Below are 101,899 nucleotides of genomic sequence, written 5' to 3'. Positions count from 1 at the left end.
AAAAAAAAAAAAAAAAAAAAAAATCGGTCCCTGGTGCCAAAAACGCTGGGGACTCTTGCTTTAAAAAATGCAGAGCGGCCGGGCGCGGTGGCTCAAGCCTGTAATCCTAGCACTTTGGGAGGCCGAGACGGGCGGATCACAAGGTCAGGAGATCGAGACCATCCTGGCTAACACGGTGAAACCCCGTCTCTACTAAAAAGTACAAAAAACTAGCCGGGCGAGGTGGCGAGCGCCTGTAGTCCCAGCTACTCGGGAGGCTGAGCCAGGAGAATGGCGTAAACCCGGGAGGCGGAGCTTGCAGTGAGCAGAGATCCGGCCACTGCACTCCAGCCTNACTGCATCAGATGGCAGCCATGCTCATTGCTGGGGCCTCCCAGACCTCAGAGACAGGGACCTGCCCTCCATTCATGCTATCCAATGCCATGGCCCTCGAGCCCACACACCCCACCCCAGAGGCCTTCGGCCAGCATCCGGAACACATGGAGCCAGTCCCCACTCAGGGCATAGCACGAGCTACTCTCTCCTCCCTGGCTCCTTCCCATCCTTCACGCCCAGCCTGAGATGCCACCTCCCTTGAAGGCCTTCCTGGCCACTTCTTTTTTTTCTTTTTCTTTTTCTTTTTTTTTTTGAGGCAGTTTCACTCTTGTCACCCAGGCTGGAGTGCAATGGCACAATCTCTGCTCACTGCAACCTCCGCCTCCTGGGTTCAAGTGATTCTCCTGCCTCAGCCTCCCGCATAGCTGGGACTACAGGCAATTTCCACCATGCGCGGCTCATTTTTGTATTTTTAGTAAAGACGGGGTTTTGGCATGTTGGCCAGGCTGGTCTCAAGCTCCTGACCTCTGGTGATCCGCCCGCCTGGCCTCCCAAAGTGTTGCCGTGTCCTGGCTACACACCTGAGTCACCGAGTTACTTTGTGTAACATCCCAATGTCCGGACAGAATTTCTGATGGTGGGGGCCCGGCCCTGCTAGGTTTTAATAGCCTTCCAAGTGATTCTAATGTGTAGATGGGTTGAGAACCACTGGTGTGACTGGTTAAGAACCCAGGGTACAGAGGTCACGTGTCTAGGCTCAAATTTGTCTCCCCCACTTAATAGCTCTGTGACCAGAGCAAGCTCTTTTATGTGGCTGAGCCTCAGTTTCCCTGTCTATAAAGTGAGAGCAATAATAATAGCTGCCTGCCGGCATGCTGTGAGGGGTATATCAGATGGTGCTCGGGGAGCATTCGGTACCTGCTGGCACAATGCTTGCATTCACCGTCATTATGCTGGAGGGGACTTGGGATGACAGAGACTTTGTAGGAAGTGACAGGTCCCACGGACTCTGTCCAGCCATCCAGAATTCCTGTCCAGCCATCCTCACCCAGGGCCCTCTTTCCTGGGCTGCTGGAAGCCGCAGGAGGCCACAGGTTGGGCAATGCCTGCCGAAGCCCTGCAGCTACTTATTCCAAATTTGAAGAAAGCATGAGTCAGGGCCGCCCAGAGCTGCAAATCTCCATAAGAAAGACGGGCTTGCTTGTCGGCTTCTTGTCTGGGCAGGAACCTCCACCTGGGCCATTCCCACACAGCTGAGACAAGCAGGGTATGATCTGAGAATAGCCAGGACGGCTGTCCCTTCCGTACCTCCCTCATCTCGCCTCTGGGTCTCAGAGGGTCTTTGTCATCTATTAAAGTGCGGGGATTAGGAGTGTTCTACACAGCAGATGCTTGAGGAAGGGCCAGGGGATGTTATGTAACAACAGTCATCATTTACTGAGCACTTACTATGCACCATGCACTGTGCTGTTAACACTAAGTGTGTCTTGTGAGTTACCCTACTTCATCCCCATGCAAGCTCTATGAGGCAGGCAGTTATTTTGCCCATTTTATGGAGGGGGAGACTGAGGCTCACACAGGTTAAGTGCTCAGCTACAGAGTACAAGTTCAGCAACTAATGGTCCAACTCCGAGGGGTTCCAGGCAGCCAGCTGGGAGTAGGTGAGCCAGCTGGATGTCTTCCCTTATCCTCAGGCCTGGTCAAGGTTGCCCACGGTGTTAGAGGAACCACAATAGGGTGAAGGGGAAGTTTCCCCACAAGAACCCCAGCCTCATCCCAGTCTCCCTGGGATTTCCAGGCCTGAGAACCAGGCCCCGGAAGGGACCAGGAAGTGTGGCATAGGCAACTATCTGGGAAGGCAGTGGCCAGTGGAGGTGACCCCTGACCCCAGGCCTGGTAGGGGCAGCTTCCAGTGCTTTTTGGAGCCACCCAGCCTGCATCTGTGGGATCCCAGATCTCAGCCCAGCTGAGGGTCCAGAACTGAACACCAGTCCCAGAGTGAGGGCTCATTGACTGCATCTTTCTGCTGCTGCCTCTGTGGATTTCAGAGGGGACCGGGTATGGTCTCACTCTTGGAGGCCAGAAAGGGCAGTTGGGGCCTGGTTGCCTGTAGTCAGCAGAAAAATTCCACTTTCCACTTTCGAATCAGCAGAAAAATTCCAAAGATTTCCACTTTTGAATCTGCAGAACTCGTGAGTATATGACCTTCTTAGTAAAAGGGAATGAAGGTTGCAGATGGAATGAAGTTCGCTCATCAGCTGACCTAGAGATGGTGGGTGAGCCTTGCTTATCCAGATGAGCCCAAGGGCATCGCAAGCGTCCTTACAAGTAGAAGAAAGAAGCAGAAGAATCCGTCAGAGGAAGATACAAAAATGTTACTACGCTGCTGGCTTTGAAGATGGAGGAAAAGCCCGGCAACTGAGGGGTGTAGGCAGCCTCTAGGAGCTGGAAAAGGCAAGAAAAAGGATTCTTCCCTAGAGCCCAGAAGGAACCAGCGCTTCCGAGATGCTGACTTTAGCTCAGTGAGAGCCATGTGTATGGCAGACGCACTGCCAGCAACAGCTTAACTGGAGCATACCCTGAGAATGACCTTACAGTCTATGACGAATGTGCATTTGGGATTCCCAGCTATGGAAAGTGCCCAACCCAGAGATTCATTTCTTTTCTATGAGGAACATTGGGACCCACCGCTTATCTCATAGAATGCAGGCTGTACGGGAATTGAGGCCCTTTGTTATGGGTGAAATGAAGATTGCCAGGAGGAGGTTGTTAGGGTGAGAGTGCTAAGTGAAAATGCTGTATAAACTGCATGCTTTCCTTTCCTTTCCTTTTTTTTTTTTTGAGATGGAGTCTTGCTCTGTCGCCCAGGCTAGAGTGCAGTGACACCATCTCAGCTCACTGCAACATCCACCTCCCGGGTTCAAGCAATTCTCCTGCCTCAGCCTCCTGGGTAGCTGGAATTACAGGTGCCCTCCACTGCACCTGGCTAATTTTTGTATTTTTAGTAGAGACGGGGTTTCACCATCTTGGCCAGGCTGGTCTTGAACTCCTGACCTCGTGATCCACCTGCCTTGGCCTCCCAAACTGCTGGGATTACAGGCATGAGTCACTGTGTCTGGCCAACTGCATGCTTTTTACAAGCAGAGGTGGTTCACCTGTCCAGCCCACCACCACCGGATTGCCCTGTATATGAGTCCCCTCAATAAACCTTGTCTCGGTCACGGCTCCAGGTCTCTTCTTTGGTCTCTCAAACATGGTGCCATCCTATCTTTTTTTTTTTTTTTTTTTTTGAGATAGAGTCTCACTCTGTCACTCAGGTTGGAGTGCAGTGGTGTGATTTTCGCTCACTGTAACCTCAAACTCCTAGTCTCAAGCAATTTTCCTTCCTCAACCTCCTGAATAGCTAGGACTACAGGCATGTACCACCATGCCCAGCTTCTACTGAAGTCAGTAGAGGTCCAGCATGACACCATGTCAGACTTCTGACCTCCAGAACCATAAGATAATACATTTGTGTTGTTTTAAGCCACTTCGTTTATGGTAATTTGTTATAGCAGCCTTCGAAAAGTAATGCACTGACCCTGTCCTTTGCTGTGTGGACAGGTGGATGCCGTGTTCAACTGTTTTGCTTCTCGTCCGCCTTTGGGTTAGGTTGCCCCACCCACACCAACCTAGAGCGCAGGAAGCAACTTTGAGAGGCAAGAAGTTTCCAGGGCTTTATGCTGGGTCCACCCAGAGTCTTGTGTTTAGTCTTGAGAGTGAGAAAAGCCTGTTGGAAACTCATCCCTCTTCTCCGAATTTTAGGCATTTGCCTTCTAGAGAGTCACATTTCCCTCCCCAAACCCTTTCAGAAAATAAGATGTTCTCAGCCTCTTCATCTGTCTCAGCTTCTCCTGCTGGGGGAAATGGGGGAGGGAGCTTATTTTGTCAAAATCTGGGCATGTGAGGGGACGCCGGGAATCTGTTCAGAGAACCTAAGTAATCTATGGCAAGGAGGCAGCACTGGAGAAACCTGCACAGCTCTAGCCACCCAGCCTGGGGTGAGCTTGAGTGTGTTTCTGTGTTTTGCACCTTGAGGGAGAATAAGGGGGTTGGGAGGGTGGAGGGCAGAGGGACAGTGCCCGAGTGCTCTGAAGTAAGGCTTCCTGCAGCCTCTTGCAGGCAGAAGGAGGATGCTGCTAAGGACATGCAAAAGGCCTCCACATGCTCCCCACTGCCCCTCCTTCCACAGTGCAACCTCCGGCCACAGCCCGGCCATGCTCACTTGTCCTGGTAGCCTAGCATTTTACCCCCAGGCTTGCTTTTATGTGTCCATATCATCACAACTGTCCATGGCAGCCCTAACCTATCTTCTGGCCAAGGCAAGGCAATCTCAGTCTTATCAAAATTTGGGTTGTCAGCCCCAAATTCTTGGGGGTCAAGAAAGCAAATGCTTCAGCTGCAAGAAAGTCCTCTTTCTTTGCTGTCTCATTCTAAGCTCAAAGAATGGTCAACATGAGAGCCAAGCCATTTGTGTTTCTGTTGATTTATTAGCGAGTGATGGAAACGCAGCTGGACCCATACAGAATACACGTGTAGCTGGCACACATCTCGAGAACCGCCCCCCCAACCGCCATCCCCTGAATTCAGTGGTTCATTCCCAGAGTTTTCCCGCTGTGAGCTGTCTTGGTGGATCCAGTCCCTTTAGCCCCCTCTTCTGCAGCTATGCGGAAACGCTGACCAAAGGCCAATAGAGAGCCTGGGACCAATCCAGAGGAGAGGCAGGGGTCTCTCCTCCTGCAGAGAGAGGTCCCAGGGCCAATGAAGCATCCTTCTCCAGACACCTAATATTAACCATCACAAGGTGGATCACCATAGTCCACCATGTGTATTATGGGAGATATTTTTCACCCTTGTACCCAGTCTTCCCAGTACCCAACAATCCCCCAGATAATTTCATCTCCAAGAAATTCCAGGAGGATTCTGGACAAAGCTGGATTTCTGCATGTCAGATGATGGGGAGTTTATAAGGCTAAGGGACAATTCTCATTGCTTCCACACGCATCTAGAAGCTCATACCATGTGACAGCTCATGCTGGGTGAGGGTCAACATCTGGGCAGGAACTTGGCAGGGTGAAAGATGGTCCCGCCCTGATCTCAGTGGATCCACAGCTCCCTTTTTATGGGGGAGGCTTTAGGAAGAATCTCTCCTGCCTGTCCTGTGCGGAGTGATCTGGTTTTAGGGTTGTTCCTCTGCAGAGAGGAAGCAATTGGACCAAAGCAGAATCATGGATCCTTCCTCTGTTAGGATAAACAGGACAAGATGGCTGATGAGATACATGGATGTTTCTAGACCCCAATGTGGATTTGTCCCCAAACGGATGATTTCAGAGTGAGGAGGGGACATCTCCATGGGTTGTGTTGAATCACAGGAGAGGCTGTAAGAAATGAGGTCCTTCTTTTTGTGGGGCCAAGAAGATTCAAGTCTGAGAACCACATGGGTTGTAGGTGAGGCATGGACACTTCCAGGGAAAAGGCTTCTGAGAGGGACAGTCACCCTCCATGTTCCATCTGGAGCCTTGGGGTCTCTTGGTGCTTATCGTTCAGGGGCCTGTCTCTGTCTCCACCACCTGGGCCAATGCCCACCCCAGGGGGACAGGATGGTGGGTGGGAGCTGTCTCAGGGCACCATGTTCCACCACTTGAAGGAGAAGGGCTTTCTGCGCACATTGGTGCCACAGTGCACCTCCCCATGCAGCATGTGGTATGGAGTGAAGTCATCAATGAAGGTGCAGTGGAGGCCTAGCGGCTCCAGCAGGGATCGCACCTTCTCCTCCAGGCAGCAGCGGCCGTCGATGATGGGCCCGAAGGGCTTGGGGATGCCCAGGTGCTTCCCCAGCACCAGCATATTCACCTGCAGTCCGAAGGGGAGGCAGAACTTCATCACTAGGCTCCCACCTCACACCTCTACTCTATCTGCAGGACCTAGGTTTGTGTTTTAGGCAGTCTTATCAATAGCTGCTCACCCTTTCCTGTGCAATGAGAGGGTAACTGGCTAAAGGGGCTGGGAAGAACACTTTAGCCAGGTACCTTTGGGAGCATCTACAGAGCTCACTCTGGCAACGTCCTCTGGAAACTGCCCTAATGTGAATTTGGAATTGTGGATTGTGGCAGCTGCCATGTTTGTGCTACAGAATCCCAACCTTCTAGGCCATAGCTGATTGGGCCAGGGAGGACAGCTGGTCCAAGATGGACCAATCAGAGTCCCTCTCCCAGGAATTTGAAACTGACAATGGGAGAGTTTAGTCGGTCTCTGCCCGTGTCAGTGTCTCTGTGCATGGCCATACTCATCTTTGTCCCCAGGAACAGAGAAGCAAAGGAAGCCAAGCTGGAAGAAGAGGGAGAGGAAGTAGGAGATGGAGAGGGTGAGAGAAAGAGAGAGAATGAATGATGTAGACACAGAAACAGAGAGGATTCCAGGCTCTGCTGCAGCTATCCTGCCCTCAGGTTTCTGGTGTCCTTATATTAAGACTCCCTCTGGCTGAAGCTGGCTTGAGTAGGACTCTCTCTCTTGTGAACACAAGAACCTGAATCATTGCACAAGCTTCTTGGGGCACATATATAATTACAAGATAGCCTCGAACAGGAAGGAAGGGGAGTGGCAAGAGGCTTTGCAAGTGGAGGGCAAAAAGTTGCCTGAAAAGAGGAAGGAAAAAGGGGGGCATGAAGCAACAGTGGTGTGGACAGGTTCCCCCTCAAGGCTCTGACAATGGCAAATTGAGTTCTTCTAGGGGATGGAGGTGGGGAGGCGTGGAGAGGGGAGCTGGGTGGCCTATAGCAGTGCTGCTCAAACTGTGTTCCTCTAAAACGCAGCATCAGCACCACCTGGGCGCTTGTTAGCGAGGCAGCAGTGCCTTGGGCCCTGCCTTAGACCTGCTGAATCAGGACCGCGGGGTGGGGCCCCACCTGTCCCGGTGTTTCAAATGCAAGCTCAAGATTCAGAAGCAGGCCAGGCACGGTGGCTCCCGCCTGTAATCCCAGCACTTTGGGAGGCTGAGGCGGGTGGGTCATTGGAGGTCAGGAGTTCAAGACCAGCCTGGCCAACATGGGGAAACCCCGTCTGTAATAAAAATACAGAAATTAGCCAGGTGTGGTGGTGCACGCCTGTAATCCCAGCTACTCAGGAGGCTGAGGTAGGAGAATTGCTTGAACCCTGGAGGCGGAGGTTGCAGTGAGCAAGATCACGCCATTGCACTCCAGCCTGGGCGACAGAGCGAGACTCCAGCTCAAAAAACAAAAACAAACAAACAAACAAAAAGATTTAGAAGCATTAGAGGCGAAGCATCAGAGGCAAAGCCCTCAAGGCTCAGTCAAAGGCCACTTCTTCCATGAAGACTCTTGGATCTCCAGTTCTACCTCTTAGGCTGGAAGTGCTTTGTTTCACCTCCAAACTGCCACGTCGCCTTATCCTACAAAATAGATCATTGGGACATGTCCTCAGAGAGGGGGAGAATTTCCCTCTCAACAGATTAGACTGAAAGTCCCTTGAGAGCAGCGGGCATTCTTAATCATCTCTGCATCTGCCACAGGAAACCCTAAATACATGTGGGATGGATGAAGAGTGGCAAGCTGGGACGAAGAAAGCAGAATGAGCATCTGGGTTCCCAGCTGATGCCATGTGCTTTGCACACGTGACCTCATGCAATCATTCATTCACTCCACAAATGTCAAGTGGTCCCCTTCCCTGACGCCCCTTGGGCCAGGGCTTGGCCAGCAAGCATTCCACAGGGACCATGGTGGTCAGCCAGCTAGAAGCCCTTCTGAGGAGCACCATAGGACCCCTGATTCTCCCTGCCACCCCCACTGGCCACCACAATCCTAAATACGACTGTGACCAAACATTTTTCCCCTCTAGGGCTTAGAGGCTTGCAGCCTGATTTGGCGTAGTCTGGAGTCATGGGTGGTGGCCTCACCAAGTCAGGGAAGAAGGCCATTGCTTTTTTCCTCTCGGTCTTGAAGAGCTGCGGGATGTCGATGATGTCACACTCGGCCAGGCCCAGCTCCCGCTTCAGCACCTCACGGTTCCAGTCGATGCAGCTCTGGGGGCAGGGGAGGGCTAGAGTTGGGGACACCCTGCCAGTGTGTTTTGGGGGCACTCAAGGCATCATGTCTAGTTGAGGAGAGGCAGGATACCCAAGTGCCCATAGGTCAATTGTCCACACAGACCTTATCTGCGTGCCCCTTTGTCAAAATATGCCTATCCCGTGTCCACCCCTCACAGTTCTACCCCATAAGGTTAAAAATGAGTGTTTCAGAGTGCTCCGTCCTTGACCCTCTTCTTCAAATCCCTCATGCCTTAGAGGATCTCACTCTGCCTCATGGTTTTTTTTTTGTTGTTGTTGTTGTTTGTTTGTTTTGAGATGGAGTCTTGCTCTGTCTCCCAGGCTGGAGTGCAGTGGTGTGATCTCGGCTCACTGCAACCTCCGCCTCTTGGGTTCAAGCGATTCTCCTGCCTCAGACTCCCAAGTAGCTGGGATTACAGGTGCCCACCATAACACACCCAGCTAATTTTTGTATTTTTAGTAGAGACAGGCTTTCACCACATTGGCCAGGTTGGTCTCAAACTCCTGGCCTCAGGTGATCTGCCCATCTCAGCCTCCTAAAGTGCTAGGATTAGAGGCATGTGCCACAGCCCCCGGCCTGTCTCATGGTTTAAAACACCTCTATACAGTGACAACTCTCAAATGTGCATCTCCCCACCTCTTTGTTTGTTTGTTTGTTTTTTGAGACAGGGTCTCCCTCTGTCACCCAGGCCGTAGTGCACTGGCACAATCTTGGCTCACTGCAACCTCTGCCTCCTGGGCTCAAGTGATTCTCCTGCCTCAGCCTCCTGAGTAGCTGGGATTACAGGCACCCAGCACCATGCCTGGCTAATCCCAACCTCTTTATAAAGCCCATCTCTTTCCTAAGCTCAGACATGTGAGTGTAGCTGCTTACTTAGCATCTTCACGTGGGTGTCTAACAGGCTCATCAAACATGATGCATCCAAAGAGAAACGCTTAATTTCTACCCCACTACCCCGCTTCTTCCCCCAGGGTTCTTCAGCTTAGTACATGTCACCGCTGTTCACCCAGCTGTTAGGGCCACAAGTCTTGCTGTTATTCTTGATGTCTCCTGTCCCCTCCTCCAAATCCAATTCATCAGCAAGTCCTGTGGATGCTACCTTTGCCATCTGTTCCCAATCTGCCTCCTTCCCACCTGGTCTGAAGGCCACCCACTCCAGCCTGGTGGACCGCGATGGCTTCCTATAGGGTCTCTGCCCTTGCCCCATGTGGCAGCCATGATAACTCCTCTTGCACACCTCCAACTTGGGAGTGTAACTGACCAAGGGTGCTTGCTGCCCAGCTCTGAAGCCCTTCCTGGGTTTAAGGTCACACCTCACTGACTGCTCCTAGCTAATGGCTGAGAGTGATAGTGCACTCAGGCGGACCCATTTCTGAGAGACGAGGGACTCCTCTAGTGGCCGACTGTGGCTGGTGGGATCCCCCATGGCTTTCCTGAAAGTTCCCCAGGCTGTATGCAGTACAGGGTGCGTGCACCCCACCTTCCTTCTCTCTTTCACTCGGGGTCTCCCAGTCTTCTCTGGCTCCCAGTCTATTTCCTCACACAGGCATTTTCACTAATAAAACCCTGACATGTTTAACCCCATCTTGACATTCTTGGAGGATTTCGACTCATGCAGTCCCTATGTGGGAAATTCTGTTTGCCCTTCAGGAACACTGTACACCCATCTCTGCCCTGTGCACGGGGAGGCTGATCCCTAGGAATCAAGGACTCCAGTGCCCTCTGGCTCCTGATTGGGCTGAGCCAACGGGAGCAAAGAAGGAGGAGAATACAGCTGAGGTATTTGTCCCTGCAGCTCCCTCCCTCCAGTTCACTGTGGGTTGGCTGTCACATCTCCTGTCTCGTAGCCTCTTATCCTGGTGGCCTCTCCAGGTTCCAGGAACAGTTCCCTTCCCTCATTCCTTCAGGTGTAGGGGTGGTAACACTTCCCGCTCATCCTAGCCTGGGATACTGAACAGTCCTTTGCTAGTTTCCTTGAGCCTGCCTGTACCTTTGTAAATATGTCCTTTATCAACCTCTTCGGCAGTTATACAGCTCCGGGTGCCATGTATTTCCCATTGGAATCTACTGTCACCTCTTACCTCCACAGAATATATGTTTTCAACACAGCAACAGAGAAATTTTTTTTTTCCGAGATAGAGTCTTGCTCTGTCGCCCAGGCTGGAGTGCAGTGGTGCAATCTTGGCTCACTGCAGCCTCTGCCTCCCAGGTTCAAGTAATTCTCCTGCCTTAACCTCCTGAGCAGCTAGGATTACAAGCACATGCCACCATACTCGGCTAATTTTTGTAGTTTTAGTAAAGAAGGGGTTTCGCCATGTTGGCCAGGCTGGTCTCAAACTGGCTGGTCTGAAACTCCTGACCTTGTGATCTGCCTGCCTCGGCCTCCCAAAGTGCTGAAATTACAGGCAAGAGCCACCGCGCCCAGCCGAGAGATCTTTTAAAGCATAAGTCAGACTGGTCTCTCTGCTCATATCCCCTGATGGCCTCAAATCTCACTCAGAGTCACAGCCAAAGTTCCAGCGATGCCTACGAGGCCTCACGTGATGTGACCTGGCCTCTTCTGGCTCCCCATCAGCCTCCTGGCTTGTCCTAAAATACTCCAGGCCTGTTCGTTCCACCTCAGGGCCATTGCCTGTGCTGTTCCCTCTGCCTGGAATGCCTGTCTTCTTCTCATACACATGCCTCGCTCCCCTCACTTCTCCTGGGTCAAAGGAGGGTGTGGGGGCCCCTTTGTCTGGGCCTGTTCTAACCTGAGCTTTCATGAACGGTGAGCCTTAGATGTCCGTATCCCATCCTTGCCTCCAGGCCCACCTGCTCCCAAATCACAGCCCACAGGTACACCACAGCCCTTGTACCTGAACAAACTTATTGTAGTTGATGAGGTCTTTATTGGAGAGCACCTGGTTGATGGAGATGGTCCTCACCCGCTCATCATCTGTGAAGGAGAGAGATGAAAGGAAAGGACAGGGACAGCACCAACATGAGGACCCCGTGTTTAGGGAAGCAGACAGGCAGGAGCCAAGTTCACAGCTACTGGTCTTGCCGAGTCAGCAGCGTCTGACTTTCCCGGGCCTTGGGTGGGCACCACCTATCTGAGCTTGTCTTGGCCATTGTGCACATCTGGGTGTGTAAGGAGTGGGAGGGTCTGGTTCCCATAGCGGGGTGAACTTTAGACCTTTATTTGAGTTCACCAGAAGTGGTAACGCCTTTCACTGGAAATTTACAACCGCCCGAGGGCACTGCATGAGGACTCCTCTTGCTTTGGCTGAGCCAGGAGCTGGGTCAGTTGCTGCCTACCCACCCACCATCAGAGTCAGGTTTTCTAGGTTCACTGAGCAGCGAACCAGCCAGTCCTGGGATTCAGACACCATCAGGCCCCAACCCTGCCCTCCAGGAGTGACTGCATGAAATGGGGACCTCCCAGGGGCCCAGATTTTCTCAGCCTGATGGGGTGCCCATGGAGATGAGACTGGACAGGGAAGGGGAGGCTAGAGTCAATGGCACACAATCCTATGGCTGCCACTCAGTAAGCGCTTACCATGAGCAGGCCCCGAGGGCAGTGCCCACGTTCAGCATCTCACTTAACCCTCATGGTGACCCCCACAAGGTATGCATTATGATCTCCACTTTACAGATGAGAAAACTGAGGCTCAGAGAGGTCAGAAGACTTGGCCAGGGTCACACAGGTAGGCTATGTAGGGGCTTGTGATTCAAACCCAAGCCCAGGGTTCGCACAGGGCCTCAAGCCTTGACCAAGGGAAAGGAGAGGGCTGCCCGGACCCATCTGCAGGCCCAACACCCGCTTCACCCCAGTTTAAGGCAGGCAGCTGGGGTCCAGTCCCAGCTCCACTGCAATCTTGCTGAGGCCTCTGGGCCAGTGACGTCCCCTCTCTGAGCCTCACATTCTTGGGTAGAAAGGTGGGTGATGGTCATCCCACAGGCTCTCGTGAGATCAAATGAGATAACACGTGTGATGCACACAGCGTGAGGCCTGGCACACTGAGGTGCCTAATAAGCGCTCTGGCCCCTGTGTCTGTATAGTTAATCGCCACAGTCACTGCCTGAGTGTCAGCCCTCGAGGGTGGGGTAGCTGCTTGTGGCCTGCCATCTGTGAATTCTCCCACGCTCCCTCCCAGCTGGGCAGGTTGGAGTAACTTTGCTCAACCCATTCCTGGGTCTTGCTCACCACGAACATGGTTCTCCCAGGAAAGATGAAGGTGGCATTTCTCCCTGCCTGGTACATCATTTGGATTTAAGGATTTCTAAGACTTACTCTAGGTTCACCAGAGTCTAGTCAGGGTCCCTTTGGGAGCAACAGGATCAAGAAAGACTATTTCTCTTCCATTTTATTGCTAGGTCTCCAGGGTTGTGTTGGAAGAAGTTAACGCTAGCAAACAGAGAGCAAGGGGACTTTGGAAGTTATTTATACCTGGGAGCATCTAAGTTCTAAAGGAGCTTTTTTTCTCTCTGAGCTGTGTTTGGTCTAGGATGCTATATGCCTCCCCTGAGGCCATGGGGCCAAGAAAACCTACGATCCTGCATGCCAAAGGGTCTTTGCCCTGTGGCCTCTGGGGTCACCGAGAAAGGGAGGATCCTCTGGGATTCATGCAGTCTCACTGGGGCTGGAAAGGGAGTGAATTTGAGAACCGTTCCAGCAAGTTTGCCAGATGATGACTCCAGTCCAGCCAGCTCTCTCTCAAAATTCCTCCAGTGCAAAGAAAAAAAAAAAAAAGTGGGCCCTCGCCAGACACAATGGTTCACACCTGTAATCCTGCACGTTGGGAGGCCAAGACAGACAGATCACTTGAGCTCAGGAGTTCAAGACCAGCCTGGGCAACATGGTGAGACTCCATCTCTACAAAAAATACAAAAAGCCAGGTGTGTTGGTGCATGCCTGTGGTCCCAGCTACTCGTGAGACTGCAGTGGGAGGATCGCTTAAGTCTGGGAGGTTGAGGCTGCAGTGAGCTGAGATCATGTCACTGCACTCCAGCCTGGCTGATAGACCTTGTCTCAAAAAAGAAAAAGAAAATGCCAGCTCCTTGCTTAAACAGCAGAGAAAAGAGTACCATTAAAGGTGCTATAGTATAAAGCTGTTTCTTTCTCCCCGAATCTCTCTCCTGACTTTTCAGGATGGTTTTTATTTGCTATTTCACATTGCACTTTGCTGGGGACACGCATGGGGCTGGGCAGACCCTTGCTGGTGTCAGGGCCTGGCCTGTGGGCCTCATAGTGGAGGCCTAGCTCCCTGTGGGCTGTGCCTGGGCATGCCTCTGCTGTGAGACCCACATGCTGTGCCCTGGAATGGGGCCAGCAGGTCCAGCCTGGCATCTCTCCTTCCCACAGGCCCGCCACCCCAAGCCAAGGCAAATGGGCGACCTCCAGAGTATTGTGGCCTCTGGGTATGTGCTGGGTACCTGAGCAAGGCTGGGTGAGACACTTACCCCTCCCAAGTTGCCCACCAAATGCCCTTGCAGGGCAGGGACGACTGATGCCATGAAGAGGCTGAATGGCACATGTGCCCATGCCCAGGCTCCTGCTGGGGGCACAGTGCTGCAGCATCTCAGGACAGTGACAGAGATGGGGAGGCCTGGCACTGGGGCTCCAGGGAGCACAGGAGTAGGCAGCACATAATCTGTGCCAGGGAGGCAGGGAGGCTGGGAGACAGGACTGTGCCTGAGCAGAGGCTCCAAGCCCCATAGACGCTCCATTGATCCATCAGACCTCACAAAACAGAATTAAGATTTCAGGACAGCCAGGTGCGGTGGCTCACACCTGTAATCCCAGCACTTTGGGAGGCTGACCGCGGGCCCATCACCTGAGGTCGGGAGTTCGAGACCAGCCTGACCAACATGAAGAAACCCCGTCTCTACTAAAAACACAAAATTAGCCGGGCGTGGTGGCGCATGCCTGTAATCCCAGCTACTCAGGAGGCTGAGGGAGGAGAATCACTTGAACTCGGGAGGCGGGGGTTGCGGTGAGTGGAGATCACACCATTGCATTCCAGCCTGGGCAACAAGAGTGAAAATCCGTCTCAAAAAGAAAAAAAGAAAAAAGAAAAAAAGAGGGATTTCAGGACAGTGACTGCAGAACATTAAAGCGCCACAGCGTGACTGCATTGGTCGCCTGCCTGGGAAGCCACTATGTCCCTGCTCAGTCCATGCCCACCTTCCATCACCCCGCTCCCCGCCTCAGCTTGGCCCCAGTCGTGGGCAGTGGTATCTGGTGAAGCAAAGGTGCGGGGGTAGGAGTGAGAAGCCCTGAATTTGGGGACACACCCCTGCTTTAAAACTTGCCCTCCCCCTCTCAAGCCATAATGTGTCTTAATTTGGGTGAGGGGCAGGCAAGCTGCAAGGAGGGACATGGCGCTGTTACCCACCAACAACCCCCTGGAACAGGAGGGCCCTCCCGTGGCCACACTTCCGCTTTTCCTGGAAGAGCTTGAAGCAGGCCCCGGGGCTGGCCAGGAGCATCCGGAAGCCCTGTGTGCAGAGAACAGATTCGGCTGAGCCTCCTGCCTTGGTGTGGCGCCCCGGAGCTCAGTTCTTGCCCCAGATGCCAGGGAAAGACATGTCATGCACCACGTTCTTACCTTCCCATCGGGGGCAGGGACGAAGCTCAGAAACTCATCCACGTGGCCCACGGCCAACCAGTCCACAAAGAGCTCCACGGGGGGCTGCACCTTCTGGGCATGGAGGAAGTCCCGCACCACCTGGGTGACCCTGCGGCCACTTGACCTGGGACCCACGAGGTTAAAAAAAAGTCGCTTAACTACAAAGACTCCATGCAAAAATAAAATGACAAGAATTTAGCATTCCTGCAATATCTGATTTTTTTAAAAAACAAAAAATATGCATTACTTTTATAAACAGGAAAGATAATAAATATGTATATTTTATTATATATATATTTATTTATTTATTTTTGAGATGGAAACTCACTCTGTCACCTAGGCTGGAGTGCAGTGGCACCATCTTGCCTCACTGCAACTTCCGCCTCCCAGGTTCAAGGGGTTCTCCTCCTCAGCCTCCCACGCAACTGGGATTACAGGAGTGCACCACCAGGCCAGGCTAATTTTTCTGTATTTTTACTAGAGATGGGGTTTTACCATGTTGGCCGGCTGGTCTTCAACTCCTGACCTCAAGTGATCTGCTCGCCTCGGCCTCCCAAAGTGCTGGGATTACAGGCATGAGCCACTGTGCCCAGTCAGATATGTATATTTTAAAATTCCACTCAGGGTGAGTTCTGCATAAGGCAGACTCAGGACAGGTCGGTCACACCAGGGCAATGACCCACCAGGTCCCACCATCCAGGAAAATCTTCAGAACCACCCTCATACCAAGTTCTCATTCTCCAAGAGACAGATTTCACCCCCATGTTCAATCTTTAGGAAAATGTATCTAAGGGCATGGTCCAGCTTTCTCTTTCAATGGGATTATGTATTTGAGGGCAGTGAGTCCCCTGCAAAGTTTGACTCTGGATTCATTCATTATTTGATCCCAAGTCTGTTCTAACAGCTTTGTTGCATTTGGTTAGCTCAATGTCTTGGTCTAGTCCACAGCAAGTAATCAATATGATAGGATTCCTTTTCCATCAGCACCCCTGTGTCACTACTGAACAACACATCATTTGTTTTGGTAAAAATGATATTTTTACCCAAATGTATCATTTGGTAAAAATGATATTTTTACCAATGGTAAAAAATGATATTACCATTTACATGGTAGTATGAACAAGCTTTGACCTGAAGGCATTTTCTCCCAGGACTGTTGGGAATGGAAACTTTTTCTTTTGTTACTTTTTTTCTTTTTGAGACAGAGTCTTGTTCTGTTACCGAGGCTGGAGTGCAGTGGTGTGATCTCGGCTTATTGCAAGCTCCACCTCCCAGGTTCACACCATTCTCCTGCCTCAGCCTCCCAAGTAGCTGGGACTACAGGTGCATGCCACCACGCTCAACTAATTTTTTTTTTTTTTTTTTGTATTTTTAGTAGAGACGGGGTTTCACTGTGTTAGCCAGGATGGTCTCGATCTCCTGACCTCATGATCCGCCCACCTCGGCCTCCCAAAGTGCTGGGATTACAGGCGTGAGCCACCATGCCCGGTCTTCTTCTGTTACTATTAATTGACTGTTACTAGTATCATCTATTTTCAGAATCAGAAAACCTGAGTCTAGTTATAACTTTGCTTTCTTTTTTTTTTTTTTTTTTTTTTTTTTTGAGACGGAGTCTCGCTCTGTCTCCCGGGCTGGAGTTACAGTGGCCGGATCTCAGCTCACTGCAAGCTCCGCCTCCCGGGTTCACGCCATTCTCCTGCCTCAGCCTCCCGAGTAGCTGGGACTACAGGCGCCGCCACCTCGCCCGGCTAGTTTTTTGTATTTTTTAGTAGAGACGGGGTTTCACCATGTTCACCAGGATGGTCTCGATCTCCTGACCTCGTGATCCACCCGTCTCGGCCTCCCAAAGTGCTGGGATTACAGGCTTGAGCCACCGCGCCCGGCCAATAACTTTGCTTTCTATGTGACTCACTTACCCTCTCTGGGCCCACATGTAAAATAAAAGAGTTGGACCGAATGATCTCTTAGGTCTTTGCTCTCTCTGGTTTCAAAGTCCCCGAGGTAAGTGTGTACCATGTCTGGTGAACACCCACCACGCCCACTACATCCGGGAGTATAATTTCATCACTCCTTGCTTCTGGTTCTCTTCAAGGAGTGGAATGGCCCCTGCTCCAACATCATTACCACCCGCAACCCTCAGCCTCCACCCCAGGAACTCCACTCCCTGTCACTCTCTCACCCAGGCAGGTTGCCCCCAATGAGGATCCTCCCCAGGGGGTACTCCTTCCCATTGGCCACCACTGGGGGGCTGACCTCCAGGTTCCCAAAGGAGTCCAGGCCACTCACAGACCTGTCGCGTGGTTCCCGAGTCACGTAACCAAAATCTGGACCCTGGAGAGGGAAACCAAGTTAGGCGGGGGTGGAGGGTACCAGGAAGAGCCTGAACCAACTTGCTGGGCTCTGAGCTCCTTCAAGACAGGGTGGGAAAGGCCATCCATTCTTCAGATGGAAATACAGAGTCATTGGCGGTGGGTGGGGGATCTGAGCCAGTCAAAATTTCATGCACGCATAGCAGGCCAAGTTGGGAAGTGCTCGGACTCTCTGGCCTTGCTGCCTTATCATGGCAAGACAGCAGGGGACGCTCTGGTCGCTCCACCACTCCGCATCGGACATACAGCCTGAGGCTATGGCCACTCCACCCCCTTACCTACACAGCCTTCCTGCCAAGTTCAGACCAAGGGCAAGTGGCAGCCCAAGTGGCCAGTTGTGGGAACCAAGAGGCTGCTGATGGCCCTCTGGGCCTCTGTCTTTGAACTCTACAGAAGGGGAGACCTCCCCAGGGTCATCTCTCAGAAGGAACTTCAACAACATCAAGGGTCAGGAGAGAGAGCTCCTAGCATCTGTGTAATCAGTGAGGGGGTTGGAGGGGCCTTCTGTTCTTTATGGCACCAAGCAAGTCACTCCTCTTTTCTCAGGAGGTCCCAGTTAGCAACCATCGCCTTCCCTCTTATCCTTTTTAATTACAATAATGATAGCAGCTAACGGTGGTGCGCACACACACACACTCCCTCCATGCAGGTACTGTGACGATGAGACGCTTCACAAACACCTGTGAGGCCAGGGCCAAAGTATCATTGTTACTGATGAGGAAAATAAGGCTCAGAGAGTGGTAGTAACTCACGCAACATCACACAGCATGTAAGTAATGGAGCAGGGTTGTTCTGACTCTAAAGTTTGTGTTCTGAACAGGTGCACCATCCTGCTTCCCCTATTTAGTGCTACAAGATTTAGTAAATAAAAATACAGGATGCCCAAGTAACTTTGAATTTTAGATAAACAACAACTTTTTTTAGTGTAAGTATATCCCATGCAGTATTTGGGACATACTTACACCAAAAAGTTAACCTGTTGCTTGTCTGAAATTCACATTTGACTGGGCATCTCCTGCATTTTATCTGGCAACCCTACCCTCATCCCCAAAGAGCACAGTTCCCACCGCTGCCCTCTGTACCCCACACCCCGTTGTGGCCCTTGGGGTAAGGCCTCTCAGCTCTCACAGGTGGGCTGCAGCCGGGGACCACTCACCAGGATTCTTTTGTAAGGGAAATCCTGCAGTTCCCCATTCCTTGGGGAGTCGAAGACCACTGGGAGGGTCTTGTGTGGCGCCTGAACGTAGCCCAGCTCCATCTCATCCTGCAAGTGAGGAGAGGCGAGAGACGCACAGCTGTCACAGTCAACAGCTGCCCCTGTTGGCTCGGCTCTGAGCCCTGTGTGCAGACTGCTCACCAAGACCCCTGTCCCAAGCATGTTTTGCGCTTGGATGTGGAGAGGACCGAGGTCAGGGTGCCTGCTGACTGGAGGAGGGGCTGGAGGCTCAAAGAGGGGGTGCACTTGTCTAAGGTCACACAGCAAGACAGAAGCCGGAGGTGAACGAGAGGGGGTGTCCCCATGAGTGCTGGGCCAGGGCAGGTGAACACAGAAACCTCCATGGTGGCCTGAGTTGGACAGGGCTGAGGGACCCTGTGGGGATACAAATATGCCTCCTTCTCAGACCCACAAATGTGCCCAGGTCAGTCCTGACCCCCCAGATTCTGGAGGAAAAGATGGTCCAGTGTGAATGAACTACACATCCAGGTCCTGCCCTAAACTCTTTATAAACATTAACTCCATTCATCCTCATGACACGCTTGACGTGGGTGCCATAATTACCCCATGTGACAGATGAGGAAAATGAGGAACTAAGAGGCCTAATTATTTGTCCAGTCCGGGTGTGGTGGCTCACACCTATAATCCCAGCACTTTGGGAGGATGAGGCGGAGGATTGCTTGAGGCCCGGAGTTTGAGACAACCCTGGGCAACATGGCAAGACCCCAACCCTACAAAACATTAGCTGAGCCTGATGGCTGCACCTGTAGTCTCAGCTACTCAGGAGACTGAGGCAGGAGGATCACTTGAACCCGGGACTTCGAGGCTGCCAGTGAGCTGTGATCACGCCATGGCACTCCAGCCAGGGTGACAGAGAGACACTGTCTCCAAAAAGAAAAATAAATTCAAAATATATTAATTAAAAAAATTAAAATTAAAAAATATTTGTCCCAAAGCTCACAGCAAGTCAGTGGGTGGCACAGCCAAGCTCTAAACCCAGCCCATCTTGCCCCAGAGTCCTGCCCCAAACCCTCTCACTGGACTGACCTCCAGCCAAGAGGAAAGCTCCTTAACTTGGCGTTCAAGGTCTCCCACCTCAACCCTTGCCTTTCTCAGAACCAGTGCCCCGACAGAGGAGAACACACAACGTTCTCTCTCCTGCCTCCCACCCTGGGCCTTTGCGCATGCTTGGTCTCTGCCAGGATCACCACCCTATACAGCCTGGTACTTGGCAGCCTGAGTCCCAGCACTGCCTGTACCAGCTCTGTGGCCCAGTCATGCTCCCCTAAAAGCTCCTGAATTATGGTGGACTTACAGGAGGTTATCGAGAAATGATGCTATGCCTGGCCTGCAGAAAATGCTGTGTAAATGGCAGAAGTCATGTGCACCCATCTGCCAAGTCTGCTCCAGCTCAGATGCTCTCCTTCCCGGAGGTCTTCACTGATTCCCTGGGCAGAGGTGATGCTGCATCCCCCAAACCCTGCTGGTGCCTTGCTGGTACAGCCTCTGCACCCTAGATCTTTTTTTTTTTTTCTTTCCTTCCTTCCTTCCTTCCTCCCTCCCTCCCTCCCTCCCTCCCTCCCTTTCCTTCCCTCTTCCTTTCTTTTCCGTTCCTTTCCATTCCGTTCCTTTCCTTTTCTTTTCTTTTCTTCTCTTTTTTGAGACAAGGTCTCATTCTATTGCCGAGGCTGGAGTGCAGTGGCACAACCACAGCTCACTGCAGCCTTGACCTTCCTAAACTCAGGTGATCCTCTGACCTCAGCCTCCAGAGTAGCTGGGACTACAGACACACGCCACCATGCCGTGCTAATTTTTTAACTTTTTTGTAGAGACGGTTTCACCATGTTGCCCGAGCTACACCCTAGATGGTAGGAGTAGGTATTTTTGTAGCCATCATTCTGCACACTAGGGTTTCTCAGCTTCGACACTACTGATGCGTGGGACTGGATTATGTTATTGTGGGGGCTTGTCCTGCGCGCTGTCTGCAGGTACTGCCAAACGTCTCCTGGGGACAAATCGCCTCTTGATGAGAACCACTGGCCTCAGCTGTTGAGGGCAGGGAGTGTGTGTCTCACACCTGTGCCACCCCTATGGGCCTAGCCCAGTGCCTAGCCCAGATCCGGTGGGTGAATGGGTGTTGAATCCAGCATCAGCGTGTGTCTGGGTCTCCAGAAAGTTCTGGAGAGAGGCCTCTAGGTCTCACATTAGAAAGGGCAGCAAGTTCCCTGGGGAGCACCCAGGTCCTCCTGGGCGTTTCTCGGTGGCCTCCAGATGAAGGCCTTTCACTCTAGGATGGTGTCCTGGCCGGGCCCTGCCCAGCGGGTGTGGTTACCTGGATCCAGCGGTCGTTGCGGTTCTCGGCCTGTGGGCAGATGGTCAGCTTGCAGCCGGCCTTCCTGGCCAGCTCTGCCACCGCATCCACAAAACACGTGTTGTTCCTCACACTATGGAGAAGCCCAGGGAGGAGGGGCTCAGGATGGAGCCAGGGCCTGGGGGCCAGAGGAGCCACCCACTGCCCCAAGACTCACCGGCACACGTACACCTCTAGGGGCGGCAGGGTGCTGGGTGTCATGATCCAGGGTGCCACTCGGAACACCACAGTGTCAGTGAAGATAGGGGATGCCGAGAAATCCTGCAGGGGCAGACCAGGGGAGAAAGAGCTGGACTTGGAGTCCAGAGGCCTGGGGGGACTCTGAGTCCACCACTGTGGTCTGTAAGAAAGCCCCTTGCTTCTCTGCAAGACGGAAATGAACCAGAGGGGGCGCTAAGAAGTCCAGGGTCTTTCACACCAGTGGTGCCTGGTAGACTTACTAGGAATGGAGCCCTCCCTACCGCCCTTTATTATTACTACTTTTTGGAGACAGGGTCTTACTTTGTTGCCCAGGCTGCAGAGTGCAGTGGGATGATCATGGCTCACTGCAACCTCAACCCCCCCTGGATTCAGGTGATCCTCCCACCTCGGCCTCCCAAGTAGCTGAGACTATAGGTGCACACCACTATGCCTCACTAATTTTTTTTTTTTTGTAGAGATGGGGTTTCACCATGTTGCCTACACTGGTCCTGAGTGGACCCCCTCTTGAACCGCCTCTGTCCCTACCTCGTTGGAGTCGTCCAGCAGAGTGACATGGAAGGAGATGAGTCCTGTGAAGCCGGCATCGGGGAAGGACAGACCTTCCACGAAGAAGCGCTCCTCATCCCCATGGAAGCGGGGTACCTCGTAGGACACCTTGTCTTGGCCCAGCACATGCCTATAGGCCTCACAGACATCCTCAGGACCTGGAAGGGGAGGGAAGGGGTGGCTGTGACTCCCTGTGGGCCCAGGGAGCCTGAGTATGAGGGACACGGGAAGAGGTCTGCAGCCTCACCAAAAATTCCAAGTCCTCCAACAACTCCATCCTTTCACCTCCACTGGCAAAGGAGAGGACAGGTAATACACAGTGGGGGCGCGGCTGAGGGAAAGGATCTTCCTTTCTAAGACTGGCGCTCGGCCGGGCGCGGTGGCTCAAGCCTGTAATCCCAGCACTTTGGGAGGCCGAGACGGGCGGATCACGAGGTCAGGAGATTGAGACCATCCTGGCTAACACGGTGAAACCCCGTCTCTACTAAAAAATACAAAAAACTAGCCGGGCGAGGTGGCGGGCGCCTGTAGTCCCAGCTACTTGGGAGGCTGAGGCAGGAGAATGGCGGGAACCCGGGAGGCGGAGCTTGCAGTGAGCTGAGATCCGGCCACTGCACTCCAGCCTGGGCGACAGAGCGAGACTCCGTCTCAAAAAAAAAAAAAAAAAAAAAGACTGGCGCTCATGTCTTTTTGGAGGGCAATTTGGCAGCATCCAACAAAGTAATGTTTACCCCTAGCCCAGCAATTCCACTACTAGGTATCTTTCCTACAAAAATACATCTCCAGGCTGGGCACGGTGGCTGATGCCTGTAATCACAGCACTTTGGGAGGCCGAGGGTGGTGGATCACCTGAAGTTAGGAGTTCAAGACCAGCCCGGCTAACATGGTGAAACCCTGTCTCTACTAAAAATACAAAAATTAGCCGGGCGGTGGTGGTGCACACCTATAATCCCAGCTACTCAGGAGGCTTAGGCAGGAGGACCGCTTGAACCTAGGAGGCGGAGGTTGCAGTGAGCCGAGATTACACCACTTTACTCCAGCCTGGGCACAGAGCGAGACTCCGTCTCAAAAAAAAACAAAAAACAAAACAACAAACAAACAATAAAAGATACAAATTCACATAATATTTCTGTACAAGAGTGCTCGATATTCATTAATTCATCAAATATTTACTGTGCAACTACAGTGCACCCATGGGGTATGGTTCTGGACTTGAACAAAGCCCCTGACCTCAAGCAACCTGCACTGTTATAAAATCAAAACACTGCAAACCACTATGATGTTCAGAGAACTGTGTAAGTCACAGCACCTCTACGCTTAGGAATATTATACAGCAGTGGAAAAGAATGAAGTGGAGCTCAATAAATACCAGGAAAGACGTGTGGGATTATTATTCGATGAAAGAAGCCGTTTGGAAAGCAGCATATGGACACATGCCGAAGAGCATGTATAATAAAGTTGGGAAGTGCATAACCCAATTCGTTAACAGTGAGAGTCAGATTTAGGCCAGGTGTGGCGTCTCACGCCTATAATCCTAGCACTTCGGGAGGCCAAAGTGGGTGGATTGCTTGAGCCCAGGAGTTCAGGACCAGTCTGGGCAGCATGGTGAAACCTTGTCTTTACAAAAAAAAAAAAAAAAAATACAAAAATACAAAAATTAGCAGGGTGTGGTGGTACATGCCTGCAGTCCCAGCTACTTGGGAGGCTAAGGTGCAAGGACTGCTTGAGCCTGAAAGGTGGAGGCTGCAGTGAGCTGAGATCACACCACTGCACTCCAGCCTGGGCAACAGAGGAAGACCTTGACTCAAATAAATAAATAAATAAATAAATAAATAAATAAATAAATAAAATAAAGGCAGATTTAGAGACGGGGTAGAGAACTCTCAGGTTTCATTTTCTATACTTCCATATTGTCTTTATTTTAAAAATTGTCATTATTTTTAAAATGTCATTGTCATTATTTAAAAAATAAGCGGCTGGGCGTTGGTCGCTCACGCCTGTAATCCCAGCACTTTAGGAGGCTGAGGCAGGTGGATCACGAGGTCAAGAGATCGAGACCATCCTGGCTAAGACAATGAAATCCCGTCTCTACTAAAAATACAAAAATTTAGCTGGGGGTGGTGGCACATGCCTGTAGTCACAGCTACTTTGGAGGCTGAGGCAGGAAAATCGCCGGAACCTGCGAGGTGGAGGTTGCAGTGAGCCAAGATTGCACCACTGCACTCCAGCCAGAGTGACAGAGCGAGACTCCATCAAAAAAAAAAAAAAAAAAAAAAAAAAGCATCTTATTACTTGTATACAGTTTTACTTTCTCAAAGGCATTTAGATTCTTACTTTATTTCTTTCTTGTGATTTGGGCACTGTGACTATGTAAAACAGCAGTCATCTATATCTGGGGGGGAATACAAACTGAATTAATTAGGGGTGAAATCTATGGTGTTTGGGGTTGGTTTTACAATACTTCAGCGAGACAGACAAAACAGTGATAATTGTTTAATCTGAGTGAGAGGCATGTGGGGATTCATCGGCCTGCTTTTTGTGTATGTTTGAAATTTTTGATAAGAATTTCTACATACGCTTAAAATGTATTTGAAAAGTTCATTCATCCAATAAAATGACATCAGGCCAGGTGTTGTGCTGGGGGCACCAGTTCGTCAGTTCCAAAGCCCCCACTTCTGACTGCTCTTACTGTGACCCGCCACCCACCAGGGCATCTCCCGGAGTGTGAGCAGGACCTGCCCATGGCCCAAGGCAGGAAGACGAGGTTCCCTGGCAGGCAACCTGGCAACAGGGCACAGACGGCAAGGGGGAGTGGCACAAACTCACCGCAGACATGGAAGACCTGTGCCCGTTCGGCATCATAGCTGGAGGTGTGGAGGACAAGTTTGTGGTCGTCAAAGAGGGCTGCAGGGCCCTGCGTCCGCAGGACCATGACAGACATATCTTCCAGGTCTGTGAAGCCAGACAGAGTGGTAGTGACTCAGGGGAGTCCTGGCCACTGGCCCCTTCCTCTGCTGCTTGGCTCCCTCCCCTGGTCAGTGGGTATCAAGACCTGGGTCTCCTAGCCCCAGCTTTGTGAAAACCCTGGAAGCCATCAAGAACAAACCACGAAGACATCTATGCTCTCCTGGACTCATGTTTCCTCAATTGCCCAGAGAAACATGAAGTGTGGCATAGCCAGCTGGTGTCTGACATGCAACAGGTGCTCCAGAGAAGCGAGGAGGGTAAGGCCATGGGGGCATTTCACAGGTGAGGGTTCTGGTGTCCGTCCCAGCATCCCTCCCTGTGACACAAGCCTCTCCCTTCCGGAGCCCGAGCATCCCCATCTCCAATGGTGCCCACTTCAGAAGGCAGCCATGGGCTTCTTCCGTGGACAGTACCTAGCACACCCTGGAATAGTGCAGCTCATTCTCCATGGGGCTGGAATTCAGGACAGATGGGCTTAGCAAGAGGTGGGGTGTCACAGAAATTCAGGCCAGAAGTGCAGAAGGAGGAGGCCCAGATTTGGGGTTGAGAGGGGAGGCCCTGGATCAGACACCGTCTTCAGGGAGTCTCCTGGCTTCTGAGTCTCAGCATCCTCATCTCTAAATTGGAGTGATGATACTGTCCCACTTGGATGATTCAACGAGAATTTGGGGAAAGGGCCTGGCACACAGTAGATGCTCAAACAATGCTAGCATCCTCTGCTCCCCTGGAGGAAGAGAATGGCTAAGTGGCTCATTTCCAGAGCTTCTCCCCTGGCATGTGAGTGCCTGCTGGCACTAGAGACACTAGGGAGGGGCAGCTGCCAGCCTGAGATGGGTTTTGAGGAGCATTGAGGAGTGTCTGGAGGCTGGCGCTCTCCCCTGGACTCTGGCCTCAGAGTCCCGCGGGTGGGTTGGAACTCCCAAGGGGTAACTGAGCAGTGACCCTGGACACCTGGGGACTCAGGCTGCCCTGGCCTCACCTTGCAGGCAGCGCACGTGCTCGTCACAGTTGTCCTGGACACCACAGCTTGGATCATCACGGTCACAGTTCACCAGCAAGATGCCACCATACCCACTGGGCCCCCAGACCCACTGCCGCTGCCAATGGCAAAACATAGCCAGTGATGAGGGCTCAGATGAGACCTGTGCCTCCCTGCCCAGGAACCCCAGCCTGGCCTGTAACCACCCCACCCTGTGAGGTTAGGTCCACGTTCTCGAAACACCTTCTCAAGACATGGCAATGGCAATGGCTCTCTATTGCCCACACCATCCAGTCCAAAGCGCAGAGCTGTCTTTCGTGGCTGTCTGTGATGGGCCTTCAGCCAACATCCTCTTTCTCAATAGGCAATCTCCTGATTATAGGACCACATGCCTTACTCTGTGCTCATTCCTCCATTAAACCCTCCTTAGTTTTGCTCCTGCCATTCCCTGCACCTGGAATGCCATCCCTCCTGCATCCCTTCAGAGCCCAGCTCAAGAGTATGTCCCTCCAGGAAGCCTTCCTCTCCTGCCCAGCCCACCTCGACCTTCTCCATTAATTCCCAGGGCACCAAGTTCCAACACAATTCAGTCCCAAGTTCTTCAACAGTTTCATATTTGGTTTCTCTTCTCGCCTAGGTCAGGATCAGCACATTATGAACTGTGAGCCAAATCAGGCCCACTGCCTGTTTGTATAAATAAAGTTTTATTGGCACACAGTCACATCCATCTGTTTGTGTATTAACTGTGGCTGCTTTCGCACTATCATGGCAGAATTGAGGCCATATGGCCCACAAAGACTAAAATACTTGCTATGTGACTTTTCATGGAAAGAGTTTGCCCACTCCTGACCTAGATTATGAGTCCAGAAGGTCTTGATCCCACAAACCAAGGCCTAGCTCAGGGCTGGGTACCTCCATGCCTGATAATTCCTGGTGATGATTTTTCTGCTGGTGAAAGAAGATCCCCAGCCAGCCATACCTGGTTTCTGTTTTTGGCTCCCTTGGCCTCAGCATCAGCTGGGAGGCAGGGAGATACCTGTAATGGCCTCGCCTTTCTTAACCCAACCTAGAGCAAGCTCCAACTGCACTCCCGCTTCCTGGGCCCAGGCAGAGATGCTTACCTTGTCTACAAAGGTCCTGTCCTGCTTTCCCTCACAGTTCAGGTCGCAGTCCAGAGAGATGTCTGTAAGAAGAGGTGGAGGGTAAGTCACTACAAGGTTCCCAGGAGCTCAGGGCAGGCCTTGATCTCAGGGCTTGTCTGGGGCTGGGCAAATGCAAGTCATTTCCAAGGAGACACCATCCAAGAGGTGAGGGCATCTGCACCCTCTGGGCTGGGGAAAGACGCCTGAGGCAAGAAGCAGGGTCACAGCAAAGGCCCAGGACAAATGCTGCCCCCTCTAGGAAGCCTTCCCTGACCACTTCCTATCTGCATTCTTGCAGCCCTTGCAGTCCCAGACACACCCTGAACTGAGCCCAGGTCTCCAGGAACATTCTTGTCTATATAAAGCTGCCTCATCTCCTTGGAATGGGGTAGCAAACCTGGACTTTGGTGTCAAACAGATGTGAACACGAACCCAGGTTCTGCCACCTACTGACTGTGTGTCCTCTCTGAGCCACTCACAGTCCCCAAATCCCACCCCCATCCCACCTTCTTAACATTTATCCCTAGACACTGGGGGAGATTTCACAATGCAAATGGAGCATTCAAGAGGTCAGATCAATCTTCCTGCTCTGAAAAAAAAAGTAGTCTTCTTAGTTCTTAAAGAAGAAGCAGTGAGGAGCACGGAGGGAGAGAAAAAAGAATAAATTGGATAGGATTTTTTTTTTTCCCCCGAGACAAGACAGGGTCTCTGTTGCCCAGGCTGGAGTGCAGTGGCATGATCATGGCTCACTGCAACCTCTGCCTCCTGGGCTCAAGTGATCCTCCCACTTCAGCCTCCTGAGTGCTGGGACTACTAGTGCATGCCACCATGCCCAACTAATTTTTGTATCTTTCATACAGACAGGATTTCACCATGTTGCATAGGCTGGTCTTGAACTCCTGGGCTCAAGTGATCCACCCACCCCAGCCTCCCAAAGTGCTGGGATTATAAGTACGAGCCACCACGTGTGGCCTGAAATGATTTTTAAACTTGTGAAAAGATACTCAACCACCATGCAACAAGTGGATAAATCTCACAAACACAACATGGGGCAAAAGATGCCCAACACAAAAGAATATACGTGATATGACTGCATCCATAGAAAATCAGATGGTAAAATGAGACCATGTTATTTGGGTATGCATATTCAGGAGATAAAACCATAAGGAAAAGCAAGAAAATACTTATCACAAGATAGTGGTTACCTGTAGGGGAAGAAGGGAGTTATGATCAGAGAGGGACATTGAGGGGGACTTTGGGGTGCTGGTAGTATTTTATTTCTTGGGCTACTCTTGGATTTATTTCCTGGGCTATTCTTCAGTTTGCTTTGCAATTATTTGTGTGTGTGTGTGTGTGTGTGTGTGTGTGTGTGTTGTTTTATACACATATATATGTAAAATAAAGCTTTATGTACTTTTCTGTCTATGTTGTTTTCCAATGATCATGTGTGTATGCATTTGGGCTGCAGATGGGAAATGCCCAACCTCACTCCTAACTAAAGAAAGGCAAAGTAAAACAACAGTGAGATGCCAACTGATTGGCAAAAAGGGAAAAAGTTGATAATGCAGTGTTGGCAAAGCATATATGCAGTTGGCAGACATGTATACTGATACAATGTTTTTGGAGAGCAATTTGGCAATATCTATCAAGTTAAAAAATATAGATTCTCTATAACCTAGAAGTTCTGCTTCTAAAAAATGCCTCCTACAGATAAAGCATTTTCAACTTCTTTGCTAATTGCTTCGCAAGTGTGTGAGCCAAAGCAAACTCCCACCCACTCCTTTGTAAGGAGTTTCCCAGCTTCACCACCTTGGCAATGCTCAGTTAGGCATCTTTTAATTTGGGTTTTGATCACTGGGGCTTTCTCTTCTGTGAATTGCTTATTCATGTTTTTGCCCATTTCTATTATTTTTGTCCTTTTCTTATTGATTGGAGTTCTTCATATTCTATATGCACCAAGTCAGCCATATGCATTGCAGATTTCTTCTCCTAGTTCATAGTTTGGCTTTTTACTTGTCTGTTGCACATAAATTTTTAATTTTAATACAGTCTAATTTAGCAATCTTTCCCCTTACGATCTTTGCACTTTCATTTTGCCTTGTTAAAGAAAATCTTTACTATCTTGAAGGTACAAATATATTCTTTTCTAAAAGCTTTACAATTTTGATTTTCACCTTAAGATTTTTAACTGACTTGAAATTTAGTTTTGAGTATGGTGTGAGGTAGGGCTCCAAGTTCATTTATTGCCACACAAACATGGGTCTGTCTCTGGTTCTCTTATTTGCTCCATTGCTCTATACCAATTTCACAATGCCTCAAGTACTATAGCTTGAAAAAAAAGTCTTGATATTTGGAATTGTGAATCCCTCCACCTTGTTCTTCATCAAAATCATCTTAGCTATTCTTGACCTTTGCTCTTCCATACAAGTTTTAGGATCAGCTCTGTAAAGTTATAGTAAAAAGCCATGTTGGGGCTGGGCACAGTAGCTCACACCTGTAATCCCGGCACTTTGGGAGGCCGAGGCAGGCAGATCACCTGAGGTCAGGAGTTCAAGACCAGCCTGGCCAACACAGCGAAACTCTGTCTCTACTAAAAATACAAAAGTAGCTGGGCGTGAAGGCATGAGCCTGTAATCGCAGCTACTCAGGAGGCTGAGGTAGGAGAATCATTTGAACCTGGGAGGCAGAGGTTGCAGTGAGCTGATATTGTGCCACTGCACTCCATCCTGGGCAACAAGAGCGAAACTCCATAAAAAAAGAAGCCATGTTGGAATTTCTATGGGAATTGCATTGAATTTAGACCGTCTGATACTGTCACAGAGCTCTTAGATTTCTTATGTTTTTTCATTTGTTTGTTTTATTCTTTTTTCTCTTTGGGTTTCAGTTTGGGTAACTTTTATTCACTTATCTTCAAGTTCACTGATTCTTTCCTAAGCCGTGTCAGGTCTACTGGGGAAACCTTCAAAAGCATTTTAAAAATCTCCATTATTATGGTTTTTATTTCTAGCATTTCCATTTGACTCTTTCTTAACAATTTTCTTCTCTGTTGAAATTCCCCATCTGTTCATGCATGTTGTCCACCTTTTCTACTAGAACTCTTAACATATTAATCACAATTACTTAGCTCCAACATCTGAGTCATCTTGCATGGAGTTTGTATATCCATTTGTGGAGGCTTAGCAGAAAAACTTTAAGCTGACAAAAGCAAGGTCCAGTTTCATGTCTATAGTATGCTTCAATTTGCTTACAAAATAGTAGGGATATACAAGTATGTATGTGCCTTCATATATAAGCACAGCATATCTCCAGGAAAATGCTGGGTTTGGGGAACTAGAAGTCTTGAGTTGGAGGGAAGGAGGTTTAATTTTCAATGTATACTCTTTTGTACTGTTTGAATTTTTAAAATGTGCCCTTGGCCACACCATCAACATGGCCCCCAACTTACCAACACAGGTGAGGTAGAGCACCGCGTAGGCCAGGGGCAGAGGCTTGTGGCTGGAGTGGTAGGAAATCTGAACCTGTGGAGAGTTGGGCATAGAGTGATACCAGCAGAAGCCAAGAGCTCCCACCCCAAAAGATAGTTCTCGGGGATCTGGTAAGGAGGGGAAGGGGCTCCAGGAACCTTGCTCTTTCTTTAACCTCCTCTGTGCCATTTATTTTTCTGTGTCTTGGTTGGCACATCTGTAAAACGGGAGCTATTTGTAAGAGCTTCTCTAGAGACTTGGGTCCCAGTCCCTCCAATAACCTACTCCATGATTTTTGACAAGCTCTTACTCCCCTTTGGGTCTCAGTTTTGCCATTTGTAAAATAAAGGGTTTGGACTAGGCAGGGTTTAGGGACACTCTCCAAGCCAACATTCTTGTCTGTGGGACTCAGGCCTGGGCTTGAGCCTGGAACCTCTGGGCACTCTATGACCTTGGCCAAGGCCTCTCACCTCTCTGAGCCACCTCAGTTTTCTCATCTGCAAAATGGGAAAAGGTCTCTACCTCTATAGGTCTCTACCTCAGAGGCTTGCAGTGCAGCTTGGAAATGATAAATGTAAAAGACTGAGTCCATAGGAAGTGCCCAAGAAATACCAGCTACTGTTATCAGTGGGCAGATGGCATCTGGTGGGGTGGGAGGTGGTTAAATGCAGGGCTCTGGGGTCAGGTGGCCTGAACTCAGATGCTGGATCCTCCACTTTTGAATATCCCAGGAAAAGTTACTGATCTTCTCTGGGCCTCAATTTCCTCAACTGTAAAGTGGGGATAATAATAGTTCCCACCCTTAGGACTAATTAGAGGCTATGAAGATGAAAGGAGTCATGCATGGGGCATGTGCAGCTTGGTGCCCGGCCCACAGTGAGCACCCAAGAACTGTTACAGGGTGAGGATGAAGATGGTGAGGATGATATTTGGTTGGAGGCAGACGAATCCAGGGCATCCAAGTTCCCTTTAAAGCAAGACCCTCCTGTTGGGGTGCTCCCTCCTGATGTGGGTCTCTCAACTCTCTGCTTCTGATGTTTGAATTTCAGCCAGAGAGGGAGGATCTTGCAGGGGCCACTCACCTCCTTAGTCCTGGGAGCCCCTAAATCCTGCAATTACTGACCCCCACGTGTCAATCACCAGCAGTGATGCTTGCCTCAAACATACAGTTACTGGGATCCTGGCCAAAGGCCGGATTGGGAGCAGGGGTATATGGCGGGCAGGGGGAAGAGTGGGAGAGACTCTGAACTTCCTCCATCCCACCAGCCATCATGGCCAAGGAATTCAAGGAGGGGGGTACCCACACCATCCCCAGTTCAACGGGCACCAAGGTGGGGCCCCTCACAGGCTGGCCGGTCCTCTTGCACTGCCCCTGGGACTCTGTCCTGACTCTCACCAACTCTGCCACTCACTAGATCATGTGACTTCAGGAAAGCCACGCCCCCTTCTCCATCTTAGTTTTCTTGCCTGTTAAATGGGTTCACTGGGTCCTGCACTATGTGCCTCACGGAGTTCAGTGGAGAGGCTCAATTCAGATGCATAGCTGGGAACAGAGGTGGGGGTGATGGAGGGAGGCTGCCCCCAGGGTTCAGGCAGGTCTGCACTGAATTCTAGCTCTCCTGACCATTAGTATGTGGTCCCGGGACAGTTACTCTGAACCTCAGTCATCCCATCTGTGAAATGGGCATCAGTCCCCTGCCTCTCTGGGCTGCTGTGAGGACCGGATAAGGTCATGGCTGCCCAGTGCCTGGCACGTGGTCAGTGCTTCTTAAAGGGCTAGTTTCTGAAACATCACTTCTGACATGGAGTGGATCCCACTCCTCCCACCCTCGAAGTCCTGGTCCCTATCAGCCCTTGAAGTGAACACCACCTGTGCGAAGCTTAAAGGCCACCCATTTCTCCCATGTGTTAAATGTCCCTACCCTGCAAAAAGGATCAGGAAGAGAGTGGCTTAAGGACAGCAAAGCACCTTGGGGAAATGTCACCTAGGAAGGGGGTCTCCCTAGGCACCGGTGTCCCTCCCCTGTCCCTGCTTTCTCTCTTTCATCCAAAGTAGCAGAGATCCCCTGATCAACCCTCAGCCTATATATGGGGAAACTGAGACCCAACTCAGCAGAACTGGGACAACTCCTTCTCCAGGGGGTCTTGGGAAGCAAGAGAAGGAGCAACACTGGCTCCTGTGGCACTCCGCAGCAATGATAGGACGCAGGGGTTCTGATTATTCCATTTTACAGATGGCAGACAGAGGCCCCGAGGGGTGATACGGCTTTCCAAGGACACAAGGTATGTGTCTGTAACTTGCAGAGCTGGGATTCAAAACCAGCAGCATGGCTCCAAGGCCAGGCACTTACCCACTGTGCTGCCCTGCACTCCAGAGAAAGAGAATGTTGGGCCCTCCTAGAGCTAGACAGCTGCCTCCCCCGCAACCTCTCCCCACTCCACCAGGGACCAGCTCACATGGCTGTCGTTGAGGTCATTGCTGGGGGAGTTCATGACCACGATGATCTCCAAAGTCGCGTCAAAGCGCCACCGTCTGGTGTCTGCGCGCTCCCGGCCCCTCTCCATGTTGGGAGAGATGTAGATGTCCACTCCAGGCGTCCCATAGACCTCGAACATCTCTGTGCCCTCAGGCACTGACCTGGGCAGGACAGACAGCCATGGGCGGTGCTGAAGGAGGTGTGTTTTGCTCAGATGTTTGAGCTTTGGCTCAAGCCCTGCTTCCTCTAGGAAGCCTTCCTTGGCCACCCAGGCCCCTCAGATCCTCACAGCAAGTTCCCAGGAGTCAAGCCTGGACCCCACACGAACATATACACAGTCAGCCAGGTGTGGTGACTCACTCCTTTAATCCTAGCACTTTGGGAAGCTGAGGCGGATAGATCACTTGAGGTCAGGCACTTTGGGAAGCCGAGGCGGGCGGATCACTTGAGGTCGAGACCAGCCTGGCCAACATGGTGAAACCCCGTCTCTACTAAAAGTACAAAAAATTATCCGGGCGCAGTGGCATGCGCCTGTAATCCCAGCTACTGGGGAGGCTGAGGTAGGAGAATCGCTTGAATCCAGGAAGCAGAGGTTGCAGTGAGCCAAGATTGCACCACTGCACTCCAGCCTGGGCAAGAGAGCAAGACCCGGTTTCAAAACAAAACATACACACAGTCTGACGTTCTAAGCCCCTGTGTTAATGTCATTAACATTTCCCTTGTGAGTTTCTTTACCATCCACCAGAATGGCGAGCTCCTCAGAAGTCAGAACCCAGCCGTGTGCTGGATAAATCCCCAGGGCAGGGCTGGGCACGAAGAGCTCAGTGAACACCAGCCAGTGGTGGGTGGAGCCCCTTACAGTTCTGAGAGCTTTAAAAAGAGCAATTCTCACCCCAGATCCCATCACATGTCTCCTTAGTGGGTGGGAAGATATCCTTGGATTCTTCCCTGGGAAGGGAATTCAATCTGGTTGAGTGCCCGCTGCATGGCAGGCACCTGGCACACACAGCTCCCTCCACTCTTACAAGCTGTAAGGTGAGCAACATCATCCCCATTTGACATATTAGCAACTGAGGCTCAAGAAGGCCTAGTGACAAGCCTGAGTTTGCATCAAATGGCAGAGCCAGGTGTGCACCAGGTCTGACTCCAAGCCCCTGCTGTTCCACGGCTCTGCAGTGTCACCCGGGAAACTTGGCCAGATTTGGTCAGACAACGAGGCACTAATTGCAGGTTTAAAATATCTGTGATGTTACCTGGCCCTGAAATTGCATTTGCCTCGTTCCTGCTAGTCTGGGGTTCCTCGTTGGAAACCAGCTTGTGCATCCTTTGACTATGGGGTGCCCACTGTGCACTCAGGTACTACCTGGCTGGGCCGATCCACCCACTGCTCTCCCCACTGCCCCAGAGCTGTTGATCCCGCTGGGGAGCTGAGGACCAACATTGTCCAGGGGAGCCAGATGGGGCTCGGGGCCACAGGATTACAGTGGGAACCCATGTAGGGAGAGGCCACTGTGAGTTGGAGGGCTTCCTGGAGGAAGCAGCATGCACCCCCCTGGGGGATAACAGTGACTGACACTTGTTGAGCTCATGCTCTGTGCCAGCCCATCATGCAATCCTCTCAATAACCCTAGAAGGGAGGCACCATCTATTACTGTCTCCCATTATACAGATGGGAAAGCCGAGGTTAAGTAACTTGCCCAAGGTCTGTGGTGGGGCTGGGATCCAAACCCAGCCATGTGGCTCCTCAGTCCACAGTCTTGCCCACCACCTCCCCAGGAGTAGTAATAACAACAATACCGTTAGACAAAAACCCCCCAGCCTCTGCGCCCTTAGCACAGCAGGCCTGGCCAAGCCTTTTTGTACATTAGCTCATCTGATCCTCACTGCAGTCCCAGGATGAGATAATTACTCCTGTTTACACATGGGGAAATGAGGCTCGGGATACATACAGGACTCCCCGAGTTTTCACAGCTGGCCACTCCCCTCCTTTCCCATTTTCCCTCGGAGTAAGGCAGACCTCCCCAAAAACACCCTCTTCACTCTTCCACCAACATGATTCTGATACATCTCACAGCAGCTCTTTTATAAAAAGGGAAATAAACCAAGCTCAAGCTTCTCTCCATCAGGCGGGTTACACTCTGGGGTGCGGGCCCCTGTCAGGTGTCCTCACCAGGTGGAAGGGACAGACACACCTGTTTCTCCTCCTAAGCGGGGCTGCCAGACTTAGCAAATAAAAATACAGAATGCTCAGTTGGACCTGGATTTCAAATAAACAGTCAATCATTGTTTGGAACTCCCATGAAATATTTGGGATATACTTATACTAAAAAATTACTAATTATTTATCTGAAATTCAATTTTAACTAGGCATCTTTTATTTTATCTGGCAACCCTACTCCCAAAGGCTGTAATTTCCAGGGCTAGTGGAGCCCTCTGGCCTGTTCTGCCCTGGGCAGCGCCCCACAGGGGAAATGGCAGACCCAGGTAGAGAGGCATGAAGACACAGAGACAGAGAGATAGGGACAGAGAGACTTGGAGAGACACAGCGAGATGGAGAGTCAGAGACAGGGAGTCAGAAAGACAGACACAGGAAGACAAACCCAGGTAGGAAGAGCAGCCTCTCATACCCTCAGGAACACCCTCAGCCCCACTCCTGAGGCACCTGACTTCCATCTCCCAAGTAAGCCTTTTTTGTTTTGTTTTGTTTTGTTTTGAGACAGAGTCTCGCTCTGTTGCCCAGGCTAGAGTGCAGTGGCCAGGCTGGAGTGCAGTGGTGCAATCTCGGCTCACTGCAACCTCCACCTCCCAGGTTCAAGCAATTCTCATGCCTTAGGCTTCCAAGCAGCTGGGACAACAGAGCCCACCTCCGTGCCCGGCTAATTTTTGTATTTTCAGTAGAGACAGGGTTTCACCACATTGGCCAGACTGGTCTTGAACTCCTGACCTCAGGTGATCCGCCTGCCTCAGCCTCCCAGCTGGGATTACAGGCATGAGCCACCACGCCTGGCTGAAGCCTGTAAACTTTTTATGGAACTCCCTCAACCCCAAAGCTGTTCCCTGGGCCCCGAGTGTCCATGGGCGAGGGCTGAGCACCCTTGATAGTCCTTCTGGTATGAAAATCCCACTCAGTCCCCAGGCTCCAGCCCCTGCGTGTAGGGTATTTCAGCCCAGCGCCCTTGCCCCTCCATGTGCCAGGCTCTGTGTGAGATGCTGGAGGATTCCTAATGAAGATCCTACCGTCCAGGAGAGTCCCCAGGGCCACGGTCTGAACAAGGGCTTCGCACAGAAGGTGAACAAGCTACATCTGAGGTTGGGGAAGGGAGGGTCCGCAGAAGTCGAGGGCTCGGGTGATGCTGGGACCAGACTCAAGAATTAGGTTCTAGACCAGGCTGGGTCACACCAGCTGAGCTTGACTAAATCACTTAGTCTCTCTGGGCCCATTAACCTCACCTATAAAGTGGGATAATGACACTTGGCCAACCTCATGGGCAATCATGAAACTCAAGTGTGATAATAGATGGGAAAGGCTTGGAACACCATTGGCCCAGGACAGGGAAGGGGTTATTAAAGTAAATGAGGGTGCAGGAAACGGGTCTGGAGGCAGGATGAGACAGTGGGCTGGGCAGCTGGGGCAGGTTCCCCAAGGAAGGCACCAAGAGGAGACACAAGTGAGGGGAAGGTGTTTTCACCATGGAGCCTTAAGAGGTCTAGTTTAGACTCAGGTTATAATGAGCTTGTTTTCATTTTATCCCTCTGTAATGGGGAGCCAGCGACGGCTCTTGATCAGGGGGGCAACATGATGGAGCCGTGTTGAGGTACTTGAGCCCGTGGTCCTGGGGCCAGGCAACTGGGTTCAAACCCCAGTCCCACCACTCATTAGGTGTGTGACTTTGAGCGAGTGACTGCCTCCCTCAGCTGCAGCGTCTACATCTATCTGGTGGGGATGAGGAGAAGATGAAAGGAACCAGTGTGGGTAAAGCACTCAGGATAAGCAAAAGTCATGCCCTCATTTCACTGCTGGGGAAACTGAGGCCCAAAAGAGAAGCGACTAGAAGGTAGGGCTGCTGACTCCCAGTCCAGTGCTTATGCCTGTCATGAAAACTGTGTGCTAGGAAAATGAAAGGGGCAGCTGCTGGGAGGAGATCCTGCATCAGGTACAGGAGGATCTAGCTTCCCATTTCCTAGAGAACAGGGGAAGTACCTGGAGCCTCACCTGGACAAAGTCCTTCCTCTCCAGGCCACCTTGAGCTGCCAGCATGGCTGAGTCGCCACATGCTGGCTTCTGGGTTTTCTAGGCAGTGCTTCTGGTCTAGCCCTGGGCTCAGGGCCTTGGGCCCTCCCCTGCTGAGGCTTCCATACACAGGCCTGTCCAGGGCTCTCCCAGCCCCACACCCTCCCAGCCAGCCCGAGAACTCAATTGCTCCCATGGCACAGCCAGCCTAAGATGGTGAGTGGGGGGTAAAACGTGGTAGGGTGGCCGACAGCATCGGTTTGCTGGGACTAAGGCTGTCTCTGGATACAGAATTTGCTGTGCTAAAACCTGCCAGGTTCCAGACAAACAGGAGCAGTTGGTCTCCCTAAAAGTAGCCAACCTCAGACCCACCTTATTGAAAATGTAGATTCTTACAGTGCTGCAGGCAGGGCCCTGGAACCTCATTTTAAGCCATTCTGATGTTCACTGACATCTGAGAATCACGGCTTAAAGTAGGTTGTCTTAGAAATGCTGGAGTCTGGTCCCTCCAGCGCGTCTAGAGTTGACTCAGTGTGAGCCCATCCCCTCGTGTATCACCCCCTTCAATGGTGAGGAGGAGGATGGGGCATTGGTGATGAAGGTATCCCCCACAGCCATATGACATGTGTGCTATTATCCCCACTTTACAGATGAGAATACTGAGCCCTGGAGACGGCAGGTGATTTACCCAAAGTCACACAGCTAGTAAAGGACAGAGCCAGGACTCACCGCCAGCTCTGTCCCCACTCCCCCGCAAATCCAAACCTACCTTCTCTCTTCATGGACTCAGGGCCTGGACTCTCTGGGAGAACAAAACCAGACATTTCAGGAGCTGAGAAACCGATGGGAAAGGTCCCCATGGCTGAACACAGAAAGGCTGACAAGATGACCAACAAGGTCTTCACCAAGCTGGACTGTGGGAGCAGAGGAGACCAAGACCCAGGCAGCTGGGTTTCTGGGTGGCAGTTCCAGCTGCCCCTCCCCAGTCAGCAAGGATCCCAGATCTGCCGACCCTGCCGGCCTCATCAACCAAACCAGGTTCAGGAAATCACGGTCCCACCGTAATCCTGGATGGCCCTGCCCCACCCTACCCCTGGAAAGTGGCAGCCACATACGCCCTTTTTCCAAATCCCCCGTATTTAAAAGGGTAGAAATGCACCAGCCCCCCCAGGGCCCAGCTCTCTGCACAGGCAGGTCAGAGCTCTCACATCAAACAAAATCCGATGTTGACAGAATGGAAGCTGCTTTGTCAAATCAGCGAGGGGATTCAGAGGCCTCCATGAGTGGAACTTGAAACCCACTGTTCTGTGCCAACCCCTTCAGCGTCCATATGGGGAAAATGAGGCCCAGGGTTGAGTGGAAAGTTGCTCAAGATGACATAGTGAGTGGCGACAGAACTAGGACCAGAACTCAGGGTCCTGGCTCCATTAGGCAGCCTCTGCGGAGACAGGGTGACATGAGCTGTTTGTCCTCCCAACGAGGGCAGCGGTTCTCAGCCCCAGATGCACATTCATCCCCAGTGGATCCTGGAAAACCTAGGGTGCTGGGACCCTTCAGAGATGAGTTGAATCAGGTTTCGCAAGGTGGGGCCTGGGCATCCATTATTTTATGGGTCCCCAGGTGATTGAAACACGCTGCCAGGGTTGAGAACCTCCGAGCTGGAGAAAAGAGGAGCTGGATGGCTCATCACCAGGTGTGGTCCCTTAGGAGACACCTGCGCGGGGTACCTTAGTGGTGGGCTCTCTGCCTTCTGTCTTTTCCATGTGCTGCTACTTGAGGTCATTCTCAGGGACGGGAGCTGTGCACCTGCTCAGGTCAAGGTGGCCCCCTCTTAGAGGTGTCTGGGCTGCCATCAGAACAGACTCCGCTGCCCTCCAGGCTGCTATGTGTGCTGGGCCCCTCTGCAGCCATGCAGATGGGACCTGACCCTTCCGGGACCTTCTGACTGCGGGGCCTACACAGCTGTGCAGCTGAGAATACCTGGAGCTCTGGGGCCCTTAGAGCCAAGTGTGCCACAAGCCCCACCAGGCCCTCCAATCCAGGTGAGTCTCAGCACCTCTGTGACTCAGTTTCCTCTTCACCAACAGTCAGAGATCCTTCATTTGAATTGGAAGATCTGGTTTCTAGTTTTAGCTCTGTCCCTAACTCGCTATGTAACCCTGAGCAAGTCATTTACACTCCAGGCCTCAGTTTCCCCAAGTGAAAAATGAAGGGGTGGGTAAGACCCCAGAGATGTCTCACTGAACCAGCCTGGGGACTGCTCTCCAAGGCCACCTGTGATGAATCCCAAAGGTGACCAGCTTCGCGGGCCCCTCAGCCACAGGCGCAGCCACAACCCAACAGACTCCAGGAAGCATCTCCACATGTTACGGGAAAGCGCCGTGGGAGTGGGTCCAGTCCGTCCTTGCTACTGGACCAATGACAGAGGCCCTGAGGATGGCCCTCTCCACCAGAGGTGGTCCTGGGATTTTGATTTTGCCCATTAAGAATGAAACCAGGCCAGACATGGTGGCTCTCACCTATAATCCCAGGCACTTTGGGAGGCTCAGGCAGGCGGATCACTTGAGCCCAGGAGTTCAAGACCAGCCTGGGCAACATGGCAAAACCCCATCTCTACAAAAAATACAAAAATTAGTCAGGGACGGTGGTGCATGCTTGTAGTCCCAGCTACTCAGGAGGCTGAGGCGGGAGGATCGCTTGAGCCTGGGGAGGTCCAGGCTGCAGTGAGCCAAGATTGCACCATTATGTTCTAGCCTGGGCAACAGAGTGAGCCCCTGTCTCCAGAAAAAAAAAAAAAAAGGAAAGAAAAAAGAAAGCAGCTTTCTTCCTGCACCAAGGCTTTGTGCTAAGGTTTGCGCTGATGCTTGAGCCTTGAGAAAGAGCTGTGTGGAACCAAGCAAACCACCTGGGCTGTGGAACTTGATGGGATCTGGGTTCAAGCCGTACAGCCCAGTGGGATAGCACTTGTCAGAACACCATCCCTCTGAGCCTGCCTCCAGTTGCAGGGAGGAGTTAATGAGCCACCAGACGCCCAGTGCATGGCTCAGTGTACCAGGGTACCCTTCCTTCCCTTTCCCCATCCTAAGACTCACTGCTCAGGAAAGAAAAGCCCCCATATCATGCCTGGGTCATCTTCAATTCATGGAAAGGCAAGAAGATAAAGTTGAATCCACTGCCACAGATAGAGAGGCCCAACAGACTTGCTTGTCCTCGTCCTTCAAGGCTTTGACTGGTGCCCCTCCTCCAGGAAGCCTGCCCTGACTCAGCTAGGCTAATTTATCTTTTTTCAACTCCTTCTCCCAATACGGTCCAGAGGCTGTTTCCCAGACATCTTGCATATGGCAGGTTTGGGGATGCTTGAGGCTGTCCACAGGCCCAGGACAAAGCCTTAAACCGATGATGATGATAATGGTGACAGTTAACATAACTGAATGTTCACCACAAATCAGTATTAGTTGCATGCTTTGCACACACAATCTCATTCAATCCCCCCAACTGCCCTTTGAAGTAAGGCCAAACTGGGTTACATCCTGGCTCTGCCACTCACTGGCTGTGTGACCTTGGGCAAGTTGTTTAACCTCTCTGTGCCTCTGTTTTCTCATCTATAAGATGACGATGATGACAGTACCCACTTTAGAACTGTGTGAGAATTAGTTAACATATGGAAAGTGCTTAGGACCAGCACTGCTGGGGAGTGGCATTAAGTGTCATTGCTGGTATTATTATCATCCCCAGGCGACAGGTGAGGAAACAAAGACTCAGAGAAGTTAAAGGAGTTTTCCACAGTAGGAGAGCTGGGAAGTTGCAGAGCCAGGATGGAGCCACCACACCTACTGCCCTTTCTCTTGTTGGCCCGCAGGCTGAGCACCCAGGAATGTTACATCACAGCACCTCCAAGCCAGGAGGGACCTCAGAGCTAACTCAGTCCTGCTCCCTTTCCCAGAAACGAGTCCTTTCTGCAGCACTCCTGTAAGAAGGTTGTCCAGCCTCTGCCGGCCTCTCAGAGGGGAGGGGCTGCTTCTGCACCCTTGTGTGTGTCCCCAGAGCCTGTGCTCATCCTTCAAGGCTCTGACTGGTACACACACTAGACTCAAAAGAAATACTTGAAGAATGTGTGAATGAACAAACTAGGAGGTCTCCACTCCCACCCCTGGGGGGTTAGGCCATCAGGGCCCAATAATCCCTCATTTGAAGGCATCAGAGCTTCCATCCCCCACCCTGTGACTGTCCCACCCTCGGTCTTCTCTGTAAACCTCCAGTGTGGCTCAGGTGACTCCAGGAAGCTATGGCCTTTGTCTCCTATCACCCCAATCCATCCTCTATCCTCTAAGGAAGCTCTGCTGGGGAGGAGCCAGCCCCAGGCTTCCTGGGGCAGGTCAAACCGGAGCCACATCTGCCCAACAGGCACGAGGTAGCAGGGGCAGGTGCGTCACCCCATGGCACACAGCCCAGTCACCCCATGGCAGGCAGACAGTGGTGCCAAGTGGTAGCTACCCCTCCTTCCTCACCCCTCCTCCTTACCCCTGTGGCACAGCCTCCGTGGCTTCCCCTTCCTTCAAGAACCACTGAATCCCCTTCCTCCTCCTCACTGCCCATCCACCCACCCAATACCGGGATTTATGTCCTGGACTGGCTCTGCTCCAGACTTGGTTCCCTCCCATGAGCAGCTCCTCAACCCTCTCATCCAATGCCCTGGAACAACCCCATTGCTGCTCCCAAGTTCACCCCGATTTTTCGAGTCTTAGTCTCAGAGACTCGTTCTCAATGGGTGGGCTATTTTCCTCCCCACCCCAGGGCACATTTGGCAACGTCTGGGGACATTTTTGGTTGTCACAACTTGGGAGCGTGCTGCTGGTATCTAGCAAAGAGAGGCCCGGAATGCTGCTCTCCATCCTACAGTGCACAGGGCGGCCCCCATGACAAAGAGGTACCGTGACAGTAGTGCTGAGGTTGAGAAACCTGGCCCGAGGAGAGGGCTGGGAGACTTGGGAGGCGGGAGCTGTCCCACAGTTCTGCACCCTCCTCTCCCAATATCCAGATTACCTCAAAGCCAGGTAACCGGAGACTCCCCAAAAGCCTAAGAAGCCAGCTCCCTGGTGGTCCCCAGAGCCCAGCTCCTAAAACCCTACCTTAACCCTCTTTTCTTCCTAAGAGAGAGAAGACAGGGCCTTACCTCCCTCCACCAAGGGCCTTAAATACATGACCTGGCACACAGTAGGGGCATAATGCATGGCCATTGAGTGTCTGGAGGAAATCAGGTTGGAAATGTCTATTTTCCAAGTATCAGAGCAGCTAAAACCATAAGACTCTTGAGTAAGACCACAAGCGGGTTTAAACTCTGGCTTTGCCACTTAGTAACTGTGTGACTTGAGCAAATGGCTTGCCCTCTCTGCCTCGGTTTTCTCATTTGTCTGATGAGATGATGCTAATAATAAACGTAGTTCACAGGGTTGTTGTAAGGGTTAAATTCAAGATTAAAGTTCGAAAGTTAACTCAAGAGGCTTGTGAAGCTCTTAGAACAGTGCCTGGCACATGGTAAGTGCTATGTATTAACCTATTTTTTAAAAATGATTCACGCTCTGTTTCTAGGCTCATGGGCTCAGGATGGGGCTGGGGATATCTGCCTCTTCCTATTTTTTCGTGCCCCAGACAGATCCTCAGCCTAACCTGCAGGATCCCTTGGACATAGAAAAGTGCCATCTCTTCGTGGCACCAGCCCCCTCCAAGCCCCTGGCCTGGAGCTCAGCCACTGAAGCCTCTTCTACCCCGCTCAGCCTCCCAAACTTCAAACTCCCTGGCTGAGGTCTTCAGGAAACTCAGCTGATCAAGAGGAGGACCCAGGCTTCCCTGATTGGCTGCTGTTCCGAGGCCAAGGCTGGGGAGTGGGCCCTGAAGAAGCCCTGCCCGGCCTGCAGGGAGGAAGGTCCAAGGGAGGAAGGTTCAAGGGCATCAGCACCAAGGGCCTGCAAACCACTAGACCTCTGACTCTTACCCATAAATGTCCACGACGGTCTCCACGCCAGCCACACACACCGCGCTGGTGGGATGCTCCAGGGACACACGCACGATTCTCTGCAGCGACATGCTGGTCTTGGACTTAGCTGTGGCCGCCAACCCCAACACTGCCCCTGAGGCCCCTTAGGATGAGGTTTAAAAGCCCCTGGCCCCACCCCTCCAGCCAGGGTGCCGATTCATTGGCTCCAGTCATGAAAGCCCAGCCCCTTCCCAAAACTGAGAGCTCAGGATAGGCTGGAAGGGACCCAGTATTTGTAATGAACCTGTTGTCCTGACCCCAGCACCCAGGAAGTTAATTTCTTGGGAAGCAAGTCCCCACAGGTACCTGGCTAGGCACCAGGAACTGTTGGGGGCAGGTGCTGTTGAAGGGGTGCAGAGATATATGACACCGGTCTCGGACGCTTCTTTCCCCCTCACCTCCATTTTCTGCATTTTCAGAGACAATATAATTTAATGGGGAGCTTTCTTACTCTGCTGGGGAGCTGGTGAAAATGCGGATTCCCAGGTCTGTTGTCCACTCTGATCCAGCAGGTTAGGGGTGCAGCCTGGCCTCTGGATTTTTTTTTTTTTTTTTTTTTTTTTGAGACGGAGTTTCACTTTTGTTGCCCAGGCTGGAGTGTAATGGTGCGATCTCAGCTCACCGCAACCTTCGCCTCCTGGCTTCAAGTGATTCTCCTGCCTCAGTTTCCTGAGCAGCTGGGATTACCGGCGTGTGCCACCACTCCCGGCTAATTTTGTATTTTTAGTAGAAATGGGGTTTTTCCATGTTGGTCAGGCTGGTTTCGAACTCCAGACCTCAGGTGGTCCGCCTGCCTGGGCCTCCCAAAGTGCTGGGATTACAGGCATGAGCCACCGCGCCCGGCCCTCTGGAGTTTTTAATAAGCTCCCCAATGCATTTTGGTGTCCTTTGAGAAACACCAGCTTTTTTTTTTTTTTTTTTTTTTTTTTTTTTTTGGCATGGATTTTAGAGCCAGGCCTGGGTTTCAGCCCTGCCTCAGCCACTTCCTGGATGGGCGACCCTGGGCAAGTTTCTTAATAGTTCGCGCCTCACTTCTCTCATCTGAAAAATGGTTGCTGTGAGGCCTCATGGACAGCGTTAGTAGAGCTCTGGAATGGAGCCTGGCATTATTGTATTACTGTTGTTGTCATTAGATCTCAAAAACCTCTGAAAGGGGTAAATGATGAGGGCGAGAACTCTCTCCAGCCAGGGGAGCTTGGCATGTCAGAGTAGGAAGGCTCAGTCGTCGGGCGGGAAAACCGAAGTCAGAGGGGGCATTCGGGCTCCTGGAGGAGCAGGAGCAAGGGCTCTGGGGAGAGAAGTCTTGGGTTCAGATGCAGACTCCACTGTGTACCCACAATAGGGCCTTGGGTGCCAGTGTCTCCCCCTCTTGGAGACTCGGTTTCCTCATCTGTAGAAAATGCAGCTAATCACTGGCGCTGGCGGAGATAATAGTGAAGACGCACCCTGCCTGGGGGAGGCTCGGGAGATACTGAATAGAAGTTTCCTCCCTTTTCCCTGGCAGTGCTGACAGCCTAAGGCAGGATGGGGACCAGGACCCGCTCCCCAGCACCTCCAGCTGGGACATCTGCACCAGTTCAAGGACCTCAGCAGGACCCTAAGATTGTCATTTCCATGTCTCAGTTTCTGGGAAGGATGTTCTTTTCAAGGAGAACTGCTGGGCTGCTGGGCCAAGAGACAGCTTCACTGTTTTCTGCTGTGGAACGGCTTGATGGCTGTGTCAGCCCTGGGTAAGAGTTCGAGCTCAGGAGGAAGCCTTAGTCTCCCTAGCCTGCTTGTGAGCACAGATGGGGAATAGACGCAGAAAGTGGGGGCTTTCCCTGGAGTGCTGGCTCACCACCTGCCTCCTTCTCAGAGAACTGTATGTGCCTTTGGAAGGAGACTCATGCCTTCACTTCTCCCCCGTTAATACCAACTTTTAGAAACAGGTTTGTGGTTAACTCAGACTAAAATGTCAATGACTAACAGGCAACAACTTTTTGCCCTCTTAGTCCACAACAAAAGCTAAAATAAAGTGAGTATCAAAGGGTATAATTTGAGGCAGCAGCAAATGTGTAGGATGAGAGGGTGACATTTTCAGGCATCCAAACTCAGACCACTGAAGCCGGGTAACTTAGAAGCTTCAGAGGCAAAAATGGAAGGGAACTGGGCCAGGCACAGTAGCTCACACCTGTAATCCCAGCACTTTGGGAGGCCAAGATGGGAGGATAGCTTGAGCCCAGGAGTTTGAGACCAGCCTGGGTAACACAGCAAAACCCCAGCTCTGTAAAAAATAAATTAGCAATTTGCGCATGGTGGCCTGTGCCTGTATTCCCAGCTACTCAGGAGGCTGAGGTGGGAGGATCACTTGAGCACAAGAATTCAAGGCTGTAATGAGCTGTGATCGCACCACTGCACTCCAGCCTGGGTGACAGAGCAAGACTCAGTCTCAAACAAAACAAAACAAAACAAATCAAAAACCAGAAAGGGAACTGTAGTGGCCTGTGGCCCTGGGAACCAGCCCTGCTGGGGAACTCTCACCTCTGTTAATAGGACCCAGGCTGCCTCCCCGTCCTGTCCTCCCTGAGAGATGGAGGAGATGCTGAAGGAAGAGAGGAGAGAGGAAGAGGCAGGACCCATCCCTGCCCCGATCTGATCTCCATCTCAGCAGGGCCATCAGCCCCAGAGCAAGAGGCATGTGCCAGTCATCCTGCTGAATCAGCCTGCCTGGCACTGGCCGTGGCACTGTGAGGCTCTCCCAGCTGAGCAGGGTCTGCCTGTGGCAGCAGAAGTTGAGCCAAGCAGCTGCATAGTGGGTGGAACTGGAAGCAGGCGTCTCCGCTTTCCTCCCCTCCTCCCCAACCCAACAAACAGGCTACGGAGACAGCCCTGTAAGAAACGCATGTTGACATTTTTATTGATCAGAAAGGAGGTGACTGGTCACCCAGAACATTCTCAGAGCCAACACCAGGGCCCCTCGATGGCCCAGCAGCAACTCCAGAGCTCCCCACACCCAGGGTGGCCCTGACCCCCAGCCCTATCTCTGCAATGCCCACTCCCCTCCTACCCACAGCTCTTTCTCGGGGGATTCCCAAGCCCAGCTCACACCCCCGGCCCCTTCAGAGCCTCCTTCTCCTTCTTGACTCAGTGCAGCCTGGGGTATGATCCTGAGCAGAGGGTGCTCAGGTTAAAGCAGGAGCTTGCAGATGCGGTTCTGTAGAACCTTCCAGAAGGGGATTTTCAGGTTCCTGCTCACCCACTTTAACCATAGCAGTTCCAGGCTAGCTTTTGTTGGTTAAAAGAGTGACAGTAGTTGGCTCAGTGTGAGGTTTCCCCAGGGGCCACCAAAAACCTAGATGAGCAGAGGCTCTAGGGCTGACTGCCCTGCAGGGACCACACTGGCGGTGGGGGCTTTCTCCTGCCCGTGCCCTGCAGCCCAGCTGAACCAGACTGCCTGTGCCTGTCTCAGCGACCGCACTCAGAGCGATGAACCTCCCGTGGCAGCTGTCTTCCCTACTGTGGGAGGGAACACGGGCCTGCCACAGCGGTGTATTCAGGGGTGAAACCCATGCTGTGTGCAGGGTCCCTGGGTTGCTGAGAGAGACCAGGCAAGCCTTCCCTTCCCACTGCCTGCAGAATGAAGGGGAATAATTAAAGACTATTAAAGGAAATTAAACTCCACCTTCAGAGAGAACCTAATTTCCTCCCAACACACACACCCACTTCTAACATTCTGGGCCCCCACCCCTGCTACATCTGGAAGCGCCAGCTCCCTTCAAATCCAGAGTTCAAAATCCCAGCCCAGGAGCCATGGACACCTCTAGGCCCCCAAATCCATCATCACACACTCCGCCATCCTGACCTCGTCCCCTCCTGCCCCATCTTCCTTTGTGTGTCCTCAGGCCTCACATTGGCCTCTCAGCATTTCTGAGGAGGGAGAAGCCGGCTCCGGTAATTAAAGTCTTTCGAGAAAGGTAACAATCAGTCTTCTGAGGTTGGAGTCAGTTATTAAAATTTTGTTGTCTTTTTTTTTTCCTATTGAAATTGGCCCTTGGACATTGGGTTTTTCTGTCCTTGTTTGTCCACACACAGCTGAAAGGTGCTGGATGGGGGTGGAGGTAAGTGTCACAGCCTTGGGCCCCCTTTGGGAGAAGAAATCTGGATGGGGCAGAGGATGTTTCTGATCTCCTTTCCTAGCTTTCCAAGAGCAGAGGCAGCCTGGTGCCTGGCACACCAGACCCCAGGTCCTCCGGGCCCCATTCCTGGTGCAGACACACAAAGTTACTGTCCTTGTTCCCCAGGGAGGCATCAGAATGAAGGGGGAGCAATTCAAAGTGGGGCCCATCTCCCTAGGCCACCCACAGCCATTCTCGAACATGCTAACATTGTGGGTCCGGAGCCTCTGGGGGCTGTGGGTGGGGAAGAGGCGAGGGAAGAATGACGTGCGTTCTTCTCGGGTTGGGTAGGCCGTTCCAGAGGCGAGGGTGGGTGGTATCCATCCCTGTGTCCTGGTGCCCACGGGGGCCAGGATGTTTGCAAAGTGCCAAGGCTCCCCCAAGAGAATGGAGGCCAGGTGGTTGTTCCTTGCCCTCACCCTGGTGGGGTTCCCCAGCAAGAGGGCAGAGAGGATGGCGGGTGGGGGCAGGCTCAGGGCACCATGTTCCACCATTTGAAGGGAAAGGGCTTCCTGCGCACGTTGGTGCCACAGTGGATCTCGCCCTGCAGCTCGTGGTAGGACAAGTAGTCATCAATGAAGACGCAGTGCAGGCCCAGAGGTTCCAGCAGGGACTGCACCTTCTCCTCGAGGCAGCAGCGGCCGTTGATGATGGGCCCGTAGGGCTTGGGGATGCCCAGGTACTTGCCTAAGACCACCATGTTAACCTGCAAGAGAGAAAAGGCAAGAGGGAGGCTGTCTGGCTGCGAGCGCTGTGCTTCTAGCACCCCTTCCTTGCCGGAATAAGACAGACCCTGGGGAATGGGTTGGCCATCGCTAGAGCCCACAAAGGGCTCTAGGACTGGGGTTTGCTCAAGAGTTAGGGTCTATGAAAGCAGAGGAGAAAAAGATTCAGGGTTGGAAATGAGGTTGAATAACAGCCAGGGCTACCAGGAATTTTGTACATAAAAAAAAAAAAAAAAAAAAAAAACACTTCTCCAACACTTTCTTCCATCTATGAGAAAACTGTCGTATTATAGCAACTTTGTTAGAACAAGAGATTTTCATGTCCTCTACCGAAAACTTGTACAACAAATATACACACCTACAAGGTCTGTGGTGTGAATGTCTTCCAAAGTGTGGTGTGCTTTTGCAGTGCACAGCTTGCTTAACTGTCTTTGGCAGCCCTGATCATTGTTAGCATTTATTGAGCATTTTCTATGTGCCAGATATATCATCACTAAATCTCACAGCCTGCCTCCGAAGCTGTGGCTCAGACAGGTTAAGTCACACAATCATACAACCAGAGAATGATGAGACTGACATTTGGACTTGGATCTGACTGATGCCAAAACCCATGCTCTTTGTATCTGGCCACCTGTGGGACTGAGGAGTTGGGGGAAAGGGCTGAAAGCTTTTGGGGACACTTGAGTTTAACTCTGGGGGCACCTCTCCTTCCCTTGATTGTGGACCTGGCTTGGGGTCCTAATTCTGGGGATGGGCCAGAACATGCTGGGGTGGGAGTGGGGGTGGGGCATGCAGGGGGCAAAGGGCAGAAAGAGGAAAAAAGAGCCAGGACCAGGACCAGGACCAGGGCCAGGATCAGAGCCAGCCGGGCCTCTGCTTCCTCCTAAATGAGGAGTTATGGGATTGGGGGCTGGTCCCGACTCCGCCACTCGCTCACTGTGTGACCTCAGACACATGACCCACTCTCCTTCTAAGCCTCAGTTTCCCCATCTGACAAACCAAGGGGTTAACTGGGTGTTCCCTATGGGACCCGCCAGTGAAGACAAGCTGGGATCCTTCAGCAGAGCCTGGAATGAAGCTAGGGAATCCCCACAGGATGGCCCACAGGCAGGGGGCTTCCAGCAGACAGAGGCTAGGCCACAGTCACACGCGCTCCAGCCTAGGCCCTCCCCCCACCTTCAGCCAGAACCAGAGCTTAGCAGTCCCTTAGAGCTCTGCTGTCCACCACAGTAGCCACTGGCACATGCAGTTGTTTAAATTAAAATTAAACTTACATACAGTTACAATTTCCGTTCTTCATCGACACTAGCCACATTTCAAGTGGTAGCTGAGTGGCTACTGGACTGTATTGTGTAGATATGGAACATTTTCATCAGCACAGAATGTTCTAACAGACAATACTGCCTGACTTCAAGCAGTGGTTCTCAATCAGGGATGATTTTGTCCACTAAGGCATTTTCAGTTGTCACAACTAGGAGAGTGCTATTGGCATTTAGTGAGTAGAGACCAGGGAGGCCACTAAACATCCTGCGAGGCACAGTACAGCATCTACAACAAAGGCTTATCCAGCCTAAAACAGCAATAGAGCTACAGAGTCAAGAAATCCTGCTTGGGGGTCTCTGCCAGGACCTAGAGGCTGGAATCTCCCCAGGAGGAGTCAGGAAAGCACACGGGTCCTCCCCACCTCCCACAACCTGCATCCTGATTCCAACATTCGCTTCCAACCCTCGGCTTGTCCCAAGAGAGGGATTCAAGCTAAAGACCGCAGTGTGAAGAAAGAGGGTCTATCCCCATCCTGGAGGACCATCCCTCCCAGGTGCCAACACCCCAACATCCTTTCCCAAGAGGTTAATGGGCACTTGGGCCAGGTCCACCCCGATAGCATCACTCAGGCCTCTCCCAGGTGAGATCACATCTGCCCATCTCCTTGTCAGCTGCCCGGTTAATGAGAGTCAGTGAGGCCACTGCCTGCCCCCACCTGCCTGCCTGCCTGACACAGGACTCCCACTGGGGAGCAGCAAGTGAGGGACCGTGGTGGGAACACAGCAGGCAGTTGAGACCCAGAGAGAGAAGCCTGAAACACTTGGAACCAAACCACGTTTTCTTTTTCCGTCTGGGTGAGAAAAAAATAAGATGCCCACAAAGGCAGGGCATCCCATGCCCTATAGAATGTTTAGTGAAATTCCTGGCTTCTACCCACCAGATGCCAGGGGCACACACCTCCCTGTGGCAACAAAAAATCCCCTGGGGGCAAAATTGCCCTGGTTGAGAGTCACTGATGGGAATGTTCTCTATATTCACAAAAACAGACCCTGGAGAGGTCCGCAGGGCCCTCCAGCCCCTGCACCAGCCTGCCCTGGGCCAGGGAGTGCTTCTTCTGGGAGCCCCGCAGACCCCCCAGCAGGACCCTGCCCAAGGGCTCTCACCATGTCTGGGAAGAAGGCTTCTGCATAGAAGTTTTTCAAGAAGAAGAGCTGAGGAATATCCACGATGTCACTCTCTGCCAGGCCCAGTTCCCGCTTCAGTACATTACGGTTCCAGTCAATGCATTTCTGGGGAAAGGAGGCAGCTGGGCAGCCCGGGACCAGGAAGAACATAACACTGGCCAAGCACCTACTGTGTGCCAGGCCCGTGTGGGGCCCTCTGGGCCCGTTAGCTCCTTGAAGCCTCACAACAGCTTTGTGCCATAGAAGCCATTGCTGTCTGGGGGAAACTGAGGCTCAAGCAACCTGCTCAAGTGCACACGGCTAGGAAGTGCCAGAGCTGGGGTTCGAACCCACACAGTTTCTGGATGCAAATGTTCTTGTCTGTACAACACACTGTCTCAGCCCCAGCCACAGCGTGGCTGATGCTGCTGTCTCCTCTCAGCAGCTTAGGAGAAAGTGCTGGGCACCACCGGGGAGGGGTAAGGGGCTTCCTTCCGTTAATTGAGCACTGACTCTGACTCTGTGCTAGCCCCTTCACCTTGCACAGGGCAGGCACTTTTTATCTTGGGGTGAGCCCTGCCCCTTCCTGACACCTTGCTTTACCTGTTCTCACAGAATCCCCCTGACTCTTACCCGCCCCACCTCTGGGCCCCGCAAGGTCCTATTTCCCCACCATGTCTCTCGTCTCGAATTTCACCAGACTTCTCGGATGAGAGGCTCAGGTTTGCCTCTGTGGAAATAGGTCATTGCCCCAGAGTGGGGCCAGGTCTCCCTCATTAGGCTGGGAGCTCCCTGAGGGCATGGCTCTGTCTCTTGGGTTCCTGAAGGCAGAGGCTGTATCCTACCCACAGGCCCCAGCAGCCCCCAGGACCATCAGAGCTCCAGCACCGAATCCCTGACGCTCCCCCAGCAGTTCCAGGGGCTGCTTCTCCCTGGAAGGGAAAGGACCCCTTAGAGCAGCTGGTGGTCCTGCCCCTCACCTGTGCATGAAGATTGTCTCTCCGGAGGTGTCTGTCTGCCAGCATCTCATTAATGCTTATTTTTGCCTGGTGTTTTAACCCTGCAAGAAGAGAAAGACAATGCATAGCTCAGGGAGCACTGCCTGGAGGCCCTCTTCGGCCTGGGGCTACATAATCCAGGCCAGGATTTCCCTCCTACCTCAGTGCCAGGGTCAGAAGCCAGGATAGAGAAAGTCGGAGACTGAGAACCCTGATGGGACCAGGCCCTGGCTGCAAGGAAAACCTGGTGATGGATGAGGAACCTCTCAGGAAGTGACTCCGGACTCAGAGCCTAATAATTATGGCACAGGTACCATTATTGAATGTCTGCCATGCTCTGGACATCCCACTTAATGTATTATTAATATTTAAAGCAACTATAAGAGGGATTAATTATCACCTACAACTCAGAGAAGAGGAAACTGAGGCACTGAGAGGTTCAGAACACACCCTTGATACCAGAGCCAGCAAATGCCAAGACCAGGATTTAAACCCAGGACTATCCTTGTGGACAGTGGCACCACATCCATTCCAATGCTCTATTCCCCAGATGAGAACACTGAGGCTGTGACAAGGAGGGGAGGTGGGCCAACCAAGCCCTTGGAGGGTCTGTTAGCTCCTGCAAGAAGCTCTGCAGAGTGGCCCTGACCAAGCCTGGCTTCTCCTCCTTCCTCTCTCGAGCCCCCAGCCCTGCTGCTCCCTGGCTGCACAGCCCTGGCCAAGCCAGTTCTCCTCTCTGAGCCTCAGTTTCCACTTCTGTGAACAGGGATAAGGAAGAGGGAGGAGAGATCAGATGGGAGCGAGAACAAGAACGTGCCTGGCATTGACTGGCACCTGGGGCACTCATGGCTTCCTTTGCCTTTCCTCTCCTGGGGTGTGGCCCAGGAACTTCCCCACCCATCAGAGGACCTGGGGGCCCAAGACACAGAGAGTGGGTGTTGGGTTCTGAGCCCAGCTGAGAGCCCTGCAGGTGCAGGGACTGTAACCAAGGTTGGTGATGAAAGGGCAGGGTTCCCCAGGGGTGACCGGGTCATTGGCACTCACCATCAAACTGGGCTGCCTCGCCATAGCCCTCTTCTTTCTTCTCTTGGAAGAGTTTGAGGCAAGCGCTAGGGCTAGCCAGGAGCAGCCGGAAGCCCTGGCACAGAGGGAGGGAGAATGGTTCAGTGGACAGGGTCCCCCTAGACACAGGAGACCCCAGACTCAGGAGGGGCCTGACAGTGCTTAGGACTCCCCTCTCCCGCTCAGTCTGCACCCCAGCCACAAAGCACTGTCTGCAGCAATCCCGGTCCTCCAAGCAGGTTCCCACCTCCAGAACTTTTGTCTGTGCTGTTCTCCCTCCCTGGAGGCCCTTTGCATTTTGCCCACTAAGGCATTCTGACTTCTTCCTTCAAGGCCCAATTCAGGGCTAGGTGTGGTGGCTCACGCCTATAATCCCAGCACTTTGGGAGGCCAAGGTGGGCGGATCACCTGCAGTCAGGAGTTTGAGACCAGCCTGGCCAACATGGTGAAACCCCATCTCTACTAAACAGACAAAAAATTAGCCGGACATGGTGGCGTAATCCCAGCTACTTGGGAGGTTGAGGCAGGAGAATCACTTGAACCTAGCAGGTGGAGTTGTAGTGAGCTGAGATCGCACTATTTCACTCCAGCCTGGGCGACAGAGCAAGACTCTGTCTCAAAAAATAAACAAACAAAAACAAAATACCCAATTCAGATGTCTCCTCCTTCACTGTCAGAGCTGTCCCCTAGCAGAGCTGTAACCACTGGTCACTGGGAAGCCTCTTCTCCCAGGCTGCTGGCTCCCTGGCCATGCCTTCCCCAGCCACCTCTGCAAGGCTTACTGTAGAGGCCCAGAACCAGGATTTGAATCCTATCCTGACACCTGCAGGCTGGGTGATCTTGGATGGGCTAATGGCCCTTCTGAGCCTCAATTTCCTCACTTGTAAAATGGGGCAATAATAATCGCACCCACCTGACGGGCTTGTTGGAGGATTAAATGAATTAAAACGTGAGTATTTGGCACATAGTAGGTGCTCAGTAAATATTACCAATTATTATCAATATCATTCCTGACTGTTGGCTAAGGGATTTGGGTTCAAGCACAAATACCCAGGAAGTGTGAGGATGAGCGTGTCGGGGTGCCCTGACCCAGAGGATGCCCCAATCCAGAGGTTACTCGGGGCACAGGGTTGAGCTGGTTCTAGATGGCTTTGCCCTGACTCATCCCATCAGGTCAGACAGGGGCAGAGGTGGCTCAAGCAGGGAGGGAGGGGACGCACCTTTTGGTCAGAGGTAGGCACAAAGGTCAGGAACTCGTCCACATGGCCCACAGAGAGCCAGTCTGAGTAAAGCTCCACGGGTGCCTGCACCTGCTGGGCCTTCAGGAAGTTCCGCACCACCCTGGCCATCTGCCGCCCGCCGGACCTGGCCAGGAGGGAGAGGGCGTGCAGTCACCTTGTGCCTGGGAGGCATCAGGCCTTACCTCTCAGTCATCATCAGATCTGCCACCAGGGGGCGGGATTGCTCAAAGAACGCTTTAAATGTGGGGTGTAGAGGGTGGAGAGGCCAAGACAACAGAGAATGGACTGTGCATTTGTGTGTGCATGTGAGCACCTACTGTGTGCTGTCCTTAGGGTACTCTCACTAAGTGTCTTGTTTAATCCTCCTGATGACCCTATGCTATACATACAAATACCAGCTCCAAGTTACATCTGAAGTGTGCTCGGCGGAGCTGTCTGGCCTCACTCCCCACTGCGCACCTCCTTGGTCACTTGGCTCCAGGTCCACCGGCCTCCCTGCTGGTCTGCTGTCTCCAGCCTGCTCCTGCCTCAGGGCCTTTGCACGGCTGTTTCTACACCCTGGAATATTCTCCTAAGTAGCCACATCTTTAACTGCCTCTTCTTTCTTTCTTTCCTTCTTTTCTCTTTCTTCGTTTTTCTTTTCTTTCTCCCTCCTTCCTTCCTTCTGTTCTTTCTTTTTCTTTCTTTTCTTTTCTTTCTTTCTTTCCTTTCTTTCTTCTTTCTTTTTTCTCTTCTTTCTTTCTTCTTCCTCTCTCTCTTTTTTTTTTTTTTTTTTGAGACAGGGTCTCACTCACTCTGTCACCCATGCTGGAGTGCAGCGTTGTGATCATGGCTTACTGCAGCCTCAACTTCCTATGCTCAAGCAATCCTCCCACCTCAGCCTCCCGAGTAGCTTGGACTACAGGTATGTGCCACCACGCAGGGCTAATTTTTGTATTTTTTGTGGAGGTGGAGTTTCACCATGCCACCCAGGCTAGTCTTAAACCCCTGGATTCAAGCGAGCCCCCCACCTCGGCCTCCCACAGCACTGGGACTACAAGTGAGGGCCACTGTGCCTGGCCTAACTGCCTCTTTTCCTTCAAGGCTTTGTTTAAACATCAGACTCTCAGCAAACCTGAGACAAACATTTACTGACATGTGCCACACACATGCTTTACCCAGGCTACCTCATTTAATCCTTATAACAGCCCTGTGGGGTGGGGACCATTACTGTCCCCATTTTACAGATGAGGAAGTTGAGGCCCAGAAAATTAAAGATATGTGCATTTGTTTATGCATTCATACTATATTCATACACATGATCGTAGGTACTTATTTGTTTTGTTTACTTATTGTCTGTTTCTCGCTGCCGGAATGTTTGGTTGTCTGTTTTGTCCATTGCTAAGGTCAGAAACCAAGGCAGGGTTACTGGACAGCAGCCTGAGGTGCTAAATTTGAGTTTGGGGCCCAGGTAGAAGGAGACCTGGGTTCTGACCGTACTGTTAACTTGCGGTGTGGTCCTAAGTACGTAGCCAACCCTTTTCAAACCTCAGGTCCCATCTGTCCACCAAAGGCCTGATTCCTGGTTTTCAATCCAACAGCCAATGGAATGGGGACACATCCACACTGGAGATCCCTCACTTTCCCATGTGGGGTCCTTGCTCTGTGCCTGGGAGTTCCCCTGCACCCTTGAGAGAAGGCTCCTGGCTTGGTTCCCTGGCTCGTGAGGCTTGTGGGAGCAGACAGGTAAGGATGCTCATGTGTTGCAGCATGATACAGAGACTGGAGCAGGAGCCTGGGACACAGAAGGAAGCAAAGTCCTTGGAGAACACCAAGGAGCCCCTCTCCTTCCCCAGCCTGCATCCTCTGAGCTCTCGGCTCCTGAGCCCAGGTCCCAGGGATCCCGGAGGAGAGAACCGCCCTGTGAGGCATCTGAACAGAATGATTTCTCCCCGAACTCTGTCCCCAGCTGGACCTGCAGAGCCCTCTCCTGCCTGAGGTCCTACAAGTCCATCCCCGCTCATCTGCATGCCACCCATACTGAGTTCTTTCCACTTTTCCTTTGAGCTGCACCTTCTCTGGCTTCCAGGCTTCTGCCTATGCTCTTCCCTCTGCCTGCAACACTGGTCCACTCCACTACTTTCCTTCCTTCCTTTCCTTCCTTCCTTCCTTCCTTCCTTCCTTCCTCCCTCCCTCCCTCCCTCCCTTCATTTGTTTGTTGAGATAGAGTCTTGCTCTGTTGCCCAGGCTAGAGTGCAGTGGCATGATCTCGGCTCAACGCAACCTCTACCTCCTAGATTCAAGCAATTCTCCTGCCTCAGTCTCCCAAGTAACTGGGACCACGGGTGTGCACCACCATGCCCAGCTAATTTTAGTATTTTTAGTAGAGACGAGGTTTCACCATGTTGGCCAGGCTGGTCTCGAACTCTTGGCCTCAGGTGATCCACCCACCTCGGCCTCCCAAAGTGCATGAGCCACTGTGCCCAGCCTACTTTGCTTCTTTCCTTACCTGCCTGAAGTCTGCTCACCATTTATGATTACGTGTTTATGATTACGTGTCCATATCGTTGGCTGCCCCTAGGAAGCCTTCTGGGACACCGCACGTGGGATGATATGTGATCCCCTCTCTGATCCATTGCTTCACTGTCTCCCTCATTAGACTCTAAATCTCAAGGACAAGCTCCTCAGCCATTTCTGTATCCCCGGCATTCAACCTTGGGCATGGCCTATAGGAAGTCTCCATAAATATTTACTGAATTGGTAAACGAATGTATGAAAGAATACACATAACTTTTCCAAGCCTCAGCTTCCTTATCTGTAAAATGGGGATGATGATGGTCTCAGCCTCACAGGGTTTTTGTAGAAATTCAATGAGGTAGCCTTGGAAAAGCACTATGGATGTGACACGTAGTGGGTAGTAGGTGGTCAATACATTTTGTCCAATTAGTTCCACCTGCTATGAAGCAGCTCCACTACTGGGGCCAACTGAAAAATACCTAAGCATTCAAGAGGTAGATGACACGAATTCTTTATCCCCAGTAATGCTGATTCTATAGCTGGGACTGGGATTTTCATCAGGCCCATTTTAAAGATAAGGAAACTGAGGCATGGAGTATAAAAGAATTTGCTCATTTAGAAGGCATCTCTTTTGTTCACTGATGTATCCCCAGTACCTTTAACTGTGCCTAGCACACAATAAATATTTTTAAATGAATTAATTGAGTACCTATTGTGTGCCAGGCACTGTGGTAAACACTGGTTTGGGGGACACATCCCAAATCATGTGGCTGGCAAGTGGCAGGGCCAGGACTCAAACCCAAGTCCATCTGATTCCAAAGCCTGTGCTCCTTCCTCACAGCTTCCTCCCTGAGTTAGAGAAAGACCATCCTGAGGCCTCAAGGCCTGTCTGCCCCCAAGGGTGTGGGCAGAGCAGCACACACAGTAGTGTCTGGGCATGAGTCACATGCCTCTCGCCTGGCCAGTCTCAGCCCCAGGCACCCTGCCTGGGCACCCAGTTACGTGCCTGGGTGGGTGCCAGGAAGCCTTACCTCATCTGATCCAGAGATCTGAGACTGCCAGATTCACCAGGTGAGGCTGTGACCTTCTCAGCACTGCCTGACTCCTCTGGGCTGGAGACCAGATGGTCAGCCAGGGCTTGGGGGGCAAGTGGGGGCACCCCTGCCATGCAAAAACCCCACAAATAGGAAGGTGATCTCCAGGGCTTGCAGTGGGTATCATCTCCAGGGAGGAAACAGGGGAACCCACCAGGACCCTGCACTGCACACCCCATTCTTTGATTACCTGCAGGGAGGGTGTGCACCCATTCAGCAGGACCTAACAGACATCGCCACCTGTTTGAGCATTAAAACCTAAATACCTTGTTTCCTGCTCCATCACATCTGTCCGGGGTGAGATCCACTGACTCACCTCTGCCATCAGGGTATCCTGGCCAGTCACCTGCTTACCTGCAGCCACCTGCTCTGGGAACTTCATGACCTCAGGGCCCTTTTAAGCCATGGTTAGGACAGAAGCTATTCTGACTTCCTAATGGGAGAAGTCGATGAGTCTATTCCTCCGTCTCTGTGCCAGACTGTATCTCACCTCCCCAGCTTCTCCAGTTTTTCATGAGAAGCCAGAAACCTTGGCTTTTTACGGGAGGCCCCCTGATATCTCTTTAACGTTGATGACTCATTAAGCCCATAAAATGAGGTAGGTCAAAAGATCACAGGCCACAGGCATATGAGTTTTCTCCTAAGATTCTGTGATCTTTTGAGATCCTAGGTTGCCGAGTCTTTGATTCCAGGATTCCACACAGGAAGTTAAGACCACTTCTCAGACTGGGGAATTGTGTTTGTGATGGGGGCACAGGGAGGGTGGATGCTGCGGTCAACCCCGTGTGCCCCCCCCACCTCCCACCCCAGCTCCTCACTTGGGGTAGCTGCTCCCGATGAGGATCCGGCCCAGGGGGTACTCCATGCTGCCCACCGTGACAGGCGGACTGACATCCAGGTTGCCAAAGGAGTCAAGGCTGGAGGGACCAGAGAGTGGGATCTCCCGGGTCACATATCCAAAGTCAGGACCCTATGGAAGGACCAGCGAGACCCCCGCCCCAAGAAGGAGAGGTCAGTGAGGACAGGACGAGGCGCTTCTTGGAGCAGAGGGAAGATGCTGGGGGCCTCCCACTCCATGGCTCCTGGTGCTTAAAAAACGATCTCTGTCCACTTTTTACAAATCCCCCCGGGCTCTGAGAACCATGTAGTTAAAGTCAAATCAATAACCAAAAGATAACTAGAAATCCCCCCGAATGTTTGGAAATTAAGCAATACACATCTAAGGAATCCATAGATCAAAGAAGAAATCAAAGAGGGCATTAGACAAGATTTTGAAGTGAAAGTTCATAAAAATCTGCTGTGTTTTGGTAGCACATTAAAACTCATGGGATGTTGGTGAGGCAGCACTGCTAGGGAGTTGCCAGAGCTCTAGACATGTATATTTAAACCGAGCGTGGTGAGGCATGTCTGAGTTCCCGGCTCCTCAGGAGGCTGAAGTGGGAGGATGGCTTGAGCCTAGGAGGTGGAGGCTGCAGTGAGCTAGGACTGCACCACTGCACTCCAGCCTGGGTGACAGAGCAAGACCCTGTCTCATAAAACAAAGTAGGCCAGGCAAGGTGGCTCACACCTGTAATCCTAGCACTTTAGGAGACCGAGGTGGGTGGATCACGAGGTCAGGAGTTCGAGATCAGCCTGGACAACATGGTGAAACCCCATCTCTACTAAAAATACAAAAAATTAACCTGGCATGGTGGTGGGGGGAGGGGGCGCCTGTAATCCCAGCTACTCGGGAGACTGAGACAGGAGAGTCACTTGAACCTGGGAGGCAGAGGTTGCAGTGAGCTGAGATCACGCCATTGCACTCCAGCCCAGGCAACAGTGCGAGACGCCGTCTCAAAATAAATAAATAAATAAATAATAAAACACGTGTGTTTTTTAGGAAAAGGCTGAATCATCTTAGATTCCATTTGAAGCTAGAAAAAGAACAGCAAACTAAACACAAAGAAAGTGGAAAATGAAAGCGATAAAGAGGAGAGCAGAAATCAGTGAAAAAATCCTCTGGCCCCTATAGGCCAAGCCCAGGGCAGGTCAGGTGGGTCTCTCTCCAGCATACTGGCCCTGGCAGGTGCACTCACCTGCTGGTTTCATTGTCACCTGATCCCTCCAGGCTGGGATGAATGTCCCTGCTCTGTGTGCCCACAGACTGCATCCCATCACAGCTCCTACCTAGACTGGGGCTGTCCCAGCAGTGGGGGAGTGGGAGCCGGGAAACAGGCAGAGACCATGGGCTCACCTGGAGGGGTAGTGCACTCGAGGCTGAGTGCAGGGCTGTGGGGACAGCCCCTCTAGCTTTGCATCTTGGTGCCACTATTAACTTGCTGCATGGCCTTGGGCAAGTTATTTAACCTCCCTGAGCCTTGGTTTCCTCATCCATAAAGAGGAAATAATGATACCACTTATCCATAGGCGTGCCCCATGGAATTCATGAGGTAAGCCTTGGAAGGCTAGAAGACAGTGCCTGGAACTCAATATGTAATGGTGGGTGCTGCTGTTGCCATCTTGTGCACAGGCGGTAGCACAGTGCCTGGCACGTGGTAGGTGTTCAGAAAACATTTGACACCTAAAGAGAGGACCTAGCTGTTAAGAACAAGAGCCATGCAGGCTCACTAAGTGTACATTCCCTCCAAAAGGCAGTTTGGTCTCCCCAAAGCTGACCACGCTGCCAATTCCCCCTTGGTGACCAGTCCCTTCTCCAGAAGAGCTCTGCTGACCTGCCCCTCTCAACACAGGAATAATCAGGCTGCTGCCTATTTGCATGTGATTTGCATATCATTTCCATCTCTTGCCCAAACTCCCCACTGGCTCCCCAGTTTGCTGCTGTCCCACCTCCTGTATACTTCTGCCTCCTTTTCCTGTTCTCCAAGCCTCATAGGACCAGGCCCAGATGAGACTTCACCAGTGCCCCTCCAGGAGGACCCAACCAGGGTTTCCACACTCTGCCTGTCGCCACATACCAGGATCCTCTTATAGGGGAAATCCTTCAGGCCTCTGTTCCGGGGGGAGTCAAAGACCACGGGGAAGGATTTGTGAGGGGCCTCGATGTAGCCAAACTCCATCTCGTCCTGGGAGGGCAGAGATGAAAAAGTCATGGTGACCTTTTTCGGGTGGGTTACAGAACAGGGTGGTCCCCACCAGGCCTGGGGCAGGACAGGGCAGCAGATCTTCCCTAAGATCTGGTGAGGGGCAGAGGTAGACGTGAGGCCTCTTAGGACCCCAGGTGAGGACTCTCGTCTGGGACCAGAGCGTTTGGAGGGCAGCAGTGGGGGCTGGGGCTGATGCAGGCAGCGGAAAAGCCCTCGCCCCGGAAGCCTGGCCCAGGCGGCCGTGGCTTCTCTAGCGACACGGAGGTCCATCAGGCACCTGTGCGGCTTCCCTTTCCCCAAGCCAGGCTGCAGGCTTCCCGGGCTGCCCCCAGCTCTCTTCTGGAGTCGGCTTCGGCTCCCACCTGGATCCAGCGGTCATTTCTATTTTCAACTCGAGGGCAGATGATCAGCTTGCAGTTGGCTTTCAACGTCAGGTAAGACATGTCCTCCAAGAATTTCTCATTGGAGCCGTGAGTGTCCATCACACTGTAAAAGGCAGGGAGAGGGGAGCATGCTAATGGCCTCTGACTGTGGCTGAGGTGTGAGTGGCCTTGATTCAGTTTGTGCTGGGCCCTGTGCAGCCTCTGGGGTACAGGGGTTCCAGTTCATGACCTTGAGAGGCTCATAGGCCCATGGGGAAGATGGATAAAGTCTCCAGATCATATCAGGTGACCCGAGCAAGGTGAGGCATAAGCGCAGGCTGTGGAGCCCAGAGGCAGGGCACCTAACCCAGCACAGGGAGTCAGGGAAGTCGCCACAGAGGTGACCTGGGGCTGAATCTCTCGGGTTAAAATAGCAGCGAGGGGCAGGTGGCCCCGTCTACTCCTGTTCCACACAACTGACCTAAGCAAAGGGGTCAGGGTGGGATTAGCAAGCAGAAGAGTCTCTTTTTAATACCTACACACACCTAGACCCAGGGAAGCACAGCAAACCTGTGTGGCCACACCCTTCCCAGCCTTTTAACTTCTGTCCAGCTCGACTGTGGCTTTTTCCAGTGGTCTGACCTCTGGCACAGAGGCCTGGCAGGGCTTTGCCAGTCAAGGCTGGTCCTTCCCTCAAGGGCATGGTGAGGATTCTGAGACAGCAGAAGGATCAGCAAGCTGGGTGAGACCGGGCTTGCAGTGAGACCCGAGGACTGGGTTCCCACGTCCTTAGCAGGCACGGGATTGTACCCATGTCACAGTAAGGATAGGTCTCCAGTGGTCACCAGCAGCCTGTGCAAAGCCTGGCCCCACTGCCCAGACTAAATCTGAGATGTTCTGGGGCTGCAGCCACCGGACAGGATGGGCAGGAAAACCAGAGCTTGAGCCAGTGACCTGGGAGGGGCCTTAGCTGCACAGAGCAGGGTGGGTCAGGGTTGGGCAGGGTGGGTCAGGGTTGGGCAGGGTGGGGCCCCAACCCACCTGCTGCTGTCCTGCCACCAGCTGAATTGGTGCCCACAATGAATCCATTAGTCTGAGTGAGGCACGCAGCCCTGAGGCAGCTTCTGTCGCTACCTCTGCACTCCAGACCTGGGGGAGGGCGGGAGGGAAGGAGCCTCACCTGCACACATACAGCTCCTCAGGAGGCTGAGTGTTGGGCGTCATGATCCAGGGGGCCATGCGGAAGCCCACAGTGTCTGTGAACAGGGTCACCTCAGGCAGGGTCTGAGGGGAAAATGAGGACTTGGTGGGCCCTGCAGGGACCCCTAGCCTGCCTCAAGCCCCCCAGCCCCCAGCCTGCCCAGCCCTGGAGCCTCCAAACTAGGTCCCCAAACCCCTCAGCCTCCATGCCCACTCCCCAGTGCTGTACACACCCCCGTGTCCACCAGGCTGACACTGAGGGAAACCAGCCCCAGGAAATCGGCATCGGGGAAGGTCAGCCCCTCCACATAGAACCTGATCTCCTGCTCCCCCGACTGCCGCTCAACTTCGTAGGACAGACGCTGGGGCCCCAGCACCTGCTTGTAGTCCGAGACAGAATTCCCACCTAGGAAGAACAAGAATCAGGGACTAGAGTCGGGACAGGGGTGAGGGGCTGCAAGCCCAGGAATCCAGGACAGAGCCCCCTTTGTGGTTAGAGCTGCTTGGGTTCCTCTGTGGCACTGCCACGTGCAAGCTGTGTGGCCTTGACTCAGTGACTCAACCTCTCTGAGCCTCAGTTTCTTATCTGTAAAATGGTTAACATTTTCTCATGAGGCCAATATAAACTTTAAGCTAAATAAAGAGATAGAAGCACCTGGCACAAAGGTGAAAACTACCCATGGATAAATACATATGCAAAATGTGATATAGTCATAAGATGGAATATTATTAATTCATAAAAAGTAATGACCAGCCAGGTACGGTGGCTCATGTCTGTAATCCCAGCACTTTGGGAGGCCAAGGTGGGGAGATCGCTTGAGACCAGCCTGGGCAACAGAGTGAGACCACATCTGTACAAAAAAATTTTTTTTGTTTGTTTGTTTGAGACAGAGTCTCACTCTGTCGCCCAGGCTGGAGAGCAATGGCGCGATCTCGGCTCATTGCAAGCTCCACCTCCCGGGTTCATGCCAGTCTCCTGCCTCAGCCTCCCGAGTAGCTGGGACTACAGGTGCCCACCACCACGCCCGGCTAATTTATTTTTATTTTTAGTAGAGATAGGGTTTCACCGTGTTAGCCAGGATAGTCTCGATCTTCTGACCTCGTGATCCACCCGTCTCGGCCTCCCAAAGAGTTGGGATTACAGGCGTGAGCCACCACGGCGGGCCCCCAAAATTTTTTAAAATAGCCAGGCATGGTGGCATATGTCTGTAGTCCCAGCTGCTCGGGAGGCTGAGGTGGGAGTACCACTTGAGCCCGGGAGTTCAAGGCCGCAGTGAGCCGTGGTAGTATCACTGCATGCCAGCCTGGACAACAGAGTGAGACCCTGTGTCTAAAACATAAGAAAAGTAATGAAGCACTGATTCATGCTACACCATGGATGAAACTTGAAGACATTATGCTAACTGAAATAAGCCTACTGTATGGTTCCATTGATATGAAATATCCAGATAGGGAATTCCAGAGATACAGAAAGCACATCAGTGGCCGCACACGGCAGGAGAGGCTGTCCCTTCACTTGTCGAGACTCTGCTTATTCCCTGGTGTCACATTAAGTGCTTTCAAGCTGAGTCCTCTGCCTAAACGTCCACCACTGGTCCATGGGAGGGAACATTCTGGCCCCTGCCAGGCTCATTTAGCTGGAATAACTAGTTCTGGGTCAGTTTGAACAGAGGAGGGTGAAGGGGAATGAGGAAGGGCTAGAAGCCTGTTGCTGTTTGTAAAAACAAGTAAGAGCACTCCGGGATTAAGGAGTGGTACATTTTTTATTTTATTTAATTTATTTATTTATTTGAGACAGGGTCTCACTCTGTTTCCCAGGCTGGAGTACAGTGGCATGAACACAGCTCCCTGCAGCCTTGACTTCCTGGGCTCGAGTGATCTCCCACTTCAGCCTCCAAAGTAGCTGGGACTACAGGCTAATTTTTTTGTATGTTTTGTAGAGACGAGGTTTTGCCATGTTGCCCAGGCTGGTCTCAAACTCCTGGGCTCAAGTGATCCTCCCACCTTGGCCTCCCAAAGTGCTGGAATTACAGACATGAGCCACTGCGCCCAGCCAATTCTTTTTTTTATTTATTTTTATTTTTATTTTTTTTTTGAGATGAAGTCTCGCTCTGTCACCTAGGCTGCAGTGCAGTGGCATGATCTTGGTTCACTGAAACCTCTGCCTCCTGGGTTCAAGTGATTCTCCTGCCTCAGCCTCCCGAGTAGCTGGGACTACAGGCATGAGTCACCACACCCAGCTAATTTTTTTTTTTTTTTTTTTTGAGATGCAGTCTTGCTCTGTCGCCCAAGCTAGAGTGCAGTGGGGCACGATCTCAGCTCACTGCAACCTCCACCTCCCGGGTTCACGCCATTCTCCTGCCTTAGCCTCCCAAGTAGCTGGGACTACAGGCACCCGCCAACACCCCCGGCTAATTTTTTTGTATTTTTTAGTAGAAACAGGTTTTCACCATGTTAGCCAGGATAGTCTCGATCTCCTGACCTTGTGATCCGTCTGTCTCGGCCTCCCAAAGTGCTGGGAGTACAGGTGTGAGCCACCGCACCTGGCCTAATTTTTGTATTTTTAATAGAGACAGGGTTTCACTGTGTTGGCCAGGCTGCTCTCAAACTCCTGACCTCAGGTAATCTGCCTTCCAAAGTACTGGGATTACAGATGTGAGGCATTGCGCCCAGCCTTGGCCATATTTTTTAAAGCCACAGGCTGATTAATAAAAACTCTGGTGAGAAAGTTGGGTTCTGGGGCCAGGGGCAGGGCCTGGGCCTCAGCCTCGCTGGTTCTCACGCCCTCCCTGCCTGGACAGTGCTTGGCATGCGGTTCAGTCCACACTGATTGACTAGAGGAGGGAACGGGGGTGGGGCAATGGCAAAAGGAGGAACTTTGGTGCACCCAAGACACCTGGGTTGGAATGCCTGCTCCACCCCAGATGGTTGTGCCACAGTGCATTCCTGCATCTGAGCCTCAGTTTTCCTCTCCATAAAACGGAACTCGTTGCTGAACCTCCTCCTTGAGGACTATATTTGGTACTAATGGAGTGGTTGTTTGTAAGCTGTAATGAGAGTTACAAAAAGGTGATGGAAAAAAAAGAGAGAGAAATGGGGAGGAGAGGATAGACATGGATGGAGCTGGGAGGACAAGGCCCCGTCAGGCCACTCACCCCGGGCACAGAAGACCCTCACTCTTTTGGAATCAGAGACGGGCATGTTCAAGACAAGCTTGTGGCTGTCGAAGAGCTCGTCGGGGCCATTGCAGCTCAGCACCATCGGGGACATGTCCTGCAAGTCTGGAGAGAGTGGCCCCCTTGAGATCACCCTTTCTCCACCCCACCAACAGGATCCCCTCCCATCCCCGCACCCCACTCCCCAGACAACACCTTGTGTCACTCACCAGCCAGCGACATCAGCCAGCTGTGGGTGAGGTCAGGCTCTGTGGACCTGTGATTGTCCCGGTCACAGTTCACCAGCAAGATAGCCCCATAGCCCTCAGGGCCCCAGCGCCAGGTTTTCTGTGGCAAAATAAGATGCCTTGGGATCAGTGGGACCCAGGAGGCTCCAGGAAGGGGTTCTAGACATGGCCAGGGCGGGCTGCTTTGTTAGATTGTATACTTTCATATTCTTGGTTTGCTTAAGGATTTTAAAAAGGATTATTTGGGGAATGGAGTTACAGGTAAGGCTCTAGACCCACCTCATCCTTGTGCAGTGAACAATCTGCACAACCATACACAATGGCTCCACCCAGTCATCACACTGGAGAAGCAAAAGTGTTACCATACCCAGAAATGGCCCTCAAAAGCTGGCTAAGCTTTAGCTCTGCCTGGGGGGGCAGAGGCTGCCCACCATGACCTTGATGAGGGTCGGGATCTGGAGAATCTTTGGGAGACCCTCCTCATCCCAGCACTCTCCTGGGACCTGTCCCATAGATATCTCTGGCATCTGCCTGCAGTCCCGCAGGATCTGCAAGCTCAGGTCTGAGCCAAGGCGGGAAAGATGGCTGGAGCTCTCCCTGCCTCTGTGGCTGCTGCTCTCCCCAACACGCCTCCCCACCAGACCCACAAGGCAGGGCTCACTTTCCCCATTTCACAGAAGGGGACGGGGAGGTTCTGGGAGGTGAGTCCCAAGCCACATAGCTGGCCTTCAAACCCAGGTCCTTGGGATTGCCCAGGGCTACTATTAGCCTTTATGGCACTCTTGCCCACACCTCTGGGTAGATGCCACTCTGCAGTAGGGTCCCAGACATGATTTGTATCATAGTTGCCACCATGCCCAAGCACTCTTGTGCAGTGAACTACCGGCACTGCCATCCATGGCAGCCCTGCCCACCTTGTCCTCCAAGCCTTGTGATCCAGGCTGCCTCTCTGGAGTCTTTCTCTTCAAATTGTACCTTCTAGCCCTCCCAGGAAAGCTTCCAGATACTTCCTGTAGGGGGAGGCCCTGAGCCCACTCTGTCCTCCTTACTCTTCAGGCTTTACCTGGGGCTGGCCACCATAGCCTCCTCTACCCGAAGGCTTGTCTTCTCCTTGCCTTCGGTCACTCAACAACCTTTTAGGAAGCACTCCCACATGTGTAGGGGTCCAAATATCGCCCTCAAACTAAAAAAGGCAGCAAGCAAAAGAACCAATCCCAATTTCAAAGTGGCACAACAGAGACCCAGAGAGGGTAAGCTATATTCCAGCAATCACAGCATGTTGGCTACAGGGTGTAGGTTAATATCCATTCATGCCAACTTGGCTGTCCCAAATGGGTTTCCTACATGATTGGATACTACAGACCCTGGAAATCCATCATTCTTCCGTAGGGAGGGCACAGTCCACCCGGGACCACCCCAAGTTTGCCTTTCAACCCTGCAGTCTTGGAGTGCCCGGGAGGGTCTCACCTTGTCCCCCTGGCTTCTCTTCACCTTGCCTGTGCGGCCTGTGTCGACCTCAAGGGAAATATCTGCAAAGAGATGGAGAGGGGCTGCCAGGGCTCATCCAGCCCCATCTTCACACCCCTAAAGTCCAGGCTGGGCAAACTCTGACCCTGCCACAAACCCGTGAGGACCAGGATGCCCTGCCTGGGGGTCAGACCCCACACTTGGGAGGCCCTTGTGGCTTGCCCTGTGGTTCTGGGAGTTGGAGGGACCCAAGCCTTTGGCTCTTGAATGACTTGCTTGCCTGTGCATGTCCACCTGCTAGCTCTTGCTGGCTTTGGGGTTCTAGATCATATGCTGGTGACCCCAAACTCCGGCAACTGGGGACATGGCCTGAGGTTGCAGGGGCTGGGTTCTGCCGTTCCATCGCCCTGGGCCCTGGCTGAAGGGGGCACGTTCCGTGCTGGGTCTTGGAGGTCTAATGAGGGTATACGTGGGACTCTGGATGAAGGAGGCTTATTGTGGGTCTAGCCGTTGTTCACTGGGCAGTGAAGTTTCTAGATCCCTGTAGTCCTAAGGACTGCTGGGTCTCAATCCCTGTGGTTCCAGAGTGGACAGAAGGTCCCTGAGGAATCCAAGCCCCTCAGTCATGGAGGAAGCTGGCCATGGGTCTTCCACTCCAAAGAATTCACTAAGACCCTCAAACAGGCAACCTGGAGTGGCGAAGATAGATGGTCTGCCAGGGAGCTACTACTTACCGACGCCAGTGAGGTACAGCATGCTGTGGCCCAGGGCTTGGTCTTCCTGCTCCCCATAGTAGGAGACCCTCACCTGTGGAACACAGCCCTAAGCCTGCACGGCCACCACCTTCAGAGATGGCGGGGGCAGAGGAGATGGGGGACACACCCTGACAGCCCTACTTAGAGGCACAGGAGGCATGGAGACCCTCCCAGTCTCTGAAGTCCCAAGACTCAAGGGCTCCCGGCTGGGATTCAGAGCTACCTCTCCAGCAAGCAGCTGTGGAGCCCACCCTGACTCCCAGAGCAGGTGCGAGGAGCAAGGAGGGTGGGGGCAGGGTGGAGGGATGGGAAAGGCAGGGCAGCGCCCAGCAGGAGCAGCTGGCAGATGAGGGAGGAACAGCCGGCTCCATCGACCTAGGCAAGTCTCTCAGCTCCTCTAAGCCTCAGGTACTTCCTCTATAAAATAGGAATGAGAACCTCCACTCCATCATCACAGTGAGCCCCTAGGATGGCCTCAATCAACAGGAGACTGTCCAGGTCCTGCCTGCAGTCCCAGCAGTTCCTCAGCTAGCAAGCAGAGGAAGTGGGGTCTGAGCCCACGGTGGGCTCCTGAGCCCCTCTCTCAACAGCTGCCTCATCCCTGCGCTTTCCCTGTCGGGGAGAAAAGGTCATGTCTAGGATTTGGTGGGTCACTGTGTGCCATGGGTGGCCAGGGCTGGGGCGAGTGAGGAGGGAATCATCTGAGCTTCGGGCAGGCGATGAGAGAGAAGGTTGGCTTAGGCGTGGGAGATCTGTGCACACGAAGGTGTGGACGTGTGTGTGTGCACCTGCACGGGTTGTTGCTCTGTGGTCCTGCCCACACGAGACTACTGGGGCTTCTTGCTGGGGCTGTGTGTGGGCTGAATACAGGGATTAATGTGAAGTTGGCCATGAATCTGAGGGGGTGACTAGGAGAGCTTGTGTTTTGTGGGAGTACTCACGTGTACATGTGTGATACTGGAGCGGTGGTGGAGGTTTGCGTGTTTGGGGATCTGTGGCGTTGTGTCAGGATACGTTTTGTGTGTGTACCATGATCAGCTTTGTGAGGTTTGGTTAAGTGGGGAGTTTGGAATGGGAATTGCCATGGTGGGGCTCTTACCTTGGATGGGGGTGGGGAGATCCAACCCTTTTCTGTGAGAAAGTGGCCTCTTACCTTGAAGTCCCTTAATTCCTTACTGGCTGTGCCCACAGATACGACCATGTCTGCATCAGTGTCCAGTGGCCAACGGGCCTTGCCTATGGGCTCTGTCACGTGTGTGCGGTTGTAGACCATGAAGATCTCCACCCCGGAGCTTCCAGAGACCCTGAAGCTGTTGGCACCCTTGGGCACATCACTGGCAGAGAAGGGAATGGGAAGAGACCCAGTGCTCAGAGAAGTGGCCACAGTGGGGTGGGGGCCTGGGGCTGCCTGGCTGTTCAAACGGCACCCCTCAACAGCCAGGCCGGGGAGGCACAGGGCAGTGCCACTGGCCAGGAGACCAACCTGGGCTGGGCTTCAGGACACCAGGGCATAGATGGCAGACCCTTGGACACCCCCAGCCCACACCCAAGTCCCTTCCAGATCTGACACTTCCAAACTCTCCAGCTCAACAGGAAATCCACTAACCAACCACCTCTCACCACCTCCACCGACATCGCTGCGGCCCAAGCCACATCACCCATCGCCTGGATCACTGAGCGGCTCTCCTGGGTCTGTGGTCCCACCCGGGCCCCTCCAGTCTGTTCTGCGCACAGCAGAGCGTGTTGTTCCTTTGCTCAAAAGCAGTGGTTTCCATCAAACTCAGTAAAAGGCAGAATCCTCCTGAGTAGCATAAGAGGCCCTTCTGATGTGCCCCTACCACGTTGCTGACTGCCTCCTCCCTACTATACTTCCCCTCGCTCACTTAGCTCCAGCCACGCTGGCCTTCCTGTTGAGCCATGAAGATGCCAGGTTGTCCTGGTACTGGTTGCTTCTGCTGCATCGACTGCTCCTCCCCGAGATGTCCACAAGGCTCCCTCCCTCACCCACTTCAGGGCTCTGCCTAAATGTCATCTTCTCAGCAAGCCCCCGCTCCCCCATCACTCCATTTAATGCTGCACCTTGCCCATCTTTCCCCCTCACTGATCCCCCATCTCCCTTCCCCTGCTCTGATTCTTTTTTTTTTTTTGAGACAGAGTCTCGCTCTGTCGTCCAGGTTGGAGTGTAGTGGCGCGATCTCTGCTCACTGCAACCTCCGCCTCCTGGGTTCAAGTGATTCTCCCACCTCAATGCCAGTCAACTGTCCATCTTTCTGGTTGGCAGGTCAGCTCCACAAGGGCAGGAATTTTATCTGTTTTGTTCACAGCTGCATCCCCAGCACCTATAACAGTGTCTGGCACATGGTAGGTGCTCAATAAACATGTGTGAATGAATGGATGGATTCTCACTTTCTGCCGCTCTGCAGGGGGATTCAAGCCCATCTGTACTTGAGTGGAGATCTAGAACTTGACTAATGCCAGTACCCAGTGCAGCTTCTTTCCATCACCCAATACACCGCATTCACCTGATACACCAGAGCTCTGGGATCAAGAAATGGGTGTTGAGAAGCTTCCCATCTGCCTTGGCCCCAGCCTGGGGCACTCATCCTCTGGGGCACCTACTCCTCACACCACCAGCTACTCCCAGTCACAGCTGATTGGGACCAGCCTTCCTGGCCCGCAGCATCAGAGGGGGATGCACTGCAAATTCAGGCTACAGGGCACCCAGAGCAAAACCAACAGAGCCTCTGTGGGTGGCATCTCATTTTTCATCCCCTGCATAAGCGTGAACTGTGGCCTCTCTGTGCCAGGCACTGCACTAATCCCCAGAGTTCCAGGAGGCTCCTGGGCCCGTGGCGCCCACACTCCAGAGGGGAAGTTGAATCAGAGAACTACACATTGGTGCTTGTTCTTCCTTTGTATGTCAGGGCTCTCCAACATCATCCCCCACAGCAGAGTCATCAGCCACCAGGACACCACCCAAGGTCAAGTCCACTTACAGACATCCACCTGACTACAAAGATGCTGCTGGAGGAATTTTGTCTGTTTTGCTCACAGCTGCATCCCCAACACCTATAACAGTGTCTGGACCATAGTAGGTGCTCAATAAACACTTGTTAGTGAATGGATGGATTCTCACTTTCTGCCACTCTGCAAAAGGGGTCCTTCTGCATATTCTCCCACCTTCATCCTTTCCTGGACCCCTAAAAAACCACCCAAATATTCAGCCCTCTAGAGAAACCAGACCCCCTCCGCAACCTCTGCCATGATCACTTGGCCCCATCAAAAAACTATCTCCATTGACTGTGGTGACAACAGTCCTTATCACAAGTCCTACTCAGTGCTCCCTAATGCTCATCTTAACCCCCCAAAGCAAAAAGATTATAATTCCCATTTTACAGATAAGGCAGGAGTGTGCAGGGGCCTCAGAGCCCCCGCAGACTGCTGGCAAGATCCACCACCCCCATCCCCCACTCCTGGCCTTGTGATCACCACATTCCACAGCACTTTTGGGGGCCTTCCCATCTTACCTGCTCTTCCTCATCATTTACATCAGTTACCATGGAAACCCCAAGTCTCCTGGACTCTCATCCTCTCGTCTGACTCCATTCCTCATCCTCCCCAACTCCCTTTCAATCCCAGCCACTGTCATCTGCATGATATCCTCAGTCCTGCCTCGGACAGTTTTCTTGACCTTGTACTCTAAAGGAAACCTGCCCCCAACAGCAGGCATGGCCTCCCCTGCAGCCATCTCTATGGTGACTACTTCCCCCTTACTCCCTCCAGCCCCTGGGCCTGGAGGTGGGCAAGGGTCCTTCATGCTCCTCAATGTCCCTTCCAGATCATCATCTTTACTCCGCAAACCCCCAGCTTTGCATTGACATTTCCAGACTACCCCGCCCATCTACAGGGACACCCCTGCACACCGTCGCTCTGTCCTCATCTGGAGAGTGCCAGCTCCTGCCATGTTCCTCAGCCTGCTGCCGTCACCAGTTTATACTTCAATGGCGATGTAGATGGTGTGTTGCACCCTGGTCCCTCAGCTCCTTGACCTCTCTTCCAATGCTCATGACCTCCACCTGTCCTCATCCCCTCCTTCCTGGGGCAGGCACTATAGAATGTCATTACCGAAAAACTGCACCCACTACAAGCTCCCCTGTGAGGAACCCACTCGGGCACCGCTTCCCAATATTCCAGCTCACTCCTAACACACCAAATGCCACCAAGCCTTCAGCCCAATGGGACGCTCGACCTTTGAAGGTTGAATCCTCTCTACCCACTTCCCACTGCTATCCCTCACCCCTCATGTTCCCCCTTCCCTTCCCCAGCATAGTCCCATAGATCCCATAGGCCCCCACTGCAGCCACCCCCTTGCACCACTCCCTTATCTTTTGCTCATCCTTCCCTCTCTTGAGTTGCCTGGCAGAGCTCCAGCTATACAATCAGATCCAACTCTCCACGCTCTCTGCACCTGCACCACGCAGCTGACCACGGTTCACTTGGATTCATGACTGCTGACCTCAAGGGATACATGACATGCCTGGTGCTCCTACAGCATTGCTCCAGGCTCTTTTCTTTTTCAGTGTCCTAGAGGACTATGTCCTATCTTCTCCTATCTCCGGAAGCCTCCCCGCTCCTCTCCCTCATCACTCAGAGCCTTCAACCTCCCTCCTCCCACCACCTCATCTCCCTCCTGGGACAAGGAGTGAGCTGCCTGGGCTCTTGCCCAAGACCAGCCCTCCCGGGGGCACATCCCCTACTCAAGGGCATCACTGGCCTTGCCCCTTCTCCCCCGCCTTGCAGCCAGCACACAGACATGATGAATATCACCCATCCCCAAACTCATTCTCCTTTGACCCCCTCATTTCTTCTGCTCCCTTGATACCTCCAATTATTTCTTCTCTTTGCCTCTGCAACCTGCCGCTAATCAGACTTTCCTCCCCACCACACCAAGGAAACCCCACTATTGCCAAACCCAATGGGTCTTTTCTCTTCTTCCCTTCGTTGACTTATCAGAGGCACTTGGCCCAGATGATCACCTGTGTTTGAAACATTTTCCCACTTGGCAGCTGGGACACGGGCTCTGCTTGCTCTCCTCTGACTCCCTGGCCTTTCGTCTGACGCCTTTGCTGTGTTACCCCCCTTACCCCCAACTCCAGGCAGTGGTGTGCTGGCAAATGTTTAACAACCAGCTCTCTGGAGTGGGGGGTTCTTATGCACACATATGTATATATAAATTTATTATAAATTTTACTGATATAAATAGTGTGTAGCACAAAATGTAAAAATAATAACATAATACATATTATTCTTTATTATAAAATGTATTGTAAATTCTATGTAGTCCATTGATTCTTCCAGATGCCCTCTCTTGCAACCGTAGTCAACCTGTGGTTACAATTTGACCATGATTTGGCCAATGCAATTGCATCTCAGTCTGTTTATTCTTTCCTCCATAAGTTTATTGTCACTAAATCTGATATGTGACGTAAACGTTGGTTGATATTTTTGCTTACATTCACGAACAAGATGAAAGGGAAACAATGAAGATGCATGCCACCCTTCATTCATTCATCTAGGATGTGAGCAACTTCTTTGCTGAATCAGATAATCTTGGAGTAATATTTCATCAATTTTTGGTACTAACCACAATGTCATGGCTATAGATGCAATACACTTTTAAATTTAGTTGGCATTGTTAACCTGTCTCCATCACTTCCTGAACTCTAGACATTCAATAAAACCACGAATGAAGCCCTGATTTGTAGCCTCGACCAATGTCTGTGGTGTAAATACTCCCACTCTGGCCAGTTTCAAGTTACCAGCCCAACATCATTGGACTCAGAGTTCCAAAGAGATGCATAATAGCACCTCGTGACATCACTATTTCCACTATATACAGACGACGGTAGAATGCAGTAAAATAATTAAGCAGTGATGAGTTTCAGTATTACTGCCTTTGTTTTTAATATAATTTGTTTAATTGTGTGTACAATTTAATTTTAAATAGTGTCTGTGTTTAACAAGGGGCTCATAACCTTCCTAAAAGATAAACAATCAGATCTCCTTGAGGAGGGACCCTGGTACATTGCCAAAAACTTACACTGCTCATCTTTCTCCCTGCCTTCCCCAAGAGGACGCACAACTTTTTACCAGGGTGACTGTCACTGGGGAAAAGGAAGTAATCGTACGTTTCCAGTTCTCCTGCACACTGGCCCTGAACTGGTCTAGGAGACCCTAAACATCACTGCCGCCCACCTGGCAGAGCAGGGGCTCATGGAAGCCAGGTGATCCATGGAGATTCAGCTCAGGTTCATCTCACGGTGGGTCCAGGGAGCCCCTGAGCCCATCTGTGATTCCGCCCCACCCCAACAAGTTCCGAAATGTGTAATTGAAATAGGCACCATTGGCAACGGCAGAATCCCCACACTGGTACTCTTCAGAGTGTAGCTGGCCCCAGCACACCTGGCTTAGGGCTCAGCCTCCCCTCTCCTCCTCTCCTCCCCTCCCTCGCCTCACCTCTCCTCCTTTCTTCTGTCTACACCCACTTCCTTGGTTTTCTCCACCTGCCACACCAATATGGTTAGAAGTCCCAGACTTCTTCTTTCTCTGAGTTTCTCCCTGGGTGTCTATCAGGCATTTTATTTTATTTATTTATTGAGACAAAGTCTTGCTCTGTCACTCAGGCTGGAGTGCAAAGGCCCGATCTTAGCTCACTGCAACCTCTGCCTCCTGGGTTCGAGCAATCCTCCTGCCTCAGCCTCCCAAGTAGCTGGGATTACAGGAGCTCACTACCATGCCCAGCTAATTTTTGTATTTTTAGTAGAGACGGGATTTCGCCATTTTGGCCAGGCTGATCTCAAACTCCCGACCTTAAGTGATCTGCTGGCCTTGGCCTCCCAAAGCCCTGGGATTATAGGCGTTAACCACTGTGCCTGGCCCTTCCAGGCATTTTAAATTTCACATGTCCAAAGCCAAAAACCTGCTTCCCCATGCCCCACTTCTTTCAAACCTGCTCCTGCCCAGCCCACCGTAAGTCTGTCCATAGCGTCTCCACCTTCCGATTCGGCCTCACGTCCTCTTGTTCCCTCACTCACACAGCCAGCCCCTCAGCAAATCCCATGAGCACCACCTTCACAGCAACTGCAGACCCTGACTGCTGTCACCTCTGCCACAGCTCACACCCTGTCCAAGCCACCAGTTGCTTCCACGTGGATTTTTATCATAGGCCGGTGCCCTGCTTCCTCTCTCCCCCGACAGTCCAGCTTTAGCACAGCAGCCAGAGGGATCTTTTAAAATAGAAGTCCCGTCGCATCCCTCCTGCTCAGAGCCTGTCGCCAGAGCCTGTGTGGACTCCCAGGCCTTCCTGACCCATTGCTTTCCCTCCCCACGCCCTCTTACTTGGTTCCCTGCCCTTCCTCGAGCATGCCAGGGCTGCAGCTCTCTCTACCAGGAATGTTCCTGTCACTGATCCCTGCAGTCCACCCAGCCCCTCACTTCCTTCCCTCACGGTAGCATACGATGCCCTTCCGATGTACCCTTCTTGCCTGTTGCAAATGGCGTGACATGAATGACACCATGAGCCTGGTGCCCCAGCCCCAACTTCACTCCAGCCCGTGGCACTGGCCACCACCTCCCAGCCACCTGACCGCTCTCCCTCTAAAATGCAGAATTTTTTTTTTCTGTTTTATGCTGTCTGCATCGCTGCTGTCATCTCTGCATCCAACTTAGTGCCTGGTATGAACCAGGGGCACAATCAATGAGTTCTGGACAAAGACACAGTGACTCAGGACAGTGGAGTGGCTTTCTCAGGACTGCCCAGCTGGGAGGTGGCTGAGCCATGATTGAATCCAGTCGGCCTGGCTCATGAATTCCAAGAGCAAGTAGCCACAAGCCCAGGGCACCCAGCTGGCAGCAGAAGGGTTTCTAGCTCATGGGGGACTCCTGCTCCACCCCACTCAGGGACCACCAGTGCCAGACACAGCCCTTTCAAGGGAAGCAGGACTCTGTGGAGCCAATCCCTAGCTTTGGGCAAAAGTTGACATCTCCAAGTCACAGTCTCCTATTTGGAGTCTTGGTAGAAAATTGATGATGATGATGATCATGATCATGATTATGATGACAGAAGGGGTAAGAAGTGACAGGCACCATTCCTCTGGGGCTATCAAGACCCTCCAAGCCCAGCCCAGCTTCCTGTAGTCTGGATCTGCTCCCTCCCCACCCCAAACTTGCTCAGTAGCTCACACCTCTGTTCACCTCTCTCTGGGGTGCTGGGCTCCTGGTCTTAGTGTCTCACTCCCCTGTGAGTGACAGATGAGTGGGCCGTGCCTAGAGGGGTTGGGCCTTGGGGGAAAGGTGGCTTCCTGCAGGAGACACCTGCTATGCAGGTCTGAGACCCAGGGCCACTCCTGTAGGCATGAGGAGGGGCCTGTTCTAGTCCCAGCCCTACTGCTGTCAAGACTTGGCTCCCATCATCCCCATCCAGGTCAGCTTCAGCTACAGAAGAGCAGCGGGTACCCCAGCAGGAGGCTTGAAGACCACCAGGAAGAGGCAGGAGGACGGGACAGCTTACTCTCTCTGGCACCCAAGCAAGGCAGGTTATGCCGGGCAGGCCCTGCGCTGCCTTTGATTCTCATTCCCTTGGCATCCCACCACTCCCCTGCCCCGGGGCTGGGAGACGGGGCTTACACTGCCTTTCCTGATCTCTCAGGTGCCCAGATCAGGTGACTGGCCATGGATGAAGGGCTGCCCTTGGGAGGTGTGACAGGCAGGAGTGGGAGCTTGTGGGGAGCCGCAGGCCACCCCACAGTGGGCTGTGCCGTGCCAGCTTTCCCGAGCTGCTCCCAGCTTCCTCTGAATCTAATAATTCTCTCCAAGATGCTTCTCTTTGGTCTCATGATGTAGCCCCCAGACCTAACCAACTCCCAGATGTGCAGTACTGGCATGTCCCCAAGGGCATAGTAAGGTGAGGTCATGGATTTGAAAGCACCCCTCCAAATAAAAAAAACCAAAATCGTTACCACTACAGGAGTCACCCCGTCAGGTGTCCCGGCAATCACTGTTATATTTATCATGGTTTCCACTGTTATGCTGATGAACCAGCCCCTCACCAGACCTGCTCCCCCATCTCCGCTGGGCAGGGTCATGGCAGGGGGTGGGGAGCGGGGATCTTTTGCATTCTTCAAGACCCACTTCCAATGCCACCTCTTCCACGGAGTGAAGTGTGGGTTCTGTGTGGAGCATGACCTCAAACTGGGTCACTCAACTGCCTTGATTTTCCTCTGCTGTAAAATGGACATAATCCCAAGAGCTACTTCCTAGGCCGTTGGAGGGATTCCCTGAGATGGTGACTTCTCAGCCTTAGATGCTGTCACCATGGTGACAATTACTCTTCTCAGAGTCCCCACACAGCCCAACTCACTCCAGCCGGAAACCTATTGCTTCCTCTGTGCCCCCATGGCCCTGGTTCAGACCTTCCCGGTGGCTACTTCACATCTTGTCTGTGCCGCCCAGAGCAGCGTCCTCCTACTCACCCTGCAGTGCCTGCCAACCTCATGCCCAGAGCAGGGCCAGTTGCATCAGGTTCAATAGAGAGGCTATGAGCAGGATGGGGTGAATTCTTACAGAATCTCACCAAAGGAGACGTGGAGGGTGGGATGAGGAGTGTAAAACCAGCTACTCTCCACCCCTGCCTGCCTCCTGTGGTAAGGTGCGGGTTCACCCACTGGTTATGGTACAAGGCAGCGTGTTCCATGGGTTCTAGTGGGGCAGGCAAAGAGCCTGCATTTTCAAGCACCTGCCATGTGCCAGGCACTTGCTTAGCTTTTGCTATCCATGATCTCATCTCGACTTCACTCCAACTCCTGCTTCCCGACCAAGGTAGGTGTTACTTGTCACAGGGTAATGATGGCTGGTAATGCAGGAGTAAAAGAATTTACCAGGACAGTTGTAGGCAAAGGAAAGCAGATTGATTACAGAAAGTAGGAAAATACATCGCCAGAGACACGACGGTCAGCCTTCAAGAAAGAAGCCTTTCTCTGGGGTGCAAGAAAGAAGCCGACTGCAAAGAAACAGAGACTTGCTGGGGGGGATTTTATAGGATGATGTTTATGCTGTCGAAAAGGGCTTTGTGCAGTACTGATTATGCCAAGGCTGCGAGGAGTTCAGTTGCAGGGGTCTGGTGAGAGCTGGGCCCAGGAAGATTGTGAGTTATTTGCACAGGAGGGCTGTGTGTCCCGGACCATGAAGAAAGGCAGGCTCGGACCTGATTGGCTTTCTTTTTTTTTTTTCACTTTTCCCTGCTCCTACCGGCCTGGCTCCTTTTCCCTAATGAAGACTCCGCATTACTGTCCCCACTTCACAGATGAAGAAATCTCAGAGAAATTAAGTAACTTTCTCAGGTCACACAGAGGGCAAAGTGGGGAGCTGTCCTGGCTGGTGTTAAAATGAGTGCGTGTGTGCCCTGAGCATGTCCCTGTTGGGGACTGGAAGGAGGATACTATCGGGAATGTCGGAAGGAAACAGGAATGTGTTGAGAGTGTGCAAAGTGAGCTCCTCTGCATGGCTCTTTGGCAGCAGGCCAGGGAGGCCTAGGGAGGGTGGCAGCACCGAAGCAGGAAAGCCACAGCCCCCTGGCCCCACCATGCATCCACATACAAGGGCAAGGCCAGGGGGGTGGTGCCTGTGATCTTCTTGTCCTTGTCTGCCCTAAAATGACAGAACAGACCAAGGAGCATCTTGCATAGGGTAGGCCTTGGGTCAGAGGCGGGCCTCGGAGGTCATCCCAGCCAGCCCCCTGCCCACTCCCCAAGACAGACAGCTCACTACCTCCACCCCTCTCTGCTTTGACAGCTCAGGTCATTAGAAAGCTTTTCCTTTTGCATGGCTGCAACTTGCTTCCCAGAAGCCTCGGCCCACTGGGGCTCCACAGGCCAAACTTTATGTCAACAGCTCGGAAATGTACCACCTGGTCTCTAGGGAGAAGAGAAATACAGCAGTCGCAAAGAAGGGCTTCCCTGCCAACTGTCTTACGCTGCAGTTTGGACATGGCCAGATCCTGGGGACAGAAACCGAGTGGGTGGGGGTGGGGGCCAGTGTGCTCTTCGGGGTCGTCTGGGGCACTGCGCTGGGTGAGTGGTGGGGGCAGCAGAGGGAGAATCAGGCAGAATTGGATGACAAGGCTGAAGAGCAGCCACTGCTGGCTGAGCCTGTGGCTCCCCTGCATACCTGGCCAGGATCCTGCCTGCCAGAGCCCTACACGGACCAGCCGCTAGGTGTCCTGGTATGAAGCCACAAGGAATGCCATAGGGTCAGCCAGCAGGGTCCAGCAAATCCCCTGGGGTGACCAGCTCCGTGGGCGATTCTGCCTGGAGCCAGGGATCTGCCTGGAGACTGACAGTCCCGGGGTACTGGCCGCCACCCCGTGAGCTCCAGCGCTAAAGGCCAGCAGCTCCCCTGGGGCACACAGGGCTCCCATTAGTGCTGCCAGTGACTCTGCCTCAACGTACCTTCCTGGGTACCTACTGTACATCAGGTTCCACGCTGGGCACCAGGAAAGCAGAGACAAATCATCCTTGGCTTTGCCCTTGTGGGGTCCACAAGGGGCAGGTCCATCAGAGTCTACGGAGGGTTTTTACTCCATTCTCTGATTCCATCCCCATGGCCCCTGCTTGCTAATAGGAGAGTGATTATTCTTCTCCCCATTTTACAGAAAATGAGCTGAAATGCAGAGAGGTCACGCAGAGGGTGATGGGGCACAGCTGTGCTTGGCCCCTGCCTGGATCTGATAACAAAGCTCATCTGCTGCCCTGCCCTCACTTCACCCCTCACTTACCCAGCAACACAGAAGAGTGCCAGAGCCTAGGCAGTAACAGGGTTGGGCTCACAGAATTTAGAACCAGATGGACCTGGGTCCAAATCCCAGCTCTGGCATTTGTGGGCTGTGTGGCTTCAGAAAAGTCTCTCAACCTCTCTGTGTCTCCATGTGTCTGCAAATGGGGACTATAGTAGTCCCCATCTCACAGGCTTGTTGTGAGGTTTAATTGAGATAGTGCAGTGAGCACTTAAAACAGGGCTGCCGGCCGGGTGCGGTGGCTCACACCTGTAATCCCAGCACTTTGGGAGGCTGAGGTGGGCAGATCACGAGGTCAGGAGTTCAAGACCAGCCTGGCCAACATGGTGAAACCCTGTCTCTACTAAAAATACAAAAAATTAGTTGGGTGGCCGGGCGCGGTGGCTCAAGCCTGTAATCCCAGCACTTTGGGAGGCCGAGACGGGTGGATCACGAGGTCAGGAGATCGAGACCATCCTGGCTAACACGGTGAAACCCCGTCTCTACTAAAAATACAAAAAACTAGCCGGGCGAGGTGGTGGGCGCCTGTAGTCCCAGCTACTCGGGAGGCTGAGGCAGGAGAATGGCGTGAACCCGGGAGGCGGAGCTTGCAGTGAGCTGAGATCCGGCCACTGCACTCCAGCCTGGGCGATAGAGCGAGACTCTGTCTCAAAAAAAAAAAAAAAAAATTAGTTGGGTATGGTGGAGGCAGAGGAATCGCTTCAACCCAGGAGGCGGAGGTTGCAGTGAGCTGAGATCATGCCACTGCACTCCAGCCTGGGTGACAGAGCAAGACTCCATCTCAAAACGAAAACAAAAACAAACAAACAAACAAACAAAAACCAGGGCTGCCCTCATGATCATTACTGCCACAAAGGGCATCTGAAAGGCATGGAGGAGTGGGCAGACCTGGGCAAAAGAGGACACAGGGCCCTGTGGTTAAGAGGACATTGGCACCTCCCTTCACTCTCCTACCTGACCGAGAAAATGGGTCAGGTGTGCAATTGTTGAAACCCACATCCTGAAATTTGTTTAACTCCCCGACTAAGATGGAAGCTCCTCACATGTGGGCATGGGCCGTATCATCACCGAGTGCCAGAGCCCAACACATCGCAGGCGCCCAGGAGCAGGCTGCCCTGGGGAAAAGACCACAGGAGGTTCTTTGAGATGTGAGGTGTGGGCACCAGACAGTGGGAGGGGGCAGCTCCAACCCCCAGTCCCCCGGCTTGCAACCCTGGCTTTAGCTTTCCCCTGGGTCCTCTCCCGGGGGCTGGCTGGGGCTGATGGAGGTTGAGGGAGGGCAATGGCTGATATCCCAGACCCTTCAGCATGCTCAGGCATTTTCTCAGGAGTCAGGAGTTACACATGATGTGGCTGTGTCCTGTCTTCTCCCTCATTCACAGAAATCACACTAGTGGGTGCCTTATGCCCTGTCATTGCTTGGGGAGGGGCACGCCCAGAGAGCCCAGGCTGAGGGCGCAGGTTGAACCAGCCTTCTCCAGGAATGGAGGCTGGAGAAGAGGGACAACTTTTACTCACTAGTCTTCCCAGAAGAGGTAAACAGGGTCTGGGGACCAGAATGTCCCTGAGAGATAGGGCCCTGAATTTAGAGTCCAAGTCGTGAGTCACCTCTCCTCTCCCCAAAGCATGTCCGTGTTCTTTGGATTGTGGAATTCCTCAATGCAAAATGGAAAAAATAGGCGGGGGCACAGTGGCTCAGGCCTGTAATCCCAGCTACTTGGGAGGCTAAGGCAGAGGATCACTTGAGCCCAGGAGTTTGAGGTTGCAGTGAGCCATCGTCATACCACTGCATTCTAGCCTGGGTGACAGAGCGAGACCATGTCTTAAAAAAAAAAAAAAAAAAAAAGATAAAAACTGATGCCGGGTGAGATGGCTCACACCTGTAATCCCAACACTTTGGGAGGCCGAGGAGGGCAGATCACCTGAGGTCAGGAGTTCGAGACCAGCCTGGACAACATGGCAAAACCTTGTCTCCATTAAAAACATGGGGTGGTGCATAACTGTAGTCCCAGCTGCTTGGGGAGCTGAGGAGTGCAGGAGAATCACTTGAACCTGGGAGGCGGAAGTTGCAGTGAGCCGAGATCATGTCACTGCACTCCAGCCTGGGCAACAGAGCGAGACTCCATCTCAAAAATAAAAATAAAATAAAATGGAAAAAATAAAGGTGCCAGCTTTGCAGGTACAAGCAATAAGGGATGTCACTCCTATTGGGAGTGACGTGGAAGAAAACAGGCTCAGAGATGCTAAGTGACTGGCCCAAGATCACACAGCGTGCAAAGACCAGCTGGGGGTAAAAGGGATGGGAGTTAAGAAGGGAAGAGGAGAAGGCTCAGAGTGAGGAGACATTCCAAGACTAGGATCCAGGAAATGCCAGGAAGGGGTAAGGAGGCAGAAAGGGGAGGGCCTGGGGGGTCAGAGGGAGGGGAAGAGATTGCCAGCCAGTCCCAAAATGGCAAGTGGCAGTTAGGACCCAGGGGAGCAGGGAGTTCCACAGAATTAAGGGGTGGCTGACCTCTGAGGCCCTTCCTGATGTCAATATTTTATGTTTCAAGAATGCCACCCTCCACTATTCTGAGTCCAGTTCTACAACCCCTGGGCCCATCAGGGTCCCTTGGAAGCTGCAGAGGACCCCAGCTTCATATTCTCCAAGGACCCTGAAACTTGAAGTTTTAATGTTTCTTCTGGTAAAGAGTGTCCTTCCTACCATAGTGACACAGTGACAGGATGGAGCAGAGAATGTGTCCAGCCAGCTGCCGGCAGCCTGTCGCTCGCTGGAAATTAGTGTCGGAGTCAATCCTATAATTTTCCCCTGAGGAGTACAATTATGCCTCATTGTTCTTCTGTGCAAGTTAAAAGCATTAATTTACTCGATGTACACATTACATGTACCACAAGTTTTCAAACTCTGTTTTGGCATTTTCATATTCTGAAATATAGGGAATTCCAGAAAATGCATCTGAGAGGCCTGCAGAGTCCCTTCCCCCTGTGCCCCTCCAATTCTACTACTCCCTGATCAGAGTCAGTCTTGCATTGCTGCTTTTGCAGGGGTAGGGAAGGCTTGGGGGAAAGTGCAGGAGAATGTCCCTGTCGCCTACAAGGCCAGCCTTCGGCATCCCAAAGAATAAAAGTTCCTTATGGCCTCCAGCCTGGGGCTCTGGTTCTGGCCTCTGGGCAGTCAAGGAGGGCCCTGCAGGACCGCAGATAGATTCCTCACACTACCCACCCCTGTCTTTATTGGCATGAGCCACCTGAACTCCTTAGGCAAGGACAAGGACAGCCAGGGCAGTCTGGCCAGATCCAGGGAGTCAGGGTGGTGAGCTAGCCCACTGGGGTGTGGGGGTCAGGGTGGTGAGCTAGCCCACTGGAATGTGGGGCATCAGGGTGGAGAGCTAGCCCACTGGGGTGGGGGGTGGACAGGGTGGAGAGCTAGCCCACTGGGGTCGGTGGTGGACAGGGTGGTGAGCTAGCCCACTGGGGTGGGGGATGGGGGTGGACAGGGTGGTGAGCTAGCCTACTGAGGTGGGGGATGGGGGTGGACAGGGTGGTGAGCTAACCCACTGGGGTCAGAGGTGGACAAGGTGGTGGGCTAGCCCACTGGGGTGTGGGGTTGGACCTGCAGCACATGCTGAGTGGAGGATTCCTAAGGGTTTCCTAGGCGGGGACACCCTGGGGCACACAATTACCCTAAACACAAATGTTTCTCCAAATAACCAGTTCACACAGCCCCTGGGGGAATGAATCACTTCCTGTGACGTCATCCCTACACACCCATCTCCTGGAGGGCTCAGACTCCCAGCGGCTCAGGTGACAGGCAATACCTCCTCTTCTGGTGGCTTCCCCCTCCCACCAGTAAGACCAACTAGAAACTCCACAGTCACCACCAACACCCAGGTGAAGGTTCCTGAAGGGCTCTTGGGTGGAGGTGCCCCGTGGGCTCACTCAGGATCCCAGAGCAACCTCTGCCCCCCAGAGTCAACCAGAGCACAACAGCTCTGAATAGCCCAGGCAACTTCCTGTTGCCCCTTCGCTGGGCCAGGGCCTGCGTTTGAGGATGCTAAGGAGCTTTACAGACACCCTATGCTCCCAGCACATGCAGTCTGAGATGTCCTTGTCTGCTCCCACCCTCTCAGGTGTGAGGGAAAGAACAGATGCTGGAGAAAAGGGAACTCACAGAGCTACCAGAGCTGTGAGCACTGCCAGGGCACCCACGGCGCGAGGGGCCTTATACACGCATGGCCTCATTTATCTTCCCCTGAACCCATTATAACTGGCGTTATTGTTTCTTCATTTTCAGACGTGGAAACTGAGGCTCAGAAGTACAGCAGCTTGCCCAGGGTCACACAGCCACGCCTGGAGCCAGCCTGAGAATGGAGTGTGTTCGACTCCAGAGTCTGGGTACTTCACCTCCACAGTGGATTGCAGAGTGGACTCGGCTATCTCACGGGGGCTCAGATGAGGAAATGAAACCCACAGAGGACTAATAACTTGGCCCGCATCAGGCAGGAAGTCAGTGGCAGAGCTAAGACCAGGTCTCCTGGCTCCCCATGAAATGCTTCTGGCCTTAGCAGCACCGTGTAGAGCCAGAGGTTCTGAAATTACCTTCTAGAAACAGTCATGCCCTCAGATGAGAGCAGAAGCCTGAAATAAGAAGAAGGAGGCCTGCAAGGGACCCTTTTTACTCTTGGTGTGAAAGTAGATTCCCAGATACAATGTGGGATGCCTAGTTAGATTTCAGCTTCAGGGGCCAGGCACGGTGGCTCACGCCGGTAATCCCAGCACTTTGGGAGGCCGAAGTGGGTTGATCACTTGAGGTCAGGAGTGTGAGACCAGTCTGGCCAACATGGTGAAATCCCATCTCTACTAAAAATACAAAAATTAGCAGGGTGATGGCGGGTGCCTGTAATCCCAGCTACTTGGGAGGCTGAGGCAGGGAATTGCTTGAACCCAGGAGGTGGAGGTTGCAGTGAGCTGAGGTTGCGCCATTGCACTCCAGCCTAGGTGACAGAGTGAGATTCCATCTCAAAAAAGAAAAGATTTCAGCTTCAGCTAAACAGCAGATTTTTTTAGTAGAAATATCTCCCATGCAATATACTAAAAAAGCTTTTTGTTATTTATCTGAAATTCAGACTCAACTAGGCATCCTGTATTTTTATTTGCTAAATCTGGCAAGCCTATGTTAACAGGGCAGGAGACAATGGGGTCTCTGCTAGCCACCTAGACCCGAGAGACCCAGCCCCCCACACCAGGACTCCCAGCAACAACTTAGAGTCAAGGTTTGGTTTCCATGGCTCCTGGTTCTCCTCCCTAGCCCTGCCACTAGGGTCACAGACCACTGGCCAACAGAGAAGCAGGAAGGGCTTCTCGGGCAGAGGATCACTGGAGGCCAGGTGGGCAGCTGGGTCCTGCATACCTTAGCCAGACCAGCAGGCACAGGGGCTGAGTCCCAAGAGGGAGATAAGAGCTCAGATCCCACCCAGTAATAGACCCCCAGCCCCTAGCTCCTCTTTGAGGGAGACTCCCACCACGAGCCCCCTATCTGCAAGGGGTTCAACCCCACCTGGCCCAGCAGGGATGGAATCCATAGACAGCCTGTCAGAGTTGGAAGTGCCGCCAGAGATCACCAAATCCAATTCCCTTAGTGGTCAGGTAGGGAAATTAGTCTCCAAGTCCGCATCTGGGCACAGCCAGCACAGGAAAGATTTGGGTCAACAGGAGAAGCAAATGTTACTGCTGCCTCCTCAGATGTCATCATTGCCACCATCACCGCCATCATCGCCATCACCACTGTTCATCACCATAATCACTGTCATCACCATCATGTCACAGCAAACATGATCCCCAGCCTTCTTGCTCCAAGATTAATCCCAAGAGAATTAATCTTGGGATTAATTCTCCTCATATTAATTCACCGAATATTTCCTAACCACTCCCTCCTGATTGGAATCAATCTAGTTACCCCTGGCTGACCTCCGAGGATCAAGCTGCCACACACGTCCCTTCGCCTCAGGGAGATGGGGGCTTGGCAAGAAGTTGAGGGACGGGGGGACCAGTTCTCTTCCCCGTCTTGAACCATCTGATGTTCCACACAAGTTCTACCTAGGTGTCAGAATTCAGGGCCCAGATCCCAAAGCCTGACCCCAGAGCTCAGAGTTAGAATTCTAAGGCCGGACTCTTATCCAGGGGCTTGAGGCCAATGTCCTGAGCCCAGTGCCCAGAAGCTGGGGCCCCAAGGAGGACCTGACCAGACCCTAGTTCCTTCCTCCCAGGCTTCATAGCCAACTCCACCTTCTCTGCTATCTCCTGCCAGCATCCTCTTCAATGTGCCTGACTTGTCTATCAGGCACCCACCCCATTGACCTCCATTCTAAATCAGCTCTCTGCAGCCAGGTGAGTGCCTCCCAGCTCTTACCTGTGAACGTCCACGTGTGCCGAGACTCCCACCACACACACAGCATGGGTAGGCATCTTCAGGGACAGCTGCACAGCTCTCTTTGGGGCCATCCTGTCACCTGGCTCCCAGCCTCCTAAAACAGCTCTGGCTCCCCAGCTCCCGTCCTGGGCACTTCTTCGCCAGGAAGAAGTGTGAGTTCTGACGGGTTGGTGCCTCCTCCTCCCTTTTAATTTCACCCTGCGACCTGATTAGCTTGCCTGAGCCTGGTCCCCACCTCCTGGCTCCACACCCTCCTCATTCAGGGCTGTCAATCCAGGAGGTCAGTGTGCCCATGGCCTCTCTGGGAGATGGGGAAGGGGAGCTTCAGCTAGGGGCCCCGGGTGGAGCAGGGCTCAGCTGCCAACAGGAGACCCTCCAGAGCTCCCCAGCAGCCCCGTCCTCCCCTCCAAAGACTCCTTGTACCTGAACCCCTATTGCAATGATGTCAGTGTTTCTGAGGACTGACTATGTGCAGGCTCTGCCTCTAACCACCTATGATCCTTATCAAATCTTTTAACCTCTCTGTGACTCAGCTGCCTCATGTGTAAGTTGGCAGCTGTAACAGTAGTACCTGTCCCACTGTGTTGATGTGGGAAAGACATGAGTTATATGTAAGAAGATTAGCACAGCTCCTGGCACTTGGTCTACACTAAAATGCTAACAACTATGACTTGTATCCTCATTTGGCAGGTAAGAGAATCGTGGCCGCAGGTCTCACTGCTAGTAAGTGGTAGAGTTAGAACTTCCACGCAGGTTCACCCATCTCACCACACAATACCACCTCCCCCGCCCAGGTGAGGGAAGGCCCTTGTGCCCAGACTCCACAGACAGCAGAAGCCACTCCAGGCAAGCATTCTTGGGGAGCCAGAGAGGAGGGAACTTGAAAAAGAGCTCAGAGCAATGACCTGGGAGCATGGACTCATTTCTGAAAATCCCTCTTCTTTCAGCTCAGCACAGCAAGCTTCAGCCTGTTCTGAGGCTCTTTGCAGAACTTCATTTGTTAATTTGACAAGTGTTTGTTAATCGTCTTTTATGCGTTCAGCACTCATTTAGGTGGTGAGGATAAAACTATGAACAAAAGAGACCATGGTTCCTACTCTGATGACATTTATATTCTGGGGGAGACAGACCATAGGTGAAGTTAAATGAGTAAAGTGTGTATGACATTAGATGGTGCACTGAGGTTCTTCCCATTATTCAAGCGAGGCGTGACTTGGTCCCAGGGTAACAGGGAAGGTGGTGGGAAGTGGTTGGATCCTGAATGTATCTTGAAGGTAGAGCCGATGAGGTTTGCTGATGAGTTGGATGTGGGTGTGAGAGAGAGAGTGGTCAAGGATCACTGGAGTATTTGGGACCTGAGCAACTAGAAGGATGGAGTTGTCATCAGAGAGATGGGGAAGGCTGCAGGAAGGAAAGCAGGGCAGGGAGCTTGGCCATTCTCTGTTGGACTTATTCAACATGAGATGTCTGTCAGCCAAAGCTTGGGGTAGAGGTGGTGAATTGCAGGTGACATGTTCCCTTCATATCGGGCATCGGGGTGATGAGAAGAGCCGTTCCCTCTGGAATCACAGGACACCCCTCCTCAGTAATGTGGTCCTCTCCTTCCAGGGGGCTGTTATACAGAGTGGAAAAGCGGGCACAGAAACCAGAACTCTGGTGTCCACAGGGCTGGGGTGGGAGGGCAGCAAAGAGCAAGAAAGAGAGAGACAGAAGAGAAACAGCCTTGCCTGAGGAGTTGTCAGTCTGATGGAAGATGTGGGGGACACACAGTCCCTGCCTGCAGGAACCCCAGCCTGATTAGGGAAACAGGAAATGTTAAAATGGCATACACATTTTTTTGGTTACTTTTGATTTTGAAGATCTTTTTGAAATAATCTTTCTTATTGCAAATATTATTGATCTGCAAATTCATTACACCTAAAGGCACCAAGACAAAGTCTAATTTTACCCCATGGATACAGAACTTAGAGAAACAGGTGTTCAGGGATGGTTTTCCATCACCCAAACCCCAAACCCCAATTTACCAGGACCTCAGTCATTTTGTTTAATAGCATTTATTGACATAATCATGTCCATTTCATATGGAATGGAATGCGGAGTGGAAAAAGCAGGTTCCCGCAGAACACGTGGGTGTGTTCCCATTAGAGAAGATTAAACGGATGGATGGGTGGATGGATGGATGGATGGATGGATGGATGGATGGATGGATGGATGGATGGATGGATGGATGGATGGATGGATGTGTGGGTGGATGGAGGGACAGAGAGATGGATAGGTGAACGATAGGAAAAAGGGAGGGAGGAAGAAAGGCAGGCTGGTGCATAAAGAGCTCTCTAAAAAGATGATGATGATGATGATGGTGATGATGACAACAATAACGATGATGCAAACACATATATGGCCCTCACCATGTGCCACTGTTTTAAGACCTTTCTATGTATTCATTTACCTAATCCTCACAATAATACTGGGTGGCAGGTATCAATCAAGCCTGGAATCCCAAGTTCAAATAGACCACATGGATGTGCAGGATGTGCCCTTGGCCAGTTGTGGGCAGGGCAAGGGCCCAGGTAGGTCATGGTGTCTTAAAAGAATGTTCTTTGGGCCGGGCGCTGCGGCTCATGCCTGTAATCCCAGCACTTTGGGAGGCCAAGGCGGGTGGATCATGAGTCAAGAGTTCGAGACCAGCCTGGCCAACATGGTGAAACCCCGTCTTTACTAAGAATACAAAAATTAGCCGGATGTGGTAGCGGGCACCTGTAATTCCAGCTACTCGGGAGGCTGAGGCAGGAGAATTGCTTGAACCTGGGAGGTGGAGGTTACAGTGAGCCAAGATTGCACCATTGCACTCCAGCCTGGGCAACAGAGCAAGACTCTGTCTCGGAAAAAAAAAAAAAAAAGAATGTTCTTTGAGATAGAAGAAAGAGAAAGGGGGCAAGGAGGGAAGAGCAGAGGGTAGGTAGGGAGGAGGAGAGGAGGATTGGCACATCTCTATTTTACAGTGAAAGAAACTGAGGCACAGAGAAGTTGAGGACCCTCCCAAGTCAACGGTTGGAAGTTGGTCCCATCGGGATTTGAGCCCAGACCATCTGACCCTGGTGGGCTGATTGTTGACTAGATCCCTGGGAGGCAGAATATCAGGTCATTTCTTCCCCATGCTTGTGTGTATTGTTTGAATCACTTTCATGAGCAAACAACATTTTTACTGTTGGAAAAAAAAAAAAAAAAATGAAGTCACCCTCATTATTCTCTCTTCAAGGAAAAATAAGATGCGTTTCCTCCTTTTGGCTTCTCTCCCCACCCTCTGCTAGTCCTTCCCCGCCTCCCTTTTTCATTCTTCCAGCTCAAAGAACATTCTTTTAAGACACCACGACCCGCCTGGGCCCCTGCCCTGCCTACAGCTCACAAACACCACAACCTGCACACCCATGCTGTGGTCGCTTTGAACTTGGGATTTCAGCCTTGATCGGTCAGACTGGGGAGGAGCGAGGGTGGCAGACCTCTGTGACATCACTGCCCCCTTCTCCTCTGGAGGAGGACATAAACCTGGGAGGCCGGCCCCACTTGGCCTGAAACGGAGCCCCATGCAGGGTAGAGCCCGCAGCCCAATGACTAGGGGACTCTAAGATGACCCCAGGAAGCCCCTGGAACAACCCAAGAAACCGCTATAGGGAAAGTGTCTGGTGCTGGGGCTGCAATGGCCAGGGCCTCATTTTCCCTCTTCTTCAACAACTTTTTTTTTGAGCACCTAAAATGTGCCAGACATTATTCTGGCCCTGGGGATACCACAGTGAATAAAATAGACCCAGCCCCTGCCCTCATGGGGCATCCCGGAGGGCAGGCAGGTAGAAAGCTGGTGGGATAGAAACTGCGATATCAGGAAGTGATTCGGACAAATAAAATAGAAGAGAGGAGGGGATGGGGTGCTGTTTTAAGTCAAGTGATCAGAGAAGGCCAATCTGAAGAAATGATATTGGAGCAGAGATCTGGAAATGAGACCTTAGTGATAATGACATAAACATTTATTTGGTTACTATTGATTTTGAAGGTCTTTTTTGAAATAATCTTTCCTATTGCAAATGTTATTGATCTGCAAAGTACATTACACCTAAAGGCACCAAGGCAAGTTCTAAGTTTACTCCACAGATACAGAGCCCAGGAAAACAGGTGTCCACGGACTAAGATTCCATGAACCTAGTGTGGCAAGCCGGGTTCCCATTAGCAGCCAGAGCAGCCACTCTCTGTCTCTCACACACAGAGACAGAGCCCTTTCCTCTCATTCTGATGAACGCATAAGTTAAACATTAGAGAACTGAAGAAAATGGTGTCCAAGTATGAGGGCTGGAATGTGAAAACAAACCCGTTAAGACCACGCCTGGGTTTTCTCAGACCCGAAAGTCTGATGAAATAATGAAAGTATTCTTACACGTACACCTCATACCAGGGCCCATTTAGGATTAAGAAACTTTCTGCTGGGCGCAGTGGCTCATGCCTGTAATCCCAGCACTTTGGGAGGCGGAGGTGCATGGATCACTTGAAGCTAGGAGTTCCAGACCAGCCTGGGCAACATGGCAAAACCCCATCTCTACTAAAAAAATAAACTAGCCAGATGTGGTGGTGTGCACCTGTAGTCCCAGCTACTCAGGAGGCTGAGACATGAGAATTGGTGGAACCCAGGGGCAGAGGTAGCAGTCAGCTGAGATCATGTCACTGTACTCCAGCCTGGGCAACAGAGTGAGGCTCTGTCTCAAAAAAAAGATTAAGAAACTTTCCAAGGCTCTAGAAAAAGCTTCCCAGACCCTAGACCCTAAAGATTAGATAAAGATGGAATGAAACAGACCTACTCGCTGGTAAGGTGTACTCCCACACGTAGGCATACAGCTTAGAATGTATACAACACTGGAGAAAAACTTGTACTTTCAAGTTGGTCTGGTGAGTTACTCCGACCTTCTCCCTGTAACTGGTTGCAGAAATAAACTCCCTTCTTTCTCAATCTGCCTGCATCTCCTTATTGGACCACAAGAGCAAGCAGCCTGACCTCATTCATCCAGAAACACTAGGATCACCCCACCACAATTCCCCAGTCTCCCTATCTACAAAACGGGTTGTTAAGCTAGATCAGAGTTTCCAAACTCAGACACCTTCGGGGGGCAGGCAGATTATATAAATGTGTGACGTTACCAGCTGGGAGACAATAGGGAGGGGTGGTCACTGCTGCAGAGGGAACAGAGCCTGCTGGGTTAATGAGAAACATTAAGTCAGTGTTTCTCAGGAACAGAATACTGAGGTCAAACAAAACCCACCGGTAGGCCAGACCCAGCCCTTGGGCCATGAGTTTGGGCCCCTAGCATTGGTTATTGTGTGTTGGTGGGTAAGGAGAGGGGTGGACGGAATAACTCTGGCTGGGGAAGTCATTTGATACCCTTGAGGGTAAGCAATGAGGGCCCCAGGGAGCTTTGGCACCATCAGGGCATGGAAATTGCCTGCCTCAGACCTTGGGACCAATCAGGGTAGGTTCTGGGGCTACTCTTGTGTTGCTGACACTAGCTGTGGGCTCTTCTGGTCCGGGAGACCTCTCCCTAACACACACATACACACACACACATACACACACACACACACACACACTGCCTGCTGTGCCTGAGCTCACCTAGGACCCCATGGAGGAAGGTAGGGAGGATCAGCAGAGCCCAGTTCTTGTAACCCCCTGTCTGAGGCCATTCTGCCCTTCCAGCACCCCCAGGGTACCACAGGGACAGTTCCACTTGTTCTCCAGGATCCTCCAACTTCAAGCTGGAAGGGTCCCCGAAACTATCAATCCAGTCCCTTCACTTCCAGCTGGGTAAACCACAGCACGGAGAGAAGCAGTGACTCACCCAGGGTGACACAGTAAAGTCACAAGAAGCCAGATTTGGATCCAAAGTCTTCGTTCATTCAACAAACATCTATGAGGCACTTTTTATATGCAGGTGCTGTTCCAGAAATCAGAGTCCTGGACATCTGCTGAGTCTGCTCAGCTCCCTGTGTTGACCCAACACCTTCCTGTGCTCCTGGCACCCAGGGCAGGATCCCGGACCTTCTGGTGAATGGGGGAGAAACCTTGGGGGTTCTGACTTGGCCTTTGTGAGAAAATAGGGACCCACTGATTCCCACAGGGCCAGAGGGTGGGCTGGAGTCTCTAATGGTAGGAAGTGGTGAGGACCATGAGTCACCCAACTCAATCCACACTGTCCCCTCAGCACCCAAAATCCAGACCAGGCTCTGCTGGGCACTGCGGACCTGCAGGAATTACCCATTCCCTCCTCAGGTCCGGGGACATCCCGGACTCCTTGCGCCAGCATCAGCAAGCAGTGTTAATGACACCATTCATGGGTCAGGGTGGGACATGGCACAGCCCCAGCTGAGCAGGCTTGGGTCCTTTGCCCTCGGGGGGCTGTGACCAGGCGAGTCATCCCCACAGGTGGCCAACTCAGCAGCCTCCAAGCACATCAGCCCCTTCCCTGCCCCCAGCTGACTTTTCCCATCTCAGCAAATGGCGCCACCTCCACCCTAGTCACCCAAGCCAGCCCAGGCAACCTCTCCCTCCCACTCCCCCACACCTCCTAACTGTCAGCTCTACCTCCCAAACATCTCTTGACCCTTCCCTTCCTCTTTGCCCCCCTCCTCACCTCCACCATCACCATCCTGGTTCCAGCCACCATCTCTCAGCTGAGACCTCAGCAGCTCCTGGTCTCCCTGGCCCCAGGCTTACTGCATTCCTTGCCGCAAGCAGTCGTGTTCCCTCTGACACGTGTATCCGATTGCATCATTCCCCTGCTGAAAAGCCTTCCCTGGATTCCCCCAAGATAGAGGAGGACTAAGGGGCCCTACCATCTAGGGTTCCAATCTGGGCACAGCTGCTTCTCCAATTTCAGGGCTCTGGGCAAGTGATTTAACATCTCCGAGGCTCAGTCTCCTAAATGGTAAAATTTGAATTAATTAATTTATTTATTTATTTATTATTTTGAGATGGAGTCTCACTTTGTAGTCCAGGCTGGAGTACAGTGGCACAATCTCGCCTCACTGCAACTTCTGCCACTCAGATTCAAGCAATCCTCCTGCCTCAGCCTTCCATGTAGCTAGGATGACAAGCATGTACCACCACGCCCAGGTAATTTTTGTATTTTTAGTAGAGACAGGGTTTCGCTGTGTTAGCCAGGCTGGTCTGGAACTCCTGACCTCAGGTGATCCGCCTGCCTCAGCCTCCCAAAGTGCTGAGATTACAGGTGTGAGCCACTGCGCCTGGCTTAAAATCTGGAACAATTTAGAAGTAAGAAATAACATATGTAAAAGGTGCCTGGCATATGCTTGATGCTCAAGACATAGACACTTTGTGTGGCATTCAAGGCCCCTGAGACCAGCCTCTGAGGGACCTCTTTTCACTCAGTGCCCAACCTTTGTCCCGATCAAAATTCCTCTGGGCATTCCTGCTGCCCCCACTGGGGGATTGCTCCCTGATCTGGGAGTCTCCGTGAATCTCTGCCCATCACCAACCTTCCTGCCCTCCCCTTCCCTCCCCTAACTCCACCTTTTCCCCTCCAGCACCCACTCCACAGAAGACTCAGCATTTCCACTTCTTTTATAGATTTACATCCCACATCCTAATAAAAAAAAATTAAGACTGCCCATAAAGTATACCCTGAATAAGGCGAGTGTTTTTGTTTTTTGTTTTTTCTTTTTCAAGTGAGGAAATTAAGTCAAATAATGAGGAAAGAAAGAAAAAGACAGGTCTGGACATCCTGTCCGGTTGGTAGATTTCACCGTGAGTTCCCTGGTGGCCCAGGAGAAAAAGAAAATATAACTGGTTTTAGGAATCATGGTGTTCACAAAGTAAAACTCAACCAGTTGAGGGAAAAAAGCCCTGCTCTTCTAGGCCCTGAGAACTGAGAGAAATCCATCCCTTCCCACCTTGGGTGGGGTTTAATGGATGGGGAAAGTGTGGAATATTGAACCATCTGGTTCACAGCATCCTTATATTCGGGTCTGGCTTGATCCATGGGTTTATTTTGGGATGGGATGTCTATAGAAATATGAGTTTTGGGCCGGGCACGGTGGCTCACTCTTGTGAGCACTTTGGGAGGCCGAGGTGGGCGGATCACGAGGTCAGGAGATCGAGACTATCCTGGCTAACATGGTGAAACCCCGTCTCTACTAAAAATACAAAAAATTAGCCAGGTGTGGTGGCGGGCATCTGTAGTCCCAGCTACTCGGGAGGCTGAGGCAGGAGAATGGCATGAACTGGGGAGATAGAGCTTGCAGTGAGCCGAGATGGTGCCACTGCACTCCATCCTGGGCAACAGAGCGAGACTCCGTCTCAAAAAAAAAAAAAAAGAAATATGTGTTTTGGGTCCTTCAGACTCTTCTCCGTGAGAATTCTTTGTTTTAACCAAACCTTTGTTTGAATAGTGCCAGGGAACGTGGGGTTTCCCTCCTGGATATTGGCTCTTCCTTGCAGCTGACAGAGCAGCGACCCAAAGTCATCTAAAAGTCAGCCAACCTGGGACTAGAGTTGAGGTCCCACCGTGAGAATCAGCGCAGGTCCAGCACCTTCTACTGATTCACTAAGAGCTGGGGGACACTCATACCTGGAAAGGGGGTGGGGGACAACACCTCTGTAGGGTATCCCCAGTGCAGGACTCACATATCGGCAGCCCCTTCGGTGAAGGCCCCTTGGACCGGCTGCCTCCTTGAACATGTGGAGACAGAGGCAGAGAGTGACTTGCCATAAACCACACAGCCAGGGAGAGTCAAACCGAGGTAAAAGACAGAAAACCAGAGTTAGAAACTTCAATTCTTGGGCCCCTTGCCACGCTTTCTTGAAAAACTCTTTTTCTTTCACAGGGGCAGCTCTGCCTAATGGAGACTCTCCATCTAGATCCGGCCCATCCGCTGTGGTTCTCACGATCCAGGTTGCTGGCGAGACACTGTCTCACAAGCCCTTCATGCGACAGAAGGGCCCAGCATCTTTCCCAAAATCACTCGTTTATTCAGCAGACATTTCTTGGGCCCCTAGCATGGGCCAGGTAATGAACAGATGAAGAGGAGCTGGTCGCAGTCTGCTTTATAGGTGAGCGTGGTTGATGGGGAGTGTGGAAATGTGAACATATTGTTAGCAGGGAGTTGGTTATTCCCCCATGATAAAAGGGAGGGAAGGGATACTAATAATGGGAGCCAGCATTTATTGAGCACTTATGGTATGCCAGCTCAGACTAAGCACTTTGCAGACATCATCCTTAATCCTTGCAACAGACCCGGGAGGGGAGCACTGCTATTGTCCCTGCTTTGCAGAGGGGGAAAATCTAGTGTCAGAGTTTAAGCAATGTGGCCAAGGTCTCTTGCTAATTAGGATGGAAGCAGAGAAGCAACCCCAGTCCGTGGAACTTCGGAGCTTGTATTTTAGTTGCTACATCCAACTGGCTCCAAGGAGGATGAGGCCAGAGGGTGCCTGTGTCCCTTCATGGGTTGCTGGTGCTTACAGGCTGCAGGGACTGCCAGCCCCAGCCCCTCCCATTGTGTCACACACCCCCAACTTCAGCCCTGCCAAAGATGTCATTGTCTGGTGTCTGGTCCCTTGGCCCCCAGCAGCCCTCCTGGACAGAGGCCTGGTGGCAACAGGGTTCAAGAGACCCCCAGTTTCCAGCTGTCCCCACACCATTAAGGTCCTCTGAGCACTGGCCACCCAACTCCATCACCCCTTAGAGCCTGGAGCCTCCCAGGGCACGAGTGCAGACCTTCTAGTTCCTGCCGGCCTTGGAAAGGGCCCGGGTTGGGGTCTAGCCCAGAGCTAGGAAAGAGGCCCATCTCAGAAAGGGCCCTGATGGCTGGGGTGAGGGAATGGGGGTACACACACTCCCAGAAAGTCAGGACAGGAGAAAGCTAGAGATAACTCATAAGTCCCAGGGGCTTTGCATTTAACGCAGATGATATAGTAGACACTCAGGACAAAGCAGGCAGGTGTCAAAGCCTACCTGCTCATCTCTTCCCCTCCAGAAGACCCTGTAACCCTGGTGCAGCAGCCTGAGGTTGCATAGATCCTCTCAGAAAGTCACCAGTCTGTTTGTCACTAATAAGAAGGCCCAGAGAGGGCAAGCAATTGGCCCAAGGCCACACAGCCCATGTTCTTTCCCCTACAACCAGGGAGAGAGGAAGTGGTACCGGGGGTGGAGGGGAAGAAACAACGGTTACAAGTGGGGCAAGCCACACCAGTAGTGGACAGAGCATGGGGACAGTGGCAGGCCCCACCCAAGGCTACCACTCACCATCTGGGTGACCATGGTAGACGCTTCACCACTCTGGGCCTTTACAATACATGCTCCTTGACACCTCCCAGGGAGGTGGCTGTGCTTATCTCCTAATCTGCTGATATTTATAAAGCACCACCAGGCACTCAGTACATATTAGTCCCCATCCTGATCCCTCGTGATCTACCTCCTCCAGGAAGCCCTCCCAGATGGCTCTGGCTCCCAGGGAATGTGCTGTTCTCTAAGCAGCCCCCACAGGCTCCTGCCTGGGCTAGGAAATTACCTGTTTCAACTCTATTCCCCTTGTCACTCTGGTAAGTAGGACTGCACATTCCAAAAGGACACGGAAAGGGACCTGCTAGGCCTTTGGCTCAGGGGACCAGAAAGCTGATGTCAGTGAAAAACATCTAGATTTGCAGTGGTATGAGAGCTCTCAGCCGCCCATCCCACAGCTGGCCAGTAGCCCCCACGTTCCCTGGGAAAAGGATTCAGCTGCTGCTCAGCAGAGCTCTTAGTCTGGCCCCCATTGCCCTGACTGGGGCACTCAGCGTCATCTGACAGGAGAGTTCCTGCTTCTTCGCACCCCAGTCTGGGCCTGTGGCTCAGTGAAGCCAGAGGGGCCCCTGGAGAGGACAGCATGGGAGGAGAACGGGAGTGCAGGGGACAAAGACATACAGAGAAATGAACGGAAACAGAAAGAAGCAGACTGAAAATAGAGAGACAGAGACAGAGAAAGCCCAAAACAGGGACAAAAGAGAGAGAGAGAGAACCCGGCAAAGGAAGAGAGATGCAGAGAAAGGCAGAGACAGTGAGGTGCAAAGAGAGACTGAGACAACCAGAGACTGAGATGGAGAGGGACAAACTGAAGGACAGAGGGAGGAACGGAACAAAGAAAGACAGAGACCCTGTGAGGGAGAGCAGGAGACAGCTCCCAGGCAGGCAGAACAGAGCCCAGGAACCCTGGGGCCCCAGAGCCCATGTGCTCCCTCTCCACTTTCCGCTTCCCTGGGGGGCTCCCCTTTCCCAAGCCTGCTGTTCCCAGCACTCAGGCAGGGCTGGGGGAGACAAGTAATGATCACTGAACTTGTGCATGGGCTGGGCGCTGGGGTCACGCCCCCTTGACACCTCCCAGGTGGATGGTTGTACTTATCCCTAATGTGCAGATGAAGAAACTGAGGCGGGGAGCCATCAGGTAACTCAGTCAATGACACCGAATGTTAGGGTGCAGGCAAGAGGGTCATGGATAAGGAGACTGAGGCCCAGAGAGGGGTGGTGCCTGGCTCTGGGTCACACAGCAGCCAGCTGCAGAACCTGGGGCTGGAAGCCGGTTCCCCTGGCACCTTGCCTGGCTCCTAAGAAAACAAAGCGAATCTCATTAAGTCTTTGGTAATGAGGCTCCAGGTCTTATCAGACGGGCGGTGGCCAACGCTCTAGAAACTGTCAACGCCCCCTCCGCATTCTCCATGCCCACCTCCTGCCTCCCACTCTCTTTTCTGGGAAGGGCGCCTCTGGGACCACCCAAACTCGCCCTCTCTTCTAGGAACCAGGCCCCTGTCAGTGGCATCTCCATCTCCCCACACCCTGCTCTCCAGCCTGGACACCCGTGTAGAACCGACAAGCAGCAGGGTGGCCATTTGTACACCCCCCACAGTGACATCAGCGAAGCGTGTCCTCAGGCCCCCCGCAAAGACCTAGGCCCCCTGGAGAAAGGGAGGGAGGGCCAGCACGCTGACTCACATTGAGTGGCAGCTCTTGGCGCACACCTTCGCTCGCCGTGGCCTCTTGCATCCCACAAGGAAGGGACAGGTGAGCAAAGCGTGGCTAAGAGAGGAAGAGAGTCCCACAGGTCATCCAGGCCAGTCGCCCGACCCTGAGCTCATGCTCCTGCCATTACCAGGACCCCAGACTGTTTTTCTGTGTGTCCTGGTCCCATCCCTGTCCTGAGCCAAAGTGTGGGCCGCCTCGCCCTGCAGCCCTTCCTCCTCCACGTATATGCCCTGTGTCCTGGGATACAGCAGGCCGGGAAGAGGGGGACCCTTCCTGGCTGGGGGCAAGACAAGTCAGAGATCCTCTTGGGCCATGGTGGTCCAGTCTAGGCGGTGGTTTTCCTGTCTGCATCATTTGGGTGGAGGGGATAGCGTGATGGCCTCTGAGGGTCCTTAGGCTCAACCTCTCCTGAACTTCACCTTGCCTGCATGCCCTCTGGGGCCTGGGGTCCTCATTTTCACCCTCCAAGGTGGCCCTGGTGCCTCGTAGGCTGATCCCAGGTTTCCAGAGCCTTCAGGAGACAGCACTTCTGGCTCCCGGGGTTCAGGGAGCATCTAGGCATGGACGCTGTGATCTGCCTGGCCTCTTGCCCCAGCCTCCTGACCCATGGAGGGAGGGGGTTGGAAACAAGAATGCAGGGAGTCTGCCTGAGGCTGCTCAGGGCTGCACCACACACCCTCACGTGTCCCCAACCTGGCAGGCTGCTCCCGGCGTGGGATGCAGCCTCATGTCCTCTCAGAACTCCCAATCTGGGGCTGGCAGCGTCTGGCAGAGTCTGATGCAGACGCAGAGATTACAAGACAGCTCTTCCCAGACAAGCATGATGCCCAAAAAACCACCAAGATGGCTAAATAGCAGAAAGGAGCTTTACCGGTGGTATGAATTTGCACACCAGGAAGAGACGGTCTCTGGCGTGCTCCGGAGGTGCTCTCTCTCGGGAGAGGAAAAGGGCAGGTTGGGTTTTGTGCCTCTCGGAGCCCGTATCACGCAATAGAGTCATACATATTCGGCAGGTTTGGGGAAAAGGCTATCTATATTTATGAAGGGAGGGGAGCGTATGCACACAAGCACACCCCACGTTCACTTTGGGCTAGGGTCCTAGTACTAAAATGAGGTGGAATTTGGTTCTTTACAGCAAAAGGTGTAGGACACAAAGACATTTTGTTTGCGGACTCTATAAGCTGCTGAAATGGCTTAAGGACTGCAGTTGCGTATCAGAAGAGGATGTTAAGGCTAGGTGCAATGGCTCATGCCTCTAATCCCAGCACTTTGGGAGACCAAGGCGGGTGGATTGCTTGGAGTTTGAGACCAGCCTGAGCAACATGGCGAAACCCCGTCTCTACAAAAAATAAAAGAAAATTACCCAGGCATGGTGGTGCATGCCTATAATCCCAGCTACTTGGGAGGCTGAGGTGTAAGGATCATATGAGCCTGGAAGGTCGAGGATGCAGTGAGCCGTGTTCATGCCACTGAACAGCAGCTTGGGCAACAGAGTGAGACCCTGTCTCAAAAAAAAAAAAAAAAAAAAAGGAAGAAGAAGAAGAGGAAGACAAAGGAGGAGGAGAGGAGGAAGAAGAAAAAGAAGAGGAAGAAGAAGAAGACGAAGACGAAGAAAGAAGAAGATGAAGAAGAAGAGGACGAAGAAGAAGAAGAAGAAGAAGAGGAAGATAGGAAGAGGAAGAGGAGGAGGAAGAGGAGGAGGAAGAGGAGGAAGAGGAGGAAGAGGAGGAAGAAGAAGAAGAGGAGGAAGAAGAAGAAGAAGAAGAAGAAGGAGGAGGAGGAGGAGGAGGAGAAGGAGAAGGAGAAGGAGAAGGAGAAGGAGAAGGAGAAGAGAAGGAGAAGGAGAAGGAGAAGAGAATGTTTGTAAGGCAGTTCCTCCCTCTGGTCAGAGCTATATAGTGGTCTGGGTTGTAAATCCAAGTCAGGAAGGATGAGACGATTTGCCTGACAGCTCTTATTATTGGGAGTTTAGCAAGGGTGTGGTTATTTTTGAGATGGAGTCTCACTCACTCTGTTACCCAGGCTGGAGTGCAGTGGCGCAGTCTTGGCTCACTGCAAACTCCACCTCCCAGGTTCAAGCAATTCTCCTGCCTCAGCCTCCTGAGCAGCTGGGATGACAGGCATGCACCACCACCACCCAGCTAATTTTTGTATTTTCGGTAAAGACGGGTTTGTCTCGAACTCCTGACTGCAAGTGATCCGCCCACCTTAGTCTCACAAAGTGCTAGGATTACAGGCATGAGCCATCACGCCCGGCCAGGTGTGGTTATTCTTGCAGTGGTAGGAATTTAGGGAGTTGCCATGCCAACCAGGCCTTGAACCTTCTGCCTGTAGGTAACTTTTATTTCCTTAACCTTGGGGTCCATCTTAGTTGATAAAGGGGCATCTATGTTGGTGTCTCAGATGATGAACATAGAGGCCCCCCCCAGGACCATGGGCTCTAGGTCCAGCTGTGGTCGGGAGCCTTCCTGGGAGGTGACAGTGGAGCAGCAGGGTGAAGAAGGGACTGGGTGTCAGGCCTCTGTGTCCAGCACACCCCTTGTTTCCCTGTGGTCACTCTGGGCCAGCCCCACCCCCTACCTGCTCCCAGGTGTTCACAGTACCTCCTTCCTAGATAAGCTACAGACAATGTCAGAGCTGTTGGGCCCTTAATGACACATGGACCATTAGAGCAGATAACTGAGAAGGAAGCTGGGTGGTACCAGGTGAGCTAGGAACAGGGCCCAGGCTAGAATGCAGGGCTTGTGCCCCGCCCAGTGCCCTGTGCACTGCCGTTTTGTGCCTGTTCTCAGACTCCAGGACACGATGCCCCCGAGCCTGCCAAGGTGCCCCCCATCATTCACGCACTGATTGGCCGTGGGCTTCTTTCATGTCCTGGGCCCGGCTTTCATGCATGTCCACCCCCTGTGGCCTCAGTGTGGCCGCTTCACTCCAATGTGTTGGCCTCTGTCCCCATGCCACTCACAGCCCCCCTTGAGTCCCCATCAGGGCTGGCAGCCTGAGGAGTGGGAGGGGAAGTCTGGCTGTGCCTGACATGGCAAGTTTTCCCAGGAGAGGTGAAGATTTCTAAACTGGACCCAGCTTTCCAGAGCATTCACCAGCCTGGTCCCACCCCCACTCCCCACCAAAGCATCTGCCCTCCTGGCTGGATCTGACTTACCCGCACTGAGCACCAGGAACTGGATTCCAGGGCCAAGAATTTGACCACATCCTGGTGAGTCCAGCCTGACATTCCCCAAAACAGGGTGGAAACCAAGGGAGGGATCAGCAGATGAGCACGCATTCAGCTGATGGAGTCAAGGAATCTTCTAAAAGCAGCACTCACTACAAGGGATTTAAAAACCCAGCCCAGAAAATAAGCATAGGGAAACCCTTGCTTTTCACTTTACCTGGGTTCTGAAGAAACCTTAAGAAAACTTTTGTAAGTAAATCGAAAGTTACTTTGGTGAGGGGAGTTGACCCCTTAATAGCCACCTTTATTTCTTGCTCATTCTAAATGCCTATCTCCTCCACCACGGTCGAGCTGTCTTCAAGAACGAGGGCCACATCATACTCTTTCTGATAACCCAGCACCCAGCACAGGGCCTGGCCCATTCATTATTGGTGCTCTTGGAATGAGCTGATGAATAAGCAAGTTAAATTTGCTAATAGAGGAGGTAACTCACAATCCTTATATCTGACAAAGAGCTCACCTCCAGAATTTATAAGAACAGCTACAAATAAATATGAAAAAGGCAAACCTCCTGAATTTTTAATGAGCAAAAAAAATTCGCCAGGCATGGTGGTTCACATCTGTAATCTCAGCACTTTGGGAGGCCAAGGTGGGCGGATCACCTGAAGTCAGGAGCTCGAGACTAGCCTGGCCAACATGGCAAACCCCGTCTCTACTAAAAATACAAAAATTAGCCAGATGTGGTGGTGCACGCCTATAGTCCCAGCTACTCAGGAGGCTGAGGTAGGAGAATGGCTTGTACCCAGGAAGTGGAGGTTGCAGTGAGTCAAGATTGCGCCACTGCATTCCAGCCTGGGCGACAGAGTGAGACTCTGTCTCAAAAAAAAAAAAAAAAAAACAAAAAAGTAAAA

At 52.3% G+C, this 101,899-nt stretch overlaps 2 protein-coding genes across 2 annotated transcripts; both read right to left on the bottom strand.

Moving 5' to 3' along the window:
* Window positions 1-4,824: 4,824 nt before the first annotated feature.
* Window positions 4,825-43,109, bottom strand: PADI3 (peptidyl arginine deiminase 3). The gene is made up of 16 exons (XM_025403282.1): window positions 42,984-43,109; window positions 32,741-32,921; window positions 30,265-30,337; window positions 26,799-26,860; window positions 25,678-25,795; window positions 24,558-24,683; window positions 21,711-21,889; window positions 21,142-21,245; window positions 20,946-21,057; window positions 18,554-18,661; window positions 17,208-17,359; window positions 15,008-15,152; window positions 14,795-14,897; window positions 11,273-11,352; window positions 8,267-8,392; window positions 4,825-6,207 (listed from the first exon to the last, which is right to left on the bottom strand). Exons 1-16 carry the CDS (start codon window positions 43,073-43,075, stop codon window positions 5,974-5,976), a joined length of 1,995 nt encoding a protein of 664 aa, XP_025259067.1. The 5' UTR covers window positions 43,076-43,109; the 3' UTR covers window positions 4,825-5,973.
* A 2,787-nt stretch (window positions 43,110-45,896) lies between these two features.
* On the bottom strand, window positions 45,897-86,253 carry PADI1 (peptidyl arginine deiminase 1). Its single transcript, XM_025370869.1, has 16 exons — window positions 85,749-86,253; window positions 68,645-68,825; window positions 67,471-67,543; window positions 66,737-66,798; window positions 65,252-65,369; window positions 65,022-65,147; window positions 62,100-62,272; window positions 61,847-61,950; window positions 60,667-60,790; window positions 60,176-60,283; window positions 58,040-58,191; window positions 53,611-53,755; window positions 52,373-52,466; window positions 51,311-51,390; window positions 50,331-50,456; window positions 45,897-47,885 (listed from the first exon to the last, which is right to left on the bottom strand). Exons 1-16 carry the CDS (start codon window positions 85,838-85,840, stop codon window positions 47,652-47,654), a joined length of 1,992 nt encoding a protein of 663 aa, XP_025226654.1. The 5' UTR covers window positions 85,841-86,253; the 3' UTR covers window positions 45,897-47,651.
* Window positions 86,254-101,899: the final 15,646 nt, after the last annotated feature.

Source organism: Theropithecus gelada, chromosome 1 (assembly GCF_003255815.1).
Source record: "Theropithecus gelada isolate Dixy chromosome 1, Tgel_1.0, whole genome shotgun sequence".
In the NCBI taxonomy this organism is placed as follows: Eukaryota; Metazoa; Chordata; class Mammalia; order Primates; family Cercopithecidae; genus Theropithecus; species Theropithecus gelada.
Note: the sequence above shows the minus strand (reverse complement) of the source record. Positions and strands in the feature narration are given on the sequence as shown.

Coding starts and splice junctions, on each gene's coding strand:
- PADI3 (XM_025403282.1), bottom strand. CDS start 43,075: ATGTCGCTGCAGAGAATCGTGCGTGTGTCCCTGGAGCATCCCACCAGC. Junction 26,861..30,264: donor GCTCTACCTCACCTGTGTTG/GTAAGTTGGGGG, acceptor CTCTTCTTACAG/ACATCTCTCTGGACTGCGAC. Junction 11,353..14,794: donor CCTGTTCCAGGGGGTTGTTG/GTGGGTAACAGC, acceptor TCTCCTTCACAG/ATGATGAGCGGGTGAGGACC.
- PADI1 (XM_025370869.1), bottom strand. CDS start 85,840: ATGGCCCCAAAGAGAGCTGTGCAGCTGTCCCTGAAGATGCCTACCCAT. Junction 60,284..60,666: donor GAAATGACCGCTGGATCCAG/GTGGGAGCCGAA, acceptor CTGCCCTCCCAG/GACGAGATGGAGTTTGGCTA. Junction 53,756..58,039: donor ATCGGGAGCAGCTACCCCAA/GTGAGGAGCTGG, acceptor CCTCCTGGCCAG/GTCCGGCGGGCGGCAGATGG.